Below are 105,711 nucleotides of genomic sequence, written 5' to 3' on the forward strand. Positions count from 1 at the left end.
CCGCCTCTCTACTTTGCTCCGCCAGCTTTCCCCTCGGTCCCATCTTCCCGTTCTCCGTTTGGCCTTTCCTACCTGTTCTCCCCTCGGGTCTGCCCGTTCGCTCCATCCTCAGTCCCTTCCCCGGTGATTCCGTACGGGTAGCGTGCCCTGCACCGCGCGATGCTCGATAAGAGATGGCCCCGCACAGAATCGTGCAGCCGGGTGTGGGGATGTACCCCGGGCCTGCGGGTCCCTCCCCTTTTCTTCTTGCCTAAGGGGCCCGGCTGGTCCTCAAGGAACAAGACCCGTGCCGACTCCAAAAGCAGGGGCCCTGCGGTCGTGGCGAGGGAAAGCGCAGCTGAGTTAGGGGCAGAGAGAAGGGAGAGGGCCCAGGTTGGGATGTTTCTTGATGAACTCTCTCACACAAACCTTTGGAGTTTCCCCACGGGCTCCTTGCTCCTTCTGAGGACCAACTTCACAACCACCCCCTGCCCCCCCCAAACCAACGCCCCACGCCGAGGGTGGGAAATGAACACGGCTCCCACTGCCCCGGAGATGGTTTACAATGCATTCTGAGAAATCCAAGGGCATTTCCCTTGGTCCTTGTGCTGCTGCTTTTTATTCAGCTAGAGTGACCCGGCGTTTACAGCCTTTCTGATTCTCCGTCTCTCTGCCTCCGTATTTTTCCAATAAAAATTACTCATCGACTCCGGCCTGTCGCCTCTTCATTTCCTGTCTCCGGAAGAGATCTCTGAGCCGTCCCCACAGGCCTGTGGACAAGAGAGTGGCTCTCCCGGGCTCTGCCCAAAGAGGGAGTCCCGGTTCTATCTGTGGCGGCTCGGTCCCGCTCTGCCCCGAGTTCTGGCCTCCGGGCGGTGAGGGGGGAGAGAGCTTGGGTAACTGCGATGGGTGGGCAGTAGGTGCCCGCCTTACTGCCCTCTCAGAGGCCACCGATGACCTCCTCCTTGCCCAGTCCAACGCCCTCTGCTTCATCCTAATCCTCCTCGACCTCTCGGCCGCCTTCGACGCTGTCGGCCACCCCGTCTCCCGGAAACGTTCCCCGATCTCGGCTCCGCCGATACCGTTCTCTTTTGGTTCTCCTCCTATCTCTCTGGCTGTTCATTCTCAGTCTCCTCTGTGGGCTCCTCCTCTGTCTCCCACCCCCTAACTAGGGGGGGTCCTTCAAGGTTCAGTTCTGGGTCCCCTTCTTTTCTCCATCTACACCCCCTCTCTCAGAGATCTCAGCCCTGGCTTCAACTACCACCTCTATGCAGATGATTCCCAAATCTCCATCTCCATCCCTGATCTCTCCCCCTCTCTGCAGTCGCGCATTCCCTCCTGCCTTCAAGACGTCTCTACTTGGGTGTCTCGCCGACCCCCCCCAAGCCTCACCTGTCTGAACTCTTTATTATCCCCCCCCAAACCCTGTCCGCCCCATGGCTTTCCCGTCACCGTAGACAGCACCACTATCCTCCCTGGCTCGCGAGTCTCTAATCTTAGCGTTATCCTCGACTCATCTCTCATTCAACCCACAGATTCAATCTCTCACTAAAACCTGTCGGTTCAGCCTCTGCAACGTTGCGGAAATCCTTTCCATTCAAACTGTCGCCAAGTTAATTCGAGCACCATCCCGCCTTAATTACTGGATCAGCCTCCTCGCTGACCTCCCGGCCTCCTGTCTCTCCCCACTCCAGTCCATACTTCACTCCGCTGCCCGGATCATTTTTGTACAAAAACGTTCAGACCATGTTTCCCTACTCCTCAAGGACCTCCAGCGATTGCCCGTCCACGTCCGCTTCAGACAGAGACTTCTCACCATCGGCTTTAAAGCAGTCGATCACCTCGCCCCCTCCTACCTCGCCTCGCTACTCTCTTATTACAACCCGTCCCACACACTTCACTCCTCTAATGCCAACAAACTCACTGTACCTCGATCTCATCCATCTCGTCCCTGACCTCTCGCCCACGTCCCGCCTCTGGCCTGGAACGTCCTCCCTCTTCATATCTGACAGATAATGACTCTCCCCGCCGTCCGAGCCTTACTGAATTCAGGCATATTTCCTCCAAGAGGCCTTCCCTGACTAAACCCTCATCTCCTCTTCCCACTCCCTTCTGCATCACCTGATTTGCTTCCTTTATTCACCCCTCCCTCAGCCCCACAACTCTAATGTACCTATCTGTAGTGTATTTATTTAAATCAGCGTCTCCTTCTCTAGTCCGTGAGCTCACTGAATGTCTACCAACTCTGTTGAACTGTAGTCTCCCAAGCACTTAATCCTGTGCTTTGCCCACAGTAAGCACTCAATAAATATAACTGACCCATGGGTTGATCACCTTCACAACGTCACTAAAATCTGCCCTTTCCTCACCATCCAAATTGCTACTGTGTTGCTCCGAGCACGTATGCTACTCCCCCTTGACTGCCTTATCAGCCTCCTTGCTGACCTCCCGGCCTCCTGTCTCTCCCCATTCCAGTCCATACTTCACTCTGCTGCCTGGATCATTTCTCTACAAACACATTCAATGTACATCTCCTCACTCCTCAAGAACCTCCAGCGGTTGCCCGTCCACCACCGCAGCAAACTAAAATTCCTTACCATTGGCCCTAAAGTAGTCAATCAGCTCGTCTCCTCCTACCTCACCTCGCTGCTCTCTTAATACAGCCCAGCTGGCTTCTTCTGCTCCAGCTCACTCACCGTGCCCCGATCTCATCTATCTCACCGCCGACCCCTTTTCCACATTCTCCCTCCGGCCTGGAGCTCTCTCCTCCTCCGTAAATGCCAGACTCCCCACTTTTTGAGGTCACACCTCCTCCAAGAGGCCTCCCCCCATTAAGCCCTCTTTTCCCCGGCTCCCTCTCCCTTCTGCGTCTATGCATTTGGATCTGTGACCTTTAGGCATTTGGTATTCATCCCTCCCTCAGCCCCACAGTCCTTATGAACATATATTTAAATCGTATGTTACCTACGATGATGATGTCGGTATTTGTTACTATGTGCCGGGCACTGTATTAGGCGCTGGGTTGGAGACAAGCAAATCGAGTTGGACGCAGTCCCCCTCCCAGCTGGGGCTCAAAGGCTCAATCCCAATTTTACAGATGAGGTACCTGAGGCACAGGCGACTGGCCCAAGGTCACACAGCAGACACGTGATGGAGCCAGGATTAGAACCCGTGACCTTCTGACTCCCAGGCCCGTGCTCTAGCCACAACGCCATGCTACTTAAATTAATGTCTGTCTCCCCCCCCCCCCAGACTGTAAGCTCACTGTGGGCAGGGAACGTGTCTCCCAACTCCGTTGTACTCTCACAAGAGCACGACACAGTCCTCGGCACGTAGTAAGCGCCCAGTACATACCATTGATCGACTGAGGGACCCCCAAAGGGAAAGGTAGGGATCATAATCGTCTACTCTACTGTACTCTCTCAAGCACTTAGTACAGGCATCTGCAAGCAGTAAACTGGAAGCTCCTTGCGGGAGGGTCTTGTGCTACTGATTTTATTGCAATTTTCCCAAGCGTTGAATCCTCTTAGAGCAAACGCTGATACAAGAGTATTGATAGATTGATTGCAGCTTGGTGTAGTGGATAGAGCCCTGGCCCGCGAGTCAGAAAGTCATGGGTTCTAATCCTAGCTCCTCCACTTGTCTGCTGGGTGACCCTGGGCCAGTCACTCCTCTGTGCCTCAGTTACCTCATCTAAAAAATGAGCATTGATCCTGTGAGCCCCAGGTGGGAAGGGACTGTGTCCGACTTGGTTTGCTCGTATCCACTCCAGTGTCTAGTACAGTGCCTGGCACATAGTAAATGCTTACAAAACACCATTATTATTATTAGATTGGGTCCCTCCTCCGGCTCAAATCGGAGGGCACCTAGGTGAGGCAGGGAAGAGGGCCGGGTGAGAAGATACCGTCAGTTATGGCAATCTGTTTCTGGCTGGACTGTGCCCATCGGCGACCCACAGCTCTCAATCCTTCTCTGGTGCTGTGCCCGCTCTCGGAAACCAGACAGAGGGCTCCTGCCAATAACCCACTGCCCTTAATCCTGCACTGGGGCTGGGACCGCTCTCAGCCACCAGACAAACTGTGCCCACCGGCCACCAGCCGCCCTCGATCCTGCTCTGGGTCCGTGGCTGGTCTCAGCTGCTGCCCAGTCTGGGCCTCCCGCTGCCCCTCTCTTCTTCCCGCCATCCCACCCTCAAGGGGCAACAGCTCAGTCGGTGCTCTGGCACGGACCCCGGCCGTCGCACCCTGACGGGTGGCGGAGCTCTAGGCGGTGCTCCCCACCGCCCCCGCCGCCATCCCCTCCCCTGGCATTGGCCTCTTCCCGAGCCCTACTGCGGGGTCTTAGAGTCGGGAGGTTTCCACCCCCCGGCCCGTCCCACTCTCCACAAAGGGGCGTTTGTGCCGACTCTCAGACGTCTCACGCCACCGAGCGAAGGGGCAAACAGAGGCCGCATTGACAGTCTGAGCGGGATCCCGGCCCGGGAGTTCGAGGGTCACTCTTGCCACTGGCGACAGAGGGGGTCTCGGCACCCCCCCACTTCTTCTCCGAGACCTGCGCCCCGGTGTCAGATCTGAGTGGCGGTCACCCCCACAAAATACCCAGGCTCGCGGGGGAGGGTGTCTACCAAGGTTGGGGATAGTCAAGGAGTCGGGTCCCGAGGGAGAAAACGCCTTTCTTACCTGGGCCATCACTGACCCCGTCGTCTAACCGTACTATTTGGGAAGCGACGTCGCCTAACGGTTAGAGCCCGGGCCTGGGAGTCGGAAGGACCTGGGTTCTAACCCCGGCTCCACCTCTTGTCCGCGGGCTGACTTTGGGCAACTCACTTAACTTCTCTCTGCCCACACAGGTCAACGGGACAGAATAAAACCCGTTCAAGCCAAGGCCAACAAGTAAAGAGAGACCCGCTCACCCCGCTCAGGATCTTGCCTCAGCTTTGGCTCAGGGGACTCTAGAAGGTTCTGCCTTGTTCAGGGGAAGAAATCTATCGACTGAGGAGACGATGGGGAGGGGTGGGCGGGGAGCCCAGGCCCCGCAGTCAGGGAGGCCCAAGTCACTTGGGAATTCAGAGCCCCCAGAGGACCCGGCGTCCTGGAAATCAGAGAGGTCTGAGCGGTCTTGACACAATGTCTTCCTGTTCCTTGGCCCGGCCCAGAGAGCAGGCCCCTAGCCTCCGGGGTTAATCCTCTTAAGAAGGATTCAGAGCCACCAGGCCGGCCTAACGCAGTTAGCCGGCCTTACAAGTCAGGATTCTGTTGGTCTCAGAGCTTGGGCAGCACAGAGGATCCGTTAGGGCCCAAGAGAAAGGGTCATTATCCCCCCCGGCGGCCACACCCACACAGAGTCCCCTGTCTAGCTTAGGGCCCCTTCTACGTTGAATCCCGGCCAAGTCCTGCCTAAAGAGGCCCCCCAACCACTCCGGTTTGTGGGTGGAGAACCAACTCTGATCTCTGAGCCAGCCCAAGCCGGAGCTGAGCTCTCATACCGCCTCCCTCTCTGCCATGCTGTGCTGCTTTGGGGCTCGGGGACACCCTCTCTGATCCAGAGCCTCGGCTAATTCTCCCACGGAGCACCGTTAATAATAACAGTCATAACTATGGTATTTCTCAAGTGCTTACTGTGTGCTTACACCGTACTAAGAGCTGGGGTGGATACGAGCGAAAACAGGTGGGACACAGTCCCGGTCCCGCGGGGAGCTCTCCGTCTCAATCCCCATTTTACAGATGAGGTAACAGAGGCGCAGAAAAGTGAACCGACTTGCCCAAGATCACACAGCAGACGAGTGGCGGAGCTGGGATTAGAACCCATGACCGCCTGACTCCCGGGCCCGTGTTCTATCAACTGCGCCACGCAGCTTCGCCGAACGGAGATGTCTCGAGAGGCACTTCACCATCCCTAAATCCAGCCAAATCACGAATCACCCCATCCTCGGCTCCCTTTCCAGGAGTTCAGGCAGGATTTTCCTCATCTGCGTCTTGTCTCATGCCGTCGGGCCGTCTCCGACCCACAGCGACAGCATGGACACGTCTCTCCCAGAACGCCCCACCTCCATCTGCAATCGTTCCGCTAGAGGATCCGTGGAGTTTTCTCGGTAAAAATCCGGCAGTGGTTTACCGTCGCCTCTTTCCGCGCGGCGAACCTGAACCTCCGCTCTCGACTCTCTCCCGTGCCGCCGCTGCCCAGCACGGGTGAGTTTTGACTTTTAGCAGGTGGCCTGCCACTCGCTAGCCACCGGCCAAGCTAGGAGTGGAACGGACAGGCCTCTGCTTGACTCTCCCTCCGTAGCCGAGACTGGTAGAGGACTGGAAACTCTCCGGGTGCCATCCCGAGAGGAGCGTCTGTGTCTTATTAATGGTTATAATATTAGCGGTATTTGTTAAGTGCTTACTCTGTACTGAACACTGCGACAGATACGATAGAATCAGGTCAGACACCGTCGCTGACCAATGCGGGTCACAGTCTAAGTAGGAAATGCATCCCCATTTGGCAGATGAGAAAACTGAGGTTCAGAGAAGTAAGTGACATGCCCAAGGTCTGACAGTGGCAGAGTCAGGATTAGAACCCAGGTCCTCTGACTTCCAGACCATCATGGTGCTTTTTCCTCTAAGCCACGCAGTTTCTCAACGGGCTTGTCCATGGTCCTTCTCTTTTTTTCATGGTATTTGTTAAGCGCTTACTGTGTGCCAGGCACTGTGGAGTAGATACAAGCTAATCAGGTTGGAAACGGTCCCTGTCCCACATGGGGCTCCCAGTTTTAATCTCCATTTTCCAGATGGCTCCAGTTAACCGAAGCCCGGAGAGTGGAAGAGTCAAGCAGACGAGTGGCGGGGCCGGGATTAGAACCCAGGTCCTTCTGAGTCCCAGGCCGCGGTCCATCCACTAGGCCTCGCTGCTTCATTTATTAAGCGTTTGCTACGTGCCAAACCCTAGGATAGGCACAAGATCATTAGGTCGGACACAATCTCTGTCCCACAAAATCTGAGGGACGGGAGGTGTTTAGCCTCCATTTCACAGATGAGGCGACTGAGGCCCAGAGAGGTTAGGGAACTCCACCAAGGTCGCGCAGCAGGCAAGGGTTGGAGTCTGGTCCCCTGATTCCCAGGGCCGTGCCCTTTCCGCCGATCCTGCCGTCAAAGAGCCGATGATGTAAGGAGGAAGACAAGCCGACATAAATCGCTCCGTCGTTCCTTTCGGCGTGAAACGCTGGCCTCCCTGTGGCCTCCACCCTCCCTCCCCAGCTGTCCCTCCGCTTCCTCTCCAGGCTTCCCTCCTCCGGGAAGTTTTCTCCCCAAATTCCACCAGTTCTCCACAACACGAACACAGTAACTGACTCCTTTCGCCTGAAGGCCAGACTGAGTCGACCGCACTGGGGACATAAGAAAGACCGTCTCTTGTTGTGCCGTGGTGTTTCGTATTTGAAGGGCCTGGTGTTTTTTTCCGCTTTTGTCTATCTGTCACGATCCCCTTGAAGCCGCTCTTCAAACGGATGCTTCTTTCTTCATTGAAGAGCACTGAGCGGTGGGAAAGAGCGTGGTTTCGTGAAAAGAGCACGGGCCCGGGTTCTAATCCCGGCTCCGCCACTTGCCCGCTGCGTGACCTGGGGTGAGTCACTGCACTTCTCTGTGCCTCAGTTTCCTCACCCGCAAAATGGGGGTCAAATGCCTGCTCTCCCCCGGCCTTAGACTGGGGGCCCCATGCCCTAGTTATTCTCTATCTACTCCGGTTCTCAGCTGGGGGCTTGGGCTCATTACGGGCCGGGAACGCGTCCGCTAATTCTGTTGGATTGTCCTCTTCCAAGTGCTCGGTACAGTGCTCTGCGCACAGTGAGTGTCCAATAAGTATCACTGATTGATTGATTGATTGGCATGGAGTAGGCATTTAACAAATGCCACAGCTATTGCACAGTAACTTTTCAAAGACTGTAGGACTTTCCATATTTGAGGTTGAGTTGGTCAGAGGAACAGAAGCATTCCTGAATAAACCGAACCAGTCTGGACTTATTTCCCAGCCTCGCTTTTCAGCGATGGGGAATTGATCCAAGAGGGAATTCCCGGATCTGACCCAGCCAGCAATCCGGGAGAAGCAGGCGTAGAGGCTTAATGGATTTCTCAGGAAAACACATAGGTTAAGAAACTTCCCGAGGCCAGAATGATAACGGTGACAAATATCCGAGGCAGGTCTCTGTGGTCGGATGGCTCCCTGCACTTCTTCTCCCAGGAGAGCTGCGAAGATCCCGCGAAGCAGCGTGGCCTAGCGGAAAGAGCCCGGGCCTGGCAGTCAGAAGGACCCAAACTTAATCCTGGTTCTGCTACTTGTCTGCCGGGTGACCTTGGGCAAGTCACTTCACTTCTCGGCACCTCATTTCCCGCCTGTGCAAAATGCAGAGTCAATTATCTGTCCTCCCTCCTACTTAGTGAGCCCCATGTGGGATCTGATGAACTTGCATCCATCCCAGCGTTTAAGTGAAAAAATTAAATAAAATGATGGCGTTTATTAAGCGCTTAACTTTATTAGCTTAACAAATCAGTTCTGGGGCCCCTTCTATTCTCCATCTACCCTCACTCCCTTGGAGAATTCATTCATTCTCATGGCTCCAACTGCCATCTCTGTGCAGATGATTCCCAAATCTCCATCTCCGGCCTTGATCCCTCTCCTTGGCTCCATTCTCATATTTCCTGCTGCCTTCGGGACATCTCTACTCGGACGTCCCGCTGACACCTCAAACTTAAGAGGTCCAAAACAGAAGTCATCTTCCCATCCAAACCCTGTCCTCCCCCCGACTTTCCTGTCACCGTGGACGGCCACCGTCTTCCTCCCTCTCTCACGAGACCGTAACCTTGGCGTTATCTTCGGCTCATCTCTCTCATTCAACCCACCCGTTGGATCTGTCACCAAATCCTGCCCGTTCAACTTTCGCAGCATCAATCAGATCCGCTCTTTCCTCTCCATCGAAACTGCTCCTTCATTAATCCAAGCACTTATCCTATCCCACCTTGATTCCTGCCTCCGCCTCCTTGCCGTCCTTCCGGACTCCTGTCTCTCCCCACTCCAATCCCTACTTCACTCTGCTTGTCCGGATCATTTTGCACTCTGCACGCAGCAAGCGCTCAATAAGTACCGCTGATTGACTGATCGATCCTGCTTTGTCGTGTTGCGTGGGCATCTGGGAGCTTGTGATCCCGCAGACATCCTTCATCAGCAGAAGCAGGGTGGCCTAGTGGATAGAGCACGGGCGCGGGCGTCAGAAGGACCTGAGTTCTCATCCTGGCTCCGCCGCTTTTCTGGTCTGTGATCCTGGGCAAGTCACTTCACTTCTCTGTGCCTCAGTTACCTCATCTGTAAAATGGGGATTAAAACTGAGAGCCCCATGTGGGACCGTGTCCAACACGATTAGCTGGGATAATAATAATGATGATGATGGTATTTGTTAAGCGCTTACTATGTGCCAGGCACTGTACTAAGCGCTGGGGTGAATTCAACCAAATCAGGTCCCCTTTAATTCAACTCAGCATTCTTGTCCATATCTGTAATTTATTTATTTATAATAATATCCACCTCCCCCTCTAGATTGTAAACTCGTGTACGGGGAATGTGTCTGTCATACTGTGCTCTCGCAAGGACAATACCTTGGGAGAGTGCTCTGCACACAGTAAGTGCTCATTAAATACGAGTGACTTATTTTTTGTCTGCAGTGAGGCTGGAATCATCTTCAATCAATCAATCAGTGGTATTTATTGAGTGCTCAATGTGTGCAGAGCACTGTACTAAGCACCTGGGATAGTACAACGCAACAGAATCAGTAGTTACGTTCCCTGCCCGCAACGAACTTGCGGTCTACAGGGAAGACACAGCCCGTGTCCTCCACGAGGCTCACGGTCTTAATCCCCATTTCACAGATGAGGGGACTGAGGGCCAGAGCAGTGAAGTCCCTCGTCCGAGGTCACCCAGCAGACAAGTGGCGGAACGGGGATTAGAACCCAGGTCCTTCGGACTTCCAGGCTCGTGCTCTAGCCACTAGACCACAGCGCTTCTCTTCACTGTCAGAGGTGCTATGATCGAGGATACACTATATAGAGTGAAGATAGCCTACACGGCACGGAACTGGGAACTGGGAAACTTGGGTTCTCATCCCGGTTCCACCACCTGCCTTGCTGGGTGACCTCGGGCAAGTCACTGAACTGCTCTGTGCCTCACTTCCTCATCTGTAAATAAGGGACTAAGCACCCCTTCTCCCGCCTACTGTGACCCCCTTGTGGGTCGGGCCTGATCTGTATCTACCCCAGCGCTTGGCAAAAAAAATGATAATAATAATGATGGTATTTGTTAAGCGCTTATTATGTGCCAAACACTGTTTAGATAATAGAAATGAATAGAACAGACATGAATAGAAATAAATAAATGATCGTATCTAGCCCAGCGCTTAGCACGGTCCCTGGCACGTTGTCCCAGTACCACAATTATCCTTGTTTTCTCTTCTCTCTCCTGTTTCCCCAACAGCCTTGTTCCGAAGGCGATTCCCGGCCCCAGAAGCCCAGATGGGAGGGAAGTCCCCCGACCGGGGAGGCGGATTTGGGGGAGAGGGGTGGAGAGGTCAGCCAGAAACCGCTGCCAACTCCCCGTTTGGGGAAGCTTGTCCCACGATCACCCACCTCGCACAGATGCCTGTGCTTGCGAGTCAGCCAGAAGCTCCGGGTGACGTCCAAGCAGCGTGGCCTAGTGGTCAGAGCCCAGGCCCGGGAGTCAGCGGGACCTGGGTTCTCATCCCGGCTCCGCCGCTTGTCGGCTGTGTGACCTTGGGCCGGTCACTTCCCTTCTCTGTTCCTCAGGGGCCTCATCCGTAAAATGGGGCTTCAGAACGTGAGCCCCGAGTGGGACAGGGACGGTTTCCGACCTGATCAGCTCATAGCTACCCCAGCGCTTGAAACGGTGCCTGGCACACAGTTAGAGGTTGACAAATACCACGATTATCGTCTAAACCCGAGGGACTCCGTCTGCACAGCGGCCTGCGATGCTCTCGCTCCAGGGGCTTCGGTCCTGGTTTGCCCACGGGAGGGAAGGCTTGCCTCACACCATCCGCACTCCCTGGAGCGGACGTCCCGGCCCCAGTATGGAAAGAGCAGCCTCAGTTACCTCATCTGTAAAATGGGGATCGAGAGTGCGGGATAGGGACTGTGTCCAACCTGAGTATCTACCCCGGCGCTTAGAACGGTGCTTGGCTTACCAAGTACCGTAACGGTTGTGATCAGGGTGGCTCCTAGCCCACAGGTTTGGAGAAGCCGAAGTCCTTCGCCAGAATCAGCCAGGGGTGAAAGGCACGGACGTGGGAGTCAGGGTCCTATCCTGTTGTCGCCAATCCCTCCATCGATCATGTTTATCGAGCACTTACTGTGTGCAGAGCACTGTTCTAAGCGCTTGGGAGAATACCATATAACAGAGTCGGTAGGCATGCTCCCTGCCCACAGCGAGCTTACGGTCTAGCTTTCCTGCTGCGTGACCTTTGGCAAGTCACTCAACCTCTCTGTGCCTCCAGCCCTCCACTGTAAAATGGGCATTAAAAACCCATTCTCCCTCCACCCAAGGTGGTGGGCAAGGGACTGTTTCCAACCTGATCATCTTATATCTCGCCCGGCGTTCGACACAGAGTGAGCATGTGACAACTGTGTTTCTTAAGCAGCGCGGCGTAGTGGATAGAGCCCGGGCCTGGGAGCCAGAAGGTCACGGGTTCTAATCCCGGCTCCGCCCCTTGTCTGCCGTGTGGCCTCGGGCGAACCATTTCACTTCTCCGTACCTCAGTTTCCTCATCCGTAAAATGGGGACGAAGACGGTGAGCCCTCTGCGGGCCAGGGACCGTGTCCAACCCGAATTGCTTGTAGCCACCCCAGTGCTTAGTACAGTGCCTGGCGCATAGTGAGCGCTTATTATTATTATTATCTTATTATTTTTTTCTTGCCAAAGCGTACATTCCAAGCACTTAGTACAGCGCTCTGCACATAGTAAGTGCTCAGTAAATACTATTGAATGAATGATTATTGTTAATAAGCACTTACTGTTTGCCCAGCTGAGTCTGCCCCGCGGCACCACACATGTAGGAGATTCTGGGGCCTTAATCATGTCTGTTCCCCTGAGAGATGAGGGACGCAGCTGTATCTCCGGGCCCCACCGTGAGCCGATACGGAGGAACAAATTGCAAAATCATGGCCGGTGGCGGAGCCGCTAGATATCGACCCGAGGCTCAGCGCTCTCCTGGCGGGGAATCAGGACCGCGGCCCTGCCTAGCAGACCAGTTCCAGGAAAATCTGCCCTCCCTCGCTTCCTCCTCTCCCCTCCCAATCGGGTCATCCCTGACTCAGGCTTCTGGGGGATTCTTGGTGGGGTGAAAGGACCCAGGGGCTCCCGGATCCCCAGCCTCCAGCTGGGGGTCCGGCTGTCTGGATGCGCTGGGCGAGGCTAGCAGTCAGAGGACCTGGGTTCTAATCCCGACTCCCGACTGTGTGACTTTGAGCAAGTCACGCCTCGGGGCCTCAGTCACCTCAGGGAAGAGGTACAGAGAAGCAGCGTGGCTTCGTGGAAAGATCCCGGGCTGGGAGTCGGAAGGTCCTGGCTTCTAATCCCGGTTCCGCCACTAGTCAGCTGTGTGACTCTGAGCAAGTCACTTCACTTCTCTGTGTCTCAGTTACCTCGTCTATAAAATGGGGATTAAAAGTGTGAGCCCCACGTGGGACAACCCGATTACCCTGTATCCGCCAGTGCTTAGAACAGTGGTTGACACATAGTAAGCGCTTAACAAATACCATCATCATTACTATTATTTTATACTAAGCACTCGGGAGAGTATAATCCAACAATCAACAGTGACAACTCTGCCCACACTCCATCTTTCTCCGGTCCCCGGCACCCAAGGCAGCTGTAACGCAAATATTCCCGGTACCTCTTGCAGTCCAAAGTACTAACTGGCCCCTCTGGATCCATGTTAGACCAAAGACATGGGTCCCTCCTCTCAAGCCAGCGTCTGACTAACTGTATGCTCGTTGTGGGCAGGGAATGGACCTGTTTATTGTTATACTGCACTCTCCCAAGCGCTTAGTACACAGCGGGCATTCTATAAATACGATCGGCTGACTGACTTGACCCCAAAGTTGGCCGAAGCGGAGCAATCCCTCCAGCTGTTTCCTGTCTTCTCCCTCTGGGAGAGGCCTGACTGCAATTCCAGTCGGGAAGCAAGCGGGATTGTCGGAAGTCAGACCCGTTATTTACCCAGATAGCAGTAATAATCCTTCCTCCAATGCCAACTTTCTCACCGTCCCTCCATCTCGCCTATCTCACCTCCGCCCTCTCGCCCGCATCCCGCCTCTGGCCTGGAACGCCCTCCCTCCTCATATCTCACAGGCAATTCCTCTCCCCTCCTTCAAAGCCTTATTCAAAGCACACCTCCTCCAAGAGGCCTTCCCTAACTAATCCCTCTTGTCCTTTCCTTCAACTCCCTTCCGCATCGTCCTGACGTGCTCCCTTTATTCATCCTCCCTCCGACCCCACCGCACTTACGTCCAAGAGCCGTAATTCATTTATTTATAGCGTATCTGTCTCCCCCCCTAGACTCTGATCTTGTCGTGGGCAGGGAATGTGTCTGTTATAGTGCTCTATCGTGCTCTCCCAGACGCTTAGTACAGCGCTCTGCAGATAATAAGTGCTTTATAAATATGACTGACTGAATGATTGACTGAATAATAATTGTGGTACTCATTAAGTTCGTACTATTTACTACTTATTATTCAGCTCTTACTAGAGAAGCAGCGTGGCTGAGTGGAAAGAGCCCGGGCTTGGGAGTCAGAGGAGGTGGGTTCTCACCCCGGCTCCTCCACTTGTCTGCTGTGTGACCTTTGGCGAGCCGCTTCACTTCTCTGGGCCTCAGTGACCTCATCTGTAAAATGGGAATTCAGAGTGTGAGCCCCATGTGGGACAACCTGGTTACCTTGTATCTACCCCCGAGCTTCGAACAGTGCTTGGCACATAGTAAGTGCTTCACAAATCCCATCACCATCATCATTATTATTATTAATAAATATGATGGATTGATTATATTATTATATAACTAAAATAGATTTGCTAGGCACTTAGTAAACGCTTAGACTGTGAGCTTGGCCTGGGCAGGTTATATGACTGTCAACTCTGCTCAACCGTATTCTCCCAAATGCTTAATAATGATAATAATAATAATGATGGCATTCATTAAGTGTTTACTATGTGCGAAGCACTTGATACGGTGCTTGGCACGCAGTAAGCATTCAGTCAATACGACTGATCGTTTGATTCTGTCATTACCTAACTACAATCGATTATAATAGATTACTTTTATATTAGAATCGATTACAGTTAGGTAATATATTTATCTATATTTAGGTCATCTATTAATTTAGGTATCTTTCATATTTAGGTAATACCATAATCACCCAATCGTATTCATTGATTGCGAGGAGGATTTATTTATCGATAGCGAGGAGGATACTCTGTTCTCCGCGGGTCCAGGATTCCAGTGGGCAAGAAACTGGCCAGGGAGACAGAAGCAGAGGAGAAGCAGGGTCAAGAAGCTCTTAAGTCACCTATCCGGGCACCGCCCGCTCTCATCCGTAGAGAAGAAATCTGCAGAGGCTGGAGGCTGGCAGAATGCCCTGTTGAGGAGGAGGAGGAGGAGGAGGAGGAGGAAACACGGCATTGAAGGTGATCAAAGCCTGTGCAGAACACACTGTGCAAATGCTATCCACCAGCTCTGATTTACAAACCTATTACTCACAGGCACCAATTAGGGAGTCCAAAGTCAAGAAAAATAACGGCAGAATGAGTGGGGTGGGGAAGGAAAAATAAACCGATTGTTCTAAAGGGGATGATCTACAGGATGGTAACCTCCTCGAAGGGAGGAATCACGCCGCTATACCCTATCCTACTCGCCCGGTGCTCCACACGTAATCGGTGCTCCAGAAATCCTATTGATCAGTCGAGGGTCGAAAGCACGGGCTGGAAAGGGTGCCGCAGAGCGGAACTGCGGAGAGAGATTGGAGGAAGGGAGGAGAAATGAAACCGTGGGAGAGGAGCGTAATGTCTCTTAAGCAGGGTCAGAGGAGACAGAGTTTGAGGTCCTGATTCTTCAGAAAAAAATGGAGAGAGAGGGAAAGAGAGAAAGACTGGGGCCAGGCCAGAAAAAGGAAGAAGACGGGACCCGGGGAAAGCGAACATTCCCGGTTATTTTTCTCCCTGTTGTTTCACTGGGTTTGAACTTCGATGTTTAAAAAAAGGATGATCAGATGCTGATCAAAATGGAAACGTGGAGAGACAGGTAATGCGGCAAAAGGACAAAGAACGCTATTAAATAGACTTTAAATGTTTTAAAGAATGTTGTTTTGTATGTCGCTATCCTCTCTGGGTAGACAGCTGCCCTTCCTCTCTTTGTGGAGCTGTTTGGCTTGAAGCCAAGAGCGGGCCGGTAAGCAAGGTAAGCCAGCTCCTCGGGGCACCTTGCGGTGACGGTGGCCATGTGATTCCGTTCAAAGATGGCGGCACAGCTGTTCTTCTCGAAAACGTTGACTGCGTGTCTTCTCTCAAAAACGGCTGTCCCACTGATCATCCCAAAGAGGTGGCCACCTCTCTGAGACCTCGGATGATGGCCACCTCTTCAGGATCAACAAATATAGCCACAACACTGGGTCCTTCCTAAGACGGCCACCGCTTCGGATTGCCCCTAAGATGGCCCCCCGCTTTGGGATCTCCCAGAGATGGTGGGCTGCTTGGGACCGAAGGGTTAGGATGGAGTCCGTCAGTCAGTCAGTCGTATTTATTGAGCGCTTACTGCGTGCTGAGCACCATACTAAGCGCTTGGGAGAGCGCAGTATAACAATATAACTGATATATTCCCTACCCACAACTAGCTTACGGTCTAGATGGGGTGACAGACTGGAATACAAATAAATACAATTAAAGATATGGATATAAATAATAATAATAACGTTGGTATCTGTTAAGCGCTTACTATGTGCAGAGCACTGTTCTAAGCGCTGGGATAGATACGGGGTAATCAGGCTGTCCCTGTGAGGCTCACAGCTAATCCCCATTTTCCAGATGAGGTAACTGAGGCCCAGAGAAGTGAAGTGACTTGCCCACAGGCCCACAGCTGCCAAGTGGCAGAGGCGGGATTCGAACCCATGACCTCTGACTCCCCAGCCCGGGCTCTTTCCACTGAGCCAGGCTGCTTCTCTAATAATAACGTGAGAGTGAGAAGCAGCCTGGTCTAGTCGAGAGAACACAGGCCCAGAAGTCAAAGACCTCTAATCCCAGCTCTGCCACTCGTCTGCAGCGGGACCTCGGGCAAGACGCTTCACTTCTCTGTGCCTCAGTGACCTCATCTGGAAAATGGGGATGAAGACCGGGAGCCCCACCTGGGACGTGGACTGCGCCTCACCTCGTGTCTACCCCAGAGCTCAGTAGAGTGCCGGGGACATAGAAGGTGCTATAATACCATTGTATATATTAAAAATAAAAGTTGTCGCTGACCTGCTCCAGGCCGGCACCCAAACACCACCGACTTTGCTTGTAGATGGGGAGGGAGGGGAGGGAGCAGGGTGGGGTCTTGGCCCCCAGGGTCCATAAGCAGCTTCATCCTCCAAGCTCCCACCATCCCGCCCAGGGAGAGCCGAGAGGTCACTTCCTCCATCAGGCTGAGGTCCAGCGTAACAGGGAGGTTTCGGGACACGCCGGTTCCACGCCGAGCCGAGCCCCTGTCTCCTCATGTCCAGAGCTGGGCCTTTCCCACTGGTCTATAAAAAGGATTTGGTCCGTTATACTGTTTCCACCCCGCTTTGCCTGTATTCACCCCAACGCTTAGTAGAGTGTCTGGGACGCAGTAAGCGTTTAACAGATACCACAGTTATTATTATCGTGATTAAGCGTTGAACGCTTCAGACTCAAAATCCTGGTTTAGCTGCAGATTGCCACTAGTTTGGGTCCTTAATAATAAGAATAATTAATTATTAGGGTATTTGTTAAGTGTTTACTATGTGCACGCACTGTACTAAGCTGGGGTGGATACAAGCAAATCGGGTTGGAATTCCAGCCAATTCCAGCCTTTCTAATAATAACAATAATAATAATAATGGTACTTGTTAAGCTCTTATTATGTGCCAAGCACTGGGGTGGATACAAGCTAATCAAGTTGGACATGGTTCTTGTCCCACGGGGGGCTCAGAGTCTCAATCCCCATTTTCCAGATGAGGTGACTGAGGCCCAGAGACGTGACGTGACTTGCCTAAGGTCACACAGCTGACAATTAATAGAACTCGGCTTGTTCCCAGAACTTAGCTGTTGGCGGAAGGCCCTTCAGTGTGGCCGTCCCTTTGGTTGGATTCCCCAGCCAAAAAAACGAACATCTTCTTCCCTTTTCTCCCCTCTAGACCGTAAGCTCACCGTGGGTGGGGAACGCGTCTGTTATCCTGCTATATCGTAGTCTCCGAAACGCTTAGAACAGTGCTCTTCACACAGTAAGCCCTCAATACCTACGATTCGCTGATTGACTTTGGAGTAGACTATAAACTCCTGGAGGGGAAGGATCAGGATTATATTGTACTCTTCCCAAGTGCTTCGTACAGTGCTCTGTACACAGTGAGGGTTCGGTAAATACCACCGACTGATTGAAAGAGTTGTAGCGAAGCAAGTCACTGTATCTGCTTCTCTCCCATCCCTCCCTTCTCGCCTCCTCTTTGTTCCCACCCTCTCCTGGAACTGACCGGCTCCCAGATAAGGTCACCAGGTTAACCCGCCCCTCCAGAGTGAGAATCAGCGTGGCAAGAGCCCGGGCTTGGGAGTCAGAGGTGGTGGGTTCTAATCCCGGCCCCGCCACTTGTCAGCCGTTTGACTTCGGGAGAGTCACTTAACTTCTCTGGGCCTCAGTTACCTCATCTGGAAAATGGGGATTAAGACCGAGAGCCCCACCTGCGACGACCTGATTACCTTGTATCTCCCCCAGCGCTCAGAAGAGTGCTGGGCGCACAGGACGTGCTCAACAAATAGCGTCATTATTATTCATATTTATTGTCAGGGCGCACAAATGAATTTCCCTTCTTGGTTTACCACCACCATTATCATCTCCCCAACCTGCCAGATGACTGCAATTTCTCCTCCTGGTTGTCCTGTGAAGCAGCGTGGCTTCGTGGCTAGAGCCCGGGCCTGGGAGTCAGAAGGACCTGGGTTCTAATCCCGGCTTCGCCACCTGTCTGCTGTGTGAGCTCGGGCAAGTCGCGTCCCTTCTCTGTGCCTCGGTTACCTCATCTATAAAATGGGGAATGAGACCGGGAGCCCCACGTGGGACAAGAACCGTGTCCAACTTGATTAGCTTGTATCCACCCCGGTGCTTGGCACATAGTAAGAGCTTAACAAGTATCATTATTATTATTATTATTCTTATGATCAGAAAGGCTGGAATTGGCAGATCAGATCAGGCCAGACTTCCTGTCCTATGACAGGACCCCACTTCCCTCACTTAGGCCCCCCTCCTCCTCCTCAAAGTTCAATGGGGACTACATATGCAAACCGGAGACCTCCTAACGGATGAGTCGACTCGATGGAATATTTTTTCAATTAGTTGGATTTCGAATTGTTACAGGCTAAATGGAAACTTGGAAATCTTTTTGTCACATGCCAATTCCTTCGCAAAAAAAAAACAAAACACAAAAACAAACGAGAAGAATTCGATTGAAAAGGAAAACAATTTCCAGACCAGATGGTCAAAAACACCCCGAATCGGAGAAATGCCTGACTGTTTATCTTGATCTTATTTATAATGAGACCCACGGGATTGGAGGAATCCCAGGACGACCTTTAGCCAAACACTTTCAGGCCTTTCTCTTTTGTCTGGATGGGCAACAACTGGAGTTCTTTAAGGAGCGGGGAAACATGTCCTGAGCGTTCTTGTTGAAAAACGATCCAGGCAGTAGAGCGAAGTATGGACTGGAGAGGGAAGAGATAGGAGGCTGGGAGGTCAGCAAGGAGGCCCTTGCAGCAATCCAGGTGGGATAGGATCAGTGATTATATTAACGTGGTAATCTGTTAAGCGCTTACTGTGTGCCAGGCACTGTACTAAGCGCTGGGGTGGATATGAGCAAATCAGGTTGGACACAGTCCTTGTCGCTCATAGAGGCTGACTGTCTCCATCCCCATTTTTCAGATGAGGTAACCGAGGCACAGAGAAGTGAAACGACTTGCCCGAGGTCACACGGCCGACAAGTGGCGGAGTCCGCATTAGAACCCAGGTCCTTCTGCCTCCCAGGCCCGGGCTCTGTCCGCTAGGCCACCCCGCTTCTCATTAAGTGCTTCCCGTGTGCCAGACACTATGCTGAGCCCCGGGGTAGATACCAGATCATCCGATCGGACACGATTCCTATCTGACACGGGCCTCACTGCCTGAGAGGGGAGGGGAACTGGTATAGCGATAATAAAAATAATAATAATGGGAATCCAGGAGGGACGGCGGGGCGAACTTGGAGCTGGGAAAATCCTTTCTGGAACGGTTAATTCTCCTTTCTGGCTCGTTCGCTCTCCAGACCCTTGGAAAGTCTGCAGAGAGAACTCGGAGTCCTGCATCATTGTCCAGGGGAGGTTTGGCCGAGGTTTCTCGGGAGCTGACGGGCCATTGTACAACAATTCTCCGGCTTCCCGAGAGCCCAGGCTGCCTCTCTGCAGCCATGGTAACCCGCTCCCTGCTCGGAGAAACATGGCCTGCAAGCAGAAAATAAATAAATCCGAGAGGAGTCGGGATTCGTCCGCAGAAGGGAGGCTTCCGACGGATTTCTCTTTTTATGGCATTTAAGTGCTTGCTACTTTCCAGGCACCGTCTCTTTATGGATATATTTTATGATCTCGAATAGTTAGTACAACGCTCTGCACACCGTAAGCACTCAGTAAATACTATTGAATGAATGAATGAATAAATATGATCGAATGGATGAAAGTACCAAGCCCTAATCAGGTTGGACACAGTCCCTGTCCCACGTGGGGCTCACGATCTTAATCCCTCTTTGCCGGATGAGGGAACCGAGGCACAGAGAAGTGAAGTGACTTGCTCAAGGTCACACGGCAGACAAGTGGCGGAGCAGGGATCAGAACCCAGGTCCTTCTGATTCCCCGGCCTGGGCTCCATCCACTCCAGCCAAGCTGCTTCTAGTGCTTAGTAATAGGAAAATTAGGGACACAGAGGGGAGAATTCATATTCATATATAACTGTCCTTTGACTTTACAGAAGACTCCACCCGAAGTGAAATTTATCATTATAGTATTTGTTAAGCGTTTACTTTGTGCCAAGACCGGGGGTAGATACAAGATAATCAGGTCGAACGCATTCCTTGTCCCACACGGGTCTGTTAATTCTGCTGTATTGCCCTCTCCCAACCGCTTAGTACAGTGCTCTGCTCACAGTTAGTGCTCAATAAATACCACCGATTGATTGATAGGACTCACTATCTCAGCAGGAGGGAGGCCAAGTATCGAATTCCCAATTTACAGTAAGGACCTGACAGATATCACAATTATCATTATTACTCTCCCAAGCACTTAGTGCAATGTTCTGCGCACAGTAAGTGCTTAAAAAACATGATTGATCGATTGACTGATCAGCACAGACCCTGAGGACCCAACTTTACACTCCGATGCTTCCCGGTGCTATTTAAACTCGGGCCCAGAGGAGTGAAGTGACTTGCCCGAGGTCACCCCGCCGGCAAGTGGCAGAGCAGGGAGTAGAACCCAGGTCCTTCTGATTCGCAGGCCGGTATTCCGTCAGCGCTAAGAACAGTGCTTTGCACATAGTAAGCGCTTAAATGCCACCATCATTGTTATTATTATCCACTAGGCTTCTACTGGGCCACTTCTCATCCCAATCAGTCGTCTTTATTGAGCGTTTACCGCGTGCAGGACTGTACTAAGCGGTCAGGAAAAGACAACACAACAATACGACAGACGCATTCCCCGCTCTCAACGAGCTCCAGCCTCACACCAACCCGGCCAATTGGGAATTTGGAATTTAGCAATCCGGTTTACATGTTCAATTGCTCAATTCCGTACGTGTTTCTGTTTTCTCGCCTCCGGACGAATGACGGGCAGGATTAAACATAGAGTCCTCCTTCATACTTTGCAATTGTTCTCCCGCTGGGATATATTTGTCTGCTCTGGTTTTTCCGCTCCTTTCTTGAAAGGAGACTCCCCGGAGGCCAGGATTGGCCTGTTTTGGGGTCGAGTTCCCCTTTCGTGCCTAGATGGAGTAGCCAGGGAATGAACCTGCCGACTCTGTTGTACTGACCTCTCCCAAGTGCTTAGCGCAGAGTTCCGCACGCAGTAATCCCTCAATAAATACCACCGGTTGACTGATTGGTCGATGAGGTAGACGAGGGGGGAACCGTGATTAATGAGAATAGTAGCTATAATAATTGGGGTATTTTTTAAGGGCTTACTCTGTACCGGGCACTTCGGGTCAGACACGGTCCCCGTCCCACGTGGGGCTCACAAGTGAAATGACTTGACCAAGGTCACACAGCTGACGAGTGGTAGAGATGCACCACCTCTTCCCTCCTCCCCGCCTTCTTCCCGCATCGCTCCCCACTCCTCTCTTCCCCCCTCCGCACCCCCTGCCGCTCCGGGAATTGCAGCTCTTGGTTAGGATCGGAAGGACTTGGGTTCTAATCCCAGCTCCTCCATTTGTCTTCCGTGTGACCTTGGGCAAATCACTTCACTACTCAGCGCCTCAGTTACCTCACCTGTAAAATGGGGATTGAGACTGTGAGTCCCATGTGGGCCAGGGACTGTGTCCAACCCAACTGGCTCCTACCTACCCCAGTGCTTAGTAGAGGGCTTGGCACATAGTAAGCACTTAACGAATACCACAATTATTATTATTATTATTATCGGCTTTCGACTTTCCCACATCCTGCTTTCCCTCTTCACTCCTGAGCTATACCCCAGGTTATCTTGTACATCCCCTTGATTCTATTTAGCGTGATTATGTTGTCTTGTTTTTGTCCGTCCGTCTCCCCCGATTAGACCGTAAGCCCGTCACTGGGCAGGGATTGTCTCTATCTGTTGCCGCGTTGTCCATTCCAAGCGCTTAGTACAGTGCTCTGCGCATAGTAAGCGCTCAATAAATACGATGAATGAATGAATGAATCCTCCTCAGGTTGATTTTTCTCCCTCTAGACCGGAGGTTCGTTGTGCGCAGGGAACGTATCTGTTTGTTGTTCTAATTTACTCTCCCAAGCGTTTAGTCCAGTGCTCTGCGCTCTCAATAAATACGATTGACTGACTGATTCTCTCTGTCTGTGCCTGTCTCTCTCTCCCAGGTGTTCCCAGGCCGACAGGAAGCTGGACTTCCGTCCAGCGTTCACCCTCCGCCGCCCAGTCGTTTCCCGCTCAGCAAACCACCGAAGCCTGAGATTCCGGGAGAGGGAAGGCGGATGAGAGGGGGGACGAGAGGTGCCGAGCCCAGAGATAGCCCCGCTTGGTCAGTCACCCGGGGACCGGGCCGCTCCGTCTCTGGGCCCCGGGGACGGACGTGGCGGGAGGCAGCCTCGGAGTCCCCAGGGGCAGTGGGGGGTTCGGGTCTGGGGGACGGGGGCGGCCGAGGAAATCGGGAGGGTCCTGTCTTTTCAGAAAGGAGAAATCCGCTCTCCCTTCGCTAGACCTCCTTTAGCCCCCGCCTTCGGTCCCAGTCATCCAGCTGGGCGAAGGATGGGCAAATGAAGCAGCGTGGCCTAGTGGCTAGAGCCCGGGGCCTGGTAGTCAGAAAGTCACGGGTTCTAATTCTGTCTCCGCCGCTTGTCTGCCGTGTGACCTTGGCCAAGTCGCTTCTCTTCGCCTCCGTTCCCTCATCTGGAAAGTTGGAACGGAGACTGTGAGCCCCATGTGGGACAGGGACTGTGTCCAACCCGATTTGCTTGTATCCACCCCCGTGCTTAGTACAGTGCCTACTACTATTACTGTTATTATTATTAATAATCTGTAGAAAAGTGCTGTCGGGGATGAAGGCAGTATTATTGCGTCCGTTTTTAACGGTTTTATATAATAATAACAGGGAGGGGGGATGAATAAAACGAGCAAGTCAGGACAGAAGGGAGTGGAAGAAGGGGAAATGAGGGCTTCCTCAGGGAAGTTATGTACTGTAACGTGCCTGCTAATTCTGTCATACTCTCCCACGCGCTTGGTACAGTGCTCTGCACGCAGTAAGCGCTCAATAAATATGATCGATTGATTGAGTGGAAGGCCTCTTGAAAGAGATGCGGTACAGGCTTTGTGTCAGACCTGATGATCTCATAATCACTCATTCACTGTTGGGCGCTTACCGGCTGCAGAACACTGGACTAAGCGCTTGGGAGAGTAAACTCTAACAACAAACAGACACATTCCTTGCCCACAACGAGCTCACGATCTAGAGGGGGAGTCCGCTCGATCCCAGCGCTTAGGGCTTGGCCCATAGCAGGTGCTTAACAAATGCCACAGTTATTATCAGTGATATTATTATTAGTAATAGAAGTAATAGTAGAGGTTTTGCAGGCCTCTCCAGCACAGAATCTCCTTTCTGGGTTTTCTCCGTCTCCCGTTGTTGGCTGCAGGCTTGGGCGATCAGAGACTGCCCCCGGGGATTCACGGCGGCAAAATCAGTCGCCCGCGCAGTCCACAGAGGCTTCCGGGGGCAAAATCCGGACTGAAGAGAGCCGGGGGGCACGAGGGGCAAGTCCTGCTCCGCGTCTTAGAAGAGCAACCCCCCACCCAACCCCATTTCACATTCAATCACACTTATTGAGCTCTTACTGTGTGCGAAGAACCGTGCTAAGCGCTGGGGAGAGGACAATAGAACAACAAAGACACATTCCCTGCTCGCCACGGACGCTTCCGGCCGTCTCTCTCCAGTCAGGGTCCGGTGGGCCTCCTGACTGGGCCTCGTGCTTGCCCTCCGAGACGGCGGCCGGGGCTCTGTGGTGAGCCATCCGGGAAGCCTTTCGAAAAGGCCAAGACCTTTGGCCATTTGATCTCTTAAATTATTTGCTGTATTGTACTTTCCCAAGCGCTCGGTACAGTGCTCTGCACACAGTTAAACGTTTAATAAATACGACCGAATGACTGTATGGATCTGTAATTTATGTCCATGTTCATTCACACTTATTTTTGGAGCGCTTCCTCTGCGCAGAGCACTGTACTAAGCGTTTGGAAAGTACAATTCACCAATAAAGAGAGACAATCCCCGCCCACACCGGGCCATCTCTAATCTGTTTATTTCTATTAATGTCCGTCTCCCCGTCTAGACCGTAAGCTCGTGATGGGCAGGGAATGTGCTGGTGATATTGTTGTACTGTACTCTCCCGAGCGCTTAGTACAGTGGTCTGCACACAGTAAGCGCTCAATAAATATGATCGACTGAATGACTGACTGATATCTTACAGCTCCCCAGCACTTATAACCTATCTTAAAATGCTATAAATCATTTATTCGCTTTCATTTATTATCTATTTGCTCATTTATTTATTCATTCATTCAATCGTATTTATTGAGCGCTTCCTGTGTGCAGAGCACTGTACTAAGCGCTTGGAATTTATATGTGCTTGGCACCCAGTAAGCGCTTAATAAATACCATAATTATTATGAAATGAAAATCTCCGGAACTTCACTGCCTTCTGGAGCAGCTGAACTAGAAGGGAAAGAATTTTGGCTTTTTTAACACGGTCTTTAAGCACTTACTATGTGCCAGGCACTGCACTAAACACTGGGATAGGTACAAGCTAATCAGATCGGACGCAATCCCCGTCCCATATGGGGCTCACACTCTTCATCCCTATTTTTTACAGATGAGGGAACTGAGGCTCAGATGTCCCACATGGGGCTCACCCTCTTAATCCCCATTTTACAGACAAGGGAACCGAGGCCCAGAGAAATGAAGTGACAGCCAAGGTCACACGGCAGACATGAGGCAGAGCTGGGATGAGAACCCAGTTCCTTCTGATTCCCGGGCCCGGGCTCTTGTGCCAAGGTCATGTATCTACCCCAGCGTTTAGAACATAGTAAGCGCTTCATTCATTCACCTCATTCATTCATTCAATAGTATTTATTGAGCGCTTACTATGTGCAGAACACTGTACTAAACACTCGGAATGGACAATTCGGCAACAGACAGAAACAATCCCTGCCCAGTGACGGGCTCGCAGTCTAATACGGGGAGACGGATGGACGAAAATATTTATTGAGCACTTACTGTGAGCAGAGTAAGCATCTGGGAAAGTACTAAGCATTTGGGAGAGTAAAGCTCTTAACGAGCACCCGGATTATTATAATTATTAACAAATGTCATTATTATTATTATTACTCCTCAACAAACCCTCAGGTATTTCGATCTCGCCTCTCCCCTTGAAGGGCGAGGGACCCGTCTATGAGCACGCCAAAAGGCAGGGTTTGGGGTACAACGCTCGCCCTCCCCACCTCGCCTCTGGACTGTGAGCTCATCGTAAGCAGGGAATGTGTCTGTTGCTGTATTGGACTCTCCCAAGCGCTTAGCCCAGCGCTCTGCACACAGTAAGCGCTCAACAGGTACGACGCACTGAATGCTTCTACAGAATCAGTGTGGCTCAATGGAAAGAGCAGGGGCTGGGAGTCAGAGGCTCTGGGTTCTAATCCCGGCTCCGCCACTTGGTTGCTGTGTGACCTTGGGCCAGTCGCTTCCCTTCTCTGGGCCTCAGTTCCCTCATCTGGAAAATGGGGATGAAGACTGAGCGCCACGGGGGACAACCTGACGACCTTGCCTCAGTCCTCTAGACTGATTCATTAAATCGTATTTAATGAGCGCTTACTGGGTGCAGAGCACTGTACTAAGCACTTGGAAAGCACAGCTCAGCAACAAATAGAGACAATCCATCCATCCATTCATTCAATTGTATTTATTGAGCGCCTACTGGGTGCAGAGCACTGTAGTAAACCCGCTGTGGGCCGGGATTGTCTCTTCGTCGTTGTCGTGTCCAATCCGAGCGCTCCGTCCAGTGCTCCGCACGCAGCGAGGGCTCATCAAGTACGATGGGACGAATGGGAAGCAGTGGGGCTCGGTGGAAAGAGCCCGGACTTAGGAGTCAGGAGTCGTGGGTTCCAATCCCGGCTCCGCCACCTGTCAGCTGTGTGACTTCGGGCAAGTCGCTTCACTCCTCCGGGCCTCAGTTCCCTCAGCGGCCAAATGGGGACGAAGACTGGGAGCCCCGCGGGGGACCACCTGATGACCCCGTGTCTACCCCGGCGCTCAGAACGGTGCCCGGCACGTAGTAAGCGCTTAACAAAATACCAGCATTATTAATGGATGTCCCCCAGGGCTTAGAACAGCGCTTGGCCCATAGTCAGCGCTTGACAGGTACCGTAATTCGGTTAATGGTTGTCAGAGAAGTAGCGTGGCTCAGTGGAAAGAGCACGGGGCTTGGGAGACAGAGGCCGTGGGTTCTAATCCCGGCTCGGCCACTTGTCAGCTGTGTGACTGTGGGCAAGTCACTTCACTTCTCTGGGCCTCAGGGACCTCATCTGGAAAATGGAGATGAAGACTGGGAGCTCCACGAGGGCCAATCTGATCACCATGTATCCCCCCCAGTGCTTAGAACTCACTCTAGGCTTCGAGGCTGTCCATCACCTCGCCCCTTCCCACCTCTCCTCCCCTCTCTCTTTCCACGGCCCACCCCGCCCGCTCCGCTCCTCCGCCGCCCGCCTCCTCGCCGTCCCCCGGTCTCGCCCGTCCCGCCGTCGACCCCCGGGCCGCGTCCTCCCTCCTCACCTCGGCCAATCTAATTCTCTTCCCCTCTTCGAATCCCTCCTTAAGACTCACCTCCTCCAAGGGGCCTTCCCGGACTGAGCTCCCCACCTTTTCCCCTCTGCTCCCTCTACCCCCCGCCCTTCACCTTTCCGCACCTAAACCCTCTTCTCCCCCCTTTCCCTCCGCTCCTCCCCCTCTCCCATCCCATCCCCTCAGCGCCGTACTCGTCCGCTCAACTGTATATATCTTCATTACCCTATTTATTTTGTTAATGAGATGTCCATCCCCTCGATTCTATTTATCTGCTATTGTTTTAATGCGATGTTCTTCCCCTCGATTCTATTTATCGCCGTCGTTCTCGCCTGTCCGTCTCCCCCGATCAGACCGTAAGCCCGTCAAAGGGCGGGGACCGTCTCTACCTGTTGCCGACTTGTTCACTCCAAGCGCTTAGTCCAGTGCTCTGCACATAGTAAGCGCTCGATAAATACTATTGAATGAATGAATGAATAGAACAGTGCTTTGCACATAGTAAGCGCTGAACAAATACCAACATTATTATTATTATTATTATTATTATTAACCGGGGCCAGAGGCCGAGGGGCGGGGCGAAGACCGGGGGGCGTGGCCTCCCGCTTCCGGGGGGCCCGGCTCGGCCAATGGGAAGCGGCGGGGGCTCAGACCCCGCCCCCTAATTAGCCTGCGACTTTGGCTGGCGCGCGGCCCCGGCTCGGCCCAGCCCGGACCCCGAGCGACGAGGCGCGAGGGCCTCCGGCCGCGGCCTCCTGCTCCTCCTCCTCCTGCCGCCCTTCTTTCTTTTCCTGCTCCTCCTGGTGCTCCTGCCGGTGCTCCTCCTCTTCGCTGCTGCTTCTGCTCCTCTTTCTTTCCCTGCTCCTGCTGCTGCTCCTCCCGGTGCCCTTCCGGTGCTCCTCATTGCTGCTCCTCCTCCTGCTGCTCCTGCCGGTGGGCCTCCTCTTTGCTGGTGCTCCTTCTGCTCCTCTTTCTTTTCCTGCCCCTCCTGGTGCTCCCGCTGCTGCTCCTCTTTCTTTTCCTGCCCCTGCTGGTGCTCCTCCTCCTGCTGCTCCTGCCGGTGGGCCTCCTCTTTGCTGGTGCTCCTTCTGCTCCTCTTTCTTTTCCTGCTCCTTCTGGTGCTCCTGCTGGTGGTGGTGCCCCTCCCCCCCCCCGCCCTCCGGCCCATGGCCCCCCGGCCTCTGTCCGTGCTGCTGCCCCTGCTGCTCTGCCTGGCCGGGCTGGTGGGCATCCTGCTCCTCTGCATCCCGACCAGGGACCTCCGAGAGCCGCCCGCCTACAAGGTGAGCCCCCCCGCCCCCAGGCCCTCTTGCCCCCGCTGCCAACGCCGCCACCGGGCAGCTGCATCTGGGGCCCGGTAGCCCGGTCGGAGGTTGCCCGGGGCGTCCCGGCCGGACGAGGTGCAGCCTCCAGCTGCAAGAGGCCTGCGAGCCCGTAGTTGGGTAGGGCTGGTCTCTCTTAATTGCTGAATTGTCCTCCCCCAAGCGCTCAGCACAGTGCTCTGCACACAGTAAGCGCCCGAGAAATGCGATGGAATGAACGAAGAGGCCGAAGCTGGGAGAGGCCAGCGGGCTGCAGAGTGCTGTCCATCCCCAGCTCCGTCTGACCGGCGGCCTACCTCATCCTTTCTCAGCCCCCAGTGGGGATCTTAACGGCGCTTAACAAATACCGTTATTCTTTTTATTATCCGGTTGGGTCTCCGGAGGACCGAGGGGTTGCCGGGTGGACGGGAGGTTCCGGGTGATGATAATTGTGCTATTTGTTAAGTGCTTACTATGAGCCAGGTACTGTACCAAGCGCCGTTGGGGGATACAGACCCATCAGGTTGGTCACATCCCTGTCCCACGTAGGGCTCACGGTCTCAACTCTCATTTTACAGATGAAGGAACTGAGCCTTCAGAAGATAATAATAATAATAATGGTATTCGTGAAGCGTTTACTATGTGCCGGGCACTGTACTAAGCACTGGAGTGGATACAAGCAAATCGGGTTGGTCACGGTCCCCGTCCCATGTAGGGCTTTCGGTCTCCATCCCCATTTTGCAGATGAGGGAACTGAGGCACAGAGAATAATAATCATCATAGTCTTTGTTAAGCACTCAGTGTGTGCCCGGTGATGTACTAAGCACTGGGGTGGGAATAAGCAGATTGGGTTGGACACTGGTCTCCTCCTTCATGGGGCTCAGAGTCACAATCCCCATTTTCCAGATGAGGGAACTGAGGCCCAGAGAAGTGAAGGGACTTGCCCAAGGTCACACAGCAGACAAGTGGCAGAGCCGGGATTAGAACCCATGACTTTCTGACTCCCAGGGCCCGTGCTCTATCCACTGCGTCGTGCTGCTTCTCTTCATTTTGATCGGTGGTGATATAATAACAATAATCAATAACCGTGGTGTTGGTTAAGTGCCTACTATGTGCTAAGCACTGTACTAAGCCCTGGGGTAGATGCAAGGTCGACAGGTCCCATTTGGGGCTCACAGGCTAGATTGGAGGGAGCGCAGTGATTGAATTCCCAGTGTGCAAAAGAGGGAACTGAGGCACAGTGAAGTGAGGTGACTTGCCCATATCATAATTATGGTATTTGTTAAGGGCTTACTATGTGCCAAGCACTGTTCCAAGCCAGGGTCACACGGCTGACAGGTGGCAGAATCGGGATTAGAATCCAGGTCCTCTGACACTCAGGGCCGTGTTCTTCCCACTAGGCCATGCTGCTTCCCTTTGAAGACGAATTCAAAGGTGTCTCTCTCTCACGACATTCCACCAACTTGTCAAGATTTGCTCAATCTCTTTTTGCCGGGCTCCCCGGACAGAGATGGGGATCACTGGAGTCCGTGGATAATCCGAAGCCCGTAAAAAGCACTTAAAAAACATAACTAACTGACCCAATTGTGCCGGCTGTTCCCACACCCCTCAAACCAGAGCAGGGCACCCACAGAAGCAGACCGGAGCCACCCAAGCTTCTCAGTCTGTCGTATTTATTGAGCACTTGCTGAGTGCTAAGCGCTCGGGAGAGTACAAAACAGCACACATTCCCTTCCCACAATGAGCTTACAGTCTCGCTGGGGGGCAGACATTAATAAAAATAAATAGAATCGATAGAATTACAGATATGGACGTAAGTCTCGTGGAGCTGGGAACAGGGATGAATAAAGGGAGCAAGTCGCAGAGGGAAGCGAGAGAAGAGCAGAGGAGGGCTTAGGGAAGGCCTCATGGAGGAGATGGGCCTTCGATAAGGCTTTGAAGGAGGGGAGAGGGATTGTCCGTCGGATATGAAGGGGGGGGCGTTCCAGGCCAGAGGCAGGATGTGGGAGGGACATCGGCGGCGAGACGGATGAGATTGAGGGACAGTGAGAAGGTTGGCGTTAGAGGAGCGAAGTGTGCGGGCTGGGTTGGAGCAGGAGAGTAGCGAGGTGAAGTAGGAGGGGGCGAGGTGATGGAGGGCTTTGAAGCCAATGGTGAAGAGTTTCTGTTCGATGCAGAGGTGGCTGGGCAACCATGGGAGGGTCTTGTTATATTGTACCCTCCCAAGGGCTTATCTGCACACAGTAAGCGCTCAATAAATGTGATTGAATGAATGGATGAATGAATGTTCTTAGCTCTGAGGGAGATACAAGATAATCAGGTTGTCCCACATGGGGCTCGCAGTCTTAATCCCCATTTTCCAGATGAGGTCACTGAGGCACAGAGAAGTGAAGGGGCTTGCCAAGGCCACCTCGCAGACATGTGGTGGAGCGGGGATTAGAACCCACGTCCTCGGACTCCCGAGCCCGGCCTCTTTCCACCAAGCCACGATTGCGGTAGGAGAGTAGTAAGGTGTGGTCGGAGGGAGCAAAGAGATTGAGTGCTCCGAAGCCAATGGTGAGGGGTTTCTCTTTGATGCAGAGGCGGTTGGGCGACCACTGGAGGGGCTTGAGAAGTGGGAAACGCCGCCGGAACGTTTCTGTAGAAAAAGGATCCGGGCAGCAGAGTGAAGTATGGACTGGAGTGGGGAGAGACAGGAGGCCGGGAGGTCAGCAAGGAGGGATAGGCTAATCAAGGTGGGTTAAGGTCAGCGCTTGGATTAACATAGCGGTTTGAGTGAAGAAGAAAGGGCAGATTTTAGCGAAGTGAAGGTCGAACCGACGGGATTTAGTGATGGATTGACTGTGTGGGTCGAATGAGAGAGAGGAGTCAAGGAGAACGCCAAGGTTATGGGCTTGTGAGACAGGAAGGATGGCGGTGCCGTCTAAAGTGATGGGAAAGTCAGGGGGAGGGCAGGGTTTGGGTGGGAAGATAAGAAATTCTGTTTGGGACGTGGTAAGTTTGAGGTGACGGGAGGACATCCAAGTAGAGATGTCTCGAAGGCAGGAGGAAATGAGAAACTGCTGAGGGGGAGAGAGATCAGGTCTGGAGTTGTAGATTTGGGGATCATCTGCGTAGAGGTGGTCACTGAAGCCAAGGGAGCGAATGCGTTCTCGAAGGGAGTGGGTGTAGACGGAGAATAGAAGGGCATCCAGAACTGAACCTCCAGGGACCCCCACAGTTAGGGGGTGGGATGCAGAGGAGGGGCCCGCGAAAGAGACCGAGAGGCCCGAGAGATAGGGGGAGAACCGGGAGAGGACGGGGTCAGTGAAGCCGAGATAGGATGACGTCTCCGGGAGGAGGGTCGGTCCACAGTGTCGGAGGCAAGAGGTCGAGGAGGAATAGGATGGAGTAGAGGCCTTTGGATTTGGCTCCTTCTCCACACTTGCCCAGGATGGATTGATTGATTTACGTTAATATCAGTCTCCCCTTCCGACTGTAAGCTCACCGTGGACCGAGAATGTGTGTAATGGTGTATCGTGCTCTCCCAAGCGCTTAGCACGGTGCTCTGCACACAGTAAGCGCTCAGTAGATATGAATGAACGAATGATTGGCTGATGCGTCCCGGGGCCCGATTCCCCCTTGGCTGGCCAGCCCCAAGAGGAGCCGGCCGGAGCCGGGGGGTGGTCGTCACTGATTGCGAGGAAACCCCCATCGCCCCCCCCGTCCCCCTCCACACACACGCTCTCTCTGTGCCTCTGTCTCTATCTGCGTCTCTCTGTCTCTGTCTCTCCCTCCCCCCTTCTCTCTCCCCCCCGAGAACACACGAAAACCGGATTGTCTGGTCTAGATCTGGATGACTATCCAGGTCTCAGCTATCTAAATATCAAGACTGTCTTCCTTCCTCCCCCTCAGCCCGGTAGCCCCAGGTGGGACAGGGACGGGGTCCGATCTGTCGTCAGCCCTAGCGCTTAGCGTGTAGTGAGCGCTTGCCAAACATCACCCTAACGCTTTATGCCCCTGCCGTTCCACCCCAGGCACGGAGGGATCAGCGCAAGGCGGGGAGGGGGAGGGGAGCTCAACCCCGGACGTGACCCGTTGGGCAGGGGTGTTTTAAGAGAAACAGCATGGCATAGTGGAGGGAGCACAGGCCTGGGAGTCAGAAGGTCATGGGTTCTAATTCTGGCTCTGCCACGGGTCTGCTGTGTGACCTTGGGCAAGTCACTCCACTTCTCTGGGCCTCAGTCACCTCCTCTGTTAAAAAAAAAAAAAAAAAAAACAGGGATGAAGAGTGTGACCCCCGTGAGGGACGGGGACTGTGTCCAACCCAATTAACTTGCACTACCCAGCGCTTAGAACAGTGCGGGTCACATAATAAGAGCTTAACGAGTACCGTAATTATTCACTCATTCAGTCGTATTTATTGAGCGCTTACTGTGTGCAGAGCCCTGTACTAAGTGCTTGGGAAGTACAGTTCAGCAACATAGATAATCCCTGCCCATTATTATTATTATCATTATTAGTACGGCATCGTCTTGGACGCTGGCTCCTCGCACACCGCCATGTTCGTCTACAAGTGGCCCGCGGACAAGGAGAACGACACGGGCATCGTCAGCCAGCACAGCGCCTGCGATGTGAAGGGTGAGTGCGTGGGGATTAAGACCGTGAGCCCCACGTGGGACAGGGCCTGTGTCCAACCCGATTAACTTGTATCTACCCCGGCGCTTAGAACAGCGCTCGGCACATAGTGAGCGCTTAACAAGTAACATTGTTAAGCGCTTACTACTAAAGGAAGCAGCGTGGCTTAGTGGAAAGAGCCCAGGCTAGGGAGTCAGAGGTCATGGGTTCTAATCCCGGCTTGGCCACTTGTCAACTGAGTGACTTTGGGCAAGTGATTTCACTTCTCTGGGCCTCAGTTGCCTCATCTGGAAAATGGAGGTTAAGAGTGTGGGCCCCATGGGGGACAACCTGATTACCTTGTATCTACCCCAGTGCTTAGAACAGTGCTTGGCACGTAGTAAGCGCTTAAGAAATACCATTATCGTTATTATTATTATTATGTGTAAAGCACTTGTTCTAAGCACTGGGATAGCTACAATTTAATCAGGTTGGACACAGTCCCTGTCCCACATGGGGCTCACATTCTTATTCCCCATTTTACTGATGAAGGAATTGAGGCCCAGAGAAGTTAAGCTACCTGCCCAACACACAGCAGACGTGGTGGAGCGGGGATTAGAACCTAGGTCCTTTTGACTTCCAGGCCCGGACTCTCTCCACAAAGCCACGCTGCTTTCCCGAATGTAAGCTCGTTGTGGGCAGGGAATGCGTCTGTTTACTGTTGTGATGTACTTTCCTAAGCGCTTAGTACAGTAAGCCCTCAATAAATATGATTGAATGAGTGAATGTGCTTCCCATATCCTACGGCACATTTGGGGCCCTGCCTTACTGGGAGAGGCCGGGCCCCCGTCTTGATGCCACAGGGTGCCCCGGGATCTCATTTCCTTCAGACAAAGCCCTTTTGTGGTCCAGGTGGGCCGAGCGGAGCCGGGGCCTCCCCTGCCTCCCCGAGGAAGGCAGCCGCTCCCAAACACACCTGGGATGGGGTGGGTCCCCCTCCTCTCCCCGCCACTGTCCCCCCTCCCCGGCCTCGGGGTGGCAGATCGAAGCCCAGCGGGCCACATCCCGGGCTAGGAGCCTCCCCGGGGGAGGGGCATCACGGGGAGACGATGATGTCGACCGTGGGCGGAAAATGTTTCCGTCGATTGTTCTGTCCTCCTCTCCCGAGCGCTTAGTACAGGGCTCCGCGCACAGTCAGCGCTCGATAAATATGACAGAATGAATGAATGTATGAATGAATGATTCTTCGGTCCCGGGGCCCCTCTCGCCTCGCCCCCACCCAGCCACTGAAGAACCTGGCCGGGTCATTCATTCACTCAGTGGTATTTATTGAGTGCTTACTGTGTGCAGAGCACTGTACTGAGCGCCTAGAGAGTACAGTACAGCGATGACGAGTGACAACCCTGCCCACAATGGGCTCACAGTCTAAAGGTCCTGCCCTCCTCCCGTCTCTGCCCCATCCTCTGCCATCAAAGAGAAAGGAGTGCCATCCGCCAAACTCTTCCCCCAACTTCAAAGCCCTCCTCCAAGAAGCCTTCCCAGATTCTTCCCCCTTTTCCTCAGCTCCCCCTCCCTTCCGCGTCACCCAAACTCACTCCCTCTGCTCTCCCCCCGACTCCCCGCGGTGAGCGCACACAGTTAGCACTCAATAAATACGATCGAATGAATATTATCATTCTCTGGGCCTCGATCACCTCATCTGGAAAACGGGGATGGAGTCTGGGACTGTATCCAACCCAATTTGTTTGTATCCACCCCAGGGCTTAGTATAATGCCTGGCACATAGTTAGCGCTTAACAAATCCCATAATGATAATTATTATTATTCTCATTCTCTGTCTCTCCCCCACTGCAGGAGGCGGGATCTCCAGCTACGAGCATCACCCTTTCCTGGCGGGCCGGAGCTTGCTGGACTGCCTCAACCAGGCCTTGAGAGACGTGCCCAAAGACAGACACGCCGTCACCCCGCTCTACTTGGGAGCCACCGCGGGCATGCGCCTGCTGCAGTAAGTCTGCGTCCGTGGTGGGCATGAGCCTGATGCGACTACCCTGGCTCCGTAACGATGCGGCGAGCCTGTCTTGGCGGCGGGCCTGCATCCGCTGCATTGAGCCTGTCTCTGTGGCAGGAACGCGTCCGGGGCGACTTCAGTGGTATTTATTGAGCGCTGACTACACGGGAACCGGGTGTGCATCTGCTATAGTGAGCTTGGTCTCCATCCCTCCAGGCTTACAGCCAGGGAGCTGGGGTTCAGTGGTCATCTCAGAGGACCTGACCTTCCCCGCTGGGGTCATCGGAGCCGGCCCGGCCGCAACCCTGACACACCCCCCTCTCTTCTGCTCCTCCTTCAACAGGTCACCTTACCACCCAGAGGCCCGTTCTGAGTCCGTTCCGGGGCAGCAGAAACTAAATCGTGCTAATAATCATGGTACTTGTTGAGTGCGATGTGCCAAGCACTGTTCTCAGCACTGGGGTGGATACAAGCAAATCGGGATGGACCCAGTCCCTGTCCCACATGAGGCTCGCACTCTTATCCTCATTTTACCGATGAGGTAACCGAGGCCCAGAGAAGTGAAGTCACTTGCCCGAGGACGCACAGCAGACACGTGGCGGAGTTGGGTTTGGAACCCAGGTCCCTCTGACTCCGAGGCTTGTAGTCCATCCACTGAGCCATGCTCCTTCTCCTAATAATAGAAATAAGGGTGTTAATAGTTGTGGTCGTTTGTACCGAGCAGTGCGGTAGATACAAGATCATCAGGTGGGACTCAGTCTCTGTCCCGCCTGGGGCTCACAGTTTAAGGGAGAGGGGGAACGGGTAATTTATCCCCATTTTTCAGTTGGGCAAACCGAGGCCCAGAGAAGTTAAGTAGATCCCTGCCGGGTTTGGCTCCCAGCAAGAGCAGGGCCCTGCAGGCTGCTGAAGGTTCCCTTTGGAGGGCATCCCTCACCCATCCTCATCAGTGGTACTTATTGAGCGCTTACTGGGTGCTGAGCACTGGACTAAGCCCCTGGGGGAGTACGCTAGAACACAGTTGGTAGACAGGTCACCCCGCTCCAGGTCGGTAGAGATAAACCCTGCACTGAATTCCCACGCTTTCCCGGAGTAGGTTCTTCCGGCCACCCAGGATGAGTTTCCGAGTTCTGGGGCGGTCTCCTTCCTCCCCTTCCCCCACACGCGTGCCCTGCGTCGTCCTGGCTCTGGTTTCTGCCTCTCAGAGGTCTCTCACTGTCCCCTCTAGCCTGGCCAACCCCGCCGCGTCGGAGGCCGTCCTGGATTCGGTGACCCAGACCTTGAGGGATTTCCCGTTTGACTTCCGGGGGGCCAAGATCCTGTCCGGCGAGGACGAGGGGGTGTTTGGCTGGGTCACTGCCAACTACCTCCTAGAGAACTTTATCAAGGTGGGGCGGAGGAGCCCTGCACCCCAATGGAAAGGCCCCTTCTTCCTTCCCTGGGAGAGGGGGTCCGGGGGAGGGTTGGGGGAGGTGGGGGGCTGCTTTAAGGGGCCCGGTGCCCTCGAGAACCTAGAGGGGAGTTGCCACAAGGGTCTCTCCAGGGCAAGGGGGCTTGGGGCCCAGTCCCCTTGAGAGCTCTTTGGGGGGCCGCCTCGGGGGTCTCTCCGGACGAAGGGGCCTGAGGGCCCAGAGCCCTCAAGAGCCCTGGGGGAGCTGCCTCAGGGGTCTCCCCAGGGAAAGGGAGCCTAGGGATTGAGATCTGATTGGAGGGCTGTCTCGGGGGTCTCCCCTGAAGCAACGGGCTGGGCCTGGTCCCCTCAAAAACCTGGGGGAGAGCTGCCTCGGGGGTCTCTCCCGGGAAAGGGGCCTAAGGGTTGAGAACTGAGAGGGGGCTCCCCAGAAGTGGGGAGGTCTGGGGGCCCTGTGCCCTCGGAAGCCCGGTGCCCCGGAGAGCCCGGGGGGGTGATGGGGACCTGCACAGGGATCTCCTCAGAGAAAGGGGGTCTAGGGGCCCAGCCCCCTTGAGAGCTGAGAGGGGGCTGCCTCAGGGGTCTCCCCGGGGGCAGCGGGACCGGGGGTCGTCCGCCACCCTCGAGATCCCAGATGGGAGCGACCTCCAGCGCCTCCGCCAAACGGAAAGAGTCGAGCCTGGGACCCGGGCGGCCGGGCTCTCCGGCGTCCGCTGAGGTGAGGGGTCTGTCTCTGTCTCTCCCCGCCCATCTCTCCCTCACGACAGTACGGCTGGATCGGGCAGTGGGTCCGCCCCAAGCGAGGGACCGTGGGTGCCATGGATCTGGGCGGGGCCTCCACGCAGATCACCTTCGAGACGGCGGGCCCCCTGGAGGAGCCGGCCCGCGAGGTGAGGCTGCGGCTCTACGGCCAGCCCTACACCGTCTACACCAACAGCTTCCTCTGCTACGGACGAGACCAGATGCTCAAGAGGCTGATGGCCAGGGTCCTCCAGGTACCCACCGCCCACCACCTGCCGCGGCCGGAGCCCGCCCCATCCGCCCCGCCCCACCAGCCGGACCCCGCGGGCTCGTCAGTCAGTCAGTACCGTTGCTTGAACACTTACTGTGTGCAGAGCACTGGATTAAGCGCTTGGGAATGTACAATATAATAGAATAGGTAGCCATCCCTGCCCTGAAGGAGTTTAGAGTCTGCAGAGGGAAGCAGATGTTGAAATAGATGATGGAGGGGGGAAAAAAGAGCTGATTATTTTCACCAACAGCAGTATTGTGGAGCTAGAGCGCGAAGGGATGAGCTCACTCTCTGATCCAAAGCCCTCAACTCTGCCAATCCTAGCCCCTCTAATAATAATAATGATGATGATGGTACTTGTTAAGCACTTACTATTTGCCAAGCGCCAGAGTAGATACTAAGCTAATCAGGTTAGACTCAGTCCCTGTTCCACACAAGTTTCACAGTCTTAATCCCCATTTTACAGATGAGGGAAGTGAGGCACGGAGAAGTGAAGCGATTTGCCCAAGGTCAAACGGCAGACAAGTGGCAGAGCCACTGTATCTGCTCCCCCATCTCCCTCCTCCGCCTTCTCGACCGTCTCTCTCCGTCCACGGAGGGGGCTGAGCCAGGCCACAGAGGCTTCCGTTGGGGGAACCAGGCCCTGGAGTTGGGGAGGGGCAGTCGGTCAGTCAATCGTGTTTATTGAGCATTTACTGTGTGCAGAGCACTCTACTAAGCACTGAGGAGAGTACAGTGTAACAATATAACTGACAATTCCTCGTCCACAGGGGAGGGTGAGCTAGGCCCCGGTGGGGGTAAGGGGCCCCTAAGTCAGGCCCCGGGTTTGGACGGGGAACGAGGACCCGGAGTTGGGGGCGACAGGGGAAGATGAGCCAGGCCTCGGGGGGGTAGGGGAGCCCTAAACCAGGCCCCGGTGAGGGCGGGAGGACTCGAACCGGGTGCCAGTGTCTGGGGGGTGGGGCCAGGCCCCAGCGGTTGGGGCGGTCGGTCGACCGGGGGTCCCCGAGGGACGGCCGCGTCCCCCAGGGAGGGCGGCGGATCCACCCCCCGGGGCGGTGGTCTCTGAGCTGAGGCCGGGTCCCCCGTGCTCCCAGACGGAGAGGGTCCACCCGTGCTGGCCCAAAGGCTACAGCGCCCCGGTGACCGTGGGGGAAGCCTACGAGTCGCCGTGCACTGCGCCGGAGAGGCCCAGGAGCTACGAGGCCAACGCCTCGGTGACGCTGAGAGGCGCCGGGAACCCCGGGCTGTGCCGTGTCCGAGTGGCCAGCCTCTTCAACTTCTCCGCCTGCCCCTACTCCCACTGCTCCTTCGACGGCGTCTTCCAGCCGGACGTGACGGGAGGCTTCATCGTAAGGCTCGCCGGGATCCCGGGGTGGTGGCCGGGGGGGGGTGGCCCGCCGGGGACTCGAGGGACCCCGGTGACCCTGCCCCCCTCCCCCGCTCCCAGGCCTTTTCCGCCTTTTACTACACGGTGGACTTCCTGCGATCGGGGATGAAGCTTCCCGTGAGGACGCCGGAGGAACTGGAGGCGGCGGCCAACACGGTCTGCAACCAGACCTGGGACGAGGTGCGGCATCCGGGCTGGGGCCGGGGCCTATCTGGGGTGTTTTTTAAGGTACTTGCTAAGCGCTCGCTTTGTCCCGCACCCCGTACTAAGCGCCGGGGCCAATACAAGATAATCAGGTCCCACGTGGGGCTCACGGTCTCAAGAGGATGGAATGGGATTTAATCCCCATTTTATGGAGGAGGAAAGTGAGGCACGGAGAAGTGAAGCGACTTGCCCAGGAGGTACGTGGCGGAGCTGGGATTAGGACCCAGGTCCTCTGACTCCCAGGCCCGGGCTCTTTGCACAAGGCCAGCCCCACCCGTGATTAATTGATGAATCAGTGGTATTTACTGAGCACTTACTGTGGACAGAGTACTGTCCTAAGCACTTGGAAGAGGACGATTTTTTTTTTTTAATGGGATTTGAAAATAACGATAGTTGTGGTATTTTTTGAAGCGCCTACTACGTGCCAGGCACTATTCTAAGCGTTGGGATAGATACAAGTTAATCAGGTTGGACACAGTCCCTGTCCCTCACGGGGCTCCCAGGCTTAATCCCCATTCTACAGATGAGGAAACTGAGGCCCAGAGAAGTGGAGCGACTCGCTTCAGGTCAAACTGCTGACAAGTGGAGGATCCAGGATTAGAACCCAGGTCTTTCTGGTGCCCGGGCCCGTGTTCTAACCACTAGGAAACACTGTTTCTCAATAGAATTGATAGGATCCCCGCCATCCATCCACCCAGGATGGAGCTGACAGTTTAGTGATGAATTCTCCTCTTCCCCCAACCCCGGCCCCCGCAGCTGCTGGAGAAGGCACCGAGAGAGCAGAAGCGTTTGCGAGACTACTGTGCGGGCGCCATGTTTATCCACCAGCTCATCACCAAGGCCTACAAGTTTGACCAGAAGACGTTTCCCAACATCGTCTTCCAGAAGAAGGTGGGTGTTCGGAGCCCCCCCGGGCTCCGGGGCCGGTGGGGCCGACTGGAGGGCCCTGGTGCCCCAGGTGAAGGCATCTTTCCTCCTCGACCCCTCGCCCACGGGCGGATCTTTCTCCCTCCATCCCCACCCCTCTGTGCCCCGATCTTCTTACGTCCCTGAAATGCTCGCTCTAAAGGCTGGCAATAGGGGTGTCCAGTGGGGCCGTGGGAAGGAGCGGGTCACTCCACTGGCCAGGCTCGGAGCGCGGAGCGGCCCGGCTCTCTCAGTGCCTTCTGGGGGCAAGGATGGGGCCACCAGAGGCCTGCTCCGGCCACCCCACCCTCCGGGGGATACTCTAGAGGGCGGGATGAGGGGGTAAGTAAGCAGCTGTGGTGCGGTGAGCAGAGGCTCTGTTTGCAGCAGAGCTGCACCCCGGGAGGCTGGAATGAGCAAACACCCTCCCCAGGCTCCAGGGAAGATGGGGCTGACTGGGGGGCTTTGGGAGGCTCTGAGAAGCAGCACGGCTTAGTGGACAGGCTTGGGAGGCAGAAGGACCTGGGTTCTAATCCTGGCTCCGCCACGCGTCTGCTGTGTGACCCCGGCAAGTCTCTTCACTTCTCTGGGCCTCCGTCCCCTCATCTGTAAAATGGGGATTAAGAGTGTGAGCCTTATGTAGGACAGGGACTGTGTCCAACCTGATTAACTCGTACCCACCCCAGTGCCTAGAACAGTGCTTGGTACATAGTAAGCGCTTAACAGATGTCATACTATTATTATCGCTAACCGAGAAGAAGGCATCCTTCCTCCCCAAGCCTTCACCCGCCGGGAGCGTTCCAAGCCGCCCTCTGTGCCGCCCTGGGGTTAGATCTCGGCCAGCCTCCGGAGAAACCTCCCCAAAAGACACGTCCCCTCCCATCCCCCCGGCCAGAGGAGCCCCGGGCTGGACGTCTCTCTGCCCCTGCAGGCCGGAGACACGTCCATCGGCTGGGCTCTCGGCTACATGCTCAACCTGACCAACATGATCCCGGCCGACCACGGCGGCTTCCGCAAGGGCTCGGACTACAGCTCCTGGGTGGCCCTCAACCTGCTCTTCGTGCTGGTCATCGTAGCCGCGGTGCTCATGCTCTGCTGCCTGCTCCAGCCCTCCAAGGAGCAGAGTGCCATCTAACCGCCAGGCCGGACTCTGGCTCCGGGGACCAAAGACCACCCCCCAGGGCCCCCTCGCCCATCACCCCCCGGGCCTGGCTCCTGGGCCCGCTGCTGCTTCCACCGCCTCCTAAATTCACTGAGCCAGCCCCAGGCTAGAGCTCCTCCTCCTCCCTCCTTCCTCACCCCCCCCCCCTTCTTCCTCTCCTCCCTCCTCCTCTTTCTCCTCTCCTGAGGTATTTATTGAGCACTTACTTTGTGCAGAGCACTGGACTAAGTGCATGGGAGAGTAAAATACAAGAGTTGGTAGACACATTCCCTGCCCATTCTTTCATTCAGTCATATTATTGAATGCATACTGTGTGCAGAGCACTGTACTAAACGCTTACAACGAGCTTACAGTCTTCTCTTCCTCCTCCCCCTCCCCTACTTCCTACCTTTCAACATTCTTCTGCTCCTCCTCTCACTCCTCCTCCTACTCCTCCTCTTCTTACCCCTTCTCTTCTTACCCCTTCTCCTCTTCTCACCTCTTCTCTTCTTACCCCTTCTGCTCTTCCCCCTTCTCTTTTTCTTACTCCTCCTCCTCCTCCTCTTCCCCTTCCTCCTCTTCTTACCCCTCTTCCTCTTCCTAACCCTCCTCCTCTTCCTCCCCCTCCCCTAGCCTAATCCGTGCCCTGTTCAAGGCCAACTGGTCTCTTTTAGAGCATGGTCTGGGGCTGTGGGGCTGTTTGCCCTTGGTGTTGGTCTGGAGTGATGGGCTGGTGGGGGGTTGGGGTGGGAAAAGGGTCAGAGCACAGCTGAGCAGGTCCAAAGCCAAGAGGTCCAACAGGCTGGAAGATTTGGGGCCTGTAAGAGCCGAGAGGAGAGGGGGAAGGAAGGCAGGGAGGCTGGCTGGCAGGTAGCATTATATTCTAATCTTGATGGGCCAGTAGCCCAGCGACCCAAGAAGAAAATGACTATTTCTAGAAGCAGCAGACTGGGGCCGCTGGAGGAGAGGGATTCGAACTCCTGGCTCCTCTGACTGGGGTCCTTCCTATCCCCTGAATTACTGGGAGAGAACGTGGCCGAGAGGAGAGATTTCTGAGAGCGAGAGAGTGTGCCCGTGTGTGTCTGATCTTCCTCCTCACACCCACGCAACTGATTAAGTCTCCTGCCTCTCTTCTTCCTTGAGCATAGACAGAACCCCTAAACTAAGCAGCGAAGGGAGGGGACAGAGGAAGGAGAAAATGGGGAGCCCACCGGGGGAGACTATTAGGCCTTGCCGAGAGCTTGAGCCACCACCCCTCGCCGTGGCAGAGCCCGGGGGCAGAGCCGGGGTGACTGCCAGCTGGGACGGTGGAGGGATGTCAGGTTGAACTGGCAGCTGCTAGATACCCGTAGGGGCAACACCCGGACCCAAATCCGGGTGGCGGCGATAGGAGTCGTGGCCCGCTCGGCTGAATGGGCAGGCACGTTTCCATGATGCGTGCTGCTCGGGCCAGTGGAGATTCAACAGCGGCCAGCGGGTGTGTGTGCGTCCTGAAAGGGAAGGGGGAGTGGGGAGAGGTCATCCCCACACCCAGCCACCCTCCCAGGCTGCTAATGGCACCCTTTCTGCCCACCTTGTTCCCCGAGCTTGTCAATCGAGGGTTTTGTTGAGCGCTTACTCGGGGCTGGGGGGAGGACGAGACAAAAGAGTTGTAGAGGTGCCCCCTGCCCACGGCGAGCTTCTGGTCTAGAAGGGGAGAACCACCGCCACCCACGGCCCGTCCCCGGTGCCCGCTCCGGTCTGGCAAGGCCATCCGTGACCTCGGTTCCCCAGGCTCCCTTTGCCAGGGAGCCTGACTTGTGGCAAGGTGGGCCCTCTCTTTGTGCCATCCTAGTCTATGGACTTGCCCCCTCCCCCCTCCAGGGGCGAAGGGGATGAGGAGGGGCGGACTGGGTTCTGTTTCCCAGAGGAGCACGTATCCCTGCCCCTCATGGGAGGAGAAGGGGAGCTTTCCTGGAGAGCTGGAGGGGAGGGAGGGAGGAGGCGGGAACGATGTTACATTCAAACGCCGGCAGGTCTGGGCGGGAAGGGGCCTGTTGGCATTCAAGAGGCACAGGATAGGCGGGGGTGAGGGGAGGACGGGATGGGGGGTGGGGAAGGAACCTTTTTGTCTGCTGAGGGGGAGAAGGGTTAGATGAGATGTCAAGCAAAAATGTTTGTAATAAAAGTTTTCCTGAACAAATCGGGAGGCAGGCCTGACTTTTTTTTCCCCCCTCTATGGGCTACATGAGGCCACCTTATTTCTCAACCCTGTCTCACTCCGCTGCCAGGCCTCAGAGCCCGCTGCTGTTCGCTCTCTTCTTTTGTCTCCTCTTCCCTGCTTGATGAAAACTTTCCGGAACCAGGGTGGCCGAGCGAGAGCACGGAGCCGGGACTCAGGAGACCTGGGTTCAAACCCCGGCTCTGCCACGTGCCTGGCGTGTGACCTGGGACAAGTCGCCTCGGTCGGTCGGACTTATTGAGCCCTTACTTGGTGCAGAGCACAGTACTAAGCGCTTGGGAAAGTACAATATAACAGATACATTCCCTGCCCACGATGAGCTTACAGTCACACAGCAGACAAGTGGTGGAACGGGGATTAGAACCCATGACCTTCTGACTCTCAGGCCCCGGGCTCTATTCACTACACCGCGCCGCTCCCTGTTGTGAGAGGCCTCGGGCTGGTTCCTGTGGGAATTCACAACCCTCCCTGCCAACGTACTTCGCTCTTCTGAACGGGGCGAGCCCGGACACAGTTGGGTTCAGGGGTGGCGGCTGGCACTGCTAAACTCTCCGACTGCCCCTCCGTAAAAAGTAGGGAGGGGAGAACAAGAAAACTTCTGAATGGGGGCCAGATCCAACTGGCATCATTCGCTGGAACGATTAAACTCCAAACTGCTGGATTAGCCTTCCTTAATCCCCAGCCCGTCTGCCCTTTGTCCCCGGGATCGGGGCGGGGCGAGGGGGGCTGTGAGGACCCCCCGAAACCAGTTTGCCCGCAGCCATTTCGGAGGTTCGGCTGCCTGGGCCCGTGAGGACTTGTATCTTGCAAAATCCAAGGGATTCCCAGATGCCTTTGGGAGTTGCCAGGGGAACGGTGGGAGGGTATTTCCAGAGAGGAGCCGGTCAGTAGCCGAGGAGAGGACTCCCCCCCTTTCTCTCCCCACCCCCCGAATCCAGGCAGTTTTACAACATTGTTAAACTGGGTCAGGCTCCGCCATTGAGGGCAACCAGAACTAAACACTTCTGCCTAGGAAATCTACACTGGGAGAAAAAAAATCCACCCCCTCCTCCCTAGCAGGGGAGCTCTGAGGCTTCTGTCAGAAACTTCGCCACCCCTTCTCCTTTTCGCCCTCTCCCTCTCCGTCCTTACTTTGATTCTCGGGCACTTCGAATTCCACGTGGAAGTTCCCGACGGCTTTCCAGCGGTCGGTTCCTCTCGCCCTTCCACCTCTCCCACCTCCTGCTCCACCGCACCTCACCACTGGCCACCTCGGCCCCAGGCTCTATCTCATCACCCCTCGTCACTCTAAATTCACCCTCTCTGAAATCCCTCTCTCCAACCCCAACCCCCTGACCCGCCCTTCTCTCCCCCACATCCCCTCTTCACCAAACTCCTCACCCTCCATAGAGACTTGCGATCTTTTAACCCCCTCCAGTTTTCCCAAACCATCATGCCTGATTTGGTCTCCCAACATAATAATAATAAATTGTGGTATTTCTAAAGTGCTTATTATATGCCGAACACTGTACTAAGCGCTGGGATGTTCCCATTTAGGGATTCCCTGTGTAAGTATGAGGGAGAACGGCATGGAAGAAGCAGCGTGGCCTCGGGCCTGGGAGTGGGGAGGACCTGGGTTCTAGTCCCGGCTCTGCCATTTGTCTGCTGTGTGGCCTTGGGCAAGTCACTTTACTTCTCTGGGCCACGGTTACCTCGTCTGTAAATGGGGATTAAGACTGTGAGCCCCACATGGAACAGGGACCGTGTCCTATCCGATTTGCTTGTATCCGCCCCAGTGCTTAGCACAGTGCCTGGCACATAGTAAATGCTTAACAAAATCATAAAAAATACCCAACAGATATTGAAATCCCCATTTTGCAGATGGGGGAACTGAGGCACGGTGAAGTTAAGAACCCAGGGCCTTCTGACTCCCAAGTCCGTGCTCTTTCCACTAGACTACGTTGATTCGCAACCCAACCCAACCGCTCTTAATGCGCAAGTCGATACTTTTAATAATAATAATGGTTTTTGTTCATCGGTTTTTATATGCCAAGCACTCTTCTAAGCGCTGGGGTAGATACAAGGTGATCAGGTTGTCCCACGTGGGGCTCACAGTCTTCATCCCCATTTTCCAGATGAGCTCACTGAGGCCCAGAGAGGTGAGGTGACTTATCCAAAGTCACACAGCTGACAAGCGGTGGAGCCGGGATTAGAACCCACGACCTCTGACTCCCAGGCCCGGGCTTTTTCTACTAAGCTACGCTGCTTTAACACAGTCCCCTTCACTGAACTCGACTCCCTTTTCCTCCTGAGCCCCCCACCGTCGAGTTCACACCACCAGGCTGCAGCCCTCAATCAACTCCACAGCAGTAATAACAGTAATAACTGCCTAACAGATACCATAATTATCATCTTTATCATGACTTATCAATATAATTTTTGCAAACCGGGAACTGGGGAGCTTCTAACGCCACCCGCCTGCTCTTTGACCTTGGACAAGGCACTGAACTCCGTGCCTCAGTTTCCTAACCTATAAAATGGGGATTTATTCCTATACCCTAGACTTGTGAACCCCATGCGGAACAGGGACTGTATATGGGGTCATATTGAGGATTGTATAGGATCCTATAGGCCTTCCCAGACTGAGCCCCCCCCTTTCTCTCCGCTCCCCCTCCCCCGTCCCACCCTCTGCTCTTCCCCCTTCCCCTCCCCTCAGCACTGTGCTCGTTTGTATATATTATTTATTACCCTCTTTATTTTGTTAATGAGCTGTACATCCCCTTGATTCTATTGATCTTGATGATGTTTTGTTCTGTTTTGCTTTGCTGTCCGTCTCCCCCGTGGAGACTGTGAGCCCGTCACTGGGCGGGGATGGTCTCTATCCGTTGCCGAATTGTACGTTCCGAGCGCTCGGCACAGTGCCCTGCACATAGTAAGCGCTCAATAAATACTACTGAATGAAGGCATATTGTATGGGATCCTCTAAGAATTAGGCCTAGCCATAAGAAGTACAGGGTGAAAAAGAGAAGAGAAACATGGAGGAAGAAAGGACTGTAAGCCCGTCAAAGGGCAGGGACTGTGTCTGTTACGGATTTGTACGTTCCAGGTGCTTAGTACAGTGCATGGCTCAGTGGAAAGAGCCTGGGCTTGGGAGTCAGAGGCCATGGGTTCGAATCCCTGCTCTGCCACTTGTCAGCTGCGTGACTGTGGGCGAGTCACTTCACTTCTCTGTGCCTCCGTGACCTCATCTGTCAAATGGGGATTAACTGGGAGCCTCACGTGGGACAACCTGATGACCCTGTATCTACCCCAGAGCTTAGAACAGTGCTCGGCACATAGTAAGCGCTTAACAAATACCAACATCATTAGTAGTAGTAGTAAGCACTCAATAAATACTATTGAATGAATGAATGAAGGAGGGGAGAAGGAAGAGGAAAGTAAAAGGTGCTCAAGTCTATTCTCTGACTTCTACTGCTCCCTCCTAAGTCAAGAGCACTGGACCGGGGAGAGGCCAAGAGCACTGTTCGGGGGTGAGGCTGAGAGCACCGAGCCAGGGAGGAGCCAGAACGGCGCAGCAAGTGGAGGCCAAGAACTGAGGACCAGGATGAGGCCAAGAGCACTTAGGCCTGCTCTGCCAGGTGCTCGAAGTTGGTGCTGCCAGGTCGAGGGGGGTCCGATTAGGCGGCCGCCCCACACAGCCTGGCTCGGTGGCAAGAGCCCGGGCTTGGGAGGCAAAGGTCATGGGTTCGAATTCCGCTCTACCACTTAGCTGGGTGCCGGTCACTTCTCTGTGCCTCGGTGACCTCAGCTGGAAAATGGGGATTAACCGTGAGCCTCACGTGGGACATCCTGATGACCCTGGATCTCCCCCAGCGCTTAGAACAGTGCCCTGCACATAGTAAGCGCTTCACAAATACCAACATTATTATTATTACATTCTGCCTGCGGGTTGCTCGCGCCCCCTGGTGGCGCCAAGGTGCAGACGCCCGGCCGCCCCAGGCTGGCGGACGGACAGACGCCCCCTGGTGGCAGTAGGGGGCAGGCGCCCGACACACGTTCTGCCGGCGGCGCGCTCCCGCCCCCTGGTGGCAGTAGGGAGGCCTTGCGCCGAACAGCCCCACGCGAAAGGCCTGTGGCCTCTTTCCCTTCATCTCAAGCCCAAACGACTTGCCACGGGCTTCAAGGCCCTCTACCAGCTTCCCCCATCAATCAGTCAACCAGTCAATCCATCCATTAAGAAATGAATCAATCAATCAGCGGTATTTAATCATCTATACATGAGCATTCAATACCTGCCCTCCCTCGGACCACGAGCCCCGTGGGGAACCGGGACTGGATTTCGCCTGATTACCTCGTATCCACCCATTACGAGGCGCAGACCAAGTGCTTAACAAATACACTTATTAGCATCGTTATTGTCACTGATAATAGTAATAAGGGTAATGGCGAAGTTGTGGGCCTGTGAGACTGGGAGGATGGTGATTCATTCAATAGTATTTATTGGGCGCTTGCTATGTGCAGAGCACTGTACTAAGCGCTTGGAATGTACAAATCGGCAACAGCGATGGGAAGGTTTGAGGGAGAAGAGGGTCTGGGCGGGAAGATGAGGAGATGGGTTTTGGACATGTTGGGGTTTGGACGTGTTGAGATGTCTCGAAGGAGATGCGAGACTGCAGAGAGGGAGAGATATTCATTCAATCGTATTCATCGGGCGCTTACTGTGTGCACAGTACTGTACTAAGCGTTTGGAACGTACAGTTCGGCAACAGATATAAACAATCCCTGCCCACTGACGGGTTTACAAGTCTAATGGATCAGGGCTGGAGGTGGAGATTTGGGAATCATCCGCATTGGGGTGGTCGTTGAAGCCGTGGGAGCGAATGAGTTCTCCAAGGTGTAGGATGGAAAATGAAAGGGGACCCAGGACTGAACCTTGAGGGACCCCCACGATTAGGGGGTGGGATGCACGGGAGGGACCCGCGAAAGAGAGTGAGAGGCCCGAGAGATAGGAGGGGGACCGGGAGAGGATGGTGTCGGTGAAGCCGAGGTTGGATAAGGTTTGCGGGAGAAGGGGGCGGACCACAGTGTCGGAGGCAGCTGAGAGGTCGAGGAGGATTGGGATGAAGTAGAGGCCGTTGGATTTGGCAAGGACGAGGCCATCGGTGACTTTGGGGTCAACGGTTTTAATGGAGCGAAGGGGGTGGAAGTTATATTTCAAGGGGTCCAGGAGAGAATTAGAGAAGAAGAAGTGGAGGTATCGGGTATAGACAATTCCCTCAAGGATTTGGGAGAGGGACGGTAGGAGGGAGATGGAGCGGAGGGAACTGGAACTGGAGGGAGCCGTGGGGTCAGGGGACGGTTTTGTGGGATAGGAGATGTAAGTGGGTGTGTTTGAAAGTAGTGGGGAATCGGTCTTTGGAGAGCGAGAAGTTAAAGACTGGAGAAGCAACATGGCTTGCAAGTCAGAAGACCTGGGTTCTAATCCCGGTGCTCCTTTCTACTTTGAATATGAGCCCCATGTGGGTTCTGATTACCTTGTATCTACCCTAGCGCTTAGCACAGTGTTTGACACATAGTAAGCTCTTAAATGCCACAGTTATCAACAATAATAATCGAATAATCCATCAGCGGTATTTGTTGAGCGGCTATCGTGAGCGCTGGGGAGAGTACGATACAATGGAGTTGGTAGATAGTTTTCAAATAAAACCATATTGCGCTCTTCACAACTTTGTGCGACCAGACTCCCCGATGCTTCCGTAACAATTTCTTCCTAGCCGGTTCTATTCGTGCCGACTTGCGTGTTGAATTCTGTCGTCAATCGATCAGTTGTGTTTCTTGAGCCCCAATTACGTGCAGAGCGCTGTATTAAGCGCTCGGGAACAGAACCGGCAGACGCTCTCCCTGCTCCTAACGAGCTTAGGGTCCTGAGGGGGAGACGGGCGTTAAGGCGAATAAATAAGTCATTTTTAATATAGAATTTAAAGATAGGTAGGTGGGGGGTTGGGGTGAATATCAAATATAGCCCTCTAACCGAAACACAAAGTGAAAACCCGACTCCCAGCCGAACGGACTGTACTACTGACTAATTAGTTGCTTGTCCTTGGTGCCAACAAGGACACGATCTGTCCTCCACACACTTCACAATCTACGGCAGGGAGACAGTACGTAAAAACCGTCGAGAGCGTCGGTCGCTTGTACTGCTCACGACCGAGCTTCATCCATCGCTCTCGACGGGAGACACCATCACTGAACTCTGTGTGGTAGAAATGGTGTTCATTAAGTGCTTACTGTGTGCAGAGCACCGTACTAGACGCTAGGAGAGACTAGAGAGGTGGAGATTGGATATGGTCCTTGCCCGTTTGCAGAAAGCAGCTTGCCCGTCCCCCGCCTTGATTACCTTGTATCCATCTCAGTGCTTAGAACAGGGCTCGGCACATGATAATAGTGGTATTAAGTGCTTACTATGTGCCGAGCCCTGTTCTAAGCACTGGCGTAGATACAAGGTGATCAGGTTGGCCCACCTGGGGCTCACAGTCTTCATCCCCATTTTCCAGAGGAGGTCACTGAGGCCCAGAGAAGTGAAGTGACTCGCCCAAGGTCACCCAGCAGACGAGCGGCGGAGCCGGGATGAGAAGCCGCGTCCTCTGCCCGGGCTTTTTCCACTAAGCCACGCTGCTTTTGATAATTACCATTATTATCATTATATTTATGGAGTGCTTACAGGGTGCAGAGCACTGTACTAAGCGCTTGGGAAAGTACACTAACAATAAACAGACACTTTCCCTGCCCAAAACGAGCTTATAGTCCAGAGGGGCCGGCGGGGGACAGACATTAATATAAATAGATGACAGCTATATACATTTCCTAAGCGCTTACTATGTGCCAGGCACTGTACTGAGCACTGGGGTAGATTCAAGCGAAACGGGCTGGACAGATTCTCCACCTTCAAAGCCTCAGTGACCTCATCTGTAAAGTGGGGATGAAGACTGTGAGCCCCCCCGTGGGACCGCCTGATGACCTTATATCCACCCCAGCGCTTAGAACGGTGCTGGGCACAGAGTGAGCGCTTCACAGACACCATCATTATTAATCCTTATTAATGACGAATGACGACTATTGAGAAGCAGCGTGGCTCAGCGGCAAGAGCCCGGGCTTGCGAGTCAGAGGTCACGGGTTCGAATCCCGGCTCTGCCACTTGTCAGCTGTGTGACCGCGGGCCAGTCGCTTCACTTCTCTGGGCCTCAGTGACCTCATCTGTAAAATGGGGGTTAAGACAGTGAGCCTCACGTGGGACCGCCTCATGACCCTGTATCCCCCCCCCCCAGCGCTTAGAACGGTGCCCTGCGCATAGTAAGCGCTTAACAAATGCCAACATTATTATTAATCGATATTATTACCGGAGGCGTCGCGAGGAGGGAGCTGTAAAAGGATGGTCAGGGGTTCGAATCCCAGCTCTGCCACTTGTCAGCTGTGTGACCGCGGGCCGGTCGCTTCACTTCTCTGTGCCTCAGCGACCTCATCTGTAAAATGGGGATTATCTGTGAGACCACCTGATGATCCTGTATCTCCCCCAGCGCTCAGAACGGTGCTCTGCGCATAACAATACCGACATTATTATTGATCGTTATGGTTACCGGGGGCGTCGTGAGGAGGGAGCTGTAGAAGGATGGGATGAAGGATGGCGGCAGCGTGGGCTGCTCTCCCCGGTTGACCGGAGAGAGGCTGAATGTTGGAGAACGGAAAGGACCGCACTAAGGCCACCACCTCTCGGGCCTCAATGGCCCAACTGGACAGGGACCCTCCAGGCCGCTTCAGGCGGGGCTTCAGGGTGGGCGGGGCCGGCGGGAGGGAGGGGCTTCGGGTGGGCGTGGTCAGAAGGGGGCGGGGTTTGTAGGGGGCGGGGCTTCGAGGGAGGGAGGGCAGGACGGGGGGAAGCCGCGTGGCCCAGAGGAAAGAGCCTGGGCTTGGGAGTCAGAGGTCGTGAGTTCGACTCCCGGCTCTGCCGCTTGTCAGCCGTGGGACCGTGGGCGAGTCACTTCACTTCTCTGGGCCTCAGTGACCTCATCTGTAATATGGGGATGAAGACCGAGAGCCTCACGTGGGACAACCTGATTCCCCTGTATCTCCCCCCAGCGCTTAGAACAGCGCTCCGCACATAGTAAGCGCTTAACCCATACCAACATTATTATTCTTAGGGCGCGGGAGGGGGCGGGGCTTGTAAGCGGGGCGGGTCCGGAGGAGGGCGGGGGTTTGGAGGTGGGCGGGGCTTGGGGGCGAGGGGCGGGGCGGTGGGCGGGGCTTGTCCCGGATTCCCGCTGGCCCCGCCCCCTCCTCCTCTCCCTCCCTCCCTCCCTCCCTCCCTCCCCCCCTCCCCCGGCCTCCTTGGCGTCGTTGACCGGCTCTGCTCGGCCCGGCGGTGACTACGCCTCCTGCACCTTGCCGCAGCGGCCCGTCCGTCCATCCGTCCATCCATCCGTCCATCCATCCGTCCATCCGTCCATCCATCCATCCGTCCGTCCGTCCGTCCCGGGCATCCCCCCGGTGTGCGGCGCGGCGGGTGGGGCCCCGGGGGCCATGTCCCCGCGGCGGCGGCGGCGGTGGTGAAGCATGCCGCGGCCGCCCGCCCTCCTGCTCCTCGTCCTGCTGCTGCCCCCGCTCCTCCTCCGCCTCCTCCTCGCCGCCGCCGCCCGCACAGGTACCGGACGGACCCCACCCAGCCCGGGGAGCCCCGGGGGCGGACGGGGACGGCGCGCCCGCCCCGCCTAAGGGCCACCGGCTGCCGTGGTCAGCCGCCGTGGGGGAGGGAGGGGCGGGGGCCCCGGGGGCGGGGATGGGGGGGCTCGGCCCGGCCCGGCACCGTCCCCCTCCCCCCGAGCCCGTTGTTGAGCGGGGCCTGTCCCCCTCCCTCTCTTGCCGAATCGTGCTTAGCGAACGCTTAGCCCTGCGCCCCGCACCCACTAAGCGCTCCGTAAAGACGACTGAATCCATGGCTTCGACTCACCGAGCGCTTAGCGCAGCGCTCTGCACGCTCTAATTGCTCCAGGAATACGGTTGAATGAACGCCTCGTACTCCCCGACCGCTTAGTCCAGCGCTCTGCGCCCCGAAGGCCCTCCCTAAATACGATAGAAGGAATGAAGTGGAGTTTCCCAGCGCTTAGTCCAGCGCTCTGCACCCAGTAGGCCCTCCCTAAATACGGATGAGGGAATGAATTGGAGTTTCCCAGCGCTTAGTCCAGCGCTCTGCACCCACTAAGGGCTCCATACATATGACTGAATGAATTGTACTCTCCGAGCGCTTACTATAGTGCTCTGCGCCCAAGAAGCCCTCCCTAAATACGGTTGAATGAATGAATTGGAGTTTTCCAGCGCTTAGTCCAGGGCTCCTCTCCCACTGAGGGCTCCATACATATGAGCGAACGAATGAATCGTACCCCCCGAGCGCTTAGTATAGTGCTCTGCACCCAGGAAGCGCTCAATAAATACGGCTGAGTGAATGACTTGTAGTTTCCGAACGCTTAGGCCAGTGCTCCGCGCGCAGTAAGGGCTCCGTAAATGCGGTTGAATGAGTGACAAAATGACCACCCCCAGCTGGGGGGCTCAGGTGGGAGCCGGCGGGGCTCGAGGCCCCCAAGACCGCCTCCCACCAGGTGACCCCAGCCCGGGAGCCGAAGCTGACTGGGAAGGGCGGAGCCGGTGAGATGGGGGAGCCCCGGACTGAAAATTTGGGGGGCATCAGCCCGGAAACCCTCCGCCCACCCCTGCCGGGGCTGGGCCTGGCCCAGCGTATGCCAGCAACGAGGAACGGTCTTTTGGCTGGTCCACGTCGGCCTTTCGACCGACACACCTGCCCAGGTGAACTCACGACCGGCGGGCGGCTTCTCCAAATCGTCGTACTACTTAAACCCTTACTGCGTGCCGAGCGCTGGGGTTGGGTAGAGGTTAGGGCGGACCCAGTCCCCGGCCCACGTGGGGCTCCCACACTCTTAATCCCCATTTTCCAGATGAGGGAACTGAGGCCCAGAGAAGTGAAGCGACTCGCCCAAGGTCACGCAGCAGACACGTGGCGGGGGTGGGATTAGAACCGGTGACCTTCTGGCTCCCAGGCCCGGGCTCTATACTCTAAGCCACACTCTCTGTATTCGTGATGATGGCAGTTGTTAAGCGCTTACTATGTGCCAAGCACTGTTCTAAGCGCTGGGGGAGATACAAGGTCATCAGGTTGTCCCACGTGGGGCTCACGGGTCTTCATCCCCATTGGACAGATGAGGGAACTGAGGCCCAGAGGAGTGAAGTGACCCGCCCGTATGATCTTGCCTTATAATCTGCTCGTATGTGTTTGCGTATGTGGGTAAATAGCCTATTCCCGATGTCCCCGGGAGAGGGGTGAGGAAAGAGGCTCGTCTCCCGGGCCGACAAACTGTGAGTCACAAGGACAAATTCGGGACCTCTGGACCGTCACGACTGACTCAGTTTCTCCGGTCCGGAGGGGAAACCTCCAGGTCAACTCTGTCTCGGGGCTTAGAGATGCCTCACTGTCCCCCTTCCTGAAGGTGCCGTGGGCAGGGATTGTCTCTCTTTATTGCTGAATTCCAAGTGTTTAGTACAGTGCTCTGTGCTCAGTAAATGCGACTGACTGAATGAATGAATGAAGTGCAATGGCCGAGCCTTGGGGTGGGGGGGGTGTCCCTGGGGGAGCCCCGGAAGGACTTGACTGCATTTGGATCCATTTTACACCCCCGCCTCCAACCCCCCGGGAGGAAAAACAAGCCACGAGATGAGGAAATGATCGGGAGAGGATGATGTCGTGTGTATATGTGCAAACAAGACCTGGGACTCCAGGTTCTCTGTTTGGCTTTCCAAACCACATTCCACCCAGCAGATCCCGACTTCGGGATTGAAAAGCAAAAATCAGAAATGCTGAATTGGGGCGCGTCGTGGGGGCTGCATCTGATGCCCGAGAGAAATGATTCAAAGTACAGGAAAAACCCAGTGGCTGGACGTAGGTGTGTTTGACACACTCCTTCATCTCTCTGTTTGGAAACCTTACCTGGGTTCCACAAATCAGCAGACTTTACGTCCTGGATAGATCCTCTCCTGGCTGAGGTGTTGGGGGTGGGGGAGTCCCATCCGAAAGGACGCTTCCACCATTTGACCGGATCCATTTTCCTCGCTGCCGACCGCTAACCCCGAGGCTGACGTTGCAGCCCTGAGGGTGGGCAGCAGCAAGAACCAGGAGCCTGGCTTCTTACGGGAAGAGAAACATTTTGTGCCTGTCATGGGAGAGGTTGGGGGGGGGGGGGATGATTGCCGAAGTCTAGAAAGCAGCAAGCTTTTCCTGTACAGTTGCCAAGACAACGGTAGCGGCTAATTGGGCCATCGTAGGCTGGGAGATGGAGGATTGTGGGAAAACAGGCCAAAAGAGGTAAGCCGCCCTGGCTGACTGGAGAATTTCCGAGGGAGGGGAAAAATAGGGGCTCCATTTAGACGCAGCATGGCCTAGCGGATAGAGCCCGGGCCTGGAAGTCGGAAGGTCGTGGGTTTTAATCCCCGCTCTGCCGCTCGTCTGCTGCGCGACCTTGGGCGAGTCACTTCACCTCTCTGGGCCTCCGTTCCCTCCTCTGTAAAATGGGGAACGAGACCGTGAGCCCCACATGGGACAGGGACTCTGTCTGACCCAGTTTGCTTGTATCCACCCCAGCGCTTAGTAGGTGCCCGGAACATAGTAAGCGCGTAACAAATACCATAATTATTATTATTGTTATCCATGGTGAAGATGGGGGTGGAGGGGTGGGGGGAAGGAAGAGGTAGCCCATCTCTCTTCTGTAAAAATGGGGATCGAGTGTGAGCTCAGTGTGGGACAGGGACTGTGTCCAACCTGATTAACCTGTATCTACCCCAGTGCTTAGAGTAGTGCTTGGCCCATAGTAAGCACTTAACAAGTACCACAGTTATTCTTATTATGTGTGCTTGCTTTCCTACTGAGCTCTGGCCGGGAAACACCTTGCTGTGTAGTATTCACAATCTCCCAAAGCACTCTTTTCCTCCTAACCTCAATTCGCTGGACTGTAATCTCCTTGGGGGTAGTGATTGTGTCTTCTGACATCCCCGAGGGGCTCTCCCAGGGGCTTAGTAGTACCGAGCAACTCGATAAATACCGTAAATACTCCATAAATACCACAGATTGACATAATTTCCCCAGTGCCCCAACTCAGAGGTCCAGAACCATCAACTCCATCTTCCTGCCTCCCGGCAGGGCTGCCCTCATCCATGCCCAGACAGTCGTTTGAACTGCCCTTCTTCATCTGCCTTCTTGCCAACGCCATTTAGACTACCCCAAGCTCTGACTGAGCTCTAGCTGCAATGGAGAGCGAGAGAAGTCTCAGAATCCTGGATCCTAGGGAACGATAAAACCAAGTTTGGGATGACGAATCCCGGTTGCTTTTTAGCCCTTCCTTCCTTCCTTCCTTCCTTCCTCCCTCCCTCCCTTCCGGCCTCTTCCAAAGTCTGACTGAGCTTCAGGACATCCCTGGGGCCTGCTGTAGAGCTCCGCGCTGACAAACAGCTTGATGACATTATCTGCCCCCGGAAAGACAGTCTGGCTCCTCTTGCCTAATGTTCTGGATTCCGCCGACAGACGTCAGAGGAGCCAGCCCTGGCAGAGGCTGCTGCCCGGAGTCTGATGCCGGCATTTGGCATGGGGCCGGCGGCCGACCTCTCTCCCCTCTCCCTTCTGGTCACCTCCCTCTGTCCCCGACCCCGACTGGTGAGCCCAAGATGGACCCCCGGCCCTTTCCCAACGGAAGACTCGAATGCGCAGGCGGTGCACGGGTGGAAGATGAGGGGTTGATCAGGGAAGGCTTCCTGGAGGAGAGGTGTTTCCAGAAGGGTTTAAAGATGGGGAGGGCGGTGGCCGGATGCGGAGGGGGCGGGAGTCCCAGGAGGGACGGAGGGTCTGAGCGGGAGGGACGAGGCGCGGGGTGGGTGAAGAGAGAGTCGCTGGTGTTTATGGAGCGTTCGCTGTGTGCAGGGCACTGTATTAAGCACTTAATAATCGTGGTATTTTTTAAGCGCTTACTATGTGTCAAGCAGTGTTCTAAGCATTGGAAAAGATACGAGATCATCATTCAGTCGTATTTATTGAGTGCTTATTGTATGCAGAACACTCTACGAAGCCCTTGGGAGAGGAGGATACCACAGTAAACAGACACCCTCCCTGCCCACAACAAGTTTTCAATCCAGATGGGGGGAGGCAGACATTAATATAAATAAATTACAGATATGGTACATAAGTGCTGTCAGATCAGATACAGTCCCTGTCCCACACAAGGCTAGCAATCTAAATATGAGGCAGAACAGGTATTAAGTCCCCATTTTCCAGATGAGGTAACTGAGGCACAGAGAAGTGAAGTGACTTGCCCAGGGTCACCCAGCAGGCATGTGGCAGAGCCGAGATTAGAACCCAGGTCCTCTGACACCCAGCCCTGGGCTCTTTCCACTAGCCCTGGGAAAGGACTTGGGAAAGAATAATGCAGCGAAATTGGCTGAAACGTTCCCTGCGCACAACCAACTTGCAGTCTAGAGGAAGAGACAAACAGCAATATAAATAAATAAATTATGGATATGTACATAAATGCTGGGGGCCCCTGAGGGTGGGGCACCTATCAAATGCCCAAAGGTCACAGATCCAAGAGCCTAGGTGAAGCAGAAGGGAAAGGGAGAGGGAGCCGGGGAAGAGAGGGCTTAATTGGGGAAGGCCTCTTGGAGGAAACGTGGGGAGAGCGGCGGCCTGGGGTAAGCGCTTAGTTACAGTGCTCTGCACACAGTAAGCGCTCAATAAATACGATTGAATGAATGAACTACGGAGGGGGAGGGAATTCCAAGCCTGAGGGAGGATGTGGGAAAGGGGTCGGCGGGGAGATAGACGAGATCGAAGAAGAGGGCTGGCGCTAGAGGAGCGGAGTGTGCGGGCTGGGTTGGAGTAGGAGAGCAACCAGGGGAGGTAGGAGGGGGCGAGGGGATGGAGAGCTTTAAAACCGACGCTGAGGAGCTTCTGTTTGATGCGGAGGCGGATGGGCGACCACTGGAGGGTCTTGAGTGGACTGAGCTTTTGTTTTAGAGAAATGATCCAGGCAGCAGGGTAAAGTATGCCCCCGAGGAGCAGGTGGGAGCCCCCCCTCACCCCCACACCTCCCACCAGCCCAGCTCTGCTAAGGGCCTGGAGATCAGCCGGAGGAGAGCCCTGCCCTGAGGAGTCTGGGCTGGGGGACCTGGACTCTGCCCGGACCCCGAAGCCTCTAGGAAGTCAAGGCTTGAGATGAATTAAGACCACGCCCCTCTTTTCCTCCCCTTGTGTTTATCGTTCTAATCCCGGCTCCGCCACTTGTCCGCTGTGTGACCTTGAGCAAGCCACTTCACTTCTCTGTGCCTCAGTTACCTCATCTGTAAAGTGGGGATCGAGACTGTGAGCCCCACGTGGGACAGAAGCTATGTCCAACCCGATTTGCTCGTATCCACCCCAGCGCTTAGTACGGTGCCCGGCACATAGTAAGCGCTTAACAAATACCCCTGTTATTATTGGGAACTTTGGAGCCCTGGGCAGAGAGAAAGGCCGAGCGAGACCTGGGGAACCAAGAAGAAACAGTATTTGGGAGAACGTGAAGCCTCGAATGCTTAGGGGTTGGGGGAGTAGGGAGGACCAACCATAACCGTGGTATTTAAGTACTTACTATTTGCTAAGCAGTCGGGCGAATGCACGGTGATCGGGTCAGACACAGTCCCTGTCCCAATCTGGGCTGTCGTCAGTATGATCTAGTGGAAAGAGCCCGGGCCTGGGAGTCAGAGGCCATGGGTTCTAATCCCGGCTCTGTCACGTGTCTGCTGTGTGATCTTGGGCAAGTCGCTTCACTTCTCTGGGCCTCAGTTACCTCATCTGGAAAACGGGAATTAAGACTGGGAGCCCCATGTGGGACAGGGACCGCATCCACTCCGATTAACTTGTTTCCACCCCAGTGCTTAGAACAGTCCTTGGTACGTAGTAAGCGCTTAACAAATACCATTATATGACGTCAGTGTGTCGGAATGAGAAACCAACGGGGTATACTAGAGGCAGACTGGTGAAGTGAAGGACACATCCAGTCCCTGGATGATGATAATAATGAAGATGGCATTTATTAAGCACTTACTATGTGTCAAGCGCTGTTCTAGGCCCTGGTGTAGATGATCAGGTTGGGTTTAATCAGGTTGGACACAGTTCCCGTCCCACACGGGGCTCACGGTTTAAGTAGAAGGGAGATGAGACTTGAAGCTCCATTTTACAGATGCTGAAACCGAGGCCCAGAGACGTGAAGTGATTGGCCCAAGGGCACGCAGCAGACAAGTGGTAAAGCTGGGATTTGGACCCAGGTCACCTGACTCCCAGGCCCGGAATTGAAGCTCCATTTTACAGTTGCTGAAACCGAGGCCCAGAGAAGTGAAGTGATTTGCCCAAGGGCACGCAGCAATCAAGCGGTAACGCTGGGATTAGGACCCGGGTCACCTGACTCCCAGGCCCGTGCGCTTCCCGCTAGGCCAAGCTGCTTCTCCGATTTCCAAATCCTTTCCAAATGAGAATCCGCCGCCCCTGTCCTCAGCATTTATGAATGTATTTATTTGTACGTTCAGTGTTTTTCTTCAGCTGTTTTATCCTGATATGTTTGTTCTGTTTCCTTTTAAGCCTCTTGTTTTTTCTCCTGCTCTACCTATAAATAATCTTACTGGTCTCTAAGCTCCTTAAGGGCAGATATTGTGCATTGGATTTCTGCTGCACTCTCCCAAGTGCTTAGGGCAGTGATTGGCACTCGGTGTGTGCTCAGGAGATTGAGCTTTGAATTCTCTTTCATAACGCCTCTGCTCCCTTTAAGTCAAATAATAATGTTGGTATTTGTTAAGCGCTTACTATGGGCAGAGCACTGTTCTAAGCGCTGGGGTAGATACAGGGTCATCAGGTTGTGCCACGTGAGGCTCACGGTTAATCCCCATTTTACAGATGAGGTCACTGAGGCCCAGAGAAGTTAAGTGACTCGCCCACAGTCATACAGCTGACAAGCGGCAGAGCCGGGATTCGAACCCATGACCTCTGACTCCCAAGCCCGTGCTCTTTCCACTGAGCCACGCTGCTTCTCTAAGATGTCAGAGACATCTGGGAAATGGGGCTGGGTGAGCCAGATGCCAGGTGAGCTTGGGGCCGAGCGAAGGTGGCACAGGGCGAGCTTGCGGCTGAGTGAACATGGCACGGGGCGATCGAGGGGCCGGGTGAACTTCGGGTCGGTTGGACGTGGCACAAGGTGAAGTTGGGCCCGGTGAGCATGGCGCAGGGCAAGCTTGGGGACCACCCAAGGAGGTTAAGTTCCACTTGGGTGTTCAAAAGCCGTGTGAATCAGCCCATCACAGCTGGGGAAGCTCAGCTAGCTTTCCCAGCCTATTCCACACTTCCAGCATCCAGGGGCCGCCGCCTTCTCTATTAAAGTGCCCCCTGGTTCAACCCGACTCCTCCCAGGGCCCGGCCTTGGGGCTTTTGTCAGTGTTTTAATCGTAATTAGGGTATTTGTTAAGCGCTTACTATGTGCCAGACCCAGGCTCTGGGGTGGATGCGAGCAAATCGGGTTGGACACGGTCGTCACGTACCGTGAGGTGACTTGCCCAGGGCCACCCGGCAGACAAGTGGCGGAGCTAGAATGAGAACCCATGTCCTTCTGACTCCTAGGCCCGTGCTCCATCCATTAAGCCATGCTGCTCCTGAAGGAGAAATCGATCGAGTATCCTAGAGGCAGCCTAGGGGAAGCAGCGTGGCTCAGTGGAAAGAGCTTGGGCTTCGGAGTCAGAGGTCGTGGGTTCGACTCCCGGCTCTGCCACTTGTCAGCCGTGTGACTGTGGGCAAGTCACTTAACTTCTCTAGGCCTCAGTGACCTCATCTGTAAAATGGGGATTAACTGTGAGCCTCACGTGGGACAACCTGATGATCCTATATCTCCCCCAGCGCTTAGAACAGTGCTCTGCACATAGTAAGCGCTTAACAAATACCAACGTTATTATTATTATTATTATGTGGGGAAGGGAAGGTCACATAAAGTCCTTGGATAATAAGATGAGTAATGATGCCATTTATTAAACACTTATTATGTGTCGAGCACTGTTCTAAGCGCTGAGGTAGTTTCAAGTTAATCAGGTTGGACACAGTCCCTTTTCCACATTGGAGCTTACAGTCTAGGTAGGAGAGGGAGCAGATGTTCTTTTCCTATTTTACAGATGAGGAAAGCGAGGCGCAGACAAGTCGTGACTCGCCTAAAATCACACAGCAAGCCATTGGCAGAGCCGGGATTAGAACCCAGGTCCTCTGACTCCCAGCCCCGGACTCTTCCCGCTAGACTATGCTGGCTCCCTGGCCTACACCAGGAACCCAGTCCTGGAAGCGAGGATACCTGGGTCCTAATCCCAGCTCCGCCGCTTGACACCGCAGAGCCTTGGCAAGCCACTTCACTTCTCTCTGTGCCTCAGTTACCCCATCTGTGAAGTGGGGATCGAGACTGTGAGCACATAGCAAGTGCTTAACAAATACCTTCATCATCATTATTAAAAGTGCTCTGTGCACAGTAAAGCGCCCAGTAAATAGGATCGATTGTTTTAAACAAAAAAACCCTTTTATTGCTAGTATTATTTGGGGCGTGGTGTAATCTTCAGAGGGGAGGGGGCGTTTCTGGTGGGAGTCTTTGGTGCTGAGAAGAGCAGGTGTGACGAATTTCTCAGGTCACTTGCAGAAAATGCTTTGGCTATTTCTCTTCCGTGGGTAAAGATCCCAGAAAAGGTAAAGAAATCTACCCTTTCTTGTAGATTACAGAAAGCAGCGTAGCTTAGTGGAAAGAACCCGGGCCTGGGAGTCAGAAGACCTGGGTTCTAATTCCAGCTCTGCCAAATGCTTGCTGTGTGACCTTGAGCAAATCATTTAACTTCTGTGTGCCTTAGTTCTCCTGTTCTCCCTCTTAGTTAGATGGTGGGCCCCATGTGGGACAGGGACTGTGTCCCACCTAATTAATTTGTATCTACCCCAGTGCTTAGAACAGTGTTTGCCACTTAGTGCATAACGAATGCTGTTAAAAAAAAAAAAATCAGCACGGTGGTCTAGTGGAATAAGTAAAGCCCTACGATCCTTGAGGGCAGGGATGAGTGCTCTCACCTCAATTGTGTCGTCCTCCCCCAAGCGCTTAGTACAGTGCCGTGCACACAGTAAGTGCTCAATAAGTAATGTCAATTAATTCTAGTCCTGACTCCATCCCAGAGAAGCAGCGTGGCTCAGTGGCAAGAGCCCGGGCTTGGGAGTCAGAGGTCATGGGTTCGAATTCCAGCTCTGCCACTTGTCAGCTGTGTGACTGTGGGCGAGTCACTTCACTTCTCTGTGCCTCAGTTACCTCATCTGTAAAATGGAGGTTAAGACTGTGAGCCTCATGTGGGACAACCTGATTACCCTGAATCTACCCCAGTGCTTAGAACAGTGCTCTGCACATACTAAGTGCTTAACAAATACCAACATTGTTATTATTATCCCTTGCCTGCTGTGTGATCTTAGGCAAGTCACCTAGCTTCTGCCTGCCACAGATTCTTCGTTTGTAAAAATGAGAATAAGATGCCTTTTTTTGCCCTGCCCCTTAGGCTGCAAGTCCCACGTGGGAGAGGGCCTCTATCTAATATGCTTATATTGTTTCTGCCCCAGTGTTGGGCACAATGTAAGCATTTAAAGCTTTACAGCACTCAGTCACCTCCCCCCCTCCTGCCTCACCTACTACAGCCCAGCCCACACACTGCCAACCTACCCCTCTAATGCCACCCTGCTCGTCGTACCTCGATCTCATCTATCTCGCCTCCGACCTCTCGCCCACGTCCTGCCTCTGGCCTGGAACGTCCTCCCTCTTCAAATCCGACAGACAATGACTCTTCCCCACTTCAAAGCCTTATCGAGGGACCATCTCCTCCAAGAGGCCTTCCCTGACTAAGCTCTCATTTCATCTTCTCCCACTCTCTTCTGCATCGCCCTTGAACTTGTATTTTCACCCTTCATTTGCCCCTCCATCAGCCCCACAGCACTCACGTCCATCTCTGTGATTTATTTCCGTTAATGTCCATCTCCCCCTCTAGACTGTAACGTCCTTGGGGGGCGGGCGGAACGTGTCTGCCAACTCTGTTAGATTGTACTCTGCCAATCGCTAGTCTGCTGTGTGACCTTGGGCAAGCCACTTAATTTCTCCGTGTCTCAATTCCCTCATCTGTAAAATGGGGATTAAGACTGTGAGCCCCATGTGGGACAACCTTGTATCACCTCCGGTGCTTAGAACAGTACTTGGCACATAGTAAGTGCGTAATAAATGCCATCATTATTATTATTAAAAGTGCTCTGTGCACAGTAAAGCCCTCAGTAAATATGATTGATCGTTTAACAAAAAAAACCCTATTACTGCTAGTGTTATTTGGGGCGTGGTGTGGAGAATCTTCAGAGGGGAGGGGGCATTTTTGGTGGGAGTCTTTGGGGCTGAGAAGAGCAGGTGTGGGGAATTTCTCAGGTCGGTTGCAGGAATTGCGTTTGGCTATTTCTCTTCCGTGGCTAAGGGATCTGGACTGGTGGCTGGGGCCGGAGGCTATGGCCGGGTCTGGTCCTGGGACTGGGCCCGGAGCCGGACCCGGGGGCTGGCATGGTGGTCCCGTTATCTCCCTGCGGTATTTATTGATCCCACGAGGACCGGGGCCCGGGACTGGGAATCGAACTGCTTTGTATCGCATTGTAGCGTATTTAATATTCGTTAAGCACTGACTATGTGCCGGACACTGTCCTAAGCGCCGGGATAGATTCAAGCTAATCAGGTCGGACAGGGTCCCTGTCCCACCTGGGGCTCACAGTCTTCATCTCTATTTTACAGATGAGGGAACTGAGGCCCAGAGAAGTGAAGTGATTTGCCTAAGGTCCATAGCAGATAGCAGAGCTGTGTTCTAATCCCAGCTCCTCTGAGTCCCAGGCTTGTGCTCTTTCCACGAGGCCACACTGCTTCTCAAGCTCTCCCAAGTGCTTAGTACAGGGGTCTGCACACACGTAAGCTCTCAAAAGATACCATTGATTTAAGAAAGATGAGGCCCTGTCCACAAGGGGCTCGAAGTCTCCTATCCGCAACTGCTGGGTTTCTGTAGTAATAATAATAATATAATTAATAATTATATATAAGCATTATATATAATTATTATATATTATTATTAAGGTATTTGTTAAGCACTTACTAGCTGCCAGGCACTGTACTAAGACAGGGGTGGATTCAACCAAATCGGGGTGGAAACAGTTCCTTGTCCTACGTGGGGCTCACAGTCTCAATCCCCTTTTTCAGATGAGGTAACTGAGGCCCAGAGAAGTGAAGTGACTTGCCCAAGGTCACAGAGCAGACACGTGGCGGAGGCAGGATTAGAACCCATGACCTTCTGACTCCCAGGCCTGTGCTCTATTCACTACACCTCAGGGAAGCATTTCCTAGCACCACGGCACTTATGCACATATCTGTAATTTATTTCTGCATTAATGTCTGTCTCCCCCACCTCTGACTGTAAGCTCTTGGTAGGCAGGGAATGTGTCTGTTTATTGTTGTACTCTCCCAAGCGCTTAGCAACTCAGTAAGCGCTCAGTAAATATGATTGGATGAATGAATGCATGAATCCACCAGGCTGCAGTGAGGAAACTGAGGTCCAGCCTCTGTAAGGCTGTAAGGCTCTGTAAGACTCGGGCCCCGGCTCTTCATCTCAGACCTCACCTCCCCCCGCGTTCACCGGGGAGTCAACCTTTCCCGGGGGACGGTCCGCTGGGGCTCCTAGGAAAAGAGCGAGGCGGCCCGTGGAAGGAGAGCCCTTGCCGGCCCTCCTTGGCCGCATCCTCGGATCCTGCGGCGATTCGAATCCCGGGATCGGTCTCCTTGCTAGCCGATGCGTCATAATCATCGCCGGTGCTAATTGCTTGGCTAGAGCCTGGTGCCAGGGAGGGAGGGAACTCTGGCCATCTGCCGGCCACTGGGGCCCTCCCAGGCTGGCACACCTCGGGCGGGGGTGACCGGGCACCTGCCGACGTGAGAATGACGCGAGCTCAGAGGGCAGGGTGGGAGGACATGGCGCTGCTGCCGCCCACCCGAGCACCGACTCCAGCCTTTCCCCTAGAGAGGAGCAGCCTGGGTCCGTGAAATCCACGGGCAGACCAGTGTGGCTCGAGAGGCGAGGGGGTGGCCAGCAGGGAGGTGGCCCCGGGCCGGATGGCGCTTATGAGAAGCAGCGTGATGTAGTGGATGGAGTCTAGGCCTGGGAGTCAGAGGGCCCTGAGTTCTAATCCCACTTTGCTGTGTGACCTTGGGCAAGTCACTTCACTCCCCGGGCATTAAAATGGGGGTTAAACCCTCCTTCCTCCAATTTAGACTGTGTGAGCCCCATGTGGGACCGGGACTGTTGTCCAATGTGATAAACTTGTATCGACCCCGGCGCTTAGAAGCAGCCTGGCTTAATGGACACAGCCCTGGCCTGGGAATCAGAAGGACCTGGGTTCTAATCCCAGCTCCGCCACTTCTCTGCTGTGTGATCTTGGACCAGTCCCTTCAATTCTCTGGGTTTCACTTCTCTGGGAAATGGGGATTAAGACTGTGAGCCCCAGGTGGGTCAGGGGCTGCCTCCAACCCGATCTGCTTGTTTTCACCCCAGTGCATAGGTGACTCGGGAAGCGGGGAATAGGGTGGAGACAAGAGAGATTAGTCGGGGAAGGCTTCCTGGAGGAGATGTGATCTTTGTAGGGCTTGGAAGGGGGGGAAAGCGGTGGTCTGTTGCGTGTGGACGAGGAGTAAGGTCCAGGCAGGAGGGAGGGCGTGAGAGAGGTCGATGGTGTGAGAGAGAAGATCGAGATACAGTAAGTAGGTTGGTGTTAGGAAAATAACGCGTGTGGGCTGGGGTACAGTGGATGAGAAGTAAAGGTAGGTAGGTGGGGAGAGCTGATTGCATTAAAGACGAAGGTGAGGAGTTTCTGCTTGAGGCAGGGAAGGATTGGCAGCCCTCGAAGGTTCATTCATTTATTCCATTTTATTTATTGAGTGCTTAATATGTGCAGAGCACTGTAATAAGTGTTTGGTAAAGTACAACAATAAACAGACACGTTCCCTGTCCACAAAGAGCTTACACTCTGGATGGTGGAGAGACAGACAATAGTATAAATAAATAAATTCCAGATATGGACCTAGGTGGTGTGGGGCTGGGAGGGGGGATGGATAAAGGGAACGAGTCAGGGTGACGCAGAAGGGAGTGGGAGAAGAGGAAAGGGGGGCTTAGTCACGGAAGCCCTCTTGGAGGAGATGTGGCTTCGGGGGGGGGGGAGAGTAATCGTCGGTCAGATTTGAGGAGGGAGGGCGTTCCAGGCCAGAGGCAGGATGGTGGGCGAGTTCAGAGTTGTCGAGAGAGGTTTGAGGTAACCATAGAGACAGGACGGGAAGGAGGCGAGGGGGATGCGGCCAGAATCCAGTCAACAGGAACCCGAGGCTGGTGCGCGGGGCCCGCGCTTCAGCCAGGGGGGCCAGGTTAGGTCAAGACAAACAGCTGCTGCAGAAACACCCCAGGCTGTGACCCTTGCGTTCATTCAGTCGTATTTATTGGGCGCTTACTGTGTGCCCAGCACTCTACTAAGCGCTTGGGAGAGTACAAAAAACAACAGACACATCCCCTGCCCGCAACGAGCTCACAGTCTAGAGGACGCTGGGGGAGATGCAAGGCAGGACCCGGGCTCTGCTGCCCCACGAAACGCTCACAAGCTCACAGGCCAGAGCCGAGGGCAAGCTGATACTGAATCCCCACTTAACAGAAGAGGAAGGTACAGACAAGTCAATAATGATAATAATAATGGTATTTAAGCGCTTACAACGTTCCAGTCACTGTTCTAAACGCTGAGTTCTAAGCACTTAGGCTGAGCCAAGATTATTTTTCATTACTGATATTCAGTCGTATTTATTGACTGCGGAGCACTTGGGAGAGGACAGCTGAGCGCTTACTTTGTGCAGAGCACTGTACTAAGCACTTGGGAGTGCATAATATAGCAATAACAGTATAACAATAAACACATTCCCTACCCACAATGGGTTTACAGTCTTGAAGGGGAGACAGACATGAATATCAGACATGAATAGTGATAAAGAAATGACAGATATGGTCATAAGTGGTGTGGGGTTGGGAGGGAGGATGAATGAAGGGAGCGAGTCGGGACGACGCAGAAGGGAGAGGGAGAAGAGGAAAAGGGGGGATTAGTCAGGGAAGACCTCTGGGAGGAGGCGGGTCTTCAGTAAGGCTTGGAAAGTCTTTCGGATTTGAGGAGGGAGGGCCTTCCAGGAACAGGCGGGGAATGTGTCTGTTTATTGTTGTATCATACTTTCCCGAGCTCTTAGTAGAGTGCTCTGCACACAGTAAGTGCTCAATAGATACGATTAAATGAATGAAGTCTGTTTTAATAATAATTCCATTACTTGTTAAGCGTTTACTATGGGCCAACCACTGTTCTAGGCACTGGGGTAGATACAGATTAATCAGGTTGGACACGGTCCCTGGTCCCACATGGGGCTCACACTCTTAATACTCTTCTAAATGTTTAGTGTAGCGCTGTGCACACGGTAGACTAAATTCCTTAAGGGCAGGGATGGTGTCTACTAACTTTTTTTCATGGTATTTGTTAATTTGTTACTACTTCCCCAGCCCGCACACTTCGCTCCTCTAGCGTTAACTTCCTCACTCCGGCTTCATCTCATCTATCTCACCGCTGAACACCCTCCCTCCTCAAGTCTGTCAGACAATTCCTTTTCTCCCCCTTCAAAGCCTTACTGAAGGCCCATCTCCTCCAAGAGGCCTTCCCCGACTAAGCCCCCTTTTCCTCGTCTCCCACTCCCTTCTGCGTCGCCCTGATTTCCTCTCTTTATTCTCCCCTGCCCCGCACATCACCCCATCACAGCCCCACAGCACTTCTGTCCGTATCTGTCATTTATTTCTTTATATCAATATCTACATCCCCTCTAGACTGTAATCTCATTATGGGCAGGGAATGTGTCTGTTTAATGTTGTCTTGTACTCGCCCAACCGCTCAGTACAGTGCTCTGCACCCAGAAATCACTCAGTACATACGATTGAATGAATGCATGAATGAATGAACCGCTTACCATGTGTCAAACACTGTTCTAAGCCCTGGAGTAGCTACAGGTTAATTAGGTCGGACACATTCCCTGTCTCGCAGGGGGCTTGCTATCTAAGGAGGAGAGAGACAGGAATTTAACTCCCATTTTAGAGTTGAGGGAACTGAGGCACACAGAAGTGAAGTCACTTGCCCAAGGTCCCACGGCAAGAAAGCGGCAGAACCGGGATTAGAACCCAGGTCCTCCGACTCCCAGGCCCGAGCCCCTCCAACTCTATTGTGCTCTGCCTGGCCCTAATAATGGTACTTGTTAAGCACTTATTATGTGCCAAGCACTGTTCTAAACCCTAGACTAGATACAAATCAGTCAGATTAGTTGCAGTCCCTGGCCCACATGGGGCTGACATTCTTAATCCCCACTTTACAGATGAAGTAACTGAGGCCCAAAGAAGTGAAGTGACTTGTCCAAGGTGACCCAGCAGCAATGTGGCAGGGCCGGGATTAGAACCCAGGTCCTTCCGATCCCAGGCCCGTGCTCTTATGGCTAAACCACATTGTTTCTCCAATCCCTCAATCCAGAGCTTTGCGCACAGTAGATAGTAAACTCACTGAGGACAGGAATCGTTTCTCTTAGCTCTTCGTACTCCCCCAAGCATTTAGTACAGTGCTCTGCAGAGTAAGTGCTCGATCGATACTGTTGATTGAATCCGGTGGAAACAGACCGTTCCGGCTTAATGTTTACCCAGGCTGAATCCGGACCTGGGGGAGAGATCTTAAGCCTGCGGGCGCCGGAGTTTGGTGCTCTGGGGTGGCCCGGTCATCACCGGATCTTTGTTGGCTTCTCAGCTTGACTGCTCCCGGAGAATGGAGCTCGGGCCAGGAAGCCTGGGGGATACGGGTCCGCCTCGGCCTCCGGACGGACAGCACTCTGGGACAGGCTCTGAGAGCCCGGAGAGACCAGGGTGAAAGGGATCTGCTAGAACCCTGCACCAGAAGCTCGCGAAAGCGGCCGGGGGAACCCTCCCCACCCCCCACATCGAACAGGCCACTGCCCTCCCCAACTTCCAAGCCCTGCAGACATCTCCTTTAATCCATCGATCGATGGTATTTCTCGGTCCAGATTGGGATTGGGAAGCAGCGTGGGCTAGGGAAAGAGCCCGGGACCGGGGGGTAAGAGGACCTGGGTTCGTTCGTTCGTTCGGTCGTATGTATTGAGCACTTACTGTGTGTAGGGCACTGTACTGAGCGCTTGGGAGAGGACAGTGTAGCAATAAACGGACACCTTCCCTACCCACAGCGAGCTTCTGATCCTGCTGGGTCACTTTGGGCAAGTCACTTCTCTGTGCCTCGGTTTCCTCAACTGTAAAATGGGGATTCAATACCTGTTCTCCCTCCGACATAGACCGTGAGCCCCGTGTGGGACGGGGACCGTGTTCGATCGGATTGACTTGGATCTACCCCAGCGCTTAGAACAGAGTTGAACCCATAAGAAGCCCTTAACAAATGCCGTCGTTATTTATTGAGTGTTTGCTCTGTTCAGAGCACTGTACTAAACGCTTGGGGGAGTGCAATAGAATAGGTAGATTCGATCCCAGCCCTCAGGGAGCTCACTGTCGACGGTGGTGTGCAGAGGACTGTACTAAGCACTAGGGTGGGTACAGTACAATAAAGTAGGGAAACATGATCCCTGCCCTCAAGGAGAGCACTGTACTAAACACTTGGGAGAGTCCAAAAGAAATAGGAGATCCGATTCCTGCTGTTGAGGAGCTTAGGGGAGGGGACAGAGGCGGGAGAAGAAAATAAATACATAAAATAAATTAATAGGAATAAAATAAATTACAGGTCGGGGAAGCAAACAAAAAGAAGATTAGGTGCATAATTCCTATGGGGATGGCGGATGGGATGAGTAGCAGAGCCGGATTAGAATCCTGCCTCCAATCAATCAAACAATCAGTGGTATTTTATGAGCACTCATTACTAATAATAATGGTATTTAAGTGCTTACTGTGTGCCAGACACTGTGCTATGCGTTAGGGTGGATACGAGCAAATCGGGTTGGACGGAGTCCCCGTCCCCCGTGGGCCTCTCAGTCTTAATCCCCATTTTCCGGGTGAGGTCACTGAGGCCCAGAGAAGTGAAGTGACTTGACTAAGGTCACACAGCAGGCTTACAGCGGAGCCGGGACTAGGCGCCGGGAAAGTGCAGGGGCAGAGAACTGGGGGTCAGAGGCTGGTGGGGGGGAGGCTGGACCAGTCGCCTCGATCTTCAACCCGGTTGTTCCCGGCCCAGGGCAGGGCCACGTTAGCCGAAGGCAGGGGTGGAGCTGGACCACTGGACCTGGGCTAAACCCCCGGTTCACCCAGTGTTAACCACGTTGATGAGGCAGCGTGGCTTAGTGGATAGAGCATGGGTCTGGGAGTCAGAAGGTCATGGGTTCTAATCCCAGCTCTGCCGCTTGTCTGTTGTGTGACCTTGGGCAAGCCACTAAACGTCTCTGGGCCTCAGTTACCTCATCTGTAAAACGGGGATTAAGACTGTGAGCCCCACGTGGGACAAAATGAAGACCTTGTATCTACCCCAGCGCTTAGAACGGTGCTTTGCAAGTAGTAAGCACTTAGCAAATACCGTTATTATTATTATAGGTTCTAATCCCAGCTCCACCACTTGTCTGTTGTATGACCTTGGGCAAGTCTTTTGACTTCTCTAGGCCTCAGTGACCTCATCTGTAAAATGGGGTTCAAGACCGTGAGCCCCACGCGGGGCAGGGACTGTGTCCAACCTGATTTGCCTGCATCCATCCTGGCACATAGCGCTTAACAAATAGCATAATAATTATTATTATCATAATTAACCCGGCTCTCGTCCATCCCAGAACGTGAGGACGGGAGCGGAGCCACGGCGACCACCCAGGGGCGTTCTCTTCTCTGGGGCCCATCGACCCCAGTAGGATGCCCCCAGGTGAAGGAGGGTGGGCCCGGACTCTGCCCATCTGCGGCTCTCATGTGCCTGGTCCATTTCCGTCCCGGGATTATGGTTTCCCTAGGGCTTAGCCTTGTAAATCCTCAGCCGTGCCCTCGCTCCACCGCGCTGCACCCTCCTGTTTACCGTTCGGTTTCGCCCTGGCCTGGAGACTGGCATACAGGCCCCCCGCGGAAGACCGGGGCGGGGTGCGAGGTCCTGGCAGGGTTCCAGCTCCAGGACAATTACCCGGTGGATTTGCCCGGAGCTGAACTCCGCCTCCGCTTCCTCCTTCCTTGGCAGTGCCCCAGGCCCGCCCCACCCCACAGTGGCAGAGTTGGGGGTGGGAGGAATCAGATAATCGTATTTATTGAGCGCTTATTGTGTGCAGAGTGTACAATATAACAGGCACATTCTCTGCCCTCAACAAACTTGGAATCTGGAGGGGACGACAGACATTAATAAAAATGATGGATATCGACACAATTCCTCCGGGCCACCCCGGAAGGAATCGGAGAAAAGGAAAAAGAGGGCTTAGTCGGGGAAGGCTTCTTGGAGGAGATGGTCCTTCACTAAGATTTGAAGGGGGAAGGAGTCATTGTCCTTTCAGGGGCCAAGCCCACCCTGAAAAGGAATCGAGGCTGGGGACAGAAACTTTCTCACTCCCTTTTGAGAAGGTTGTGGTGGACACCCGGAAACCAAGAAGCTCAGGCACTGGTCTTCTCTCCCCCACCTCACACTCTACATCCCTCTCCCAATCCCGGAAGCCTTTGCCTGGGCCCAGGACACTCTGGGAGAGTGGAAGCCCCTTGGATGGGTACCTGGCACCGAGCGAGAGCTCGGGACCGGTGAGGCCGCCCTAGCCGGGGGCCGAACCCCCTTCCCCCGGGGACCGGAGCTAGGGAGGGCCCCCCAACAGCCCGCGTTCCCCCGGTGAGGATGCAGCCCCCATCTGCCCACCCAGGACCGTGCAGAACCACTGCTGGGCAGCGTCTGTACGTGGGGCCGGGAGGGCCCGGGGGCTGCTTTGATAAGCTCCTAGGAACCCGAGCAGATTAATCTTCATTTGTTTGTCTTCCTGCTTTCGTTCCCGCCACGTCATCCCGGCCCACGCTATGTGGCCGGAGATGGAGGGTGTCTCGGGCCTGGGAACACCGATCCGTCTCCCGGGACTTCCTGGGGCCACTGGCCGCTGTGGGTCACCCCCGTGGGGGGTGGGGAGGAGGGCTCTCCTTCGGTCTCCCCCAGCACCCGCCTGCACCGGGCAGAGGGGGGAGGGAGGAGGAGGGGGCATCCCATCGGGAAGCAGCGTGGCATAGCGGCTAGAACCCGGACCTGGGAGTCAGGAGATCATGGGTTCTAATCCCGGCTCCGCCACTTGCTTGCTGCGTGGCCTTCACTCCTCTGGGCCTCCGTTCCCTCATCTGTAAAACGGGGATTAAAACCGTGAGCCCCATGTGGGACGGGGACGGTGGCCAGCCTGATTTGCTCGTATCCCCCCCTGCGCTTACTTAAGAGTCTGGCACATAGTAAGCTCTTAATAAATACCACAATTATTATTATTATTACCCCCCCGGAGCTGGAGCAATATGAGGAGACCCGCCCGCATCCCTGCGTTCTCCCATCCGAAGCCACCCCTGCAGGCCAGGCCCCCTGGGAGCAGAAGGGAAGACTGGGAAGAGGCCGGCTTCCCTAGGAACAATGTCAGGATGAGCCCTTGCCCTCCACTTCCCTCCAGTCGGCTCTCCGGAACCTCAGGACCTGCTTTTTTCGGAGGGGTGGAAGCTGAGGTGGGGTGAGGGAGGGATTACTGCAACTCCAGCCGACTTGCACGGTAAATTTTCCTCCCTCCCTCCTTCCCTCCTCCTCCCTCTTCCTCTCCGGGAATCGAAAGACCTGGGTTCTAATCCCAGCTCTGGTTAACTTCTGTGAGACCTTGGGCAAGTCACTTCACATCTTCTTTATTGTTGTACCCTCCCAAGCGCTCGCACGCAGTGAGCGCTCAATAAATAGGATCGAATACCGGGGCCACACAGGAGGTTCTCTGCTGCTCTCTGGTGCCTGCCCATCCAAGCACGTCTCCACCTGCGCATAATTGCAAGAAAAATCCAGTTAATAGTATTTATTGAGCTCTTACTGAGTGCAGAGGACTCTACCAAGTGCTTGGGCGAGTACCGTATAACAGACACATTCCCTGCCCACAGCGAGCTTACTGTCTAGAGGGGCAGATGTTGATAAAATAATTAATAAAAATAGGGGTTGAATCCTACACCCTCCTACATAGACTGTGAGTCCCACGTGGGAATGGGACTGCATTCAGTCAGTCGAATTTATAGAGCACTTACTGTGTGCAGAGCACTGTAGTAAGCGATTGCTCCCTTCATTCATTCCCCTTCGCAGCCCCACAGCACTTATGTATATATCTGTACTTTTATTTATATTAATGTCTGTCTCCCCCTCTTTACTGTAAACTCGTGATGGGCAGGGAATGTGTCCGTTTATTGTTATATTGTACTCTCCCAAGCGTTTAATCCAGTGCTCTACACACCGTAAGTGTTCAATGAATACGACTGAATGAAATCCTCCCATTCCCTACAGTATCTCAGGCCTGCTCCCGGCTATAGAAAAGCAGCTCAGTGTAGAGGAGAGAGCACAGGCCTGGGAGTCGGGAGACCTGGGTTCTAATCCCACTTGCCTGCTTCGTGACCTCTCTGGACATCGACTTCCTCTTCTATAAAATGGCGGTTCACTACCAGCATGGCTCAGTGGAAAGAGCCCGGGCTTGGGAGTCAGAGTTCATGGTTTCGAATCCCGGCTCTGCCACTTGTCAGCTGTGTGACTGTGGGCAAGTCACTTCATTTCTCGGTGCCTCAGTGACCTCATCTGTATAATGGGGATTAACTGTGAGCCTCACGTGGGACAACCTGATTACTCTGTATCTACCCCAGCGCTTAGAACAGTGCTCTGCACATAGTAAGCGCTTAACAAATACAAACATTATTATTATTACCAGTTCTTTCTCCCCCTTCAGACTGTGGGACAGGGACTGTGTCTGATCGGATGATATCCAGTGCTTGGCACATAGCACTTAGCAAATACTTTATTATTATTATTATTTTCACAGGCAATCTCCCCTTTCAGCCTTTTATCTTGGGTGGATTCTTTTTTCCCCAGACTCCCCCTCTCCACTGACCCCTCAGTAAAGAACTCCGGGAGTTCAAGCCGTTCTTCACAGCGGGAGAAACTGCGTTTCCCTTGGCTCTGGAGTTGTTGGGACTTCCCCAGGAAAGGAGAACGTTTTTCCCATCCTCTTCAGCAAGATAGTCAATGAACATCTCCTTTGCTCTAGATGAAGGCTTGGGAATTTACCCCTGCCCTGCCTTGCCCTGAGGGGAGGGGATTTGGAGTTCAAAGGAAAAGACAAACCAACAGGAACGAACAAAAACAGGAGTCAAAAGAGGGTGGGAGTAGAGATAAATAATTCAGGGAGAGGGATGGTATAAATGGAAAGTGAGAGAAGGATCTGGGAATGCCTCTTGGAGGAGCAGGCTTTGTGAAGGAGCTTTAATAATCAAGATGGAACTTATTAATCATAATAATTGTGGTATCTCTTAAGCGCTTACTCTGGGCAAGGCACTGTACTAAGCACTTGGGTGGACGCAAGCAAATCAGATGGGACAGAGTCCCTGTCCCACGTGGGGCTCACAGTCTTAATCCCCATTTTCCAGATGAGGCAACTGAGGCCCGGAGAAGTGAAGTGATTTGCTCAAGGTGGCGCAGCAGACAAGTGGCAGAGCCGGGATTAGAACCCGTGTCTTTCTGACTCCCAAGCCAACCCAATTTGCTTGTATCCACCCCAGCGCTTAGTACAGTGCCTGGCACAGAGTAAGCGCTTAAATGCCACAGTTTTATTATCATTATTATTATTAATCTCACCCCGGCTGACTCCCTTGTCTCTCCCGACTTGTCACCCCTGCCGGCCACTCTCCTCCCGGGATGCTCCCGGTCCCGATGGATGCTCTTGTATGTCTCTCCCACTCCCTTCCCAGAACGCCCCTGACCCCGCCTGAAGCTCCCCGCCCCCCACCGTCGCTCCCTTTCCAGAATGCCCCTGGCCTGGCTGATGCCCATGTCTCTCTCCCCACTCCAGATGGCGGCTGCCCCCGGAGCCTGGACTGCACTCTGCAGAGACGGGCGATGTGCACGCCGGGCTCCCACACCTGCGGGTCCTGCCTCCGGGCCTTTGTGGAAGACGAGCATGGCCTCTGCGTGCCCAGGAAGCAGCTGGCCGGAGGTAAGTCCTCCCCACCCAGAGGTCCGGGGGAGAGGGGAGGCCCAGGCCAAGCCCGGGGGCCAGTCTTGTTTTGCTTCGTCGTCTCCGAGACCCAGGCCACGCAGCGGATGGTTGCCACGGGCTTGCTGCGGTCTTCGAGGCCGGGCGGGATCCAAGGGGCTGCGGTTGGTGGGGTCCGTCGGTTTCTCCGGCCCCACCCCAGAGTCCCCGCAACCTGCCCAGCTCCGGGCCAAGGGAGCTGGGGTGTTCCGATGCCCCCTACCCGCTATTTTAGGCCTTTGACTCCCTCCAGACTCGCCCCTCTCTCGCTTCTGAAATCATCGTCAACTACTTGGGTGACAAAAGTGAAAATATCTGTGTCCAACCCGATCACCTTGTATTTACCCCAGCGTTCAGAACGGTGCTTGCACGTAGTAAATGCTCAGCCAGTACCGTTACTATTCTACCCGGTGTGATCCCTGGCTTCGCTGAGACTTTCCTCTCCTGGTTCTCTTCCTATCTTGCTGGCCACTCCTTCCTCCGTCTCTTTTGCCAGCTCCTCTTCCGTCTCCCACCCCCTAACTGCGGGAGCCCCTCGATGCTCAGTTCTGGACCCCCTTCTCTTCATCACCCTCCACTCCCTTGGAGAACTCATCCGCTCCCACCGTCTCAACTACCCTCTCTCCATGGATATCTCCCAAATTCCTCTCTCCAGCCCCGACCTCACTCCCTCTCTGCAGTCTCACCTCTTTTACTGCCTCCAGGATATCTCCGTCATCGTCAGTGATATTTATTGAGCGCTTACTATGCCCAGAACACTGAACTAAATGTTTGGGAGAGGACGACACAACAGAGTTGGCAGTCCCAATTCCTGCCCACGAGTTTACAGGCTAAAGGGAGTTCAGTCATTCATTCGATCGTATTTATTGAGCGCTTACTGTGTGCGGAACACTACTAAGCGCTTGGGAAGTACAATTCGGCAACAAATAGAGACAGTCCCTGCCCACAGCGGGCTCAGGGTCTAGAAGGGGAATCTGGTTGTCCCACCAGCACCTGAAGCTCATCGTGTCCAAAACTGAACTCATCTTCCCTGCCAAACCCTCTCCTCCACCTCAATTTTCCCACTTTCTTTCACTGTTGACAACACCACCACCCTCCCTGCCACTCAGGCCTACAACCTTAGTATTATCGTTGACTCCTTCCTCTCTTTCAGCCCCCACATTGAGTCTGTCACCAAATTTCTTCCCATTTCCATCGTCCTCTCCTTGTCCTAACCCGCCTTGACTACTATACCAGCCTCCTCGTTGGTCTCTCTGCCTCCAGTGTTTCCCTTCTCTAGTTCATATTTCACTCTGTTGCCCGGACCGTTTTTTTAAACGGTCTCTTCACGTCTCCCCACTCCACAGAAACCTCCGATGATTGCCCGTCCATCTCGGCAGCAAACAGAAACTCCTCACTATCGGCTTTCGAGGCCCCAGTCAGCTGTCTCTCACTCTTTCGAGCACTCAGTACAGTGCTCTGCACAGAGTAGGCGCTCCTGCTTCACCCACTCTCTTTTCCCGCCACACCCCAGCTCAAACTCTTCCTCTCAAGCCTACCTATTCCCTGTGGCAGATGCAAGTGAATCAAACTGGACACAACCCCTTTCCCATCTCGGTCTACCTCGGAGGGTAGGTGTGGGAGGTTCCAAAGGACAGCGAGTCGGTTTGGGTTCCCCAAGATGGTTGTCCCCAAACTCCCAGGAGCACTCAGAGTCCCCGGCCCCGACGCCGGGTCGTCTGCCGGGGACGGCGTCCGGGAGTTCCGATATCGGGATCCAGTTCTCTCACCTCCAGTTCCTCCTCCTCCCGTCTGGTCCCAGTTCACTGCTCACTGGAACCAGCAGCCGAGAGAGCGAATGTGGGTCTGGGGTCTGTGTGTGCCTGTTTGTTTCTGTGGGTCTGGGTCTCTATGTGTGTCCGTTTGACTGTGTCGTCCTGTGTGAATGTGTGTTTGCGTGTCTCCTGCTGCTGTGTAACATTCCCCCATGCTTCTGGATGAGGGAATGAATGATAATATAAATGTAGAAATTAAGGGATATGTACATAAGTGCTGTGGGCTGCGAGATGGGGGAGTAAAGGGTGCAGATCCCAGTGCATAAACCCTTGAGGGGGAAAACGGATAATGTATGCTTCTTTGGAAGCCCCTGAGGCGGGGGAAGAGGTGCTTAGCACACAGTAAGCGCTTAACAAATACCATCATTCTTTTTTTTTTTATAACGTATGCTTCTGTGGAAGCCTCAGAGAGGAGAATAATATAGGCTTCTTTCATCCTCAGAATTTGGGCCCTACCTTTCCTCCCTCCCGCTCCCCCGATTGATGGATTGATGGACTAATTGATCGTTTGCCTCACACACTCATATTTTCCTCTCCCCCGGCCCCGGGCACCCGTTCGCCAGGCGACGGGCTGCATTTCATCTCCATGGCAACCCCAGGGTGACGTCTCTGCAGGCAGGGATGCGGCGCTCGACCCTCACCCTTTTCCCCCCTCGCCCCCCTCACGCACACGTAAATGCTTTGGAAGTGGGGGGGCAACCTCCTAGTCTTCCTCAGTCAGGGAGTACAAGGTGGGGAGGAAACTGAGGCAGGCAATTCAGGCAACTCCTTCCTAGAGCCCCACTACCCGTTATCAGAATTCACAGTGCTCTTCTGTCGGCCGGGGTGGGCGGCAGAAGGAGAGGGTGTGGATTGCCTCCTATCCTTCTTGCCCAGGGAGCCAAAACCCAGCTTTTATATTATTGTGTTGTCCTCTCCCGACCGCTTAATACAGTGCTCTGAACACATTAAGTGTTCGATAAATACGATTGGCTGACAGGATGGCAGAGGATTTCGAGAGTATTGTTATATGTGCTCTCCCAAGTGCTCAGTACAGTGCTCTGCACAAATTAAGAAAGCAGCGTGGCTTAGTGGAAAGAGCCCGGGTTTGGGAGTCAGAAGGTCGTGGGTCCTATCCTGCTGCCACTTGTCTGCTGGGTAACCTTGGGCAAGTCACTTAACTTCTCTGCTACTGTTAGAGAAGCAGCGTGGCTCAGTGGAAAGAGCACGGGCTTGGGAGTCAGGGATCATGGGTTCGAATCCCAGCTCCGCCACTTGTCAGCTGTGTGACTGTGGGCAAGTCACTTAACTTCTCTGTGCCTCAGTTACCTCATCCGTAAAATGGGGATTGAGATTGTGAGCCCCACGTGGGACAACCTGATTCCCTCGTGTGTACCCCAGCACTTAGAACAGTGCTCTGCACATAGTAAGCGCTTAATAAATACCAACATTATTATTATTATTATCTGTAAAATGGGGATTAAGACTGAGCTCCACATGGGACAACCTGATTACCTTGATCTACCTCAGTGCTTAGAACAGTGCTTGGCACATAGTAAGCACTTAAATGCCATAATAATAATAATTATTATTATTAGTAAGCACTGGGGTCAATACACACAAATCGGGTTGGACACAGTCCATGTCCCACTTGGAGTTAACAGTCTTAATCCCCATTTTGCAGATGAGGTAACTGAGGCACAGAGAAGTGCAGTGACCTGCCCACAGTCACTAGGACCTGAATGCTCCCCCCAGCCCCAAGTCACCCAAGGCAGCCCTGAGCCCCTCCAAGTGAATCCTAGGGTGGTTTTGCGGGGGACTGGAGGAGGGGTACAGGGAGAATTCCTCAACAGGACCCCCCCACCCCAACCCAGGAAACCCCCTGCTCATTCCTTCAAATGTATTGAGCACTTACTGTGCAAAGCATTGTACTAAACGCTTGGGAGGGTCCAACAACAAACAGACACATTCCCTACAGACTCTCACGGGGTCAGCTGGCTCCGGCCTCGGCCAGCTCCGGTGGGCAGTCATGGGAAAGAGGCGTCACAGGGTTCGGGCTCACCGTCAGGAAGCTTGGGGTGGAGTGGTGTGGGATCAGGCAGCAATGCCTAGTGGGTAGAACTCCAGACCGGAGTCACAAGAGCTGAGTTCTAATCCCCACTGCCACTTGCCTGCAGCGTGACAGGAGAAGCAACATGGCGTAGTGGAGAGAGCGAGGGCCTGGGAGTCAGACGGGCCTGGGTTCCAATCCCACCTCCGCCACTTGTCTGCTGTGTGACCGCGGGCCAGTCACTTCACTTCTCTGGGCCTCAGTGACCTCATCTGTAAAATGGGGATTGAGAATGTGAGCCCCACAGGAGATAGGGACTGCATCCAACCCGATTTGCTTGTATCCACCCCAGCGCTTAGTGGCTGGCACAAAGTAAGCGCTTAACAAATACCATCCTTATTATTATTATTGGGTGAATCTCTTCACCTCTCTGAGCCTCAGTTTCCTCATCAGTAAAATGGGGGCTATCCTCCCTCCCCTTAGACTGAACGGCAGGTGTGGAATGGAACTGTATCTGAATTTAATATCATGAAGCTTTCCCTGCATTCTTTCATTCGATCTTATTTATTGGGTACTTACTGAGTGCAGAGCACTATGCTAAGCGATCGGGAGAGGACAAGGCAACAATAAACAGACACATTCCCTGCCCACAACGTGCTTACGGTCTAGAGGGGCGGAGGCAGTCGTTAACAGAAATAAATAAGTGCTAGATATGTACATAAGTGCTGTGGGACTGGGATGGGGGAAGAATTTAGGAAGCAAATCAGGGAGAAGCATTTAGCACAGTGCTTGGAACGGAGTAAATGCTTAACAAATACTATTTTTATTATTGTTATTACGACTAATAATAATGATATTAATGTTATTATTATTGTCCCCCAGGCCGGAGCTCTCGTGAAACTGCAGTCAGTCACGCCTGCGGCTTCCCAGCTCAGTAAAGGCTCTGGACTGTAAGCTCCCTGTGGACAGGGTCTACCAACGCCGTCCTATTGTCCTCTCCCAAGCGCTTAGCCCAGTGCTGTGCACGGAGGAAGCGCTCAATAAATAGCACTGATGATGCTGGTGTACTTTCCCAAGCGCTTAGTCCAGGGCTCTTCACCGAGGATGCGCTCAAATACCACGGATGGTGCTGGTGTGCTTTCCCAAGCGCTTAGTACAGCGCTCCACACGCAGGAAGCGCTCAATAAATAGGATCGAATTGCCAGATCAGTCGAAGAGGAGTCCAGTACATCCGTGTCCTACCCTCAGTGCACCAGCAGGGGGCGCTCTCGCAATGGAAAATGGCATTCCAGTCTATCAAATAGCCGGTGGTATTTATATTTTTTTATGGCATTTGGTAAGCACGTACTATGTGCCTAGCACTGTCCTAAACACAGTCCCTGTCCCACATGGGGCTCCTAATCTTAACCCCCATTTTACACATGAGGTCACAGAGGCCCAGTGAAGTGACTTGCTTAAGGTCCCACAGCAGACAAGTGGCGGGGCTGGGGTTATTGTTGTTAATAATAATTTATGATTGTTATTGTTCTTGTTGTTTTTGTTCTCGTTAAAGTCTTAATATGTGCCAAGCACCGTTCTGAGCACTGGGGTAGGTACAAGTTAATCAGGTTGGACACCGTCCCCGTACCAGAGGGGGCTCACAGTCTTAATCCTCATTTTACAGATGAGGGAACTGAGGCACAGAGAAGTAAAGTGGCTTTCATTCATGGTCATATTTATTAACAATGTTGGTATTTGTTAAGCACTTACTATGTGCAGAGCACTGTTCTAAGCGCTGGGGTAGATACGGAGTAGTCAGATTGTCCCACGTGAGGCTCACAGTTAATCCCCATCTTACAGATGAGGGAACTGAGGCACAGAGAAGTGAAGTGACTAGCCCACAGTCACACAGCTGACAAGTGGCAGGGCCGGGAGTCGAACCCATGACCTCTGACTCTGAAGCCCTGGCTCTTTCCACTGAGCCACGCTGCTTCCCCATTATTTATTTATTTATTATTATTATTATTGAGCGCTTACTTTGTGCAGAGCACTGTATTAAGCGCTTGGGAGAGTACAATATAGAATCAACAGACACATTCCCTGCCCACAGTGAGCTTACAGTCTAGACGGGGAGACAGGCATTAATATAAATGCCCCAAGGCCACCTAGCAGACATGGGGCAGAGCCGGAATTAGAACCCAGATCTTTCTGACGCTCAGGCCCAGGCTCCGTCCACTAGGCCATGCTGCAAAGCAGAATACTAAGTGCTTGGAGAAGTCAGTAGAGTAGAAAAACGTGATCCTTGCCCTCAAGGAGTTTGTGGTCTTAGCTGGGGAGATGGGCCCTAAAATTGTAGATAAAGGGAAGCAGCAGAGTGTAAAGATATCATCATCATCATCAGCGGAATTTACTGAGCACTTAATGTACTAAATGCTTGGGAGAGTGCAATATAACAGACACATTCTCTGCCCACAGTGAGCTCAGAGTCTGGGGAGGATGGAAATAATTGCTGTGAGGATGGGGTGAATACCCATGGGCCTTTAATTTTTTTTAAGTGGTGTTTGTAAAGTGATTACTATGTGCCGGGCATTGTACTGACTACCGGGCCATAAGATGATCAAGTTAGACACGGGCCCTGTCCCAAATAAGGAATCCCCATTTTGTTGATGAGCGAACCGAGGCACGGGAGAAGTTAAGTGACCTGCCCAAGTTCACACAGCAGGTAAGAACCGGAATTAGAACTCAGGTCCTCTGGCTCCCAGGTCTGGGCTCTAGGCTACATTACTTCTCTGCTTAGGAGGTACAGATTCCTTCCCTTTAGGCCGGGAAAATCCTCTTTCTCCCTCTGCGCTGCTCGGCTTAAACCAGAGGGTGTACTCATTCATTCAACCGTATTTGAGCGCTTACTGTGTGCAGGGCACCGAACTGAGCGCTTGGGAGAGTACAACGTAACAATAAAAAGACGCATTCCCTCCCCTCAACGAGCTTCAAGTCTAGAGGATACGGTGCGGGTCGCGGCAGGGAGAGAAAAGACGGTCTCCCCGCGTGGCTCTCTGGGGGTCAAACCGGTGATCCGTCCAGCTTGGGGTTCTGGCTCCAGCGGCGACTGCAGGACGCTCCGAGGACTAAGGAGCTTGGTTGTCTTCCTCGCCATCTGTCCAGACGATCGCTAAGCGGTGGGGCTTTTTAGGAACTGGATTCCTGCCACGTCTAACCCACCCCTTCCGCCGGACTGCAGTGCTAAAACCAGGCAGCGGCGAGGAAGGGCTCTGCCCCCGGTCAGGCCTTCCCTAAATCCTCCTTTCCTCTTCTCCCGCTCCCTTCTGCGTCTCCCTGACCCTTTCTTCACCAGCCCCCAACCCAGCCCCACAGCATTCATTCACTCATTGTCGTATTTACTGAGCACTTACTGTGTGCAGAACACTGTACTATAAGCGCTTGGAAAGTCCAATTCGGCAACAGAAACAATCCCTATCCACAATGGGCTCCCAATCTAAAAGGGGGAGACAGATAAAAAACAAAATACGTAGACAGGCACTTATCCCTAATTTATTTATATTCAGGTCCATCTCCCCCTCCAGACCGTAAGCTCGTTGTGGGCGGGGAATGTGTCTATTATGGTATTGTACTCTCCCAATCGCTCAGTACAGTGCTCCTCACATGGTAAGCGCTCAGTAAGTACCTCTGACTGACTGTGGCAGCTGGGGGACTCCTCTGTGAAGGTCAAAGTCTTAGCCTTCCCCTTCCTCCCTTGGGTCACTTCTGCAGCCTGGACCAGGAGGATTTTGTAGCATAGATTGCAACTGGGTTCTAGCAGAAATAATAATTGTGGTATTTGTCAAGCGCTTACTATTTACCAGGCACTGTTCTAAGCGTTGGGATAAAATACAAGATAATCGGGTTGGACCCAGTCCCTGTCACACAGAGGGCTCGCCGTCTTAATCCCCATTTTACAGATGAGGGCACTGAGTCATAGAGAAGCAAAGTGTCTTGCCCAAGGTCACAAAGCAGACAAGCAGCGGACCCGGAATTAGAACCCAGGGCCTTCCGACTCCTGGGCCCGGGCTCTATCCACTAGGCCATTCTGTCCCGATGGCCACATCTACTGCTAGAACTTTCCAAGTTTCACAGCGGCCCGGAGCGGGAAGGAATAAACTTCTCTGTTCTTCGGGTTACTCATCTCTCAAATCGGGACGCAGCCCGGTCTAGTGGAAAGAGCCCGGGCCTGGGAGTCAGAGGACGTGGGTTAATAATAATAATAATAATGTTGGTATTTGTTAAGCGCTTACTATGTGCAGAGCACTGTTCTAAGTGCTGGGGTAAACACAGGGGAATCAGGTTGTCCCACGTGGGGCTTACAGTCTTAATCCCCATTTTACAGATGAGGGATCTGAGGCACAGAGAAGTTAAGTGACTTGCCCACAGTCACACAGCTGACAAGTGGCAGAGCTGGGATTCGAACTCATGAGCCCTGACTCCAAAGCCCGTGCTCTTTCCACTGCGCCACGCTGCTTCTCCTAATCCCGGCTCTGTCACGTGTCCACCGTGTGACCTCGGGCAAGTCACTTCACTTCTCTAGGCCTCAATTCCCTTATCTGTAAAATGGGGATTAAGACTGTGAGCCCCAGGTGGGACAGGGACTGTGTCCAACCTGATTCCTTGTATCTACCCCAGGGCTTGGCGTGTAGTAAGCGCTTAACAAATACCGCAATCCTTCTTCTTCGTCTTCTTATTACCCATTTCCCCTCCCCCTCTATGGAGCAGCAACTTATTACTTATCTAATTATCTTGTATCAACCCCAGCGCTTAGGACGCTGCTTGGCATATGGAGCTCAACAAATACCACAATTATTATTGTCATCGATTCCAACCCCCTCCCTCCCATGCCGAAAATGCCTAAACTATCCAGGAAAAATGGACGTCTTTTCTTTCCGATCTGCGAGGGCAGAGGCTACAGTAACCCAATCGGTATAACGATCATCGTGGAAGGAAGCGCCTGCTGATATCTAACTGAACTCCGCCACTGCATTTTAAGCCCAATTCCTCTCCCTCTCTGGCCCTTTGTCGGCGGGGAGAAGAATTGCTCGCGTCTTTCTGCTAAGTACCCTTCCCGTGGCTCTCCTCAGAATTGAAATTCCTAGCTCCTTTCCTCAGAGGGCTTTGGGGCTCACGTTTGAACCGCCTCTTCAGTTGCGTTTATCCGGTTCTTATTCCCGCCTGAAGTTGTGCAGGTTCTAGAGGAGTTGGGAAAAACGGTTCCCCCCCCCCCTTGGGTTATTAGAGGGAAAGTTAAGGGTGCGGATCAATTGATCAGTGGTATTTGTCGAACGCTTACTGTGTGCAGAGCTCTGTCCTAGGAACTTGGGAGAGTATAATGCGACAGTCGGTAGACATGGTCCCTGCCAACGACGAGCTTACGATCTAGAGGGAGCGATGAACGTTTAATAGAAATAAAAAATTTATAGACATGTACATGAGTGCTGTGGGGCTGAGGCTGGGGCTAATACCAGATAATAGTAATAATTAGGGTATTTGAGAAGCGCTGACTGTGTGCGAGGCTAAGCGTTGGGGTGGATACGAGCAAATCGGGTCGGACACTGTCCCCGTCCCAGGGGGGGCTCACAGTCTCAATCCCCATTTTACGGATGAGGTAACCGAGGCCCAGAGGAGTGAAGTGGCTTGCCTGAGGTCACAAAGCAGATAGGTGGCAGAGCCGGGATGAGAACCGTGTGCAGAGCACTGTACTGAGCACTTCGGAGAGGACAACGCGACAATATAACAGACACGTTCCCTGCCTACAGTGGAACTTACAGCCTAGTTCTCCTGGATCCCCGGCCCCGTGGGGAGAGGCAGGCTGGTGTCCTGCCCCAGGTGGATTCAGTGGCCAGGACTACCCGCCTATTCCCCCTTGTTGCCCCCGGGGCCCGCTGGGAACCTGCCTGAATGAGATGGGAGCGGGCGATTTTTCCGCACAGTATCCGGCCCCGGACACGATCTCCATCCTCCTTGTCCTCTAGACTGTAAGCTCGTTGTGGGCAGGGAATGTGCCCGTTTTGTCAGCTGTGCGACTTTGGGCAAGTCGCTTGACTTCTCTGGGCCTCAGTGACCGCATCTGGAAAATGGGGATTAAGACTTGGGAGCCCCACGTGGGGCAACCTGATTATCTTGTATCTACCCCAGCGCTTAGAACAGTCCTTGGCACGTAGTAAATGCTTAACAAATACCATCACTATTATTATTATTATTAGTGCTCAATAAATACTGACTGTTCAAGGGAAGTGGCTGCTGCTTGTGGCTGCCAGGGGGCAGTGCAGGCCTGCAGAGAACTGTGGTCTGCCCCAAAGGCCTCTGGGAGCTCAGGAGCTAGGGGAGCCCTGGGCGGGGGTTTCCCCAGCCCACTGGCTATGGGATGCAGTGTGGGGTGCACCCCCTGACACACACTGCACCCCCAGTCCCTGTCACCAGCACGGAGACCCAAGCAAGCAAGCAAACTCTGCCTCATTCCTCATGCTCGCTCAACTCTGGGTCCCTCCAGGCGGGGAGGGGTCAGGGTGGGCTGGAGCCCCCCCCCCCCCAGAGCCCCCGAGTCACCAACCCCATCAATCAAGCAGAAATTCCAACCCAGACGGGCTCTGGCCAATGCAGGTGGCCGTCTCCTTCCTATGGTGTCCTGCCGAGTGGCCATAGGCACGTCGGTTCCCTTCTCCGTGCCTCAGTTTCCTCATCTGTGAAAAGGGGATGAAGAACGTGAGCCCCATATGGGACAGGGACTGTATCCAACCTCATTAGCTTGTATCTCCCCCAGTGCATTGGAAAATGCTTGGCACATAGTAAATGCTTAACAAATGTCATTATTATACTATTATTACTGTATGGTCCTGACATACACTGACCTCCCCCCGGCCCCCATGACCTCAACTTTTCAAGGCTATCATCCCGTCGAAAAGCTTCTCGTTAACATCTAACATCTAAACCAGCTCAACTCTCCGCCTTCCAGACCCCCACCGTATCCCTAAAGCTCCTTTTAGGCATGGGCCTGGGAGTCAGAGGACTTGAGTTCTAATCCCAGCTCCTCCTCTGGTCTGTTGTGTGACCTTGAGCGAGTCACTTCACTTCTCTGGGCCTCAGTTCCCTCATCTGGAAAATGGGGATGAAGACTGGGAGCCCCACACGGGACAGGGGACTGTGTCCAACCTGATTACCTTGGATCTCCCCCAGTGCTTAGAACAGCACATCATAAATTCTTAACAAATACCATAATAATTATTTACCTTCCACTCTCCCAAGCGCTTAGTACAGTGCTCTGCACACAGTAAGCACCTAAGAAATACGATTAAATGAATTAACAGATGAATAAATACCATTGATTGATAAGCTGTAATTTAGTTATCTGTTGCCGACTTGTTCATTCCAAGCGCTTAGTACAGTGCTCTGCACATAGTAAGCGCTCAATAAATACTATTGAATGAATAATTTACTGCCTCTCGCCCCTCATGAGCAGAGATCGCATATACCGACTTTACTCGACTTTCCCAAGTGTTAAGTCCAGTGCTCCGCACACAGTAAGCGCTTAATAAATACCACTGAATGATATCCATAACTCATTTTAATAGCCATTTCCTCCTGTAGATTATAATAATCATAATAGTGATGATGGTATTGGTTAAGCGCTTACTATGTGCCAACCACTGTTCTAAGCACTGGGGGGAGATTCAAGGTAATCGGGTTGTCCCACATGGGGCTCACGGTCTTCATCCCCATTTTACAGATGAGGGAACTGAGGCACAGCGAAGTGAGGTGACTCGCCCAAAGTCACCCAGCTGACAAGTGGCGGAGCCGGGATTGGAACCCACCACCTCTGACTCCAAACCCGGGCTCGTTCGCCTAAGCCACGCTGCTACATGGGGATGGGAGGGAGGATGAATGAAGGAGCAAGTAAGAGCGGCGCAGAAGGGAGGTGACAGCTTTGTCCCAGGATCATCCCGATCCGGGGTTCCGGGGTCGGGACCTCACTCTCCCTCCTTCCCACGCAGGGAGGATCCCATCGCTTCCTAACCTAGAAGAAGAAATCAACTTTCTCGCTGACGTGTTGTCTCGACAGGCGGTCCCCAGCCAGGAGAAGCCCCATCCCGCAGAGCCAGGTATGACCCTGTCCCTGTCCCTTCCTCATCCTGCTCTCCCTACTTTGATGAGATGCTCCCAAGGGCGTTTGGGCGAGTACAATAATTGGCGCGGATGATACCTGCCCTCTAGAAGCTTACAGTGTAATGGAGGTTGGGGACGTGGGGGAGACAGACATTAAAATAAACTACAGCTTGGGTCATGGGTTCTAATCCCAGCTCTGCCCTTGTCTGCTATGTGACCTTGGGGAAGTGACTTCCCTTCCCTGGGCCTCAGTGACCTCATCTATAAAATGGGGATTGAAACTGTGAGCCCCATGTGGGAGAGGGACTGCGTCCAAGCCGATTTGCTTGTATACATCCCAGCGCTTAGTACAGTGCCCGGCACATAGTAAGCGCTTAACAGGTACCATTATTATTATTATTACTATTAATTCAATTGTATTTATTGAGCACTTACTGGGTGTGGAGCACTGTACTGAGCAATTGGGAGAGTGCAATACAGGAATAAACTGACACATTCCCTGCCCACCATGAGTTTACAGTCTAGAGAAGCAACAGAGCTCAGAGATAGACCGTAAGCTGTGGGCCGGGAACGCGTCTACCGACTCTGTTGCAGCGTACTCACAAATGCTCAGTACAGTGCTCTGAACACAGTAAACGCTCAATAAATACCACTGATCGATCGATACGGACATGCGATGTAGGGGAGGGGAGTGTTCAAGTGATTGTAGCCAAAGGTGACCCCTCCTGAGCAGAACTATGGCCCCACTGGGGCATTGGTTGGTTTGTTTTTTGTGTTTTCTCTCTCTTTCTCTCTCTTGCTCTCTCCGTCTGCGTCTCTCATCCCGCAGCTGGATCAGAGGCCACAGGTAAGGAGTCCAGGCTCCACCCTTCACACGGGAGACCCCTGCCTCATTACCAGGGCTCACCTGGAGCCCCCACAGAGCACCCCACCCTGTCATCCCGGCCCGTGAAGGTGAACCCCTTGGAATCCCATCATCTTTCCAATGATATCTTCGTCCTGGGTAGGTGTAAGCTGCTCTTTCCAGGGAGGGAAGGAGGGGACCCGCCCAGCTGGGAGCCTGCAGACATTTGCGGGGCGTCCAACTGGGAGTCCGCAGACATTTGGGGTTGACCTGTCCGGCTCCTCCCGGCCCTTTCCCGTCCCGCCCCGCAGGGATGATCGTGGTCTGCACCGTCGCCGGCGCCTCGGCCCTGATCGTGGCTGCTGCCTGTTGGTGCAGGTGAGATTGGCGGTCCCGGGTGCGAAGCTCCCCCCCGGCAGACGCACACCCCGGCCCGGGGGCCGCTGGAGCTCGGCGCCGCTCGAGTTCCGGCCCCCCGGATTCCGGATTCCCCCCCGCCCCTCGGCCCAAGCCATCCCGGCCAGCCGGCTGACCCCTGGGCCTCGGTGGCGGGGGTGGGGGGTGGGGGCGCCGCGCCAGCCAGATTTCCAAATGAATCTTGGCCTTTCCTTCAGGCTGCAAAAGGAAATCCGGCTAGCTCAGAAAACAGACTACCTGGCCCAGAAAGTGTCCAGCTCACCCGAGCGGGACAAGACCTCGGTAAGTGGAGGTGACCCGGCCTGCCCTTCTCCTCCTCCTTCCCCCCGACACCGTGGATGGAACTCCAGGAGGGTGTGGTGGAAGGGTCTGTGCTGAGGGTAACCCACGGCGGCTTAGAGAGGCAGTCAAATGAGGATGGGGTGGATATGAAAGGTTAGTCAGGGAAAGCCTCCTGGAGGAGATGGGTTCAGAGGGACTTTGAAGAGGGGGGAGAGCGATGGTCGGCCGGATGCGAAGGGGGAGGGGGTTGCAGGTAGGAGGGAGGATGTGGGCCTGAGGTCGATGAGATCGCAGGAGCCAACTGGTGTCAAAGTTGCAAAGTGTGTGAGCTGGGATGTGGGGGGAGAGGAGTGAGGAAAGGTAGCGGGGAGAGCCGATTGGCTGCCTTAGAGCCGACGGGGAGGGATTTCGGTTGAAACTCTTCTTTTCCCCAGAGAAGATCATCATCATCATCATCACAGTAATAATAATACATTGCGACATTCGTTAAGCACTCACTTTGTCGGCACCGAGGGTAATCCGGTCTGACACAGTTCCCTTCTTACAGGAAGCGCTCAAATAAATGTGATCGACTCACTGATGTGGGGCTCAGAGTCTAAGGGGGAGGGAGAACGGGGATTGGATCCCCATTTTACAGATGAGGAAACCGAGGCCCAGGGAAATGAAGTGCCTTGCTCCAGGTCACGGAACGGGCAGGTGGGGGAGCTGGAATTAGAATCAATCGATCGATTGTATCGAGTGCTAACTGCGTGCAGAGCACCGAACTGAGCGCTTCGGAGAGTAAAATGCAACAATCAGCAGTTTTCTGCCTCTGATGCCCAGGCTCTTCCAGTTAGGCTACGCTGCCTCTCCATTCATTCAATCTGAGCGCTTACACTGTGCAAAGGATTGTACTAAGCACTTGGGAGAGTACCGTGTAACATCAGACACATTCCTTGCCCACAGCAAGCTCATGGTTCGGTCTCCGAGGCAGTTGGTTGGTTGGGGGAAGGAGGGAAATGCCAGCCTGCAAAGGCCCGTCTACAGAGGCTGAGAGGTTGGTCCGAGGAGACTGGGAGGCCAGTGTTGGGAGGCTGAGACCCTTCTGCTCTCTGTGCCCACAGCCGGGAGACAAGAAGCTGGCACAGAGTGCCCAGATGTACCACTACCAGCACCAGAAGCAGCAGATGCTGTCCATGGAGAAGTGAGTGGCCAGCGGGTTGTGAGACTGGAGGAGACCCCCGGTCCATAGACCCCGCCCTGATCGTCCCTTGGAGCCCATAGGTGGACGGGTGGGCCTTTCACGGGATCTCATTGTGAGCAGCATGGTGTGAAAATAATAATAATGGTGATATTTTTTAAGCACCTACTATGTGCCAACCACTGTTCTAAGTCCTGGGGTAGATACAAGGTAAGCAGGTTGTCCCACGTGGGGCTCACTCTCTTAATCCCCATTTTACAGATGAGGTGACTGAGGCTCGGAGAAGTTTAAGTGGCTTGCCCAGGATCACACAGCAGACCAATGGCAGAGCTGGGATTAGAACCCGCGTCCTCCGACTCCCAAGCCTGGGCTCTTTCCACTAAGCCACGGTGTAATGAATAGAGCACGGGCTGGGAGTCCGGCGGTCATGGGTTCTAATGCCGGCTCTGCCACTTGTCTGCTGTGTGACCTTGGGCAAGTCACTTCACTTCTCTGGGCCTCAGTTCCCTCAGCTGGAAAATGGGGACTGAGTCTGTGAGCCCCCCATGGGACCGGGACCGTGTCCAACCCCATTTGCTTGTAACCACCCCAGTGCTTAGTACTGCCTGGCAAACAGTAAGCGCTTAACAAATACCACAGTTATTATTATTATCGTGAGGGCTTTGGATCCCGGGGTGGGGCAGGGTGGGCTGAGGTGGCACTCGGGAGCACCCCCAATTGGCAGACCCCGAGCAACAGCCGCCCTCTGTGCCCAGAAATAAAGAGGAGCCCCGGCAGGCGGACCCGGCCTCCTCGGATGAGGAGAACGAAGACGGAGATTTCACGGTGTACGAGTGTCCAGGCCTGGCCCCGGTAGGGAGCTGCAACGGACACCCCCCGCCCCCATCTTTGAGATCCCCAGCCTCCCCTCCCTGCCTATCCACCCGCCCCCACCAGTTCCTCCTGACCCTCATCTTCTCTCGCACCACCTCATGCAGCTGAGGGGGGCACAAAAAGGGGAAGAGAAGGAAAGGGGGGCCTGCCTGCCTGCCTTTTCATATGGAAATGTCCAGGCAGGGGGGCTGAGATTACAGGTTATCGGAACATCTTTACAAGCCATTAAAGCCTGGTCATCTCTCCCCCCAACCTCCTTTTGGGAGACCAGCTACAGCCCTGACCTTCTCAGACCCCCTCCATCCCCCCATCTGCTCCCCTCAACCCCTCCGCCCCCATTCCCAGCTACTTCCTGCATCCACCTCCCCTCTCACCCTGTCTTCCCCTCGGTTCTACCCCCTTCCTCATCCCATACCTCTAACTCGTCCATCCCTATTTATTCAGGGGACCCCCACTACCTCCCCCCATCTCCTCCTGTGGCCCTACTCCCTTCCCACAATGCTTGGCCCCAGCAGCAAGGAAGTCCTGCAGGCAGGAGCAAGGGGGAGAAAGGAGTGAGTTGCTTCCTTGCCTGACTCTGTGTCCCCATCTGCCTCTGTGTGCGTGTGTTTGTGTGTCCGTGTGCTATCCTCCCACAGACCGGAGAAATGGAAGTGAGGAACCCGCTTTTTGAGGACTGGGCCCTGTCCCCGCCCCCCAAGACATCGTCACCCCTGCCCACGGCTCCCGGACTCCAGACTGGACGGGACTGAGAGCATCTAGACCGAGCTACTCCCGAGGAAGGGGTTGGAGAGGGGCTGAGAAGGGGGGAGGTCCCGCTCCCAGGCTGCTTCCCCCCCGCCCCCGCCCCCGCCCCTCGCTCCATCCTTCAACATGTTGTAAAAATCCAAGGCCCAAAACCTTCTCCCACCCCGTGTCCTCCCAAGAGAACTGGCCATCCCTGGGCCATCCCAGGACCATCCCCTGGCCATTTCCGAGCCCGGGTCATCCCCCGGGGCCATCCCCGGCCATCTCCAAGGTAGGCCTTCCTTCCCCCGCTCGGTAGGGTGAGAGCCTGGCTGTGGAGGTTATTGGGTGGGGCCTTGTTCTTCATTCCTGCCATTTCTCTTTATGTTTCCCGTACCCAGGGTAGGGAGGTCAGCGAGGAGGAGGTGGAAGGAGTGTGGGGCTGGAGAGTGCAGAGGGGAGCCAGACTCTCTGGGCTCCAGGTTTCAGGGGGAAGGGGTGGAGCTGTTCCTTGGTCTTTCTCACTTCCCCCTCAGGCATCAGGCCGGAGGTGCCCTGACCACGCTCCAGGGCAAAGGGGAATCAAGGCCAACCCCAGGCTCCAGCTTCCCTCCTTCAACGAGCCAGATCCTGCCCCCAGCCGCCTCCCGCTTCCCCGCCCTGCCATCCCGGATCCATCCCGGCTGGCCGGAACCTCGGCCCCAGGCCGGGACGGGATCAGCAGGGCCCCAGTTCGGGGGTCTCGGGGGCAGACCTAACGGCTCTCTTCTGTACTTGTTCTTGGTGTGGATTTCTGTTTTTGGTTTGTTGGGGTTTTTTTTCCCTTCCTATACTCCCTCCACCACCCCCGACCCTGCTTCTTGTCCATATCGTATTAATATTTGTTTGGAGATGAAATTTTATTAAAAGAATATTTCAAACCAGCTAGTGACGGTCTCTTCCGGGGTCCGGGGAGGTCTGCTCCCCATCTATATGGCCTGTCCCGAGGGGAATCTGATTCGGTCTGGTCACCTTCCCACCCAAACCCGGTCCTCCCCCGGCCTTTCTCATCACTGGAGACACCACCACCGCTCTCCTTGTCTCACAAGCCCGAAACTGTGGTATTATCCTCAAATCATCCCTCATTCAACCCCCATATTCAGTCTGTTGTCAAATCCTGTCGGCTCTATTTTTTTTGTTTTTTTACCTCCCCAACACCTCTAAAATCCGCCCCCTTCCTCTGCATCCAAACCGCTACCTCGCTGATCCAAACACTTAGATCCAGCCTTGACCGCTGCATCAGCCTCCTCCCTATCTCCTGTCTCTACGCTCTCCAGTCTTTGCTTCATTGTTATGAAAAAAAAACCATTCAGTCCACCTTCCCACGCTTCAAAACCTCCAATGATTTCCCATCCGCCTCTGCATCAAACATCCTCACCTCACCTCACCATCCACTTTGAGGCATTCAGTCAGCTTGCCTCCTTCTGCAACCGAGCCTGCACACTGCGCTCCTCTACCATCAGCCTCATCTGTCCGACCACAAACCGGACACCTTGCCCACATCCCTCCGAACTGAAACTCTCCCCCCTTCATATCCGGCAGACCACCACTGTCTCCATTTTCAAAGCCCTACTAAAATCATACCTCCTCTAAGAGGCCCTGACTTCCTCCCTTTGTTCATCCCCCCCCTCACGCAGCTCCGCAGCGCTTATGTACGGATCTGTCATTTCTTTATTTCTATCAATGTCTGTCTCCCGCCTTCTAGACCGTAAGCTCACTGTGGGCAGGGAATGTTTGTGGCTATATCTGTACTCTCCCAAGCGCTTAGTACAGTGCTCTGCACACAGTAAGCACTCAATAAATATGATTGATCGAGATGTGAGACATCTGGCCAGCGGAGCTGGTTCAGGGGAAAAGTAGGTGTGGGAGACAGTGGCCCAGTGGAAACAGCCTGTGCCTGAGTCAGATGAGCTGGATTCTGTCCCAGCTCTGCATTTAAAGACTGTGTGACATTGAGCCATTCATTTATTTTCTCCGTGCCTCAGCTTCCCCCTCTGCATAATGGTGATTCGATACCGGTTCTCCGTAGCCTTTGACCATGAGGCCCGGGGTATCAGGGACTGTGACCTGCTTATTTTGTATCTATTTCTGAATTTAGTATAGTGCTCAGCACTTAGCCTGTCAGTGGTAGTTACTGAGCGCTTACCGTGTGCAGAGCACTTGAGAGAGTACACCACAACAGAGTTGGTAGACAGGTTCCCTGCCCACAAATACGAGAAATGTCAGAGTGCTGAATTGTACTTTCGGAAAGCTGAGCACAGTGTTCTGCCCACAGTAAGTGCTCAGTAAATACGATTGAATGAATGGATGAATGAGACAGACAGACATTAAATGATCAATCAGTTGTATTTATTGATCACTTACTGTGTGCAAAGCACTGTACTAAGTGTTTGGGAGAGTAGAATATAACAATAGTCACATTACCTGCCCAATGATGGATATGTACTCATTGTGGGCAGAGAATGTGTCTGTTGATTGTTGTAGCGTGCTCTCCCAAGCATTTACTACAGTGCTCTGCACACTGTGTAAGTGCTCAATAACTATGATTGATTGAATGAATGAGTGAATGAATGAATGCAGATGGGGACCTGAGGGTGGGGAGACTATCAAGAGCTTAAAGGGACAGATCCAAATGCATAGGCGATGCAGAAGGGCCCTCATTATTAATCAGTTAATCAATCAATAGTATTTATTGAGTGCTTCCGGTGTGCAGATTTTGCTGAACGCTTGGGAGAGCAAAATAGAACAGAATTTCTTGCCCACAAGAAGTTTGCATTCTGGGGGGGATAGTAATAATAATTACTATTATTATTATTATTAGCCCACAAAGGTCAGTTTAGACTTGCCCATCCCAGCCCCCAGATGGAGGATGGAAGGAGCCCCAGAGAGCTGCTTTAATGGGGGCAGGGGGAGGGGAGAGAGCATATCAAGGGGCCCAGCAGGAGGGGGAAATCTTGCAGCCTTGAAATGCATGTGGGGGGTCGACTTCAGCCCCCACACCAACCCTCTCTCCCCCACATGGGAGGGGATGATGACAAAGTTTGCCAGCCAGTCGGACTGACCGGCTAGAGCTGAAGTCCACCTAGAGCTGAAGTCCACCGGGAGAGGGATTTGGTCCTCTCTCCCTTATTGCAAGGAAAAGAAATTTCAATTTCTTACTGCAAAGAAAAGAAATTTCAGCTTCAGAGGAGTGGACAGGATTGGAGCGGTGAGTGCTCCTCCTGGGCTTCAGACATGGGGGAGTCCATAGAGGAAGACAAGGGGGAGGGGGCTGATTTACCCCCCCCATACCCCTACCTCCTCCTCGCTTCAGACAGGTCTCACCAAACTCAAGAGGACGGAAGAAGGCGTTCAAAGTCAACTGGTTTTCCTGAGAAGCGCAGATGAGGAGGAAATGAAAGCCAGGATAGGCAGGGGTAGCTGGGAAAGGGGATTTTACGAGGGCTTCTGGGGGAGGGGGAGAAGGCCAGAAACAATCCATCAAAGCAACCAGGGCTATTCTGAGCTGGGAGCTGGCTGAAAGGGGCCCAGCAGGGCAGAAGCAGAAGGGTAGATAGGCTTCCAGCAGGGCCCACTTCCTACCAGCTAAAGCCCCCCAACCCACAAAACCCCCCTTCCTCCTGCATCAAAAACCCCCCTCCAGCTGCAATCCTTCAAGGCTCAGCCTGCAGGTGGGTGGGGAGAAGGGGAAGCGGGCGACTACCTCCTCATTCTCTCATACATACACACACAATATCGAATATTTGTCCACACAAAGCACTCTGTTGTGCACACACTCAGAGCCAGAAGTCCTGTGAGAGACAGTCGCATCCACAACACCTGATGTACAGATCTGTCGTATCCCATACCTGATCTTGATTTTAGTGTCTGGCTCTCCCTCTAGATCCTGAACTCCTTGAAGGATGAGTTTGGGTACGATTCGACCGTACCGTCCCAGAGGCTTTTTTTAGAAAAAGCATCCATGCAGCAGAGTGGAGTGTGGACTGGAGAGGGAAGAGACAGGAGGCAGGCAGGGGGGTCAAGGAGGGATTGGACAGGTGCTTGGATCAGTGAGTTGGCGATCTGGATGGAGAGGAAGGGGTGAATTCTAGAGACGTTGTGAAGGTAGAAGCAGAAGGAACCGGTGACAGACTGAATACTTGGGTTGAATGAGAGAGATGAGTCAAAGAAAATGCCAAAATTACAGGCCTGTGAGGGGGTCGATAGTGGTGGGCTAAACGGATGGGACAGTCTGCAGAGGGAGGACAGGGTTTAGTGGAGAAAATGAGTTCTGTTTTGGATAAGTTTAGTTGAGATGGGGGTGGGACATCTAGGGAAAGATGTCCTGAAGGCAGAGGCTTCCTGAAGGCGAGACTGCAGAGAAGTAGAGAGATCAGGGCTGGAGACTTGGGAATCATCCGCATAGAGATGAGAGTTGAAGCCATAGGAAGGGACTACATGAAGATGGAGACTAGTAAGAGCCCCGGAACAATAATGATGGCCTTTATTCGGCATTACTACGTGGCAAATGCTGGGCTAAGCACTGAGGGAGGTACCAGATAATAAGGCCAGGCACAGATTCTGTCTCATACAGGGCTCACGGTCTAAGTGGGAGTGGAGAACAGATATTTTATTTTACATACTGTAGACTATTTTACAGACTCTAGACTGTAAGCCTGTTGTGGGCAGGGATTATGCCTGTTACATAGTACTATTGTTCTCTCCCAAGTTCTTAGTTTATTGCTCTGCATACAGTAAGCGCCCCATAAATATGATTTATTGATTGATGAGGAACTGAGGCAAGGAGAAGTGAAGCGATTTGCCCAAGGTCACCCTAAAGGCAGTGGCAGATCCGGGATTAGAACACAGGTCCTCCTGAATCCAGGCTAAAGCTTTATCCACTAGGTCACCCTGCTTCTCCTTTTCCATCATTGTGGTGGTCACCATTAATTAATTTCCAGACATTAGCCAAGAGATCACTGAGGCAGAACTGCACGTCCTCTTGGGCAGTTTAGCCCAGTATATTCTTTCTCAGTGCTTAGCAGTGTGCTGCACGCTGTAGGGGCTTATTAAATACTCTTACTAGTCTGTAAGCTCCTTATGGAAGGGGCTACCAACTTTCTGTTGCATTGTATTCTCCCAAACATTTAGTAGAGTGTTGTGCCCGTGGTAAGCACTCAATAAATACCATTAATTGATCTTACAACTCCCACTTCTAGTTGGCCCCAGCCAAGCCTGAATTGGGCACAAGGCTTTACAAATACCGTAGTTATTATTATTATCTGGGATCCTGCCTTAGCCTGTGAGCTTGGGCATAGCCCAGACTGTTACATTATTGGGCTCATCCTAGTCCCCAGGGTCCATCTTCTGTCCACTGCAGGCCCAGAGTCCTGACCGGAACTGGGCAGGCCGACCCGAGGCAGGAAAGGGGTAGGGGAGTTTGCCCGACTGCTGCCATCACCGGCGTGGAGCTTTGACAACCAGATGGCCCCTCTCTCTAGGGTCCGGCCATCGGCTCCTGAACGGGCGGGGAGGGGAGGCAAATTCTGGCCAAGGAGGTCACCAGAGTCCTGGACACCCCAGGACCTCAGCCTCTCCTTCAAAGCCTTATTAAAGGCACAAAAGGCCCTTTCATTCATTCACTCGTATTTATTGAGCACACTGTACTAAGCGCTCAGGGGTGGTGGCGGGGCAGTCTATTCTTGGCCAGTCTGATCTGGTTTGGTCTGGTCTGGGCAGGGCTGGGTGGGGCTGGGCTGGGCCGTGCAGTCAGATGCAGGCTGATTATTTCGATTATTTCAAAGATTTGTAGCAGAGCCTTATCAGCCCCGGGGAGTAGAAACTCCTGCAAAACTCAGATTTCTACCCTGAAGAAATTACCCTATCGACTTCCCCTGCCCCTACTCTTCCCCCTCCCATTGCCTTGTCAATCGATCCATCAATCCTCAGTGGTATTTATTGGGCAATTATTGTGAGCAGCTTGGCACATAGTAAGTGCTTAACAAATACCATCATCATCATCATCATAGCACTAAGTGCTTGAGAGAATACAACAGAATGCTTTCCTGTCAAGGCCCCGGGCAACCCCCAAACCGAAAAAAGAAGGATCCTGTACTTTTCCATAAGTATCTTGGTTCTCATGAGCCTTGCCTTCCCAGGATCTCACATTTTAGTTGTGGAAACCGACTTTAAATTGAAATTCCAGGTTGAGTGTACGCATCCGTACCGGAGGGCTGGAGCCAACAGGGCTGAATATTCATTCGTTCTTTTATTCAATCATATTTATTGAGTGCTTACTGTGTGCAGAGCACTATACTAAGCCCTTGGGAGAGTACAAGACAACAAAGAGACATTCCCTGCCCGCGATGAGTTTACAACCTAGAGGATGACCTTACAGTCTAGAGGGAATTTATCCTGTTGCCCAAGTCAGACCATGACTAGGATAATTCTAGAGGGAATTTATTCTGTTGCCCCACGAGAAACAGTGCAGCCTGGTGAATATCTAAGTCTCTGGACTCCTCTGGATCCCCAAGACCTGCTAAAGTAAAAATAATAATAACTCAGGTATTTGTAAAGCACTTACTATGTGCCAACCACTTAACTAAGCACTGGGGTGGGTACAAGTTTTCCATAGAGGCAGAGAGGTTGCGCCTCATCCTTATTCCAGGGCTGGCAGAGGAAACAGTTGGAAAGAAGGAATGGGGATCCTTGGAAATTGTAGGAAAATTTCTTGAAAGGATTGGGGGATGGGGGGTAATAGCTGCTAAGGAGACTCCAGACCTTGTCCCTGCACCCCCCCGGTCCTTCTTGGGGAAACCCACAATACGGGTGTTGGGTGAGGAGAAGAAAACAGGAAGGTAAAAGATAACTGCTCACAGTAAGTGTATGGGGAGTGTGGTGGTGGGTGGTGACAGTGTAATGTAATAAAAATAATACCTGTGGTATTTGTTAAGCGCTTACTAGGTGCCAAGCACCGGGCTAAGCCCTGGGTGGGACACAGTCCCTGTTCCACGTGGGGCTCACAGTCTCAGTGCCCATTTTACAGCTGAGGTAACAGAGACCCAGAGAAGTGAAGTGACTTGCCCAAGGTCGCACAGCAGACCTGTGGTGGAGCTGGGATTAGAACCCAGGACCTTCTGACTTCCAGCACGCTGAGAGGTGAAGGGGAAGCGTATGTATGAGCTTGGGATTGAGGTCTGTTTCCTACCCCCCAACCTGTGAGCCTGCTGTGGGTAGGGATTGTCTCTTTTTATTTGCTATATGGTACTTTCCAAGTGGTTAGTTCAGTGCTCTGCACACAGTAAGTGCTCAATAAATACGATTGAATGAATGAATGAATGAATGAATGTGTGTATACCAATTATATAAATCACCAAAAGTGTGTGTTTGTTTCTGTTATGTATGTATGTGATACAAACCCCCACCAGGAACTGAAAAAATGAGCTTGGGATGGCATTAATGTGTGTATAACTCTAGGTTTGTGTATGTTTCTGTACACAAAACCAAATTGTCAACTCTATGGTGTTTCCAGTGACAACATATGGATCCGAAAGATGGACAGTGAAAAAAACAGGATAGGAAAAGCACTGATTCCTTGGAAATGTGGTGTTGGAAAAGGCTTTTGCGAATACCACAGACTGCCTGAAAGACAAACAAATGGATTTTAGAGCAAATTAAACCAAAGTGGTCTTTGGAAGGCCAAATGGCTCGATTTAGATGAGCATATTTTGGACACATCATCGGGAGGACTGATTCTCCGGAGAAGACAGTAATGCTAGGAAAAGTCTGGGGAAAACATAGAAGAGGCAGAGTGGCGGCTAGATGGATAGAGACTGGAACAACGATAATGGAAGAACCGTTAGCAAGGTTGCGGATTATGACAGAGGACTGGACGTTCTGGAGAAAGCATATTCATGGAGTCGCTATGAATGGGAAATGACTCGACCGCACTTGACAATAATAATGATAAGCGCTTATTACAGCACTTTGCACCTTCCTATAAGAGTGTGTGTGTGTATGTCTCTGTGTGTGTGTGTGTGTGTGTGTGTGTGTGTAATACAAACCTGAACAAATCTGACAAAAGCCCCAATTCCCCTGAACCTGCCACATTCCTTCACAACGATGACAAAGAGTGATAGACACTGTGCAGGCTGGAGGTTATGAATCCTGGCCCCCTGGACTCCCAGGTCTCCCCTTCCCCCCTTAACCCTGGACCTCGGACCCAGGACCCCTCCCCCAACACACACAGCCGGATGGGATCTGCAAAGAGCGCCTTACAGGGTCTTCCCCCGCTCAAAAAAGAAATGCCCCCCAAGTTCATTTACAACCGCAGCTGCCTCAATTGTTTTCAAGGGCCAATCGTCGGGAGGGGGATTAACATATCGATCAGCAGTGATCAGCAGATGAGAGGTCTCCTACAGGGTAGGAGCTAAAGCTTGGCCTAGTCCAGCTCAGCTCGGCCCGGCCCAGCCCGCATTCCCCACCCAGCTCAGCTTGGAGAGGAGGTTTTCCCGGGTCAGAAGCGGCTAACTGCGACTCTCCCCCGTCTGAAAAGGCCAAACTGCAACTCTTCTGGGTCTGGAAAGGCTAGTAGCAGCAATTCCAGGTCTGCAACGGGCTAGCGGCGGATCTCCCGGGTTTGGAATGGGCTAGCAGCGAATCTCCCAGGTCTGGAAAGGCTAGCCGCAGTTCTCCCAGGTCGGAGAAAGGTCAGCTAGTCTGGACAAGCAAGCCACAGCTCTCTCGGACCTGGAACTGTCTCTCGGATCTGGAACTGGCTGGCAGAGGATCTCCCAGGTCTGAAACGGGCTAGCGGTGGATCTCCCGTGTCTGTAAAGGTTAGCCACGGCTCTCCCAGGTCAGAGAAAGGCCAGCGGGTCTGAAACGGCTAGCCGCAGCTCTCCCGGGTCTGGAACGGGCTAGCCACGGGCTTCCTGGGTCTGGACAAATTAGATGCGACCCGATCTGGACTCTGCCCTGGGTCTGGCTCATCTAGACGCGGCTCTGTCCTGGGTCCATCCCGGGTCTGTCCCGGCTCTATAGCAGGCCTGCTATGCCCACCCCTTAGGGCCGCATGTCTCTGGTGCCCGCTGGCCATGATGGCGCCGTAGTCACCCCCTGGCTACTGTCCCTGCCCGGAGCCACCTGGAGCTGTGGTTTCGTGCGGGGCCTGGGGATGGAGCAGCTGGATGGGACTCCCCCGCGGGTGGGCGAGCCCGGCCAGTCCAGCGCTAGCCACCCCCTCCCCGCCCACACGCAGCCCTTCGCCCCGTTCCCAGCGGCCGAGGCCCAGGGCGGGTCCAGCGAGAAGCAGCGACCTGCTGAAGCCACTCCAGACCAACCCTGGGGGCCGTTCCCGGGCCTGCCAGTCCTGGACCACAGACCCCCGACACCCAGGAAAGACTCTTGCTCCTCTTCATCCTCCTCCTCCCCTGGCAGCCAGGAGAAGGACCTCAAAGAAGCCCGCCCCTCTGGGCTGCCCTCTGACCCTTACTACGTCCCGCCGTGGACAGGCTCCTTCTGGCCTCCGCCAGCTCCAGGCCCCCCTCTGCCCAGTCAGACTTTACTGGGGTCCGGGGTCTTCCTGGGTGGTCCGGCTACATCCCCCTGCATCCTCTTCCCGGCCCCGGAGGGACTGTCCAGCTTGGGCAGCAGCGGCAGCTCCAGTGGAGCGGCCAGCGAGGAAGGTGGACACTCCAGCGACAGCGGGGAGGAGGTAAGGAGCCCAAGCCTGGACCCAAGAGGCCTAGGTCCCCGTCTCTGCTTCCAGAAGAGGCCCGCCCATGTCTGCACCCCTAGACCTACCTCTGGTCTCTAGGGGTGCCCAGTGGGTGGTGGAGTCTTGGGGGGAATGGGGATCCCTTCCCTCTGGGTGGGGAACGAATTCTGGGGGTCCACTATGTCTCCTAGGATTGGGGCTGGGGTCAGTGAGGCTGGGGACTCAGGCTGGGACCTGACTTGAGTCCAGATCAGGTTAATGGCCTCCATTCATTCAGTCGTATTTAATGAGCACTTACTTTGTGCAGAGCACTGGACTAAGGGTGGCTTTTGGGGGTAAAAGATGACAGAGGCCTTGTGGTTCCTTGGAGGCAGGGTTGGGGCAACCATGCCCTGACCAGGAAGGTACTCTCCACTGAACCCTGTGTTACTAGGGCGCAGAGCAGTGGGGAGGGAGTGAGGAAAGAAGAGCAGGAGAAAGAGCAGCCTATGGTGGCTTGTGATCCTGACTCTGAGCCAAGCGGGCATCCCCACACTGCCGACCCAGAGCCTGGGGAGGAAGGAGCCACGGAAGCTGAGGGGGGCTGTGGCTTCCTTGCCAGGACCCAGGCCTCTCACCCCATGAAGCCGCATCAGCCTCGGGGGCCGGGACAACCAGGCCTAGGTGAGCCCCTCCGCCATCCTGCCAGTCTCCTCACAGGGCACAACTCTCCCTAGGACGTGCCACCCACCTCGGAGGATCTGGAGCTGTTTGCCAAGGAGCTGAGGCACAAGCGCATCACCCTGGGCCTCACCCAGGCTGATGTGGGCATGGCTCTGGGCACGCTGTACGGTGAGCTTTCCCCCAGGGGATGGGGGAGGGGCTTTTAAGTGGGTGAACCCTCCCCCACCCGACCCCTTCCCCTGGAGCCCTTGGTCATCTCTAGGGTTTAGTCCCCCAATCTGTCATTCAGTGATATTTATTGAGCATTTTGCGGTGTGCAGAGCACTTTATTAAGCACTTTTAGAGTTGAGGGGCTAGGGAGACAGAGACTCGAATTCTGCATTGCCCCAGGAGGGGTCCAATTTCCCCACAACCTCCCGACCCCTACTCAACCCAGTCTAGTCTCAAACCGAAATTTAGGGAATGTCGTCTTAGAGGAGATTCATTCATTCATTCATTCAATTATATTTATTGAGCACTTACTGTGTGCAGAGCACTGTACTAAGTGTTTGGGAGAGTACAGTTCAACAATAAACAGAAGTATTCGCAGCCCACAATGAGCTTACAGCTCCGGGGATTCAGACATCAATCAAATAAATGACAGATACAGACATAAGTGGTGTGGGGCTGGGAAGGGGGAAGAACAAAGGGAGCAAATCAGGGTGATGCAGAAGGGAGAGGGAGAAGAGGTAAGGCGGGCTTAGTCCGGGAAGGCCTCTTGGAGGAGATGGGCCTTCAGTAGGACTTTGAAAGAGGGGGAGAGTCTTTGTCCGTCGGATTGAGGTGGGAGGGCGTTCCAGGCCAGAGGCTAGGGGATGGCTAGGGGTTGGTGGCAAGATAAATGAAATTAAGGCACAGTGAGAAGGTGGTAGAGAAGCGAAGTGTGCGGGCTGGGTTGGAGTAGGAAAGTAGCAAGGTGAGGTAGGAGGGGGCAAGGTGGTGGATGGCTTTAAAGTCAGTGGTGAGGAGTTTTCATTTGATGTAGAGGAGATGTGATTTCAGAAGGGTTTTGAAGGTGGGATTAGTGATGGACAGTTTTTTTCCTCCATCCTGGACCTCCCTCCCCCTTCCCTTTCCACCAGACCATAACTCTCCCTCCTAAAATATCTCCTCCTCCTCCTCCCCACACAAGCCTTCTCCCAGTTAACTCTCCCAACCCCCAACTATCAATCATTAGTATATATTGAGCGCTTATTGCATGCAGAGCCCAGTATTGCACGCTTAGGACAGCCCAGTACAACTCTGCCACCCATGGTATAGTGGATAGAGCAGGGGCCTGGGAATCAGAAGGTCCTGGGTTCTAATCCCAGCTCCTCCACTTGTCTGCTGTGTGACCTTGGGTAAGTCACTTAACTTCTCTGAGCCTCACTTACCTCATCTGTAAAATGAGGATTGAGAGTGCGAGCCCCACGTGGGACAAGGGACTGTCCAATCCGATTTGCTCGTATCCACCTCAGCGCTTAGCACAGTGCCTGGCCCATAGTAAGTGCTTAACAAGTACCATAATTGTTATTAACACTTGCACCTTTCTCTCCTCAGACCCACCCACAGCATTCTATATGCTCCACTCTACCGTCAATTTGTTGATTCCGATGATCCCATTTGTCCATATTTTTACGTGTGTCTCCCGCCTCAGAGCAGAAGCTCCCGTGGGGAGGGAACCCATCTGTCTCATGCTCCTGTTCGTATTTTCCCATGTGCTGAGTACAGCAGACTGCACCCAGTGGGAACTTAATAAATACCACCGATGGATAGTACAGTGACTTCACTGGGGAAAGTCTTTTGGCAGACAAGAGGTCGCAGCCTCCCCAGACCCATTCCTTCAACGCTGACTCTTTAGGGTCTGATTTTCCCTCTGTTGCCCCACTCCAGCCCTCTTCCACCCCCCTCATCCCCTCCCAGAAGAGCAATTTAACCTAGTAGAAGGAGCACTAATTTGGGGATTCAATACTGTTCTCTCTCTCATGGGTTCTAATCCCAGCTCTGCCACTTGTCCGCTCTGTGACCTTGAGCAAGTCACTTCACTTCTCTCTGCCTCAGTAACCTCATCTGTAAAATGGGGATTGAGACTGAGCCCTAACTGGGACAGGGACTGTGTCCAACTTGATTTCCTTGTATCCACCCCTGCGCTTAGTACAGTGCCTGGCACATAGTAAGCACTCAACAAATATTATTTTTATTATTATCTTAAACCGGGCCTCAAGTGGGACAGAGTCCGAGTCCGGCCTGATTATCCCGTATCTAGTCCAGCACTGAACGCATTGCTCAACACACATAAAGTAAGGACTTAAGAGAGCTGGCCCTTCTGGTCCTCGCTAGGTAGGGTATTCAGCCAGACGACCATCTGCCGCTTTGAGGCTCTACAGCTGAGCTTCAAAAACATGTGCAAGCTGAAACCAATACTGCATCGCTGGCTCAACAAAGCTGAGAGCGCTGACCACCCTCAAGAGGTAAGCAGGAACCTGAGACCCTCCCCCTTCTGCACCCTAGGCGTCCCCCAGCCCCGATCCCCGTCGGTCTCTCTCCCCCTGTTTGGGGCGGCACAGCCCCGATCCCCGTCGGTCTCTCTCCCCCTGTTTGGGGCGGCCCTGGCCCCCGAGCCCAGTTGCCCCAAATATCCTTTCTGGGACTGGGGTCCGGATTGGTCTGCGTCCCAGGGCAGAGCCTGGGGAGGGAAGCCTGGTCGCTTCGGCTCCAGGTGGGAGAGGAGCAGCGGGGAAATGAGGAAATGGAGAGGGGGCTTTCCGGGGTGGAGCGGGAGCTGGAGGGTTGGGCATCTCCAGAGTCGGGGCATCCTCTCGCGGCTCTCCCCCGCTGCCCACGCAGACATGCACCGTGGAGCGGGTGCTGGTCCCAGCCCGGAAGCGGAAACGCCGGACCAGCATCCAGAGCAGCATCAAGGTCAGCCTGGAGAGCCTCTTCTGCCGCTGCGGCAAGCCCAGCCCCCAACAGATCTGTGACATCGCTCAAGACCTGCAACTGGATAAGGATGTGGGTTCCCCACCCTGGAGAGCATCCTGGGGGGGGGGGGGCTGGAGTTCATGGGTGCCCCAACCTGGGGAGAGTCTGGGGTCCCTTGAGGGATGAATGGAGCAGGACACCTGGAGTTCACGGGCAGCCCTGTCCCGGGGATTGGCTGGGGGGCCGGAAGTTCAGGGGAGCAGCGGGGGTCCCTGGCAAGGGTTCAGAGAAGGGGGCGAGCCTTCCTAGGAGGCAGCTGGGGTCTCCAGAGGGGGGCCATGGATGGTAGGGGGCAAGGCTAGTGGGTGGCCCTGCCCAGGGAGCATCCAGGGTCCCCTGAAGCTGGGGTGGGGGGCATTGGAGGGAGGGGGAGGGAAGTGGGGAGCAGAATCTGGGGGGGAGTTGGGGAGGGGAAGCTGAGGGGAGGACGAACAGGGAAGGGGAAGTTGCGTGGAGGTGGGGAGGGGAAGGGAAGGGAAGGGAAGCTGGAGGGAAGTGAGGAGGGGAAGCTGGGGGAAGGGGGAGGAGCAACTGGGAGAGGGAGGGAGGGGAGGGGGGAGTAGGAAGGTGGTGGGAAGGAAGGAGGAAGGGGGGGGGCGGTGATGAGGAGGGGAGCCGAGGGGAGGGAAGGAAAGAAAGCCAGGCTGAGCAACCCCCCGTCTCTCTCTTCCCCCACTCCCAGGTGGTCCGGGTCTGGTTCTGTAACCGGCGGCAGAAGGGCAAGCGGCTTCTGTTGCCCATCAGTGCGGAAGGGAACAGGCCCCAGTTAGAGGGGGCTCTCGGGGCTCCCCTGGTCCTGGCCGGGGCCACCTCTTCCCAGGGCTATGACACCCCTCTTCCCGCCCCTCCAGCCCTCTACTTACCCGCTTTCCATAAGAATGAGTCCTTCCCCCCAGCCCTGGCCCTGGCCTCGGCTCCTATCCTCCCCATGGGCCACGGGGACCACGGCATCTGCTGAGCCCAAACCGGGGTAGGCGGGGGGTGGGAGGGTTGTCGATGGAGGAAAGGGACATAGAGGAGGGAGTTCTGGAGTTGGGGCAGGTGTTCCTGTGGGAAGGGTGAGCAGCAGAATAGCCTAGTGGATAGAGCATGGGTCTGGGGAGAAAAAAAGGAGGGATTACAGGGCTACTTCGATCCCTCTCTTAGGCTCATCCCCTGCTCCTCTGCTTTCAATCCCACATGGACCCCGGCACTGGCCTAGACGCCCCCCCCCCATACCACTGCCCCTGGCCCAGAAGCCAGCCCACAGCCCCTGGTCCCCCTCCCCACCTCCGCCACCCCCGCCCCACTGACAGTTCCCCAGGTTTTCCAGCTTTTTCAGAAATAAAGATGTTTTTATTTTCTGGGGTGCATCTTTCTTCCCAGCAACCCCTGCGCTTGACCCCGACTGAGAGACTGTGGGGAAGGGGGTGGGGGCGAGTGGGCAAGACTCAGGAAGTTCTGTCTTTTCTGGGAAGGCCCTGAGATTGAGGGCGGGGTTGAGGGGAGAGGGGTGTTGAAACAGTTCCCCTTTCTGGCCAAGATGAGTTGCTGATCTAGGGAATTCTTAACTACCCTTCACTCCTTCCCC

General features: G+C 54.0%; 4 protein-coding genes across 4 annotated transcripts in view; all 4 read left to right on the forward strand.

Annotated features, from left to right (window-relative positions):
- Positions 1–686, forward strand: part of SAPCD2 (suppressor APC domain containing 2) — a 10,435-nt gene extending 9,749 nt beyond the window's left edge. Inside the window, exon 6 of the mRNA XM_039910681.1 lies at positions 1–686. This exon is cut by the window's left edge and continues 974 nt beyond it. The gene's annotated coding sequence lies outside the window, so the exon portion shown is untranslated.
- A 27,004-nt stretch (positions 687–27,690) lies between these two features.
- Positions 27,691–40,968, forward strand: ENTPD2 (ectonucleoside triphosphate diphosphohydrolase 2). Its single transcript, XM_029054422.2, has 9 exons — positions 27,691–28,080; positions 32,601–32,718; positions 34,549–34,699; positions 35,931–36,090; positions 36,881–37,108; positions 38,223–38,477; positions 38,576–38,695; positions 39,476–39,610; positions 40,557–40,968. The coding sequence occupies exons 1-9, from the start codon at positions 27,964–27,966 to the stop codon at positions 40,758–40,760; spliced, it is 1,488 nt and encodes a 495-aa protein (XP_028910255.1). The 5' UTR covers positions 27,691–27,963; the 3' UTR covers positions 40,761–40,968.
- A 10,369-nt stretch (positions 40,969–51,337) lies between these two features.
- NPDC1 (neural proliferation, differentiation and control 1) lies at positions 51,338–91,665 on the forward strand. The gene is made up of 9 exons (XM_029054424.1): positions 51,338–51,661; positions 74,271–74,414; positions 86,309–86,416; positions 87,250–87,423; positions 87,576–87,642; positions 87,879–87,963; positions 89,067–89,146; positions 89,899–89,995; positions 90,655–91,665. Exons 1-9 carry the CDS (start codon positions 51,574–51,576, stop codon positions 90,766–90,768), a joined length of 957 nt encoding a protein of 318 aa, XP_028910257.1. The 5' UTR covers positions 51,338–51,573; the 3' UTR covers positions 90,769–91,665.
- Positions 91,666–99,833: 8,168 nt separating this feature from the next.
- LOC114807791 (POU domain, class 5, transcription factor 3-like) lies at positions 99,834–105,484 on the forward strand. The gene is made up of 5 exons (XM_029054193.1): positions 99,834–100,475; positions 101,195–101,309; positions 103,500–103,630; positions 104,007–104,171; positions 104,824–105,484. The coding sequence occupies exons 1-5, from the start codon at positions 99,834–99,836 to the stop codon at positions 105,097–105,099; spliced, it is 1,329 nt and encodes a 442-aa protein (XP_028910026.1). The 3' UTR covers positions 105,100–105,484.
- The last annotated feature ends 227 nt before the right edge of the window (positions 105,485–105,711 follow it).

Source organism: Ornithorhynchus anatinus, chromosome X4 (genome assembly GCF_004115215.2).
Source record: "Ornithorhynchus anatinus isolate Pmale09 chromosome X4, mOrnAna1.pri.v4, whole genome shotgun sequence".
NCBI lineage: Eukaryota > Metazoa > Chordata > Mammalia > Monotremata > Ornithorhynchidae > Ornithorhynchus > Ornithorhynchus anatinus.

What these genes read in the sequence shown, in the direction of transcription:
- ENTPD2 (XM_029054422.2), top strand. Translation starts at nt 27,964, where the DNA reads ATGGCCCCCCGGCCTCTGTCCGTGCTGCTGCCCCTGCTGCTCTGCCTG. An exon ending in TCCTAGAGAACTTTATCAAG is followed by an intron (nt 36,091 to 36,880) that starts GTGGGGCGGAGG and finishes CCCTCACGACAG; the next exon opens with TACGGCTGGATCGGGCAGTG. An exon ending in GCAACCAGACCTGGGACGAG is followed by an intron (nt 38,696 to 39,475) that starts GTGCGGCATCCG and finishes CGGCCCCCGCAG; the next exon opens with CTGCTGGAGAAGGCACCGAG.
- NPDC1 (XM_029054424.1), top strand. Translation starts at nt 51,574, where the DNA reads ATGCCGCGGCCGCCCGCCCTCCTGCTCCTCGTCCTGCTGCTGCCCCCG. An exon ending in CAGGAAGCAGCTGGCCGGAG is followed by an intron (nt 74,415 to 86,308) that starts GTAAGTCCTCCC and finishes CTTCCCACGCAG; the next exon opens with GGAGGATCCCATCGCTTCCT. An exon ending in GCCCCATCCCGCAGAGCCAG is followed by an intron (nt 86,417 to 87,249) that starts GTATGACCCTGT and finishes CTCATCCCGCAG; the next exon opens with CTGGATCAGAGGCCACAGGT.
- LOC114807791 (XM_029054193.1), top strand. Translation starts at nt 99,834, where the DNA reads ATGTCTCTGGTGCCCGCTGGCCATGATGGCGCCGTAGTCACCCCCTGG. An exon ending in CCAGCGACAGCGGGGAGGAG is followed by an intron (nt 100,476 to 101,194) that starts GTAAGGAGCCCA and finishes AACTCTCCCTAG; the next exon opens with GACGTGCCACCCACCTCGGA. An exon ending in GCGCTGACCACCCTCAAGAG is followed by an intron (nt 103,631 to 104,006) that starts GTAAGCAGGAAC and finishes CTGCCCACGCAG; the next exon opens with ACATGCACCGTGGAGCGGGT.